We start from the raw sequence: 144179 nt of genomic DNA, 5'->3' as shown, positions 1-144179 counted from the left end.
ATCATCTACGACAGTAATTTTAAAACCGATAATGTCAATTGTGACATCACTGATGATGTCATAACTGATTTTGACCATCTTTTCAAAACTGTAAATTTGACGATTCTGAACTCACGGATGGCACGGACATCATCTACGTCAGCAATTTTAAAACCGTTAATGTCAATTGTGACATCACTGATGATGTCATAATTGATTTTAACCATCTTTTCAAAACTGTAAAATTGACGCTTCTGAACTCACGGATGGCACGGACTTCATCTACGATAGTAATTTTAAAACCGATAATGTCAATTGTGACATCACTGATGATGTCATAATTGATTTCGACATCTTTTCAAAACTGTAAAATTGATGCTTCTAAACTCAGGAATGGCACGGACATCATCTACGACAGTAATTTTAAAACCGATAATGTCGATTGTGACATCACTGATGATGTCATAATTGATTTCGACATCTTTTCAAAACTGTAAAATTGACGGTTCGGAACTCCCGAATGGCACGGACATCATCTACGACAGTAATTTTAAAACCGATAACGTGAATTGTGACATCACTGATGATGTCATAATTGATTTCGACCATCTTTTCAAAACTGTAAAATTGACGCTTCTGAACTCACGGATGGCACAGTCATCATCTACGACAGTAATTTTAAAAGCAATAATGTCAATTGTGACATCACTGATGATGTCATAATTGATTTTAACCATCTTTTCAAAACTGTAAAATTGACGCTTCTGAACTCACGGATGGCACTGACATCATCTACGACAGTAATTTTAAAACCGATTATGTCAATTGTGACATCACTGATGATGTCATAATTGATTTTAACCATCTATTCAAAACTGTAAATTTGACGATTCTGAACTCACGGATGGCACGGACATCATCTACGACAGTAATTTTAAAACCGATAATGTCAATTGTGACATCACTGATGATGTCATAATTGATTTCGACCATCTTTTCAAAACTGTAAAATTGACGCTTCTGAACTCACGGATGGCACGGACATCATCTACGACAGTAATTTTAAAAGCAATAATGTCAATTGTGACATCACTGATGATGTCATAATTGATTTCGACATCTTTTCAAAACTGTGAAATTGATGCTTCTGAACTCACGAATGGCACGGACATCATCTACGACTAATTTTAAAACCGATAATGTCAATTGTGACATCACTGATGATGTCATAATTGATTTAAACCATCTTTTCAAAACTGTAAAATTGACGCTTCTGAACTCACGGATAGCACGGACATCATCTACGACAGTAATTTTAAAACCGATTATGTCAATTGTGACATCACTGATGATGTCATAATTGATTTTGACCATCTTTTCAAAACTGTTAAATTGATGCTTCTGAACTCACGGATGGCACAGACATCATCTACGACAGTAATTTCAAAACTGATTATGTCAATTGTGACATCACTGATGATGTCATAATTGATTTCGACATCTTTTCAAAACTGTGAAATTGATGCTTCTGAACTCACGAATGGCACGGACATCATCTACGACAGTAATTTTAAAATCGATAATGTCAATTGTGACATCACTGATGATGTCATAATTGATTTCGACATCTTTTCAAAACTGTGAAATTGATGCTTCTGAACTCACGAATGGCACGGACATCATCTACGACAGTAATTTTAAAACCGATAATGTCAATTGTGACATCACTGATGATGTCATAATTGATTTTGACCATCTTTTCAAAACTGTAAATTTGACGATTCTGAACTCACGGATGGCACGGACATCATCTACGACAGCAATTTTAAAACCGTTAATGTCAATTGTGACATCACTGATGATGTCATAATTGATTTTAACCATCTTTTCAAAACTGTAAAATTGACGCTTCTGAACTCACGGATGGCACGGACTTCATCTACGATAGTAATTTTAAAACCGATAATGTCAATTGTGACATCACTGATGATGTCATAATTGATTTCGACATCTTTTCAAAACTGTAAAATTGATGCTTCTAAACTCACGAATGGCACGGACATCATCTACGACAGTAATTTTAAAACCGATAATGTCGATTGTGACATCACTGATGATGTCATAATTGATTTCGACATCTTTTCAAAACTGTAAAATTGACGGTTCGGAACTTCCGAATGGCACGGACATCATCTACGACAGTAATTTTAAAACCGATAACGTGAATTGTGACATCACTGATGATGTCATAATTGATTTCGACCATCTTTTCAAAACTGTAAAATTGATGCTTCTGAACTCACGGATGGCACAGACATCATCTACGACAGTAATTTTAAAAGCAATAATGTCAATTGTGACATCACTGATGATGTCATAATTGATTTTAACCATCTTTTCAAAACTGTAAAATTGACGCTTCTGAACTCACGGATGGCACTGACATCATCTACGACAGTAATTTTAAAACCGATTATGTCAATTGTGACATCACTGATGATGTCATAATTGATTTTAACCATCTTTTCAAAACTGTAAAATTGATGCTTCTGAACTCACGGATGGCACGGACATCATCTACGACAGTAATTTTAAAACCGATAATGTCAATTGTGACATCACTGATGATATCATAATTGATTTTAACCATCTTTTCAAAACTGTAAATTTGACGATTCTGAACTCACGGATGGCACGGACATCATCTACGACATTAATTTTAAAACCGATAATGTCAATTGTGACATCACTGATGATGTCATAATTGATTTTAACCATCTTTTAAAAACTGTAAAATTGATGGTTCGGAACTCCCGAATGGCACGGACATCATCTACGACAGTAATTTTAAAACCGATAATGTCAATTGTGACATCACTGATGATGTCATAATTGATTTCAACCATCTTTTCAAAACTGTAAAATTGACGCTTCTGAACTCACGGATGGCACGGACATCATCTACGACAGTAATTTTAAAACCGATAATGTCGATTGTGACATCACTGATGATGTCATAATTGATTTCGACATCTTTTCAAAACTGTAAAATTGACGGTTCGGAACTTCCGAATGGCACGGACATCATCTACGACAGTAATTTTAAAACCGATAACGTGAATTGTGACATCACTGATGATGTCATAATTGATTTCTACCATCTTTTCAAAACTGTAAAATTGATGCTTCTGAACTCACGGATGGCACAGACATCATCTACGACAGTAATTTTAAAAGCAATAATGTCAATTGTGACATCACTGATGATGTCATAATTGATTTTAACCATCTTTTCAAAACTGTAAAATTGACGCTTCTGAACTCACGGATGGCACTGACATCATCTACGACAGTAATTTTAAAACCGATTATGTCAATTGTGACATCACTGATGATGTCATAATTGATTTTAACCATCTTTTCAAAACTGTAAAATTGATGCTTCTGAACTCACGGATGGCACGGACATCATCTACGACAGTAATTTTAAAACCGATAATGTCAATTGTGACATCACTGATGATGTCATAATTGATTTTAACCATCTTTTCAAAACTGTAAATTTGACGATTCTGAACTCACGGATGGCACGGACATCATCTACGACATTAATTTTAAAACCGATAATGTCAATTGTGACATCACTGATGATGTCATAATTGATTTTAACCATCTTTTAAAAACTGTAAAATTGACGGTTCGGAACTCCCGAATGGCACGGACATCATCTACGACAGTAATTTTAAAACCGATAATGTCAATTGTGACATCACTGATGATGTCATAATTGATTTCAACCATCTTTTCAAAACTGTAAAATTGACGCTTCTGAACTCACGGATGGCACGGACATCATCTACGACAGTAATTTTAAAAGCAATAATGTCAATTGTGACATCACTGATGATGTCATAATTGATTTCGACATCTTTTCAAAACTGTGAAATTGATGCTTCTGAACTCACGAATGGCACGGACATCATCTACGACTAATTTTAAAACCGATAATGTCAATTGTGACATCACTGATGATGTCATAATTGATTTAAACCATCTTTTCAAAACTGTAAAATTGACGCTTCTGAACTCACGGATGGCACGGACATCATCTACGACAGTAATTTTAAAACCGATTATGTCAATTGTGACATCACTGATGATGTCATAATTGATTTTGACCATCTTTTCAAAACTGTAAAGTTGATGCTTCTGAACTCACGGATGGCACAGACATCATCTACGACAGTAATTTCAAAACTGATTATGTCAATTGTGACATCACTGATGATGTCATAATTGATTTCGACATCTTTTCAAAACTGTGAAATTGATGCTTCTGAACTCACGAATGGCACGGACATCATCTACGACAGTAATTTTAAAATCGATAATGTCAATTGTGACATCACTGATGATGTCATAATTGATTTTAACCATCTTTTCAAAACTGTAAAATTGACGCTTCTGAACTCACGGATGGCACGGAGTTCATCTACGACAGTAATTTTAAAACCGATAATGTCAATTGTGACATCACTGATGATGTCATAATTGATTTCGACATCTTTTCAAAACTGTGAAATTGATGCTTCTGAACTCACGAATGGCACGGACATCATCTACGACAGTAATTTTAAAACCGATAATGTCAATTGTGACATCACTGATGATGTCATAATTGATTTTGACCATCTTTTCAAAACTGTAAATTTGACGATTCTGAACTCACGGATGGCACGGACATCATCTACGACAGCAATTTTAAAACCGTTAATGTCAATTGTGACATCACTGAAGATGTCATAATTGATTTTAACCATCTTTTCAAAACTGTAAAATTGACGCTTCTGAACTCACGGATGGCACGGACTTCATCTACGATAGTAATTTTAAAACCGATAATGTCAATTGTGACATCACTGATGATGTCATAATTGATTTCGACATCTTTTCAAAACTGTAAAATTGATGCTTCTGAACTCACGAATGGCACGGACATCATCTACGACAGTAATTTTAAAACCGATAATGTCAATTGTGACATCACTGATGATGTCATAATTGATTTTAACCATCTTTTCAAAACTGTAAATTTGACGATTCTGAACTCACGGATGGCACGGACATCATCTACGACAGTAATTTTAAAACCGATTATGTCAATTGTGACATCACTGATGATGTCATAATTGATTTCGACCATCTTTTCAAAACTGTAAAATTGACGCTTCTGAACTCACGGATGGCACAGACATCATCTAAGACAGAAATTTTAAAAGCGATAATGTCAATTGTGACATCACTGATGATGTCATAATTGATTTCGACATCTTTTAAAATTGTGAAATTGATGCTTCTGAACTCACGAATGGCACGGACATCATCTACGACAGTAATTTTAAAACTGATAATGTCAATTGTGACATCACTGATGATGTCATAATTGATTTTAACCATCATTTCAAAACTGTAAAATTGACGCTTCTGAACTCACGGATGGCACGGACATCATCTACGACAGTAATTTTAAAACCGATTATGTACGGCACGGACATCATCTACGACAGTAATTTTAAAACCGATAATGTCAATTGTGACATCACTGATGATGTCATAATTGATTTTAACCATCTTTTCAAAACTGTAAAATTGATGTTTCTGAACTCACGAATGGCACGGACATCATCTACGACAGTAATTTTAAAACCGATAATGTCAATTGTGACATTACTGATGATGTCATAATTGATTTAAACCATCTTTTCAAAACTGTAAAATTGACGCTTCTGAACTCACGGATGGCACGGACATCATCTACGACAGTAATTTTAAAACCGATAATGTCAATTGTGACATCACTGATGATGTCATAATTGATTTTAACCATCTTTTCAAAACTGTAAATTTGACGATTCTGAACTCACGGATGGCACGGACATAATCTACGACAGTAATTTTAAAACCGATAATGTCAATTGTGACATCACTGATGATGTCATAATTGATTTTGACATCTTTTCAAAACTGTGAAATTGATGCTTCTGAACTCACGAATGGCACGGACATCATCTACGACAGTAATTTTAAAACCGATAATGTCAATTGTGACATCACTGATGATGTCATAATTGATTTTAACCATCTTTTCAAAACTGTAAAATTGACGCTTCTGAACTCACGGATGGCACGGACATCATCTACGACAGTAATTTTAAAACCGATTATGTCAATTGTGACATCACTGATGATGTCATAATTGATTTCGACATCTTTTCAAAACTGTAAATTTGATGATTCTGAACTCACGAATGACATGGACATCATCTACGACAGTAATTTTATAACCGATTATGTCAATTGTGACATCACTGATGATGTCATAATTGATTTGGACCATCTTTTCAAAACTGTAAATTTGACGATTCTGAACTCACGGATGGCACGGACATAATCTACGACAGTAATTTTAAAACCGATAATGTCAATTGTGACATCACTGATGATGTCATAATTGATTTTGACATCTTTTCAAAACTGTGAAATTGATGCTTCTGAACTCACGAATGGCACGGACATCATCTACGACAGTCATTTTAAAACCGATAATGTCAATTGTGACATCACTGATGATGTCATAATTGATTTTAACCATCTTTTCAAAACTGTAAAATTGACGCTTCTGAACTCACGGATGGCACGGACATCATCTACGACAGTAATTTTAAAACCGATTATGTCAATTGTGACATCACTGATGATGTCATAATTGATTTTGACCATCTTTTCAAAACTGTAAAATTGATGCTTCTGAACTCACGGATGGCACAGACATCATCTACGACAGTAATTTTAAAAGCAATAATGTCAATTGTGACATCACTGATGATGTCATAATTGATTTCGACATCTTTTCAAAACTGTGAAATTGATGCTTCTGAACTCACGAATGGCACGGACATCATCTACGACTAATTTTAAAACCGATAATGTCAATTGTGACATCACTGATGATGTCATAATTGATTTAAACCATCTTTTCAAAACTGTAAAATTGACGCTTCTGAACTCACGGATGGCACGGACATCATCTACGACAGTAATTTTAAAACCGATTATGTCAATTGTGACATCACTGATGATGTCATAATTGATTTTGACCATCTTTTCAAAACTGTAAAGTTGATGCTTCTGAACTCACGGATGGCACAGACATCATCTACGACAGTAATTTCAAAACTGATTATGTCAATTGTGACATCACTGATGATGTCATAATTGATTTCGACATCTTTTCAAAACTGTGAAATTGATGCTTCTGAACTCACGAATGGCACGGACATCATCTACGACAGTAATTTTAAAATCGATAATGTCAATTGTGACATCACTGATGATGTCATAATTGATTTTAACCATCTTTTCAAAACTGTAAAATTGACGCTTCTGAACTCACGGATGGCACGGAGTTCATCTACGACAGTAATTTTAAAACCGATAATGTCAATTGTGACATCACTGATGATGTCATAATTGATTTCGACATCTTTTCAAAACTGTGAAATTGATGCTTCTGAACTCACGAATGGCACGGACATCATCTACGACAGTAATTTTAAAACCGATAATGTCAATTGTGACATCACTGATGATGTCATAATTGATTTTGACCATCTTTTCAAAACTGTAAATTTGACGATTCTGAACTCACGGATGGCACGGACATCATCTACGACAGCAATTTTAAAACCGTTAATGTCAATTGTGACATCACTGAAGATGTCATAATTGATTTTAACCATCTTTTCAAAACTGTAAAATTGACGCTTCTGAACTCACGGATGGCACGGACTTCATCTACGATAGTAATTTTAAAACCGATAATGTCAATTGTGACATCACTGATGATGTCATAATTGATTTCGACATCTTTTCAAAACTGTAAAATTGATGCTTCTGAACTCACGAATGGCACGGACATCATCTACGACAGTAATTTTAAAACCGATAATGTCAATTGTGACATCACTGATGATGTCATAATTGATTTTAACCATCTTTTCAAAACTGTAAATTTGACGATTCTGAACTCACGGATGGCACGGACATCATCTACGACAGTAATTTTAAAACCGATTATGTCAATTGTGACATCACTGATGATGTCATAATTGATTTCGACCATCTTTTCAAAACTGTAAAATTGACGCTTCTGAACTCACGGATGGCACAGACATCATCTAAGACAGAAATTTTAAAAGCGATAATGTCAATTGTGACATCACTGATGATGTCATAATTGATTTCGACATCTTTTAAAATTGTGAAATTGATGCTTCTGAACTCACGAATGGCACGGACATCATCTACGACAGTAATTTTAAAACTGATAATGTCAATTGTGACATCACTGATGATGTCATAATTGATTTTAACCATCATTTCAAAACTGTAAAATTGACGCTTCTGAACTCACGGATGGCACGGACATCATCTACGACAGTAATTTTAAAACCGATTATGTACGGCACGGACATCATCTACGACAGTAATTTTAAAACCGATAATGTCAATTGTGACATCACTGATGATGTCATAATTGATTTTAACCATCTTTTCAAAACTGTAAAATTGATGTTTCTGAACTCACGAATGGCACGGACATCATCTACGACAGTAATTTTAAAACCGATAATGTCAATTGTGACATTACTGATGATGTCATAATTGATTTTAACCATCTTTTCAAAACTGTAAATTTGACGATTCTGAACTCACGGATGGCACGGACATAATCTACGACAGTAATTTTAAAACCGATAATGTCAATTGTGACATCACTGATGATGTCATAATTGATTTCGACATCTTTTCAAAACTGTGAAATTGATGCTTCTGAACTCACGAATGGCACGGACATCATCTACGACAGTAATTTTAAAACCGATAATGTCAATTGTGACATCACTGATGATGTCATAATTGATTTTAACCATCTTTTCAAAACTGTAAAATTGACGCTTCTGAACTCACGGATGGCACGGACATCATCTACGACAGTAATTTTAAAACCGATTATGTCAATTGTGACATCACTGATGATGTCATAATTGATTTCGACATCTTTTCAAAACTGTAAATTTGATGATTCTGAACTCACGAATGACATGGACATCATCTACGACAGTAATTTTATAACCGATTATGTCAATTGTGACATCACTGATGATGTCATAATTGATTTGGACCATCTTTTCAAAACTGTAAATTTGACGATTCTGAACTCACGGATGGCACGGACATAATCTACGACAGTAATTTTAAAACCGATAATGTCAATTGTGACATCACTGATGATGTCATAATTGATTTTGACATCTTTTCAAAACTGTGAAATTGATGCTTCTGAACTCACGAATGGCACGGACATCATCTACGACAGTCATTTTAAAACCGATAATGTCAATTGTGACATCACTGATGATGTCATAATTGATTTTAACCATCTTTTCAAAACTGTAAAATTGACGCTTCTGAACTCACGGATGGCACGGACATCATCTACGACAGTAATTTTAAAACCGATTATGTCAATTGTGACATCACTGATGATGTCATAATTGATTTTGACCATCTTTTCAAAACTGTAAAATTGATGCTTCTGAACTCACGGATGGCACAGACATCATCTACGACAGTAATTTTAAAAGCAATAATGTCAATTGTGACATCACTGATGATGTCATAATTGATTTCGACATCTTTTCAAAACTGTGAAATTGATGCTTCTGAACTCACGAATGGCACGGACATCATCTACGACTAATTTTAAAACCGATAATGTCAATTGTGACATCACTGATGATGTCATAATTGATTTAAACCATCTTTTCAAAACTGTAAAATTGACGCTTCTGAACTCACGGATGGCACGGACATCATCTACGACAGTAATTTTAAAACCGATTATGTCAATTGTGACATCACTGATGATGTCATAATTGATTTTGACCATCTTTTCAAAACTGTTAAATTGATGCTTCTGAACTCACGGATGGCACAGACATCATCTACGACAGTAATTTCAAAACTGATTATGTCAATTGTGACATCACTGATGATGTCATAATTGATTTCGACATCTTTTCAAAACTGTGAAATTGATGCTTCTGAACTCACGAATGGCACGGACATCATCTACGACAGTAATTTTAAAATCGATAATGTCAATTGTGACATCACTGATGATGTCATAATTGATTTTAACCATCTTTTCAAAACTGTAAAATTTACGCTTCTGAACTCACGGATGGCACAGAGTTCATCTACGACAGTAATTTTAAAACCGATAATGTCAATTGTGACATCACTGATGATGTCATAATTGATATCGACATCTTTTCAAAACTGTGAAATTGATGCTTCTGAACTCACGAATGGCACGGACATCATCTACGACAGTAATTTTAAAACCGATAATGTCAATCGTGACATCACTGATGATGTCATAATTGATTTTAACCATCTTTTCAAAACTGTAAAATTGACGCTTCTGAACTCACGGATGGCACGGACATCATCTACGACAGTAATTTTAAAACCGATTATGTCAATTGTGACATCACTGATGATGTCATAATTGATTTAGACATCTTTTCAAAACTGTAAATTTGATGATTCTGAACTCACGAATGACATGGACATCATCTACGACAGTAATTTTATAACCGATTATGTCAATTGTGACATCACTGATGATGTCATAATTGATTTGGACCATCTTTTCAAAACTGTAAATTTGACGATTCTGAACTCACGGATGGCACGGACATAATCTACGACAGTAATTTTAAAACCGATAATGTCAATTGTGACATCACTGATGATGTCATAATTGATTTTGACATCTTCTCAAAACTGTGAAATTGATGCTTCTGAACTCACGAATGGCACAGACATCATCTACGACAGTCATTTTAAAACCGATAATGTCAATTGTGACATCACTGGTGATGTCATAATTGATTTTAACCATCTTTTCAAAACTGTAAAATTGACGCTTCTGAACTCACGGATGGCACGGACATCATCTACGACAGTAATTTTAAAACCGATTATGTCAATTGTGACATCACTGATGATGTCATAATTGATTTTGACCATCTTTTCAAAACTGTAAAATTAATGCTTCTGAACTCACGGATGGCACAGACATCATCTACGACAGTAATTTTAAAAGCAATAATGTCAATTGTGACATCACTGATGATGTCATATTTGATTTCGACATCTTTTCAAAACTGTGAAATTGATGCTTCTGAACTCACGAATGGCACGGACATCATCTACGACTAATTTTAAAACCGATAATGTCAATTGTGACATCACTGATGATGTCATAATTGATTTAAACCATCTTTTCAAAACTGTAAAATTGACGCTTCTGAACTCACGGATGGCACGGACATCATCTACGACAGTAATTTTAAAACCGATTATGTCAATTGTGACATCACTGATGATGTCATAATTGATTTTGACCATCTTTTCAAAACTGTTAAATTGATGCTTCTGAACTCACGGATGGCACAGACATCATCTACGACAGTAATTTCAAAACTGATTATGTCAATTGTGACATCACTGATGATGTCATAATTGATTTCGACATCTTTTCAAAACTGTGAAATTGATGCTTCTGAACTCACGAATGGCACGGACATCATCTACGACAGTAATTTTAAAATCGATAATGTCAATTGTGACATCACTGATGATGTCATAATTGATTTTAACCATCTTTTCAAAACTGTAAAATTTACGCTTCTGAACTCACGGATGGCACGGAGTTCATCTACGACAGTAATTTTAAAACCGATAATGTCAATTGTGACATCACTGATGATGTCATAATTGATATCGACATCTTTTCAAAACTGTGAAATTGATGCTTCTGAACTCACGAATGGCACGGACATCATCTACGACAGTAATTTTAAAACCGATAATGTCAATTGTGACATCACTGATGATGTCATAATTGATTTTGACCATCTTTTCAAAACTGTAAATTTGACGATTCTGAACTCACGGATGGCACGGACATCATCTACGACAGCAATTTTAAAACCGTTAATGTCAATTGTGACATCACTGATGATGTCATAATTGATTTTAACCATCTTTTCAAAACTGTAAAATTGACGCTTCTGAACTCACGGATGGCACGGACTTCATCTACGATAGTAATTTTAAAACCGATAATGTCAATTGTGACATCACTGATGATGTCATAATTGATTTCGACATCTTTTCAAAACTGTAAAATTGATGCTTCTAAACTCACGAATGGCACGGACATCATCTACGACAGTAATTTTAAAACCGATAATGTCGATTGTGACATCATTGATGATGTCATAATTGATTTCGACATCTTTTCAAAACTGTAAAATTGACGCTTCTGAACTCACGGATGGCACAGTCATCATCTACAACAGTAATTTTAAAAGCAATAATGTCAATTGTGACATCACTGATGATGTCATAATTGATTTTAACCATCTTTTCAAAACTGTAAAATTGACGCTTCTGAACTCACGGATGGCACTGACATCATCTACGACAGTAATTTTAAAACCGATTATGTCAATTGTGACATCACTGATGATGTCATAATTGATTTCGACATCTTTTCAAAACTGTAAAATTGATGCTTCTAAACTCACGAATGGCACGGACATCATCTACGACAGTAATTTTAAAACCGATAATGTCGATTGTGACATCATTGATGATGTCATAATTGATATCGACATCTTTTCAAAACTGTGAAATTGATGCTTCTGAACTCACGAATGGCACGGACATCATCTACGACAGTAATTTTAAAACCGATAATGTCAATTGTGACATCACTGATGATGTCATAATTGATTTTAACCATCTTTTCAAAACTGTAAAATTGACGCTTCTGAACTCACGGATGGCACGGACATCATCTACGACAGTAATTTTAAAACCGATTATGTCAATTGTGACATCACTGATGATGTCATAATTGATTTAGACATCTTTTCAAAACTGTAAATTTGATGATTCTGAACTCACGAATGACATGGACATCATCTACGACAGTAATTTTATAACCGATTATGTCAATTGTGACATCACTGATGATGTCATAATTGATTTGGACCATCTTTTCAAAACTGTAAATTTGACGATTCTGAACTCACGGATGGCACGGACATAATCTACGACAGTAATTTTAAAACCGATAATGTCAATTGTGACATCACTGATGATGTCATAATTGATTTTGACATCTTTTCAAAACTGTGAAATTGATGCTTCTGAACTCACGAATGGCACGGACATCATCTACGACAGTCATTTTAAAACCGATAATGTCAATTGTGACATCACTGATGATGTCATAATTGATTTTAACCATCTTTTCAAAACTGTAAAATTGACGCTTCTGAACTCACGGATGGCACGGACATCATCTACGACAGTAATTTTAAAACCGATTATGTCAATTGTGACATCACTGATGATGTCATAATTGATTTTGACCATCTTTTCAAAACTGTAAAATTGATGCTTCTGAACTCACGGATGGCACAGACATCATCTACGACAGTAATTTTAAAAGCAATAATGTCAATTGTGACATCACTGATGATGTCATATTTGATTTCGACATCTTTTCAAAACTGTGAAATTGATGCTTCTGAACTCACGAATGGCACGGACATCATCTACGACTAATTTTAAAACCGATAATGTCAATTGTGACATCACTGATGATGTCATAATTGATTTAAACCATCTTTTCAAAACTGTAAAATTGACGCTTCTGAACTCACGGATGGCACGGACATCATCTACGACAGTAATTTTAAAACCGATTATGTCAATTGTGACATCACTGATGATGTCATAATTGATTTTGACCATCTTTTCAAAACTGTTAAATTGATGCTTCTGAACTCACGGATGGCACAGACATCATCTACGACAGTAATTTCAAAACTGATTATGTCAATTGTGACATCACTGATGATGTCATAATTGATTTTAACCATCTTTTCAAAACTGTAAAATTTACGCTTCTGAACTCACGGATGGCACGGAGTTCATCTACGACAGTAATTTTAAAACCGATAATGTCAATTGTGACATCACTGATGATGTCATAATTGATATCGACATCTTTTCAAAACTGTGAAATTGATGCTTCTGAACTCACGAATGGCACGGACATCATCTACGACAGTAATTTTAAAACCGATAATGTCAATTGTGACATCACTGATGATGTCATAATTGATTTTGACCATCTTTTCAAAACTGTAAATTTGACGATTCTGAACTCACGGATGGCACGGACATCATCTACGACAGCAATTTTAAAACCGTTAATGTCAATTGTGACATCACTGATGATGTCATAATTGATTTTAACCATCTTTTCAAAACTGTAAAATTGACGCTTCTGAACTCACGGATGGCACGGACTTCATCTACGATAGTAATTTTAAAACCGATAATGTCAATTGTGACATCACTGATGATGTCATAATTGATTTCGACATCTTTTCAAAACTGTAAAATTGATGCTTCTAAACTCACGAATGGCACGGACATCATCTACGACAGTAATTTTAAAACCGATAATGTCGATTGTGACATCATTAATGATGTCATAATTGATTTCGACATCTTTTCAAAACTGTAAAATTGACGCTTCTGAACTCACGGATGGCACAGTCATCATCTACAACAGTAATTTTAAAAGCAATAATGTCAATTGTGACATCACTGATGATGTCATAATTGATTTTAACCATCTTTTCAAAACTGTAAAATTGACGCTTCTGAACTCACGGATGGCACTGACATCATCTACGACAGTAATTTTAAAACCGATTATGTCAATTGTGACATCACTGATGATGTCATAATTGATTTTAACCATCTTTTCAAAACTGTAAATTTGACGATTCTGAACTCACGGATGGCACGGACATCATCTAAGACAGTAATTTTAAAACCGATAATGTCAATTGTGACATCACTGATGATGTCATAATTGATTTTAACCATCTTTTCAAAACTGTAAAATTGACGGTTCGGAACTCCCGAATGGCACGGACATCATCTACGACAGTAATTTTAAAACCGATAATGTCAATTGTGACATCACTGATGATGTCATAATTGATTTCGACCATCTTTTCAAAACTGTAAAATTGACGCTTCTGAACTCACGGATGGCACGGACATCATCTACGACAGTAATTTTAAAAGCAATAATGTCAATTGTGACATCACTGATGATGTCATAATTGATTTCGACATCTTTTCAAAACTGTGAAATTGATGCTTCTGAACTCACGAATGGCACGTACATCATCTACGACTAATTTTAAAACCGATAATGTCAATTGTGACATCACTGATGATGTCATAATTGATTTAAACCATCTTTTCAAAACTGTAAAATTGACGCTTCTGAACTCACGGATGGCACGGACATCATCTACGACAGTAATTTTAAAACCGATTATGTCAATTGTGACATCACTGATGATGTCATAATTGATTTTGACCATCTTTTCAAAACTGTTAAATTGATGCTTCTGAACTCACGGATGGCACAGACATCATCTACGACAGTAATTTCAAAACTGATTATGTTAATTGTGACATCACTGATGATGTCATAATTGATTTCGACATCTTTTCAAAACTGTGAAATTGATGCTTCTGAACTCACGAATGGCACGGACATCATCTACGACAGTAATTTTAAAATCGATAATGTCAATTGTGACATCACTGATGATGTCATAATTGATTTCGACATCTTTTCAAAACTGTGAAATTGATGCTTCTGAACTCACGAATGGCACGGACATCATCTACGACAGTAATTTTAAAACCGATAATGTCAATTGTGACATCACTGATGATGTCATAATTGATTTTGACCATCTTTTCAAAACTGTAAATTTGACGATTCTGAACTCACGGATGGCACGGACATCATCTACGACAGCAATTTTAAAACCGTTAATGTCAATTGTGACATCACTGATGATGTCATAATTGATTTTAACCATCTTTTCAAAACTGTAAAATTGACGCTTCTGAACTCACGGATGGCACGGACTTCATCTACGATAGTAATTTTAAAACCGATAATGTCAATTGTGACATCACTGATGATGTCATAATTGATTTCGACATCTTTTCAAAACTGTAAAATTGATGCTTCTAAACTCACGAATGGCACGGACATCATCTACGACAGTAATTTTAAAACCGATAATGTCGATTGTGACATCACTGATGATGTCATAATTGATTCCGACATCTTTTCAAAACTGTAAAATTGACGGTTCGGAACTTCCGAATGGCACGGACATCATCTACGACAGTAATTTTAAAACCGATAACGTGAATTGTGACATCACTGATGATGTCATAATTGATTTCGACCATCTTTTCAAAACTGTAAAATTGATGCTTCTGAACTCACGGATGGCACAGACATCATCTACGACAGTAATTTTAAAAGCAATAATGTCAATTGTGACATCACTGATGATGTCATAATTGATTTTAACCATCTTTTCAAAACTGTAAAATTGACGCTTCTGAACTCACGGATGGCACTGACATCATCTACGACAGTAATTTTAAAACCGATTATGTCAATTGTGACATCACTGATGATGTCATAATTGATTTTAACCATCTTTTCAAAACTGTAAAATTGATGCTTCTGAACTCACGGATGGCACGGACATCATCTACGACAGTAATTTTAAAACCGATAATGTCAATTGTGACATCACTGATGATGTCATAATTGATTTTAACCATCTTTTCAAAACTGTAAATTTGACGATTCTGAACTCACGGATGGCATGGACATCATCTACGACATTAATTTTAAAACCGATAATGTCAATTGTGACATCACTGATGATGTCATAATTGATTTCAACCATCTTTTCAAAACTGTAAAATTGACGCTTCTGAACTCACGGATGGCACGGACATCATCTACGACAGTAATTTTAAAAGCAATAATGTCAATTGTGACATCACTGATGATGTCATAATTGATTTCGACATCTTTTCAAAACTGTGAAATTGATGCTTCTGAACTCACGAATGGCACGGACATCATCTACGACTAATTTTAAAACCGATAATGTCAATTGTGACATCACTGATGATGTCATAATTCATTTAAACCATCTTTTCAAAACTGTAAAATTGACGCTTCTGAACTCACGGATGGCACGGACATCATCTACGACAGTAATTTTAAAACCGATTATGTCAATTGTGACATCACTGATGATGTCATAATTGATTTTGACCATCTTTTCACAACTGTAAAATTGATGCTTCTGAACTCACGGATGGCACAGACATCATCTACGACAGTAATTTCAAAACTGATTATGTCAATTGTGACATCACTGATGATGTCATAATTGATTTCGACATCTTTTCAAAACTGTGAAATTGATGCTTCTGAACTCACGAATGGCACGGACATCATCTACGACAGTAATTTTAAAATCGATAATGTCAATTGTGACATCACTGATGATGTCATAATTGATTTTAACCATCTTTTCAAAACTGTAAAATTGACGCTTCTGAACTCACGGATGGCACGGAGTTCATCTACGACAGTAATTTTAAAACCGATAATGTCAATTGTGACATCACTGATGATGTCATAATTGATTTCGACATCTTTTCAAAACTGTGAAATTGATGCTTCTGAACTCACGAATGGCACGGACATCATCTACGACAGTAATTTTAAAACCGATTATGTCAATTGTGACATCACTAATGATGTCATAATTGATTTCGACCATCTTTTCAAAACTGTAAAATTGACGCTTCTGAACTCACGGATGGCACAGACATCATCTACGACAGAAATTTTAAAAGCGATAATGTCAATTGTGACATCACTGATGATGTCATAATTGATTTCGACATCTTTTAAAATTGTGAAATTGATGCTTCTAAACTCACGAATGGCACGGACATCATCTACGACAGTAATTTTAAAACTGATAATGTCAATTGTGACATCACTGATGATGTCATAATTGATTTTAACCATCATTTCAAAACTGTAAAATTGACGCTTCTGAACTCACGGATGGCACGGACATCATCTACGACAGTAATTTTAAAACCGATTATGTACGGCACGGACATCATCTACGACAGTAATTTTAAAACCGATAATGTCAATTGTGACATCACTGATGATGTCATAATTGATTTTAACCATCTTTTCAAAACTGTAAAATTGATGTTTCTGAACTCACGAATGGCACGGACATCATCTACGACAGTAATTTTAAATCCGATAATGTCAATTGTGACATTACTGATGATGTCATAATTGATTTAAACCATCTTTTCAAAACTGTAAAATTGACGCTTCTGAACTCACGGATGGCACGGACATCATCTACGACAGTAATTTTAAAACCGATAATGTCAATTGTGACATCACTGACAATGTCATAATTGATTTTAACCATCTTTTCAAAACTGTAAATTTGACGATTCTGAACTCACGGATGGCACGGACATCATCTACGACAGTAATTTTAAAACCGATTATGTCAATTGTGACATCACTGATGATGTCATAATTGATTTGGACCATCTTTTCAAAACTGTAAATTTGACGATTCTGAACTCACGGATGGCACGGACATAATCTACGACAGTAATTTTAAAACCGATAATGTCAATTGTGACATCACTGATGATGTCATAATTGATTTTGACATCTTTTCAAAACTGTGAAATTGATGCTTCTGAACTCACGAATGGCACGGACATCATCTACGACAGTCATTTTAAAACCGATTTTGTCAATTGTGACATCACTGATGATGTCATAATTGATTTTGACCATCTTTTCAAAACTGTAAAATTGATGCTTCTGAACTCACGGATGGCACAGACATCATCTACGACAGTAATTTCAAAACCGATTATGTCAATTGTGACATCACTGATGATGTCATAATTGATTTTGACCATCTTTTCAAAACTGTAAAATTGACGCTTCTGAACTCACGGATGGCACAGACATCATCTACGACAGTAATTTTAAAACCGATTATGTCAATTGTGACATCACTGATGATGTCATAATTGATTTAGACCATCTTTTCAAAACTGTAAATTTGACGATTCTGAACTCACGGATGGCACGGACATAATCTACGACAGTTATTTTAAAACCGATAATGTCAATTGTGACATCACTGATGATGTCATAATTGATTTCGACATCTTTTCAAAACTGTGAAATTGATGCTTCTGAACTCACGAATGGCACGGACATCATCTACGACAGTAATTTTAAAACCGATAATGTCAATTGTGACATCACTGATGATGTCATAATTGATTTTAACCATCTTTTCAAAACTGTAAAATTGACGCTTCTGAACTCACGGATGGCACGGACATCATCTACGACAGTAATTTTAAAACCGATTATGTCAATTGTGACATCACTGATGATGTCATAATTGATTTTAACCATCTTTTCAAAACTGTAAAATTGACGCTTCTGAACTCACGGATGGCACGGACTTCATCTACGACAGTAATTTTAAAACCGATAATGTCAATTGTGACATCACTGATGATGTCATTATTGATTTCGACATCTTTTCAAAACTGTAAAATTGATTCTTCTGAACTCACGAATGGCACGGACATCATCTACTACAGTAATTTTAAAACCAATAATGTCAATTGTGACATTACTGATGATGTCATAATTGATTTAAACCATCTTTTCAAAACTGTAAAATTGACGCTTCTGAACTCACGGATGGCACGGACATCATCTACGACAGTAATTTCAAAATCGATAATGTCAATTGTGACATCACTGATGATGTCATAATTGATTTTAACCATCTTTTCAAAACTGTAAATTTGATGATTCTGAACTCACGAATGGCACGGACATCATCTACGACAGTAATTTTAAAACCGATTATGTCAATTGTGACATCACTGATGATGTCATAATTGATTTGGACCATCTTTTCAAAACTGTAAATTTGACGATTCTGAACTCACGGATGGCACGGACATAATCTACGACAGTAATTTTAAAACCGATAATGTCAATTGTGACATCACTGATGATGTCATAATTGATTTCGACATCTTTTCAAAACTGTGAAATTGATGCTTCTGAACTCACGAATGGCACGGACATCATCTACGACAGTCATTTTAAAACCGATAATGTCAATTGTGACATCACTGATGATGTCATAATTGATTTTAACCATCTTTTCAAAACTGTAAAATTGACGCTTCTGAACTCACGGATGGCACGGACATCATCTACGACAGTAATTTTAAAACCGATTATGTCAATTGTGACATCACTGATGATGTCATAATTGATTTTGACCATCTTTTCAAAACTGTAAAATTGACGCTTCTGAACTCACGGATGGCACAGACATCATCTACGACAGTAATTTTAAAACCGATAATGTCAATTGTGACATCACTGATGATGTCATAATTGATTTTAACCATCTTTTCAAAACTGTAAATTTGACGATTCTGAACTCACGGATGGCACGGACATCATCTACGACAGTAATTTTAAAACCGATTATGTCAATTGTGACATCACTGATGATGTCATAATTGATTTAGACCATCTTTTCAAAACTGTAAATTTGACGATTCTAAACTCACGGATGGCACGGACATAATCTACGACAGTAATTTTAAAACCGATAATGTCAATTGTGACATCACTGATGATGTCATAATTGATTTCGACATCTTTTCAAAACTGTGAAATTGATGCTTCTGAACTCACGAATGGCACGGACATCATCTACGACAGTAATTTTAAAACCGATAATGTCAATTGTGACATCACTGATGATGTCATAATTGATTTTAACCATCTTTTCAAAACTGTAAAATTGACGCTTCTGAACTCACGGATGGCACGGACATCATCTACGACAGTAATTTTAAAACCGATTATGTCAATTGTGACATCACTGATGATGTCATAATTGATTTTAACCATCTTTTCAAAACTGTAAAATTGACGCTTCTGAACTCACGGATGGCACGGACTTCATCTACGACAGTAATTTTAAAACCGATAATGTCAATTGTGACATCACTGATGATGTCATAATTGATTTAGACATCTTTTCAAAACTGTAAAATTGATGCTTCTGAACTCACGAATGGCACGGACATCATCTACTACAGTAATTTTAAAACCAATAATGTCAATTGTGACATTACTGATGATGTCATAATTGATTTAAACCATCTTTTCAAAACTGTAAAATTGACGCTTCTGAACTCGCGGATGGCACGGACATCATCTACGACAGTAATTTCAAAACCGATAATGTCAATTGTGACATCACTGATGATGTCATAATTGATTTTAACCATCTTTTCAAAACTGTAAATTTGACGATTCTGAACTCACGAATGGCACGGACATCATCTACGACAGTAATTTTAAAACCGATTATGTCAATTGTGACATCACTGATGATGTCATAATTGATTTGGACCATCTTTTCAAAACTGTAAATTTGACAATTCTGAACTCACGGATGGCACGGACATAATCTACGACAGTAATTTTAAAACCGATAATGTCAATTGTGACATCACTGATGATGTCATAATTGATTTCGACATCTTTTCAAAACTGTGAAATTGATGCTTCTGAACTCACGAATGGCACGGACATCATCTACGACTAATTTTAAAACCGATAATGTATATTGTGACATCACTGATGATGTCATAATTGATTTAAACCATCTTTTCAAAACTGTAAAATTGACGCTTCTAAACTCACGGATGGCACGGACATCATCTACGACAGTAATTTTAAAACCGATTATGTCAATTGTGACATCACTGATGATGTCATAATTGATTTTGACCATCTTTTCAAAACTGTAAAATTGATGCTTCTGAACTCACGGATGGCACAGACATCATCTACGACAGTAATTTCAAAACCGATTATGTCAATTGTGACATCACTGATGATGTCATAATTGATTTCGACATCTTTTCAAAACTGTGAAATTGATGCTTCTGAACTCACGAATGGCACGGACATCATCTACGACAGTAATTTTAAAACCGATAATGTCAATTGTGACATCACTGATGATGTCATAATTGATTTTAACCATCTTTTCAAAACTGTAAAATTGACGCTTCTGAACTCACGGATGGCACGGACATCATCTACGACAGTAATTTTAAAACCGATAATGTCAATTGTGACATCACTGACAATGTCATAATTGATTTTAACCATCTTTTCAAAACTGTAAATTTGACGATTCTGAACTCACGGATGGCACGGACATCATCTACGACAGTAATTTTAAAACCGATTATGTCAATTGTGACATCACTGATGATGTCATAATTGATTTGGACCATCTTTTCAAAACTGTAAATTTGACGATTCTGAACTCACGGATGGCACGGACATAATCTACGACAGTAATTTTAAAACCGATAATGTCAATTGTGACATCACTGATGATGTCATAATTGATTTTGACATCTTTTCAAAACTGTGAAATTGATGCTTCTGAACTCACGAATGGCACGGACATCATCTACGACAGTCATTTTAAAACCGATTTTGTCAATTGTGACATCACTGATGATGTCATAATTGATTTTGACCATCTTTTCAAAACTGTAAAATTGATGCTTCTGAACTCACGGATGGCACAGACATCATCTACGACAGTAATTTCAAAACCGATTATGTCAATTGTGACATCACTGATGATGTCATAATTGATTTTGACCATCTTTTCAAAACTGTAAAATTGACGCTTCTGAACTCACGGATGGCACAGACATCATCTACGACAGTAATTTTAAAACCGATTATGTCAATTGTGACATCACTGATGATGTCATAATTGATTTAGACCATCTTTTCAAAACTGTAAATTTGACGATTCTGAACTCACGGATGGCACGGACATAATCTACGACAGTTATTTTAAAACCGATAATGTCAATTGTGACATCACTGATGATGTCATAATTGATTTCGACATCTTTTCAAAACTGTGAAATTGATGCTTCTGAACTCACGAATGGCACGGACATCATCTACGACAGTAATTTTAAAACCGATAATGTCAATTGTGACATCACTGATGATGTCATAATTGATTTTAACCATCTTTTCAAAACTGTAAAATTGACGCTTCTGAACTCACGGATGGCACGGACATCATCTACGACAGTAATTTTAAAACCGATTATGTCAATTGTGACATCACTGATGATGTCATAATTGATTTTAACCATCTTTTCAAAACTGTAAAATTGACGCTTCTGAACTCACGGATGGCACGGACTTCATCTACGACAGTAATTTTAAAACCGATAATGTCAATTGTGACATCACTGATGATGTCATTATTGATTTCGACATCTTTTCAAAACTGTAAAATTGATTCTTCTGAACTCACGAATGGCACGGACATCATCTACTACAGTAATTTTAAAACCAATAATGTCAATTGTGACATTACTGATGATGTCATAATTGATTTAAACCATCTTTTCAAAACTGTAAAATTGACGCTTCTGAACTCACGGATGGCACGGACATCATCTACGACAGTAATTTCAAAATCGATAATGTCAATTGTGACATCACTGATGATGTCATAATTGATTTTAACCATCTTTTCAAAACTGTAAATTTGATGATTCTGAACTCACGAATGGCACGGACATCATCTACGACAGTAATTTTAAAACCGATTATGTCAATTGTGACATCACTGATGATGTCATAATTGATTTGGACCATCTTTTCAAAACTGTAAATTTGACGATTCTGAACTCACGGATGGCACGGACATAATCTACGACAGTAATTTTAAAACCGATAATGTCAATTGTGACATCACTGATGATGTCATAATTGATTTCGACATCTTTTCAAAACTGTGAAATTGATGCTTCTGAACTCACGAATGGCACGGACATCATCTACGACAGTCATTTTAAAACCGATAATGTCAATTGTGACATCACTGATGATGTCATAATTGATTTTAACCATCTTTTCAAAACTGTAAAATTGACGCTTCTGAACTCACGGATGGCACGGACATCATCTACGACAGTAATTTTAAAACCGATTATGTCAATTGTGACATCACTGATGATGTCATAATTGATTTTGACCATCTTTTCAAAACTGTAAAATTGACGCTTCTGAACTCACGGATGGCACAGACATCATCTACGACAGTAATTTTAAAACCGATAATGTCAATTGTGACATCACTGATGATGTCATAATTGATTTTAACCATCTTTTCAAAACTGTAAATTTGACGATTCTGAACTCACGGATGGCACGGACATCATCTACGACAGTAATTTTAAAACCGATTATGTCAATTGTGACATCACTGATGATGTCATAATTGATTTAGACCATCTTTTCAAAACTGTAAATTTGACGATTCTAAACTCACGGATGGCACGGACATAATCTACGACAGTAATTTTAAAACCGATAATGTCAATTGTGACATCACTGATGATGTCATAATTGATTTCGACATCTTTTCAAAACTGTGAAATTGATGCTTCTGAACTCACGAATGGCACGGACATCATCTACGACAGTAATTTTAAAACCGATAATGTCAATTGTGACATCACTGATGATGTCATAATTGATTTTAACCATCTTTTCAAAACTGTAAAATTGACGCTTCTGAACTCACGGATGGCACGGACATCATCTACGACAGTAATTTTAAAACCGATTATGTCAATTGTGACATCACTGATGATGTCATAATTGATTTTAACCATCTTTTCAAAACTGTAAAATTGACGCTTCTGAACTCACGGATGGCACGGACTTCATCTACGACAGTAATTTTAAAACCGATAATGTCAATTGTGACATCACTGATGATGTCATAATTGATTTAGACATCTTTTCAAAACTGTAAAATTGATGCTTCTGAACTCACGAATGGCACGGACATCATCTACTACAGTAATTTTAAAACCAATAATGTCAATTGTGACATTACTGATGATGTCATAATTGATTTAAACCATCTTTTCAAAACTGTAAAATTGACGCTTCTGAACTCGCGGATGGCACGGACATCATCTACGACAGTAATTTCAAAACCGATAATGTCAATTGTGACATCACTGATGATGTCATAATTGATTTTAACCATCTTTTCAAAACTGTAAATTTGACGATTCTGAACTCACGAATGGCACGGACATCATCTACGACAGTAATTTTAAAACCGATTATGTCAATTGTGACATCACTGATGATGTCATAATTGATTTGGACCATCTTTTCAAAACTGTAAATTTGACAATTCTGAACTCACGGATGGCACGGACATAATCTACGACAGTAATTTTAAAACCGATAATGTCAATTGTGACATCACTGATGATGTCATAATTGATTTCGACATCTTTTCAAAACTGTGAAATTGATGCTTCTGAACTCACGAATGGCACGGACATCATCTACGACTAATTTTAAAACCGATAATGTCAATTGTGACATCACTGATGATGTCATAATTGATTTAAACCATCTTTTCAAAACTGTAAAATTGACGCTTCTAAACTCACGGATGGCACGGACATCATCTACGACAGTAATTTTAAAACCGATTATGTCAATTGTGACATCACTGATGATGTCATAATTGATTTTGACCATCTTTTCAAAACTGTAAAATTGATGCTTCTGAACTCACGGATGGCACAGACATCATCTACGACAGTAATTTCAAAACCGATTATGTCAATTGTGACATCACTGATGATGTCATAATTGATTTCGACATCTTTTCAAAACTGTGAAATTGATGCTTCTGAACTCACGAATGGCACGGACATCATCTACGACAGTAATTTTAAAACCGATAATGTCAATTGTGACATCACTGATGATGTCATAATTGATTTTAACCATCTTTTCAAAACTGTAAAATTGACGCTTCTGAACTCACGGATGGCACGGAGTTCATCTACGACAGTAATTTTAAAACCGATAATGTCAATTGTGACATCACTGATGATGTCATAATTGATTTCGACATCTTTTCAAAACTGTGAAATTGATGCTTCTGAACTCACGAATGGCACGGACATCATCTACGACAGTAATTTTAAAACCGATAATGTCAATTGTGACATCACTGATGATGTCATAATTGATTTTGACCATCTTTTCAAAACTGTAAATTTGACGATTCTGAACTCACGGATGGCACGGACATCATCTACGACAGCAATTTTAAAACCGTTAATGTCAATTGTGACATCACTGATGATGTCATAATTGATTTTAACCATCTTTTCAAAACTGTAAATTTGACGATTCTGAACTCACGGATGGCACGGACATCATCTACGACAGTAATTTTAAAACCGATTATGTCAATTGTGACATCACTGATGATGTCATAATTGATTTCGACATCTTTTCAAAACTGTGAAATTGATGCTTCTGAACTCACGAATGGCACGGACATCATCTACGACAGTAATTTTAAAACCGATAATGTCAATTGTGACATCACTGATGATGTCATAATTGATTTTAACCATCTTTTCAAAACTGTAAAATTGACGCTTCTGAACTCACGGATGGCACGGACATCATCTACGACAGTTATTTTAAAACCGATTATGTCAATTGTGACATCACTGATGATGTCATAATTGATTTTGACCATCTTTTCAAAACTGTAAAATTGACGCTTCTGAACTCACGTATGGCACAGACATCATCTACGACAGTAATTTTAAAACCGATTATGTCAATTGTGACATCACTGATGATGTCATAATTGATTTCGACATCTTTTCAAAACTGTGAAATTGATGCTTCTGAACTCACGAATGGCACGGACATCATCTACGACTAATTTTAAAACCGATAATGTCAATTGTGACATCACTGATGATGTCATAATTGATTTAAACCATCTTTTCAAAACTGTAAAATTGACGCTTCTAAACTCACGGATGGCACGGACATCATCTACGACAGTAATTTTAAAACCGATTATGTCAATTGTGACATCACTGATGATGTCATAATTGATTTTGACCATCTTTTCAAAACTGTAAAATTGATGCTTCTGAACTCACGGATGGCACAGACATCATCTACGACAGTAATTTCAAAACCGATTATGTCAATTGTGACATCACTGATGATGTCATAATTGATTTCGACATCTTTTCAAAACTGTGAAATTGATGCTTCTGAACTCACGAATGGCACGGACATCATCTACGACAGTAATTTTAAAACCGATAATGTCAATTGTGACATCACTGATGATGTCATAATTGATTTTAACCATCTTTTCAAAACTGTAAAATTGACGCTTCTGAACTCACGGATGGCACGGAGTTCATCTACGACAGTAATTTTAAAACCGATAATGTCAATTGTGACATCACTGATGATGTCATAATTGATTTCGACATCTTTTCAAAACTGTGAAATTGATGCTTCTGAACTCACGAATGGCACGGACATCATCTACGACAGTAATTTTAAAACCGATAATGTCAATTGTGACATCACTGATGATGTCATAATTGATTTTGACCATCTTTTCAAAACTGTAAATTTGACGATTCTGAACTCACGGATGGCACGGACATCATCTACGACAGCAATTTTAAAACCGTTAATGTCAATTGTGACATCACTGATGATGTCATAATTGATTTTAACCATCTTTTCAAAACTGTAAATTTGACGATTCTGAACTCACGGATGGCACGGACATCATCTACGACAGTAATTTTAAAACCGATTATGTCAATTGTGACATCACTGATGATGTCATAATTGATTTCGACCATCTTTTCAAAACTGTGAAATTGACGCTTCTGAACTCACGGATGGCACGGACATCATCTACGACAGAAATGTTAAAAGCGATAATGTCAATTGTGACATCACTGATGATGTCATAATTGATTTCGACATCTTTTAAAAATTGTGAAATTGATGCTTCTGAACTCACGAATGGCACGGACATCATCAACGACAGTAATTTTAAAACCGATAATGTCAATTGTGACATCACTGATGATGTCATAATTGATTTTAACCATTTTTTCAAAACTGTAAAATTGACGCTTCTGAACTCACGGATGGCACAGACATCATCTACGACAGTAATTTTAAAACCGATTATGTACGGCACGGACATCATCTACGACAGTAATTTTAAAACCGATAATGTCAATTGTGACATCACTGATGATGTCATAATTGATTTTAACCATCTTTTCAAAACTGTAAAATTGACGCTTCTGAACTCACGGATGGCACGGACTTCATCTACGACAGTGATTTTAAAACCGATAATGTCAATTGTGACATCACTGATGATGTCATAATTGATTTCGACATCTTTTCAAAACTGTAAAATTGATGCTTCTGAACTCACGAATGGCACGGACATCATCTACGACAGTAATTTTAAAACCGATAATGTCAATTGTGACATCACTGATGATGTCATAATTGATTTTAACCATCTTTTCAAAACTGTAAATTTGACGATTCTGAACTCACGGATGGCACGGACATCATCTACGACAGTAATTTTAAAACCGATTATGTCAATTGTGACATCACTGATGATGTCATAATTGATTTAGACCATCTTTTCAAAACTGTAAATTTGACGATTCTGAACTCACGGTTGGCACGGACATAATCTACGACAGTAATTTTAAAACCGATAATGTCAATTGTGACATCACTTATGATGTCATAATTGATTTCGACATCTTGTCAAAACTGTGAAATTGATGCTTCTGAACTCACGAATGGCACGGACATCATCTACGACAGTAATTTTAAAACCGATAATGTCAATTGTGACATCACTGATGATGTCATAATTGATTTTAACCATCTTTTCAAAACTGTAAAAATTGACGCTTCTGAACTCACGGATGGCACAGACATCATCTACGACAGTAATTTTAAAACCGATTATGTCAATTGTGACATCACTGATGATGTCATAATTGATTTTAACCATCTTTTCAAAACTGTAAAATTGACGCTTCTGAACTCACGGATGGCACGGACTTCATCTACGACAGTAATTTTAAAACCGATTATGTCAATTGTGACATCACTGATGATGTCATAATTGATTTCGACATCATTTCAAAACTGTGAAATTGATGCTTCTGAACTCACGGATGGTACAGACATCATCTACGACAGTAATTTTAAAACCGATTATGTCAATTGTGACATCACTGATGATGTCATAATTGATTTCGACATCTTTTCAAAACTGTGAAATTGATGCTTCTGAACTCACGAATGGCACGGACATCATCTACGACAGTAATTTTAAAACCGTGTTATGGATAGCTAATAAAGCCATTATGCAAATTAGTTTAGAATTGAGATCATCTGATTGGTTGATGCAATTGTCATTCAAAATAGGCCATTCTGATTGGTTTATGTACTGTCAGTCAACAGTTTTCTATTTTACAACTTTTGCTGGGACAATCATGCAATAGTCTTCAACTAGCAAGACAATTGGTCAAAAATGCTCTTATTATCAACTATCTGTGGCTGGTTCTGCAGGTGTTCAATTAAACTAGGGTTAGGAAGGACCTCAGTAAGTTATGAAGAGCAAATAAAGCCATTATGCAAATTAGTTTAGAATTGAGACCATCTGATTGGTTGATACAATTGTCATTCAAAATAAGCCATTCTGATTGGTTTATGTAATGTCAGTCAACAGTTTTCTATTTTACAACTTTTGCTGGGACCATCATGCAATAGTCTTCAACCAGCAAGACAATTGGTCAAGAATGCTCTTGTTATCAACTATCTGTGGCTGGTTCTGCAGGTGTTCAATTAAACCAGGGTTAGGAAGGACCTCAGTAAGTTATGAAGAGCAAATAAAGCCATTATGCAAATTAGTTTAGAATTGAGATCATCTGATTGGTTGATGCAATTTTCATTCAAAATAGGCAATTCTGATTGGTTTATGTACTGTCAGTCAACAGTTTTCTATTTTACAACTTTTGCTGGAACAATCATGCAATAGTCTTCAACCAGCAACACAATTGGTCAAGAATGCTCTTGTTATCAACTATCTGTGGCTGGTTCTGCAGGTGTTCAATTAAACTAGGGTTAGGAAGGACCTCAGTAAGTTATGAAGAGCAAATAAAGCCATTATGCAAATTAGTTTAGAATTGAGATCATCTGATTGGTTGATGCAATTGTCATTCAAAATAAGCCATTCTGATTGGTTTATGTACTGTCAGTCAACAGTTTTCTATTTTACAACTGTTACTGGGACCATCATGCAATAGTCTTCCACCAGCAAGACAATTGGTCAAGAATACTCTTGTTATCAACTATCTGTGGCTGGTTCTACAGGTGTTCAATTAAACTAGGGTTAGGAAGGACCTCAGTAAGTTATGGAGAGTAAATAAAGCCCTTATGCAAATTAGTTTAGAATTGAGACCATCTGATTGGTTGATACAATTGTCATTCAAAATAAGCCATTCTGATGGGTTTATGTAATGTCAGTCAACAGTTTTCTATTTTACAACTTTTGCTGGGACCATCATGCAATAGTCTTCAACCAGCAAGACAATTGGCCAAGAATGCTCTTGTTATCAACTATCTGTGGCTGGTTCTGCAGGTGTTCAATTAAACTAGGGTTAGGAAGTACCTCAGTAAGTTATGAAGAGCAAATTAAGTACTTATGCAAATTAGTTCAGAATTGAGACCATCTGATTGGGTGATGCAACTGTCATTCAAAATAAGCCATTCTGATTGGTTTATTTACTGTCAGTCAACAGTTTTCTATTTTACAACTTTTGCTGGGACCATCATGCAATAGTCTTCAACCAGCAAGACAATTGATCAAGAATGCTCTTGTTATCAATTATCTGTTGCTGGTTCTGCAGGTGTTCAATTAAACTAGGGTTATGAAGGACCTCAGTAGGTTATGGAGAGCAAATAAAGCCATTATGCAAATTAGTTTAGAATTGAGATCAGCTGATTGGTTGATGCAATTGTCATTCAAAATAAGCCATTCTGATTGGTTTATGTACTGTCAGTCAACAGTTTTCTATTTTACAACTTTTGCTGGGACCATCATGCAATAGTCTTCAACCAGCAAGACAATTGGTCAAGAATGCTCTTGTTATCAACTATCTGTGGCTGGTTCTGCAGGTGTTGAATTAGACTTGGATGAGGAAGGACCTCAGTAAGTTATGGAGATCAAATAAAGCCATTATGCAAATTAGTTTAGAATTGAGATCATCTGATTGGTTGATGCAATTGTCATTCAAAATAAGCCATTCTGAATGGTTTATGTACTGTCAGTCAACAGTTTTCTATTTCACAACTTTTGCTGGGACAATCATGCAATAGTCTTCAACCAGCAAGACAATTGGTCAAGAATACTCTTGTTATCAACTATCTGTGGCTGGTTCTGCAGGTGTTCAATTAAACCAGGGTTAGGAAGGACCTCAGTAAGTTATGGAGAGTAAATAAAGCCCTTATGCAAATTAGTTTAGAATTGAGACCATCTGATTGGTTGATACAATTGTCATTCAAAATAAGCCATTCTGATTGGTTTATGTAATGTCAGTCAACAGTTTTCTATTTTACAACTTTTGCTGGGACCATCATGCAATAGTCTTCAACCAGCAAGACAATTGGCCAAGAACTCTCTTGTTTTCAACTATCTGTGGCTGGTTCTGCAGGTGTTCAATTAAACTAGGGTTAGGAAGTACTTCAGTAAGTTATGGAGAGCAAATAAAGCCATTATGCAAATTAGTTTAGAATTGAGATCATCTGATTGGGTGATGCAACTGTCATTCAAAATAAGCCATTCTGATTGGTTTATGTACTGTCAGTCAACAGTTTTCTATTTTACAACTTTTGCTGGGACCATCATGCAATAGTCTTCAACCAGCAAGACAATTGGTCAAGAATGCTCTTGTTATCAACTATCTGTGGCTGGTTCTGCAGGTGTTCAATTAGACTTGGATGAGGAAGGACCTCATTAAGTTATGAAGAGCAAATGAAGTACTTATGCAAATTAGTTCAGAATTGAGACCATCTGATTGGGTGATGCAATAGTCATTCAAAATAAGCCATTCTGATTGGTTTATGTACTGTCAGTCAACAGTTTTCTATTTTACAACTTTTGCTGGGACCATCATGCAATTGTCTTCAACCAGCAAGACAATTGGTCAAGAATGCTCTTGTTATCAACTATCTGTGGCTGGTTCTGCAGGTGTTCAATTAAAATAGGGTTAGGAAGGACCTCAGTAAGTTATGGAGAGTAAATAAAGCCCTTATGCAAATTAGTTTAGAATTGAGACCATCTGATTGGTTGATGCAAATGTCATTCAAAATAAGCCATTCTGATTGGTTTATGTAATGTCAGTCAACAGTTTTCTATTTTACAACTTTTGCTGGGATCATCATGCAATAGTCTTCAACCAGCAAGACAATTGGTCAAGAATGCTCTTGTTATCAACTATCTGTGGCTGGTTCTGCAGGTGTTCAATTAGACTTGGATGAGAAAGGACCTCAGTAAGTTATGAAGAGCAAATTAAGTACTTATGCAAATTAATTCAGAACTGAGACCATCTGATTGGGTGATGCAACTGTCATTCAAAATAAGCCATTCTGATTAAATAATGTACTGTCAGTCAACAGTTTTCTATTCTACAACTTTTGCTGGGACCATCATACAATAGTCTTCAACCAGAAAGACAATTAGTCAAGAATGCTCTTGTTATCAACTATCTTTGGCTGGTTCTGCAGGTGTTTAATTAAACTAGGGTTAGGAAGGACCTCAGTAAGTTATGGAGAGCAAATAAAGCCATTATGCAAATTAGTTTAGAATTGAGATCATCTGATTGGTTGATGCAATTGTCATTCAAAATAGGCCATTCTGATTGGTTTATGTAATGTCAGTCAACAGTTTTCTATTTTACAACTTTTGCTGGGACCATCATGCAATAGTCTTCAACCAGCAAGACAATTGGTCAAGAATGCTCTTGTTATCAACTATCTGTGGCTGGTTCTGTAGGTGTTCAATTAAACTAGGGTTAGGAAGTACCTAAGTAAGTTATGGAGAGCAAATAAAGCCATTATGCAAATTAGATTAGAATTGAGATCATCTGATTGGTTGATGCAATTGTCATTTAAAATAAGCCATTCTGATTGGTTTATGTACTGTCAGTCAACAGTTTTCTATTTTACAACTTTTGCTGGGACCATCATGCAATAGTCTTCAACCAGCAACACAATTGGTCAAGAATGCTCTTGTTATCAACTATCTGTGGCTGGTTCTGCAGGTGTTCAATTAAACTAGGGTTAGGAAGGACCTCAGTAAGTTATGGAGAGCAAATAAAGCCATTATGCAAATTAGTTTCGAATTGAGATCATCTGATTGGTTGATGCAATTGTCATTCAAAATAAGCCATTCTGATTGGTTTATGTACTGTCAGTCAACAGTTTTCTATTTTACAACTTTTGCTGGGACAATCATTCAATAGTTTTCAACCAGCAAGCCAATTGGTCAAGAATGTTCTTGTAATCAACTATCTGTGGCTGGTTCTGCAGGTGTTCAATTAAACTAGAGTTAGGAAGGACCTCAGTAAGTTATGGAGAGTAAATGAAGTACTTATGCAAATTAGTTCAGAATTGAGACCATCTGATTGGTTGATACAATTGTCATTCAAAATAAGCCATTCTGATTGGTTTATGTAATGTCAGTCAACAGTTTTCTATTTTACAACTTTTGCTGGGACCATCATGCAATAGTCTTCAACCAGCAAGACAATTAGTCAAGAATGCTCTTGTTATCAACTATCTGTGGCTGGTTCTGTGGGTGTTCAATTAGACTTGGATGAGGAAGGACCTCAGTAAGTTATGAAGAGCAAATTAAGTACTTATGCAAATTAGTTCAGAATTGAGACCATCTGATTGGGTGATGCAACTGTCATTCAAAATAAGCCATTCTGATTGGATAATGTACTGTCAGTCAACAGTTTTCTATTTTACAACTTTTGCTGGGACCATCATGCAATAGTCTTCAACCAGCAACACAATTGGTCAAGAATGCTCTTGTTATCAACTATCTGTGGCTGGTTCTGCAGGTGTTCAATTAAACTAGGGTTAGGAAGGACCTCAGTAAGTTATGGAGAGCAAATAAAGCCATTATGCAAATTAGTTTAGAATTGAGATCACCTGATTGGTTGATGCAATTGTCATTCAAAATAAGCCATTCTGATTGGTTTATGTACTGTCAGTCAACAGTTTTCTATTTTACAACTTTTGCTGGGACAATCATGCAATAGTTTTCAACCAGCAAGACAATTGGTCAAGAATGCTCTTGTTATCAACTATCTGTGGCTGGTTCTGCAGGTGTTCAATTAGACTTGGATGAGGAAGGACCTCATTAAGTTATGAAGAGCAAATGAAGTACTTATGCAAATTAGTTCAGAATTGAGACCATCTGATTGGGTGATGCAATTGTCATTCAAAATAAGCCATTCTGATTGGTTTATGTACTGTCAGTCAACAGTTTTCTATTTTACAACTTTTGCTGGGACCATCATGCAATAGTCTTCAACCAGCAAGACAATTGGTCAAGAATGCTCTTGTTATCAACTATCTGTGGCTGGTTCTGCAGGTGTTCAATTAAACTAGGGTTAGGAAGGACCTCAGTAAGTTATGGAAAGCAAATAAAGCCACTATGCAAATTAGTTTAGAATTAAGATCATCTGATTGGTTGATGCAATTGTCATTCAAAATAAGCCATTCTGATTGGTTTATGTACTGTCAGTTAACAGTTTTCTATTTTACAACTTTTGCTGGGACCATCATGCAATAGTTTTCAACCAGCAAGACAATTGGTCAAGAATGCTCTTGTTATCAACTATCTGTGGCTGGTTCTGCGGGTGTTCAATTAGACTTGGATGAGGAAGGACCTCAGTAAGTTATGAAGAGCAAATTAAGTACTTATGCAAATTAGTTCAGATTTAAGACCATCTGATTGGGTGATGCAACTGTCATTCAAAATAAGCCATTCTGATTGGATAATGTACTGTCAGTCAACAGTTTTCTATTTTACAACTTTTGCTGGGACCATCATGCAATAGTCTTCAACCAGCAAGACAATTGGTCAAGAATGCTCTTGTTATCAACTATCTGTGGCTGGTTCTGTAGGTGTTCAATTAAACTAGAGTTAGGAAGGACCTCAGTAAGTTATGGAGAGTAAATAAAGCCCTTATGCAAATTAGTTTAGACTTGAGACCATCTGATTGGTTGATACAATTGTCATTCAAAATAAGCCATTCTGATTGGTTTATGTAATGTCAGTCAACAGTTTTCTATTTTACAACTTTTGCTGGGACCATCATGCAATAGTCTTCAACCAGCAAGACAATTGGTCAAGAATGCTCTTGTTATCAACTATCTGTTGCTGGTTCTGCGGGTGTTCAATTAGACTTGGATGAGGAAGGACCTCAGTAAGTTATGAAGAGCAAATTAAGTACTTATGCAAATTAGTTCAGAATTGAGACCATCTGATTGGGTGATGCAACTGTCATTCAAAATAAGCCATTCTGATTGGATAATGTACTGTCAGTCAACAGTTTTCTATTTTACAACTTTTGCTGGGACCATCATGCAATAGTCTTCAAACAGCAAGACAATTGGTCAAGAATGCTCTTGTTATCAACTATCTGTGGCTGGTTCTGCAGGTGTTCAATTAGACTTGGATGAGGAAGGACCTCAGTAAGTTATGAAGAGCAAATTAAGTACTTATGCAAATTAGTTCAGAATTGAGACCATCTGATTGGGTGATGCAACTGTCATTCAAAATAAGCCATTCTGATTGGTTTATGTACTGTCCGTCAACAGTTTTCTATTTTACAACTTTTGCTGGGACCATCGTGCAATAGTCTTCAACCAGAAAGACAATTGGTCAAGAATGCTCTTGTTATCAACTATCTTTGGCTGGTTCTGCAGGTGTTTAATTAAACTAGGGTTAGGAAGGACCTCAGTAAGTTATGGAGAGTAAATAAAGCCCTTATGCAAATTAGTTTAGACTTGAGACCATCTGATTGGTTGATACAATTGTCATTCAAAATAAGCCATTCTGATTGGTTTATGTAATGTCAGTCAACAGTTTTCTATTTTACAACTTTTGATGGGACCATCATGCAATAGTCTTCAACCAGAAAGACAATTAGTCAAGAATGCTCTTGTTATCAACTATCTTTGGCTGGTTCTGCAGGTGTTTAATTAAACTAGGGTTAGGAAGGACCTCAGTAAGTTATGGAGAGCAAATAAAGCCATTATGCAAATTAGTTTAGAATTGAGATCATCTGATTGGTTGATGCAATTGTCATTCAAAATAGGCCATTCTGATTGGTTTATGTACTGTCAGTCAACAGTTTTCTATTTTACAACTTTTGCTGGGACAATCATGCAATAGTCTTCAACCAGCAAGACAATTGGTCAAGAATGCTCTTGTAATAAACTATCTGTGGCTGGTTCTGCAGGTGTTCAATTAAACTAGAGTTAGGAAGGACCTCAGTAAGTTATGGAGAGTAAATAAAGCCCTTATGCAAATTAGTTTAGACTTGAGACCATCTGATGGTTGATACAATTGTCATTCAAAATAAGCCATTCTGATTGGTTTATGCAATGTCAGTCAACAGTTTTCTATTTTACAACTTTTGCTGGGACCATCATGCAATAGTCTTCAACCAGCAAGACAATTGGTCAAGAATGCTCTTGTTATCAACTATCTGTGGCTGGTTCTGCGGGTGTTCAATTAGACTTGGATGAGAAAGGACCTCAGTAAGTTATGAAGAGCAAATTAAGTACTTATGCAATTTAGTTCAGAATTGAGACCATCTGATTGGGTGATGCAACTGTCATTTAAAATAAGCCATTCTGATTGGATAATGTACTGTCAGTCAACAGTTTTCTATTTTACAACTTTTGCTGGGACCATCATGCAATAGTCTTCAACCAGCAAGACAATTGGTCAAGAATGCCCTTGTTATCAACTATCTGTGGCTGGTTCTGCAGGTGTTCAATTAGACTTGGATGAGGAAGGACCTCAGTAAGTTATGAAGAGCCAATTAAGTACTTATGCAAATTAGTTCAGAATTGAGACCATCTGATTGGGTGATGCAACTGTCATAGTTCAGAATTGAGACCATCTGATTGGTTGATACAATTGTCATTCAAAATAAGCCATTCTGATTGGATAATGTACTGTCAGTCAACAGTTTTCTATTTTACAACTTTTGCTGGGACCATCATGCAATAGTCTTAAACCAGCAAGACAATTGGTCAAGAATGCACTTGTTATCAACTATCAGTGGCTGGTTCTGCAGGTGTTCAATTAAACTAGGGTTAGGAAGTACCTCAGTAAGTTATGGAGAGCAAATAAAGCCATTATGCAAATTAGTTTAGAATTGAGATCATCTGATTGGTTGCTGCAATTGTCATTCAAAATAAGCCATTCTGATTAGTTTATGTACTGTCAGTCAACAGTTTTCTATTTTACAACTCTTGCTGGGACCATCATGCAATAGTCTCCAACCAGCAAGACAATTGGTCAAGAATGCTCTTGTTATCAGCTATCTGTGGCTGGTTCTGCAGCTGTTCAATTAAACTAGGGTTAGGAAGGACCTCAGTAAGTTATGGAGAGTAAATGAAGCCCTTATGCAAATTAATTTAGAATTGAGACCATCTGATTAGTTGATACAATTGTCATTCAAAATAAGCCATTCTGATTGGTTTATGTAATGTCAGTCAACAGTTTTCTATTTTACAACTTTTGCTGGGACCATCATGCAATAGTCTTCAACCAGCAAGACAATTGGTCAAAATCTATTTTACAACTTTTGCTGGGACCATCATGCAATAGTCTTCAACCAGCAACACAATTGGTCAAGAATGCTCTTGTTATCAACTATCTGTGGCTGGTTCTGCAGGTGTTCAATTAAACTAGGGTTAGGAAGGACCTCAGTAAGTTATGGAGAGTAAATAAAGCCTTTATGCAAATTTGTTTAGAATTGAGACCATCTGATTGGTTGCTGCAATTGTCATTCAAAATAAGCCATTCTGATTGGTTTATGTAATGTCAGTCAACAGTTTTCTATTTTACAACTTTTGCTGGGACCATCATGCAATAGTCTTCAACCAGCAAGACAATTGGCCAAGAATTCTCTTGTTTTCAACTATCTGTGGCTGGTTCTGCAGGTGTTCAATTAAACTAGGGTTAGGAAGTACTTCAGTAAGTTATGGAGAGCAAATAAAGCCATTATGCAAATTAGTTTAGAATTGAGATCATCTGATTGGGTGATGCAACTGTCATTCAAAATAAGCCATTCTCAGTCAACAGTTTTCTATTTTACAACTTTTGCTTGGACAATCATTCAATAGTTTTCAACCAGCAAGCCAATTGGTCAAGAATGTTCTTGTAATCAACTATCTGTGGCTGGTTCTGCAGGTGTTCAATTAAACTAGAGTTAGGAAGGACCTCAGAAAGTTATGGAGAGTAAATAAAGCCCTTATGCAAATTAGTTTAGACTTGAGACCATCTGATTGGTTGATACAATTGTCATTCAAAATAAGCCATTCTGATTGGTTTATGTAATGTCAGTCAACAGTTTTCTATTTTACAACTTTTGCTGGGACCATCATGCAATAGTCTTCAACCAGCAAGACAATTAGTCAAGAATGCTCTTGTTATCAACTATCTGTGGCTGGTTCTGTGGGTGTTCAATTAGACTTGGATGAGGAAGGACCTCAGTAAGTTATGAAGAGCAAATTAAGTACTTATGCAAATTAGTTCAGAATTGAGACCATCTGATTGGGTGATGCAACTGTCATTCAAAATAAGCCATTCTGATTGGATAATGTACTGTCAGTCAACAGTTTTCTATTTTACAACTTTTGCTGGGACCATCATGCAATAGTCTTCAACCAGCAACACAATTGGTCAAGAATGCTCTTGTTATCAACTATCTGTGGCTGGTTCTGCAGGTGTTCAATTAAACTAGGGTTAGGAAGGACCTCAGTAAGTTATGGAGAGCAAATAAAGCCATTATGCAAATTAGTTTAGAATTGAGATCATCTGATTGGTTGATGCAATTGTCATTCAAAATAAGCCATTCTGATTGGTTTATGTACTGTCAGTCAACAGTTTTCTATTTTACAACTTTTGCTGGGACAATCATGCAATAGTTTTCAACCAGCAAGACAATTGGTCAAGAATGCTCTTGTTATCAACTATCTGTGGCTGGTTCTGCAGGTGTTCAATTAGACTTGGATGAGGAAGGACCTCATTAAGTTATGAAGAGCAAATGAAGTACTTATGCAAATTAGTTCAGAATTGAGACCATCTGATTGGGTGATGCAATTGTCATTCAAAATAAGCCATTCTGATTGGTTTATGTACTGTCAGTCAACAGTTTTCTATTTTACAACTTTTGCTGGGACCATCATGCAATAGTCTTCAACCAGCAAGACAATTGGTCAAGAATGCTCTTGTTATCAACTATCTGTGGCTGGTTCTGCAGGTGTTCAATTAAACTAGGGTTAGGAAGGACCTCAGTAAGTTATGGAAAGCAAATAAAGCCACTATGCAAATTAGTTTAGAATTAAGATCATCTGATTGGTTGATGCAATTGTCATTCAAAATAAGCCATTCTGATTGGTTTATGTACTGTCAGTTAACAGTTTTCTATTTTACAACTTTTGCTGGGACCATCATGCAATAGTTTTCAACCAGCAAGACAATTGGTCAAGAATGCTCTTGTTATCAACTATCTGTGGCTGGTTCTGCGGGTGTTCAATTAGACTTGGATGAGGAAGGACCTCAGTAAGTTATGAAGAGCAAATTATGTACTTATGCAAATTAGTTCAGATTTAAGACCATCTGATTGGGTGATGCAACTGTCATTCAAAATAAGCCATTCTGATTGGATAATGTACTGTCAGTCAACAGTTTTCTATTTTACAACTTTTGCTGGGACCATCATGCAATAGTCTTCAACCAGCAAGACAATTGGTCAAGAATGCTCTTGTTATCAACTATCTGTGGCTGGTTCTGTAGGTGTTCAATTAAACTAGAGTTAGGAAGGACCTCAGTAAGTTATGGAGAGTAAATAAAGCCCTTATGCAAATTAGTTTAGACTTGAGACCATCTGATTGGTTGATACAATTGTCATTCAAAATAAGCCATTCTGATTGGTTTATGTAATGTCAGTCAACAGTTTTCTATTTTACAACTTTTGCTGGGACCATCATGCAATAGTCTTCAACCAGCAAGACAATTGGTCAAGAATGCTCTTGTTATCAACTATCTGTTGCTGGTTCTGCGGGTGTTCAATTAGACTTGGATGAGGAAGGACCTCAGTAAGTTATGAAGAGCAAATTAAGTACTTATGCAAATTAGTTTAGAATTGAGACCATCTGATTGGGTGATGCAACTGTCATTCAAAATAAGCCATTCTGATTGGATAATGTACTGTCAGTCAACAGTTTTCTATTTTACAACTTTTGCTGGGACCATCATGCAATAGTCTTCAAACAGCAAGACAATTGGTCAAGAATGCTCTTGTTATCAACTATCTGTGGCTGGTTCTGCAGGTGTTCAATTAGACTTGGATGAGGAAGGACCTCAGTAAGTTATGAAGAGCAAATTAAGTACTTATGCAAATTAGTTCAGAATTGAGACCATCTGATTGGGTGATGCAACTGTCATTCAAAATAAGCCATTCTGATTGGTTTATGTACTGTCCGTCAACAGTTTTCTATTTTACAACTTTTGCTGGGACCATCATGCAATAGTCTTCAACCAGAAAGACAATTGGTCAAGAATGCTCTTGTTATCAACTATCTTTGGCTGGTTCTGCAGGTGTTTAATTAAACTAGGGTTAGGAAGGACCTCAGTAAGTTATGGAGAGTAAATAAAGCCCTTATGCAAATTAGTTTAGACTTGAGACCATCTGATTGGTTGATACAATTGTCATTCAAAATAAGCCATTCTGATTGGTTTATGTAATGTCAGTCAACAGTTTTCTATTTTACAACTTTTGCTGGGACAATCATGCAATAGTCTTCAACCAGCAAGACAATTGGTCAAGAATGCTCTTGTAATAAACTATCTGTGGCTGGTTCTGCAGGTGTTCAATTAAACTAGAGTTAGGAAGGACCTCAGTAAGTTATGGAGAGTAAATAAAGCCCTTATGCAAATTAGTTTAGACTTGAGACCATCTGATGGTTGATACAATTGTCATTCAAAATAAGCCATTCTGATTGGTTTATGCAATGTCAGTCAACAGTTTTCTATTTTACAACTTTTGCTGGGACCATCATGCAATAGTCTTCAACCAGCAAGACAATTGGTCAAGAATGCTCTTGTTATCAACTATCTGTGGCTGGTTCTGCGGGTGTTCAATTAGACTTGGATGAGGAAGGACCTCAGTAAGTTATGAAGAGCAAATTAAGTACTTATGCAATTTAGTTCAGAATTGAGACCATCTGATTGGGTGATGCAACTGTCATTTAAAATAAGCCATTCTGATTGGATAATGTACTGTCAGTCAACAGTTTTCTATTTTACAACTTTTGCTGGGACCATCATGCAATAGTCTTCAACCAGCAAGACAATTGGTCAAGAATGCACTTGTTATCAACTATCTGTGGCTGGTTCTGCAGGTGTTCAATTAGACTTGGATGAGGAAGGACCTCATTAAGTTATGAAGAGCAAATGAAGTACTTATGCAAATTAGTTCAGAATTGAGACCATCTGATTGGGTGATGCAATAGTCATTCAAAATAAGCCATTCTGATTGGTTTATGTACTGTCAGTCAACAGTTTTCTATTTTACAACTTTTGCTGGGACCATCATGCAATTGTCTTCAACCAGCAAGACAATTGGTCAAGAATGCTCTTGTTATCAACTATCTGTGGCTGGTTCTGCAGGTGTTCAATTAAAATAGGGTTAGGAAGGACCTCAGTAAGTTATGGAGAGTAAATAAAGCCCTTATGCAAATTAGTTTAGAATTGAGACCATCTGATTGGTTGATGCAAATGTCATTCAAAATAAGCCATTCTGATTGGTTTATGTAATGTCAGTCAACAGTTTTCTATTTTACAACTTTTGCTGGGATCATCATGCAATAGTCTTCAACCAGCAAGACAATTGGTCAAGAATGCTCTTGTTATCAACTATCTGTGGCTGGTTCTGCAGGTGTTCAATTAGACTTGGATGAGAAAGGACCTCAGTAAGTTATGAAGAGCAAATTAAGTACTTATGCAAATTAATTCAGAACTGAGACCATCTGATTGGGTGATGCAACTGTCATTCAAAATAAGCCATTCTGATTAAATAATGTACTGTCAGTCAACAGTTTTCTATTCTACAACTTTTGCTGGGACCATCATACAATAGTCTTCAACCAGAAAGACAATTAGTCAAGAATGCTCTTGTTATCAACTATCTTTGGCTGGTTCTGCAGGTGTTTAATTAAACTAGGGTTAGGAAGGACCTCAGTAAGTTATGGAGAGCAAATAAAGCCATTATGCAAATTAGTTTAGAATTGAGATCATCTGATTGGTTGATGCAATTGTCATTCAAAATAGGCCATTCTGATTGGTTTATGTAATGTCAGTCAACAGTTTTCTATTTTACAACTTTTGCTGGGACCATCATGCAATAGTCTTCAACCAGCAAGACAATTGGTCAAGAATGCTCTTGTTATCAACTATCTGTGGCTGGTTCTGTAGGTGTTCAATTAAACTAGGGTTAGGAAGTACCTAAGTAAGTTATGGAGAGCAAATAAAGCCATTATGCAAATTAGATTAGAATTGAGATCATCTGATTGGTTGATGCAATTGTCATTCAAAATAAGCCATTCTGATTGGTTTATGTACTGTCAGTCAACAGTTTTCTATTTTACAACTTTTGCTGGGACCATCATGCAATAGTCTTCAACCAGCAACACAATTGGTCAAGAATGCTCTTGTTATCAACTATCTGCGGCTGGTTCTGCAGGTGTTCAATTAAACTAGGGTTAGGAAGGACCTCAGTAAGTTATGGAGAGCAAATAAAGCCATTATGCAAATTAGTTTCGAATTGAGATCATCTGATTGGTTGATGCAATTGTCATTCAAAATAAGCCATTCTGATTGGTTTATGTACTGTCAGTCAACAGTTTTCTATTTTACAACTTTTGCTGGGACAATCATTCAATAGTTTTCAACCAGCAAGCCAATTGGTCAAGAATGTTCTTGTAATCAACTATCTGTGGCTGGTTCTGCAGGTGTTCAATTAAACTAGAGTTAGGAAGGACCTCAGTAAGTTATGGAGAGTAAATAAAGCCCTTATGCAAATTAGTTTAGACTTGAGACCATCTGATTGGTTGATACAATTGTCATTCAAAATAAGCCATTCTGATTGGTTTATGTAATGTCAGTCAACAGTTTTCTATTTTACAACTTTTGCTGGGACCATCATGCAATAGTCTTCAACCAGCAAGACAATTAGTCAAGAATGCTCTTGTTATCAACTATCTGTGGCTGGTTCTGTGGGTGTTCAATTAGACTTGGATGAGGAAGGACCTCAGTAAGTTATGAAGAGCAAATTAAGTACTTATGCAAATTAGTTCAGAATTGAGACCATCTGATTGGGTGATGCAACTGTCATTCAAAATAAGCCATTCTGATTGGATAATGTACTGTCAGTCAACAGTTTTCTATTTTACAACTTTTGCTGGGACCATCATGCAATAGTCTTCAACCAGCAACACAATTGGTCAAGAATGCTCTTGTTATCAACTATCTGTGGCTGGTTCTGCAGGTGTTCAATTAAACTAGGGTTAGGAAGGACCTCAGTAAGTTATGGAGAGCAAATAAAGCCATTATGCAAATTAGTTTAGAATTGAGATCACCTGATTGGTTGATGCAATTGTCATTCAAAATAAGCCATTCTGATTGGTTTATGTACTGTCAGTCAACAGTTTTCTATTTTACAACTTTTGCTGGGACAATCATGCAATAGTTTTCAACCAGCAAGACAATTGGTCAAGAATGCTCTTGTTATCAACTATCTGTGGCTGGTTCTGCAGGTGTTCAATTAGACTTGGATGAGGAAGGACCTCATTAAGTTATGAAGAGCAAATGAAGTACTTATGCAAATTAGTTCAGAATTGAGACCATCTGATTGGGTGATGCAATTGTCATTCAAAATAAGCCATTCTGATTGGTTTATGTACTGTCAGTCAACAGTTTTCTATTTTACAACTTTTGCTGGGACCATCATGCAATAGTCTTCAACCAGCAAGACAATTGGTCAAGAATGCTCTTGTTATCAACTATCTGTGGCTGGTTCTGCAGGTGTTCAATTAAACTAGGGTTAGGAAGGACCTCAGTAAGTTATGGAAAGCAAATAAAGCCACTATGCAAATTAGTTTAGAATTAAGATCATCTGATTGGTTGATGCAATTGTCATTCAAAATAAGCCATTCTGATTGGTTTATGTACTGTCAGTTAACAGTTTTCTATTTTACAACTTTTGCTGGGACCATCATGCAATAGTTTTCAACCAGCAAGACAATTGGTCAAGAATGCTCTTGTTATCAACTATCTGTGGCTGGTTCTGCGGGTGTTCAATTAGACTTGGATGAGGAAGGACCTCAGTAAGTTATGAAGAGCAAATTAAGTACTTATGCAAATTAGTTCAGATTTAAGACCATCTGATTGGGTGATGCAACTGTCATTCAAAATAAGCCATTCTGATTGGATAATGTACTGTCAGTCAACAGTTTTCTATTTTACAACTTTTGCTGGGACCATCATGCAATAGTCTTCAACCAGCAAGACAATTGGTCAAGAATGCTCTTGTTATCAACTATCTGTGGCTGGTTCTGTAGGTGTTCAATTAAACTAGAGTTAGGAAGGACCTCAGTAAGTTATGGAGAGTAAATAAAGCCCTTATGCAAATTAGTTTAGACTTGAGACCATCTGATTGGTTGATACAATTGTCATTCAAAATAAGCCATTCTGATTGGTTTATGTAATGTCAGTCAACAGTTTTCTATTTTACAACTTTTGCTGGGACCATCATGCAATAGTCTTCAACCAGCAAGACAATTGGTCAAGAATGCTCTTGTTATCAACTATCTGTTGCTGGTTCTGCGGGTGTTCAATTAGACTTGGATGAGGAAGGACCTCAGTAAGTTATGAAGAGCAAATTAAGTACTTATGCAAATTAGTTCAGAATTGAGACCATCTGATTGGGTGATGCAACTGTCATTCAAAATAAGCCATTCTGATTGGATAATGTACTGTCAGTCAACAGTTTTCTATTTTACAACTTTTGCTGGGACCATCATGCAATAGTCTTCAAACAGCAAGACAATTGGTCAAGAATGCTCTTGTTATCAACTATCTGTGGCTGGTTCTGCAGGTGTTCAATTAGACTTGGATGAGGAAGGACCTCAGTAAGTTATGAAGAGCAAATTAAGTACTTATGCAAATTAGTTCAGAATTGAGACCATCTGATTGGGTGATGCAACTGTCATTCAAAATAAGCCATTCTGATTGGTTTATGTACTGTCCGTCAACAGTTTTCTATTTTACAACTTTTGCTGGGACCATCGTGCAATAGTCTTCAACCAGAAAGACAATTGGTCAAGAATGCTCTTGCTATCAACTATCTTTGGCTGGTTCTGCAGGTGTTTAATTAAACTAGGGTTAGGAAGGACCTCAGTAAGTTATGGAGAGTAAATAAAGCCCTTATGCAAATTAGTTTAGACTTGAGACCATCTGATTGGTTGATACAATTGTCATTCAAAATAAGCCATTCTGATTGGTTTATGTAATGTCAGTCAACAGTTTTCTATTTTACAACTTTTGATGGGACCATCATGCAATAGTCTTCAACCAGAAAGACAATTAGTCAAGAATGCTCTTGTTATCAACTATCTTTGGCTGGTTCTGCAGGTGTTTAATTAAACTAGGGTTAGGAAGGACCTCAGTAAGTTATGGAGAGCAAATAAAGCCATTATGCAAATTAGTTTAGAATTGAGATCATCTGATTGGTTGATGCAATTGTCATTCAAAATAGGCCATTCTGATTGGTTTATGTACTGTCAGTCAACAGTTTTCTATTTTACAACTTTTGCTGGGACAATCATGCAATAGTCTTCAACCAGCAAGACAATTGGTCAAGAATGCTCTTGTAATAAACTATCTGTGGCTGGTTCTGCAGGTGTTCAATTAAACTAGAGTTAGGAAGGACCTCAGTAAGTTATGGAGAGTAAATAAAGCCCTTATGCAAATTAGTTTAGACTTGAGACCATCTGATGGTTGATACAATTGTCATTCAAAATAAGCCATTCTGATTGGTTTATGCAATGTCAGTCAACAGTTTTCTATTTTACAACTTTTGCTGGGACCATCATGCAATAGTCTTCAACCAGCAAGACAATTGGTCAAGAATGCTCTTGTTATCAACTATCTGTGGCTGGTTCTGCGGGTGTTCAATTAGACTTGGATGAGAAAGGACCTCAGTAAGTTATGAAGAGCAAATTAAGTACTTATGCAATTTAGTTCAGAATTGAGACCATCTGATTGGGTGATGCAACTGTCATTTAAAATAAGCCATTCTGATTGGATAATGTACTGTCAGTCAACAGTTTTCTATTTTACAACTTTTGCTGGGACCATCATGCAATAGTCTTCAACCAGCAAGACAATTGGTCAAGAATGCCCTTGTTATCAACTATCTGTGGCTGGTTCTGCAGGTGTTCAATTAGACTTGGATGAGGAAGGACCTCAGTAAGTTATGAAGAGCCAATTAAGTACTTATGCAAATTAGTTCAGAATTGAGACCATCTGATTGGGTGATGCAACTGTCATAGTTCAGAATTGAGACCATCTGATTGGTTGATACAATTGTCATTCAAAATAAGCCATTCTGATTGGATAATGTACTGTCAGTCAACAGTTTTCTATTTTACAACTTTTGCTGGGACCATCATGCAATAGTCTTAAACCAGCAAGACAATTGGTCAAGAATGCACTTGTTATCAACTATCAGTGGCTGGTTCTGCAGGTGTTCAATTAAACTAGGGTTAGGAAGTACCTCAGTAAGTTATGGAGAGCAAATAAAGCCATTATGCAAATTAGTTTAGAATTGAGATCATCTGATTGGTTGCTGCAATTGTCATTCAAAATAAGCCATTCTGATTAGTTTATGTACTGTCAGTCAACAGTTTTCTATTTTACAACTCTTGCTGGGACCATCATGCAATAGTCTCCAACCAGCAAGACAATTGGTCAAGAATGCTCTTGTTATCAGCTATCTGTGGCTGGTTCTGCAGCTGTTCAATTAAACTAGGGTTAGGAAGGACCTCAGTAAGTTATGGAGAGTAAATGAAGCCCTTATGCAAATTAATTTAGAATTGAGACCATCTGATTAGTTGATACAATTGTCATTCAAAATAAGCCATTCTGATTGGTTTATGTAATGTCAGTCAACAGTTTTCTATTTTACAACTTTTGCTGGGACCATCATGCAATAGTCTTCAACCAGCAAGACAATTGGTCAAAATCTATTTTACAACTTTTGCTGGGACCATCATGCAATAGTCTTCAACCAGCAACACAATTGGTCAAGAATGCTCTTGTTATCAACTATCTGTGGCTGGTTCTGCAGGTGTTCAATTAAACTAGGGTTAGGAAGGACCTCAGTAAGTTATGGAGAGTAAATAAAGCCTTTATGCAAATTTGTTTAGAATTGAGACCATCTGATTGGTTGATACAATTGTCATTCAAAATAAGCCATTCTGATTGGTTTATGTAATGTCAGTCAACAGTTTTCTATTTTACAACTTTTGCTGGGACCATCATGCAATAGTCTTCAACCAGCAAGACAATTGGCCAAGAATTCTCTTGTTTTCAACTATCTGTGGCTGGTTCTGCAGGTGTTCAATTAAACTAGGGTTAGGAAGTACTTCAGTAAGTTATGGAGAGCAAATAAAGCCATTATGCAAATTAGTTTAGAATTGAGATCATCTGATTGGGTGATGCAACTGTCATTCAAAATAAGCCATTCTGATTGGTTTATGTACTGTCAGTCAACAGTTTTCTATTTTACAACTTTTGCTGGGACCATCATGCAATAGTCTTCAACCAGCAAGACAATTGGTCAAGAATGCTCTTGTTATCAACTATCTGTGGCTGGTTCTGCAGGTGTTCAATTAGACTTGGATGAGGAAGGACCTCATTAAGTTATGAAGAGCAAATGAAGTACTTATGCAAATTAGTTCAGAATTGAGACCATCTGATTGGGTGATGCAATTGTCATTCAAAATAAGCCATTCTGATTGGTTTATGTACTGTCAGTCAACAGTTTTCTATTTTACAACTTTTGCTGGGACCATCATGCAATAGTCTTCAACCAGCAAGACAATTGGTCAAGAATGCTCTTGTTATCAACTATCTGTGGCTGGTTCTGCAGGTGTTCAATTAAAATAGGGTTAGGAAGGACCTCAGTAAGTTATGGAGAGTAAATAAAGCCCTTATGCAAATTAGTTTAGAATTGAGACCATCTGATTGGTTGATGCAAATGTCATTCAAAATAAGCCATTCTGATTGGTTTATGTAATGTCAGTCAACAGTTTTCTATTTTACAACTTTTGCTGGGATCATCATGCAATAGTCTTCAACCAGCAAGACAATTGGTCAAGAATGCTCTTGTTATCAACTATCTGTGGCTGGTTCTGCAGGTGTTCAATTAGACTTGGATGAGAAAGGACCTCAGTAAGTTATGAAGAGCAAATTAAGTACTTATGCAAATTAATTCAGAACTGAGACCATCTGATTGGGTGATGCAACTGTCATTCAAAATAAGCCATTCTGATTAAATAATGTACTGTCAGTCAACAGTTTTCTATTCTACAACTTTTGCTAGGACCATCATACAATAGTCTTCAACCAGAAAGACAATTAGTCAAGAATGCTCTTGTTATCAACTATCTTTGGCTGGTTCTGCAGGTGTTTAATTAAACTAGGGTTAGGAAGGACCTCAGTAAGTTATGGAGAGCAAATAAAGCCATTATGCAAATTAGTTTAGAATTGAGATCATCTGATTGGTTGATGCAATTGTCATTCAAAATAGGCCATTCTGATTGGTTTATGTAATGTCAGTCAACAGTTTTCTATTTTACAACTTTTGCTGGGACCATCATGCAATAGTCTTCAACCAGCAAGACAATTGGTTAAGAATGCTCTTGTTATCAACTATCTGTGGCTGGTTCTGTAGGTGTTCAATTAAACTAGGGTTAGGAAGTACCTCAGTAAGTTATGGAGAGCAAATAAAGCCATTATGCAAATTAGATTAGAATTGAGATCATCTGATTGGTTGATGCAATTGTCATTCAAAATAAGCCATTCTGATTGGTTTATGTACTGTCAGTCAACAGTTTTCTATTTTACAACTTTTGCTGGGACCATCATGCAATAGTCTTCAACCAGCAACACAATTGGTCAAGAATGCTCTTGTTATCAACTATCTGTGGCTGGTTCTGCAGGTGTTCAATTAAACTAGGGTTAGGAAGGACCTCAGTAAGTTATGGAGAGCAAATAAAGCAATTATGCAAATTAGTTTCGAATTGAGATCATCTGATTGGTTGATGCAATTGTCATTCAAAATAAGCCATTCTCAGTCAACAGTTTTCTATTTTACAACTTTTGCTGGGACAATCATTCAATAGTTTTCAACCAGCAAGCCAATTGGTCAAGAATGTTCTTGTAATCAACTATCTGTGGCTGGTTCTGCAGGTGTTCAATTAAACTAGAGTTAGGAAGGACCTCAGAAAGTTATGGAGAGTAAATAAAGCCCTTATGCAAATTAGTTTAGACTTGAGACCATCTGATTGATTGATACAATTGTCATTCAAAATAAGCCATTCTGATTGGTTTATGTAATGTCAGTCAACAGTTTTCTATTTTACAACTTTTGCTGGGACCATCATGCAATAGTCTTCAACCAGCAAGACAATTAGTCAAGAATGCTCTTGTTATCAACTATCTGTGGCTGGTTCTGTGGGTGTTCAATTAGACTTGGATGAGGAAGGACCTCAGTAAGTTATGAAGAGCAAATTAAGTACTTATGCAAATTAGTTCAGAATTGAGACCATCTGATTGGGTGATGCAACTGTCATTCAAAATAAGCCATTCTGATTGGATAATGTACTGTCAGTCAACAGTTTTCTATTTTACAACTTTTGCTGGGACCATCATGCAATAGTCTTCAACCAGCAACACAATTGGTCAAGAATGCTCTTGTTATCAACTATCTGTGGCTGGTTCTGCAGGTGTTCAATTAAACTAGGGTTAGGAAGGACCTCAGTAAGTTATGGAGAGCAAATAAAGCCATTATGCAAATTAGTTTAGAATTGAGATCATCTGATTGGTTGATGCAATTGTCATTCAAAATAAGCCATTCTGATTGGTTTATGTACTGTCAGTCAACAGTTTTCTATTTTACAACTTTTGCTGGGACAATCATGCAATAGTTTTCAACCAGCAAGACAATTGGTCAAGAATGCTCTTGTTATCAACTATCTGTGGCTGGTTCTGCAGGTGTTCAATTAGACTTGGATGAGGAAGGACCTCATTAAGTTATGAAGAGCAAATGAAGTACTTATGCAAATTAGTTCAGAATTGAGACCATCTGATTGGGTGATGCAATTGTCATTCAAAATAAGCCATTCTGATTGGTTTATGTACTGTCAGTCAACAGTTTTCTATTTTACAACTTTTGCTGGGACCATCATGCAATAGTCTTCAACCAGCAAGACAATTGGTCAAGAATGCTCTTGTTATCAACTATCTGTGGCTGGTTCTGCAGGTGTTCAATTAAACTAGGGTTAGGAAGGACCTCAGTAAGTTATGGAAAGCAAATAAAGCCACTATGCAAATTAGTTTAGAATTAAGATCATCTGATTGGTTGATGCAATTGTCATTCAAAATAAGCCATTCTGATTGGTTTATGTACTGTCAGTTAACAGTTTTCTATTTTACAACTTTTGCTGGGACCATCATGCAATAGTTTTCAACCAGCAAGACAATTGGTCAAGAATGCTCTTGTTATCAACTATCTGTGGCTGGTTCTGCGGGTGTTCAATTAGACTTGGATGAGGAAGGACCTCAGTAAGTTATGAAGAGCAAATTATGTACTTATGCAAATTAGTTCAGATTTAAGACCATCTGATTGGGTGATGCAACTGTCATTCAAAATAAGCCATTCTGATTGGATAATGTACTGTCAGTCAACAGTTTTCTATTTTACAACTTTTGCTGGGACCATCATGCAATAGTCTTCAACCAGCAAGACAATTGGTCAAGAATGCTCTTGTTATCAACTATCTGTGGCTGGTTCTGTAGGTGTTCAATTAAACTAGAGTTAGGAAGGACCTCAGTAAGTTATGGAGAGTAAATAAAGCCCTTATGCAAATTAGTTTAGACTTGAGACCATCTGATTGGTTGATACAATTGTCATTCAAAATAAGCCATTCTGATTGGTTTATGTAATGTCAGTCAACAGTTTTCTATTTTACAACTTTTGCTGGGACCATCATGCAATAGTCTTCAACCAGCAAGACAATTGGTCAAGAATGCTCTTGTTATCAACTATCTGTTGCTGGTTCTGCGGGTGTTCAATTAGACTTGGATGAGGAAGGACCTCAGTAAGTTATGAAGAGCAAATTAAGTACTTATGCAAATTAGTTTAGAATTGAGACCATCTGATTGGGTGATGCAACTGTCATTCAAAATAAGCCATTCTGATTGGATAATGTACTGTCAGTCAACAGTTTTCTATTTTACAACTTTTGCTGGGACCATCATGCAATAGTCTTCAAACAGCAAGACAATTGGTCAAGAATGCTCTTGTTATCAACTATCTGTGGCTGGTTCTGCAGGTGTTCAATTAGACTTGGATGAGGAAGGACCTCAGTAAGTTATGAAGAGCAAATTAAGTACTTATGCAAATTAGTTCAGAATTGAGACCATCTGATTGGGTGATGCAACTGTCATTCAAAATAAGCCATTCTGATTGGTTTATGTACTGTCCGTCAACAGTTTTCTATTTTACAACTTTTGCTGGGACCATCATGCAATAGTCTTCAACCAGAAAGACAATTGGTCAAGAATGCTCTTGTTATCAACTATCTTTGGCTGGTTCTGCAGGTGTTTAATTAAACTAGGGTTAGGAAGGACCTCAGTAAGTTATGGAGAGTAAATAAAGCCCTTATGCAAATTAGTTTAGACTTGAGACCATCTGATTGGTTGATACAATTGTCATTCAAAATAAGCCATTCTGATTGGTTTATGTAATGTCAGTCAACAGTTTTCTATTTTACAACTTTTGCTGGGACAATCATGCAATAGTCTTCAACCAGCAAGACAATTGGTCAAGAATGCTCTTGTAATAAACTATCTGTGGCTGGTTCTGCAGGTGTTCAATTAAACTAGAGTTAGGAAGGACCTCAGTAAGTTATGGAGAGTAAATAAAGCCCTTATGCAAATTAGTTTAGACTTGAGACCATCTGATGGTTGATACAATTGTCATTCAAAATAAGCCATTCTGATTGGTTTATGCAATGTCAGTCAACAGTTTTCTATTTTACAACTTTTGCTGGGACCATCATGCAATAGTCTTCAACCAGCAAGACAATTGGTCAAGAATGCTCTTGTTATCAACTATCTGTGGCTGGTTCTGCGGGTGTTCAATTAGACTTGGATGAGGAAGGACCTCAGTAAGTTATGAAGAGCAAATTAAGTACTTATGCAATTTAGTTCAGAATTGAGACCATCTGATTGGGTGATGCAACTGTCATTTAAAATAAGCCATTCTGATTGGATAATGTACTGTCAGTCAACAGTTTTCTATTTTACAACTTTTGCTGGGACCATCATGCAATAGTCTTCAACCAGCAAGACAATTGGTCAAGAATGCACTTGTTATCAACTATCTGTGGCTGGTTCTGCAGGTGTTCAATTAAACTAGGGTTAGGAAGTACCTCAGTAAGTTATGGAGAGCAAATAAAGCCATTATTCAAATTAGTTTAGAATTGAGATCATCTGATTGGTTGCTGCAATTGTCATTCAAAATAAGCCATTCTGATTAGTTTATGTACTGTCAGTCAACAGTTTTCTATTTTACAACTCTTGCTGGGACCATCATGCAATAGTCTCCAACCAGCAAGACAATTGGTCAAGAATGCTCCTGTTATCAGCTATCTGTGGCTGGTTCTGCAGCTGTTCAATTAAACTAGGGTTAGGAAGGACCTCAGTAAGTTATGGAGAGTAAATGAAGCCCTTATGCAAATTAATTTAGAATTGAGACCATCTGATTAGTTGATACAATTGTCATTCAAAATAAGCCATTCTGATTGGTTTATGTAATGTCAGTCAACAGTTTTCTATTTTACAACTTTTGCTGGGACCATCATGCAATAGTCTTCAACCAGCAAGACAATTGGTCAAAATCTATTTTACAACTTTTGCTGGGACCATCATGCAATAGTCTTCAACCAGCAACACAATTGGTCAAGAATGCTCTTGTTATCAACTATCTGTGGCTGGTTCTGCAGGTGTTCAATTAAACTAGGGTTAGGAAGGACCTCAGTAAGTTATGGAGAGTAAATAAAGCCTTTATGCAAATTTGTTTAGAATTGAGACCATCTGATTGGTTGATACAAATGTCATTCAAAATAAGCCATTCTGATTGGTTTATGTAATGTCAGTCAACAGTTTTCTATTTTACAACTTTTGCTGGGACCATCATGCAATAGTCTTCAACCAGCAAGACAATTGGTCAAGAATGCTCTTGTTATCAACTATCTGTGGCTGGTTCTGCAGGTGTTAAATTAGACTTGGATGAGGAAGGACCTCAGTAAGTTATGAAGAGCAAATTAAGTACTTATGCAAATTAATTCAGAATTGAGACCATCTAATCAGATGGGTGATGCAACTGTCATTCAAAATAAGCCATTCTGATTGGTTTATGTACTGTCAGTCAACAGTTTTCTATTTTACAACTTTTGCTGGGACCATCATACAATAGTCTTCAACCAGAAAGACAATTAGTCAAGAATGCTCTTTTTATCAACTAACTTTGGCTGGTTCTGCAGGTGTTTAATTAAACTAGGGTTAGGAAGGACCTCAGTAAGTTATGGAGAGCAAATAAAGCCATTATGCAAATTAGTTTAGAATTGAGATCATCTGATTGGTTGATGCAAATGTCATTCAAAATAGGCCATTCTGATTGGTTTATGTACTGTCAGTCAACAGTTTTCTATTTTACAACTTTTGCTGGGACAATCATGCAATAGTCTTCAACCAGCAACACAATTGGTCAAGAATGCTCTTGTTATCAACTATCTGTGGCTGGTTCTGCAGGTGTTCAATTAAACTAGGGTTAGGAAGGACCTTAGTAAGTTATGGAGAGCAAATAAAGCCATTATGCAAATTAGTTTAGAATTGAGATCATCTGATTGGTTGATGCAATTGTCATTCAAAATAAGACATTCTAATTGGTTTATGTACTGTCAGTCAACAGTTTTCTATTTTACAACTTTTGCTGGGACAATCATGCAATAGTTTTCAACCAGCAAGACAATTGGTCAAAAATGCTCTTGTACTCAACTATCGGTGGCTGGTTCTGCAGGTGTTCAATTAAACTAGAGTTAGGAAGGACCTCAGTAAGGTATGGAGAGTAAATAAAGCCCTTATGCAAATTAGTTTAGACTTGAGACCATCTGATTGGTTGATACAATTGTCATTCAAAATAAGCCATTCTGATTGGTTTATGTAATGTCAGTCAACAGTTTTCTATTTTACAACTTTTGCTGGGACCATCATGCAATAGTCTTTAACCAGCAAGACAATTGGTCAAGAATGCTCTTGTTATCAACTATCTGTGGCTGGTTCTGCAGGTGTTCAATTAAACTAGAGTTAGGAAGGACCTCAGTAAGTTATGGAGACTAAATAAAGCCCTTATGCAAATTAGTTTAGACTTGAGACCATCTGATTGGTTGATACAATTGTCATTCAAAATAAGCCATTCTGATTGGTTTATGTAATGTCAGTCAACAGTTTTCTATTTTACAACTTTTGCTGGGACCATCATGCAATAGTCTTCAACCAGCAAGACAATTGGTCAAGAATGCTCTTGTTATCAACTATCTGTGGCTGGTTCTGCGGGTGTTCAATTAGACTTGGATGAGGAAGGACCTCAGTAAGTTATGAAGAGCAAATTAAGTACTTATGCAAATTAGTTCAGAATTGAGACCATCTGATTGGGTGATGCAACTGTCATTTAAAATAAGCCATTCTGATTGGATAATGTACTGTCAGTCAACAGTTTTCTATTTTACAACTTTTGCTGGGACCATCATGCAATAGTCTTCAACCAGCAAGACAATTGGTCAAGAATGCCCTTGTTATCAACTATCTGTGGCTGGTTCTGCAGGTGTTCAATTAGACTTGGACGAGGAAGGACCTCAGTAAGTTATGAAGAGCCAATTAAGTACTTATGCAAATTAGTTCAGAATTGAGACCATCTGATTGGGTGATGCAACTGTCATAGTTCAGAATTGAGACCATCTGATTGGTTGATACAATTGTCATTCAAAATAAGCCATTCTGATTGGATAGTGTACTGTCAGTCAACAGTTTTCTATTTTACAACTTTTGCTGGGACCATCATGCAATAGTCTTAAACCAGCAAGACAATTGGTCAAGAATGCACTTGTTATCAACTATCTGTGGCTGGTTCTGCAGGTGTTTAATTAAACTAGGGTTAGGAAGTACCTCAGTAAGTTATGGAGAGCAAATAAAGCCATTATGCAAATTAGTTTAGAATTGAGATCATCTGATTGGTTGCTGCAATTGTCATTCAAAATAAGCCATTCTGATTAGTTTATGTACTGTCAGCCAACAGTTTTCTATTTTACAACTCTTGCTGGGACCATCATGCAATAGTCTCCAACCAGCAAGACAATTGGTCAAGAATGCTCTTGTTATCAACTATCTGTGGCTGGTTCTGCAGCTGTTCAATTAAACTAGGGTTAGGAAGGACCTCAGTAAGTTATGGAGAGTAAATAAAGCCCTTATGCAAATTAATTTAGAATTGAGACCATCTGATTGGTTGATACAATTGTCATTCATAATAAGCCATTCTGATTGGTTTATGTAATGTCAGTCAACAGTTTTCTATTTTACAACTTTTGCTGGGACCATCATGCAATAGTCTTCAACCAGCAAGACAATTGGTCAAAATCTATTTTACAACTTTTGCTGGGACCATCATGCAATAGTCTTTAACCAGCAACACAATTGGTCAAGAATGCTCTTGTTATCAACTATCTGTGGCTGGTTCTGCAGGTGTTCAATTAAACTAGGGTTAGGAAGGACCTCAGTAAGTTATGGAGAGTAAATAAAGCCTTTATGCAAATTTGTTTAGAATTGAGACCATCTGATTGGTTGATACAAATGTCATTCAAAATAAGCCATTCTGATTGGTTTATGTAATGTCAGTCAACAGATTTCTATTTTACAACTTTTGCTGGGACCATCATGCAATAGTCTTCAACCAGCAAGACAATTGGTCAAGAATGCTCTTGTTATCAACTATCTGTGGCTGGTTCTGCAGGTGTTAAATTAGACTTGGATGAGGAAGGACCTCAGTAAGTTATGAAGAGCAAATTAAGTACTTATGCAAATTAATTCAGAATTGAGACCATCTGATTGGGTGATGCAACTGTCATTCAAAATAAGCCATTCTGATTGGTTTATGTACTGTCAGTCAGCAGTTTTCTATTTTACAACTTTTGCTGGGACCATCATACAATAATCTGCAACCAGCAAGACAATTGGTCAAAAATTTTCTTGTTATCAACCACCTGTGGCTGGTTCTGTAGATTTTCAATTAGACTAGGGTGGGGAAGGACCTCAGTAAGTTGTGCAGAGTAAATAAAGCCCTTATGCAAATTTGTTTAGAATTGAGACCATGTGTTTGATTGAGTGATGCAATTGTCATTCAAAATAAGCCATTCTGATTGGTTTATGTACTATCAGTCAACATTTTTTTTATTTTACATCTTTTCTTGGGGCCATCATGCAATAGTCTTCAACCACCAATACAATTAGTCAAAAAAGCAGTCAGCAGTTTTTTTTTATTTTACAACTTTTGCTAGGACCATCATGCAATATTCTTCAACCAGGAAGACAATTGGTGAAAAGTGTTCTAGCTGTCAACCATCTGTGGATGGTTATGTTGGTTTTCAATTAGACTAGGGTGAGGAAGGACCTAAGTAAGTTATGGAGAGCAAATTAAGCCCTTATGCAAATTAGTTTAGAATTGAGATCATCTGATTGGTTGATGCAATTGTCATTCAAAATAAGCCATTCTGATTGGTTTATATACTGTCAGTCAGCAGTTTTTTTTTTATTTTACAACTTTTGCTAGGACCATCATGCAATAGTCTTCAACCAGCTAGACAATTGGTCAAGAATGTAGTCAACATTTTTATATCTTACAACTTTTGCTGGGACCATCGTATAATAATCTGCAACCAGAAAGACAATTGGTCAAGAATTTTCTTGTTAATAACCACCTGTGGCTGGTTCTGAAGGTTTTCAATTAGACTAGGGTGAGTAAGGACCTAAGTAAGTTATGGAGAGCCAATAAAGTCATTATGTAAATTAGTTTAGAATTGAAACCATCTGATTGGTTGACGCAATGTTCTTTCAAAATAAGCCATTCTGACTGGTTTATGTACTGTCAGACAACAAATTTCTATTTTACAACTTTTGCTAGGAGCACCACGCAATAGTGTTCAACCTGCAAGAAAATTGATCACGAATGTTCTAGCTATGAACCACCTGTGGCTGGCTTTGAAGGTTTTCAATTAGACTAGGGTGAGGAAGGACCTAAGTAAGTTATGGAGAGCATAAAAAGCCCTTATGCAAATTAGTTTAGAATTGAGATCATCTGATTGGTTGATGTAATTGTCACTCAAAATAAGTCATCGTGATTGGTTTATGTACTATCACTCCGCAGTTTTCTATTTTACAACTTTTGCTAGGACCATCATGCAATAGTCTTCAACCAGCAAGACAATTGGTCAAGAATGTAGTCAACATTTTTCTATTTTACTACTTTTGCTGGGACCATCGTTTAATAATCTGCAATCCGAAAGACAATTGGTCAAGATTGTCTTGTTATCAACCACCTGTGGCTGGTTCTGTAGATTTTCAATTAGACTAGGGTGGGGAACGACCTCAGTAAGTTGTGCAGAGTAAATAAAGCCCTTATGCAAATTTGTTTAGAATTGAGACCATGTGATTGATTGATTGATGCAATTGTCATTCAAAATAAGCCATTCTGATTGGTTTATGTACTGTCAGACAACAAATTTCTATTTTACAACTTTTGCTGGGAGCATCACGCATTAGTGTTCAACCTGCAAGAAAATTGGTCACGAATGTTCTTCTTATGAACCACCTGTGGCTGGCTTTGAAGGTTTTCAATAAGACTAGGGTGAGGAAGGACCTAAGTAAGTTATGGAGAGCATATAAAGCCCTTATGCAAATTAGTTTAGAATTGAGGCCATGTAATTGGTTGATGCAATTCTCATTAAAAATCAGCCATTATGATTGGTTTATGTACTGTCAGTCAACATCTTTTCCTGGGGCCATCATGCAATAGTCTTCAACCACCAAGACAATTGTTCAAAAAAGTAGTCAACTGTATTCTATTTTACAACTTTTGCTGGGACCATCAAGGCAATAGTCTTCAACCACCAAGCAAAAAGTACAAAAATGCTCGAGTTATCAACAATCTGTGGCTTGTTCTGTAGATTTTCAATTAGACTAGAGTGAGGAATTACCTAATTAAGTTATGGAGAGCAAATAAAGCCCTTATGCAAATTATTTTAGAATTGAGATCTTCTGATTGGTTGATGCAATTGTCATTCAAAATAAGTCATTCTGATTGGTTTATGTACTATCAGTCAGCAGTTTTATATTTTTTAACTTTTGCTAGGACCATCATGCAATAGTCTTAAACCAGCAAGACAATTGGTCAAGAATGTAGTCAGCGGTTTTCTATTTTACAACTTTTGCTGGGACCATCGTATAATAATCTGCAACCAGAAAGAAAATTGGTCAAGAATTCTCTCATTATCAACCACCTGTGGCTGGTTCTGTAGGTTTTCAATTAGACTAGGATGAGGAAGGACCTAAGTAAGTTATGGAGAGCAAATAAAGTCATTATGCAAATTAATTTAGAATTGAAACCATCTGATTGGTTGATGCAAATGCCATTCTGATTGGTTTACGTACTGTCAGTCAACAGTTTTCTATTTTACAACTTTTGCTGGGACCATCATGCAATAGTCTTCAACAACCAAAACCATTAGTCAATAATATTCTTATCATCAACCATCTGTGGTTGGTTCTCTAGGTTTTCCATTACACTAGGGTGAGAGAGGACCTCAGAAATTTAGGAAGAGCAAATAAAGACCTTATGAAAATTAGTTTAGAATTGAGACCATGTGATTGTGTGATGCAAATGTCTTTCAAAATAAGCCATTCTGATTGGTTTATCTACTATCAGTCAACATTTTTTTATTTTACATCTTTTCTTGGGGCCATCATGCAATAGCCTTCAACCACCAATACAATTAGTCAAAAAAGCAGCAAACAGTTTTTTTTTATTTTACAACTTTTGCTAGGACCATCATGCAATATTCTTCAACCAGGAAGACAATTGGTGAAAAGTGTTCTAGCTGTCAACCATCTGTGGATGGTTATGTAGGTTTTCAATTAGACTAGGGTGAGGAAGGACCTAAGTAAGTTATGGAGAGCAAATTAAGCCCTTATGCAAATTAGTTTAGAATTGAGATCATCTGATTGGTTGATGCAATTGTCATTCAAAATAAGCCATTCTGATTGGTTTATATACTGTCAGTCAGCAGTTTTCTATTTTACAACTTTTGCTAGGACCATCATGCAATAGTCTTCAACCAGCTAGACAATTGGTCAAGAATGTAGTCAACATTTTTATATCTTACAACTTTTGCTGGGACCATCGTATAATAATCTGCAACCAGAAAGACAATTGGTCAAGAATTTTCTTGTTAATAACCACCTGTGGCTGGTTCTGAAGGTTTTCAATTAGACTAGGGTGAGTAAGGACCTAAGTAAGTTATGGAGAGCCAATAAAGTCATTATGTAAATTAGTTTAGAATTGCAACCATCTGATTGGTTGACGCAATGTTCTTTTAAAATAAGCCATTCTGACTGGTTTATGTACTGTCAGACAACAAATTTCTATTTTACAACTTTTGCTAGGAGCACCACGCAATAGTGTTCAACCTGCAAGAAAATTGATCACGAATGTTCTAGCTATGAACCACCTGTGGCTGGCTTTGAAGGTTTTCAATTAGACTAGGGTGAGGAAGGACCTAAGTAAGTTATGGAGAGCATAAAAAGCCCTTATGCAAATTAGTTTAGAATTGAGATCATCTGATTGGTTGATGTAATTGTCACTCAAAATAAGTCATCGTGATTGGTTTATGTACTATCACTCCGCAGTTTTCTATTTTACAACTTTTGCTAGGACCATCATGCAATAGTCTTCAACCAGCAAGACAATTGGTCAAGAATGTAGTCAACATTTTTCTATTTTACTACTTTTGCTGGGACCATCGTTTAATAATCTGCAATCCGAAAGACAATTGGTCAAGATTGTCTTGTTATCAACCACCTGTGGCTGGTTCTGTAGATTTTCAATTAGACTAGGGTGGGGAACGACCTCAGTAAGTTGTGCAGAGTAAATAAAGCCCTTATGCAAATTTGTTTAGAATTGAGACCATGTGATTGATTGATTGATTGATGCAATTGTCATTCAAAATAAGCCATTCTGATTGGTTTATGTACTGTCAGACAACACATTTCTATTTTACAACTTTTGCTGGGAGCATCACGCATTAGTGTTCAACCTGCAAGAAAATTGGTCACGAATGTTCTTCTTATGAACCACCTGTGGCTGGCTTTGAAGGTTTTCAATAAGACTAGGGTGAGGAAGGACCTAAGTAAGTTATGGAGAGCATATAAAGCCCTTATGCAAATTAGTTTAGAATTGAGGCCATGTAATTGGTTGATGCAATTCTCATTAAAAATCAGCCATTATGATTGGTTTATGTACTGTCAGTCAACATCTTTTCCTGGGGCCATCATGCAATAGTCTTCAACCACCAAGACAATTGTTCAAAAAAGTAGTCAACTGTATTCTATTTTACAACTTTTGCTGGGACCATCAAGGCAATAGTCTTCAACCACCAAGCAAAAAGTACAAAAATGCTCGAGTTATCAACAATCTGTGGCTTGTTCTGTAGATTTTCAATTAGACTAGAGTGAGGAATTACCTAATTAAGTTATGGAGAGCAAATAAAGCCCTTATGCAAATTATTTTAGAATTGAGATCTTCTGATTGGTTGATGCAATTGTCATTCAAAATAAGTCATTCTGATTGGTTTATGTACTATCAGTCAGCAGTTTTATATTTTTTAACTTTTGCTAGGACCATCATGCAATAGTCTTAAACCAGCAAGACAATTGGTCAAGAATGTAGTCAGCGTTTTTCTATTTTACAACTTTTGCTGGGACCATCGTATAATAATCTGCAACCAGAAAGACAATTGGTCAAGAATTTTCTTGTTAATAACCACCTGTGGCTGGTTCTGAAGGTTTTCAATTAGACTAGGGTGAGTAAGGACCTAAGTAAGTTATGGAGAGCCAATAAAGTCATTATGTAAATTAGTTTAGAATTGAAACCATCTGATTGGTTGACGCAATGTTCTTTCAAAATAAGCCATTCTGACTGGTTTATGTACTGTCAGACAACAAATTTCTATTTTACAACTTTTGCTATGAGCACCACGCAATAGTGTTCAACCTGCAAGAAAATTGATCACGAATGTTCTAGCTATGAACCACCTGTGGCTGGCTTTGAAGGTTTTCAATTAGACTAGGGTGAGGAAGGACCTAAGTAAGTTATGGAGAGCATAAAAAGCCCTTATGCAAATTAGTTTAGAATTGAGATCATCTGATTGGTTGATGTAATTGTCACTCAAAATAAGTCATCGTGATTGGTTTATGTACTATCACTCTGCAGTTTTCTATTTTACAACTTTTGCTAGGACCATCATGCAATAGTCTTCAACCAGCAAGACAATTGGTCAAGAATGTAGTCAACATTTTTCTATTTTACTACTTTTGCTGGGACCATCGTTTAATAATCTGCAATCCGAAAGACAATTGGTCAAGATTGTCTTGTTATCAACCACCTGTGGCTGGTTCTGTAGATTTTCAATTAGACTAGGGTGGGGAACGACCTCAGTAAGTTGTGCAGAGTAAATAAAGCCCTTATGCAAATTTGTTTAGAATTGAGACCATGTGATTGATTGATTGATGCAATTGTCATTCAAAATAAGCCATTCTGATTGGTTTATGTACTGTCAGACAACAAATTTCTATTTTACAACTTTTGCTGGGAGCATCACGCATTAGTGTTCAACCTGCAAGAAAATTGGTCACGAATGTTCTTCTTATGAACCACCTGTGGCTGGCTTTGAAGGTTTTCAATAAGACTAGGGTGAGGAAGGACCTAAGTAAGTTATGGAGAGCATATAAAGCCCTTATGCAAATTAGTTTAGAATTGAGGCCATGTAATTGGTTGATGCAATTCTCATTAAAAATCAGCCATTATGATTGGTTTATGTACTGTCAGTCAACATCTTTTCCTGGGGCCATCATGCAATAGTCTTCAACCACCAAGACAATTGTTCAAAAAAGTAGTCAACTGTATTCTATTTTACAACTTTTGCTGGGACCATCAAGGCAATAGTCTTCAACCACCAAGCAAAAAGTACAAAAATGCTCGAGTTATCAACAATCTGTGGCTTGTTCTGTAGATTTTCAATTAGACTAGAGTGAGGAATTACCTAATTAAGTTATGGAGAGCAAATAAAGCCCTTATGCAAATTATTTTAGAATTGAGATCTTCTGATTGGTTGATGCAATTGTCATTCAAAATAAGTCATTCTGATTGGTTTATGTACTATCAGTCAGCAGTTTTATATTTTTTAACTTTTGCTAGGACCATCATGCAATAGTCTTAAACCAGCAAGACAATTGGTCAAGAATGTAGTCAGCGTTTTTCTATTTTACAACTTTTGCTGGGACCATCGTATAATAATCTGCAACCAGAAAGAAAATTGGTCAAGAATTCTCTCATTATCAACCACCTGTGGCTGGTTCTGTAGGTTTTCAATTAGACTAGGATGAGGAAGGACCTAAGTAAGTTATGGAGAGCAAATAAAGTCATTATGCAAATTAATTTAGAATTGAAACCATCTGATTGGTTGATGCAAATGCCATTCTGATTGGTTTACGTACTGTCAGTCAACAGTTTTCTATTTTACAACTTTTGCTGGGACCATCATGCAATAGTCTTCAACAACCAAAACCATTAGTCAATAATATTCTTATCATCAACCATCTGTGGTTGGTTCTCTAGGTTTTCCATTACACTAGGGTGAGAGAGGACCTCAGAAATTTAGGAAGAGCAAATAAAGACCTTATGAAAATTAGTTTAGAATTGAGACCATGTGATTGTGTGATGCAAATGTCTTTCAAAATAAGCCATTCTGATTGGTTTATCTACTATCAGTCAACATTTTTTTATTTTACATCTTTTCTTGGGGCCATCATGCAATAGCCTTCAACCACCAATACAATTAGTCAAAAAAGCAACAGTTTTTTTTTATTTTACAACTTTTGCTAGGACCATCATGCAATATTCTTCAACCAGGAAGACAATTGGTGAAAAGTGTTCTAGCTGTCAACCATCTGTGGATGGTTATGTAGGTTTTCAATTAGACTAGGGTGAGGAAGGACCTAAGTAAGTTATGGAGAGCAAATTAAGCCCTTATGCAAATTAGTTTAGAATTGAGATCATCTGATTGGTTGATGCAATTGTCATTCAAAATAAGCCATTCTGATTGGTTTATATACTGTCAGTCAGCAGTTTTCTATTTTACAACTTTTGCTAGGACCATCATGCAATAGTCTTCAACCAGCTAGACAATTGGTCAAGAATGTAGTCAACATTTTTATATCTTACAACTTTTGCTGGGACCATCGTATAATAATCTGCAACCAGAAAGACAATTGGTCAAGAATTTTCTTGTTAATAACCACCTGTGGCTGGTTCTGAAGGTTTTCAATTAGACTAGGGTGAGTAAGGACCTAAGTAAGTTATGGAGAGCCAATAAAGTCATTATGTAAATTAGTTTAGAATTGAAACCATCTGATTGGTTGACGCAATGTTCTTTCAAAATAAGCCATTCTGACTGGTTTATGTACTGTCAGACAACAAATTTCTATTTTACAACTTTTGCTAGGAGCACCACGCAATAGTGTTCAACCTGCAAGAAAATTGATCACGAATGTTCTAGCTATGAACCACCTGTGGCTGGCTTTGAAGGTTTTCAATTAGACTAGGGTGAGGAAGGACCTAAGTAAGTTATGGAGAGCATAAAAAGCCCTTATGCAAATTAGTTTAGAATTGAGATCATCTGATTGGTTGATGTAATTGTCACTCAAAATAAGTCATCGTGATTGGTTTATGTACTATCACTCCGCAGTTTTCTATTTTACAACTTTTGCTAGGACCATCATGCAATAGTCTTCAACCAGCAAGACAATTGGTCAAGAATGTAGTCAACATTTTTCTATTTTACTACTTTTGCTGGGACCATCGTTTAATAATCTGCAATCCGAAAGACAATTGGTCAAGATTGTCTTGTTATCAACCACCTGTGGCTGGTTCTGTAGATTTTCAATTAGACTAGGGTGGGGAACGACCTCAGTAAGTTGTGCAGAGTAAATAAAGCCCTTATGCAAATTTGTTTAGAATTGAGACCATGTGATTGATTGATTGATTGATGCAATTGTCATTCAAAATAAGCCATTCTGATTGGTTTATGTACTGTCAGACAACACATTTCTATTTTACAACTTTTGCTGGGAGCATCACGCATTAGTGTTCAACCTGCAAGAAAATTGGTCACGAATATCTTCTTATGAACCACCTGTGGCTGGCTTTGAAGGTTTTCAATAAGACTAGGGTGAGGAAGGACCTAAGTAAGTTATGGAGAGCATATAAAGCCCTTATGCAAATTAGTTTAGAATTGAGGCCATGTAATTGGTTGATGCAATTCTCATTAAAAATCAGCCATTATGATTGGTTTATGTACTGTCAGTCAACATCTTTTCCTGGGGCCATCATGCAATAGTCTTCAACCACCAAGACAATTGTTCAAAAAAGTAGTCAACTGTATTCTATTTTACAACTTTTGCTGGGACCATCAAGGCAATAGTCTTCAACCACCAAGCAAAAAGTACAAAAATGCTCGAGTTATCAACAATCTGTGGCTTGTTCTGTAGATTTTCAATTAGACTAGAGTGAGGAATTACCTAATTAAGTTATGGAGAGCAAATAAAGCCCTTATGCAAATTATTTTAGAATTGAGATCTTCTGATTGGTTGATGCAATTGTCATTCAAAATAAGTCATTCTGATTGGTTTATGTACTATCAGTCAGCAGTTTTATATTTTTTAACTTTTGCTAGGACCATCATGCAATAGTCTTAAACCAGCAAGACAATTGGTCAAGAATGTAGTCAGCGTTTTTCTATTTTACAACTTTTGCTGGGACCATCGTATAATAATCTGCAACCAGAAAGACAATTGGTCAAGAATTTTCTTGTTAATAACCACCTGTGGCTGGTTCTGAAGGTTTTCAATTAGACTAGGGTGAGTAAGGACCTAAGTAAGTTATGGAGAGCCAATAAAGTCATTATGTAAATTAGTTTAGAATTGAAACCATCTGATTGGTTGACGCAATGTTCTTTCAAAATAAGCCATTCTGACTGGTTTATGTACTGTCAGACAACAAATTTCTATTTTACAACTTTTGCTATGAGCACCACGCAATAGTGTTCAACCTGCAAGAAAATTGATCACGAATGTTCTAGCTATGAACCACCTGTGGCTGGCTTTGAAGGTTTTCAATTAGACTAGGGTGAGGAAGGACCTAAGTAAGTTATGGAGAGCATAAAAAGCCCTTATGCAAATTAGTTTAGAATTGAGATCATCTGATTGGTTGATGTAATTGTCACTCAAAATAAGTCATCGTGATTGGTTTATGTACTATCACTCTGCAGTTTTCTATTTTACAACTTTTGCTAGGACCATCATGCAATAGTCTTCAACCAGCAAGACAATTGGTCAAGAATGTAGTCAACATTTTTCTATTTTACTACTTTTGCTGGGACCATCGTTTAATAATCTGCAATCCGAAAGACAATTGGTCAAGATTGTCTTGTTATCAACCACCTGTGGCTGGTTCTGTAGATTTTCAATTAGACTAGGGTGGGGAACGACCTCAGTAAGTTGTGCAGAGTAAATAAAGCCCTTATGCAAATTTGTTTAGAATTGAGACCATGTGATTGATTGATTGATGCAATTGTCATTCAAAATAAGCCATTCTGATTGGTTTATGTACTGTCAGACAACAAATTTCTATTTTACAACTTTTGCTGGGAGCATCACGCATTAGTGTTCAACCTGCAAGAAAATTGGTCACGAATGTTCTTCTTATGAACCACCTGTGGCTGGCTTTGAAGGTTTTCAATAAGACTAGGGTGAGGAAGGACCTAAGTAAGTTATGGAGAGCATATAAAGCCCTTATGCAAATTAGTTTAGAATTGAGGCCATGTAATTGGTTGATGCAATTCTCATTAAAAATCAGCCATTATGATTGGTTTATGTACTGTCAGTCAACATCTTTTCCTGGGGCCATCATGCAATAGTCTTCAACCACCAAGACAATTGTTCAAAAAAGTAGTCAACTGTATTCTATTTTACAACTTTTGCTGGGACCATCAAGGCAATAGTCTTCAACCACCAAGCAAAAAGTACAAAAATGCTCGAGTTATCAACAATCTGTGGCTTGTTCTGTAGATTTTTAATTAGACTAGAGTGAGGAATTACCTAATTAAGTTATGGAGAGCAAATAAAGCCCTTATGCAAATTATTTTAGAATTGAGATCTTCTGATTGGTTGATGCAATTGTCATTCAAAATAAGTCATTCTGATTGGTTTATGTACTATCAGTCAGCAGTTTTATATTTTTTAACTTTTGCTAGGACCATCATGCAATAGTCTTAAACCAGCAAGACAATTGGTCAAGAATGTAGTCAGCGTTTTTCTATTTTACAACTTTTGCTGGGACCATCGTATAATAATCTGCAACCAGAAAGAAAATTGGTCAAGAATTCTCTCATTATCAACCACCTGTGGCTGGTTCTGTAGGTTTTCAATTAGACTAGGATGAGGAAGGACCTAAGTAAGTTATGGAGAGCAAATAAAGTCATTATGCAAATTAATTTAGAATTGAAACCATCTGATTGGTTGATGCAAATGCCATTCTGATTGGTTTACGTACTGTCAGTCAACAGTTTTCTATTTTACAACTTTTGCTGGGACCATCATGCAATAGTCTTCAACAACCAAAACCATTAGTCAATAATATTCTTATCATCAACCATCTGTGGCTGGTTCTCTAGGTTTTCCATTACACTAGGGTGAGAGAGGACCTCAGAAATTTAGGAAGAGCAAATAAAGACCTTATGAAAATTAGTTTAGAATTGAGACCATGTGATTGTGTGATGCAAATGTCTTTCAAAATAAGCCATTCTGATTGGTTTATCTACTATCAGTCAACATTTTTTTATTTTACATCTTTTCTTGGGGCCATCATGCAATAGCCTTCAACCACCAATACAATTAGTCAAAAAAGCAGCGAACAGTTTTTTTTTATTTTACAACTTTTGCTAGGACCATCATGCAATATTCTTCAACCAGGAAGACAATTGGTGAAAAGTGTTCTAGCTGTCAACCATCTGTGGATGGTTATGTAGGTTATCAATTAGACTAGGGTGAGGAAGGACCTAAGTAAGTTATGGAGAGCAAATTAAGCCCTTATGCAAATTAGTTTAGAATTGAGATCATCTGATTGGTTGATGCAATTGTCATTCAAAATAAGCCATTCTGATTGGTTTATATACTGTCAGTCAGCAGTTTTCTATTTTACAACTTTTGCTAGGACCATCATGCAATAGTCTTCAACCAGCTAGACAATTGGTCAAGAATGTAGTCAACATTTTTATATCTTACAACTTTTGCTGGGACCATCGTATAATAATCTGCAACCAGAAAGACAATTGGTCAAGAATTTTCTTGTTATTAACCACCTGTGGCTGGTTCTGAAGGTTTTCAATTAGACTAGGGTGAGTAAGAACCTAAGTAAGTTATGGATAGCCAATAAAGTCATTATGCAAATTAGTTTAGAATTGAAACCATCTGATTGGTTGACGCAATGTTCTTTCAAAATAAGCCATTCTGACTGGTTTATGTACTGTCAGACAACAAATTTCTATTTTACAACTTTTGCTAGGAGCACCACGCAATAGTGTTCAACCTGCAAGAACATTGGTCACGAATGTTCTTGTTATGAACCACCTGTGGCTGGCTTTGAAGGTTTTCAATTAGACTAGGGTGAGGAAGGACCTAGGTAAGTTATGGAGAGCATATGCAAATTAGTTTAGAATTGAGATCATCTGATTGGTTGATTTAATTGTCACTCAAAATAAGTCATCGTGATTGGTTTATGTACTATCACTCCGCAGTTTTCTATTTTACAACTTTTGCTAGGACCATCATGCAATAGTCTTCAACCAGCACGACAATTGGTCAAGAATGTAGTCAACATTTTTCTATTTTACTACTTTTGCTGGGACCATCATTTAATAATCTGCAATCCGAAAGACAATTGGTCAAGATTTTCTTGTTATAAAACACCTGTGGCTGGTTCTGTAGGTCTTCAATTAGACTAGGGTGAGGAAGGACCTAAGTAATTTATGGAGAGCAAATAAAGTCACTAGGCAAATTAGTTTAGAATTGAAACCATCTGATTGGTTGATGCAAATGCCATTCTGATTGGTTTACGTACTGTCAGTCAACAGTTTTCTATTTTACATCTTTTGCTGGGACCATCATGCAATAGTCTTCCACAACCAAAACCCTTTGTCAATAATATTCTTATCATCAACCATCCGTGGCTGGTTCTCTAGGTTTTCCATTAGACTAGGGTGAGAGAGGACCTCAGAAAGTTAGGAAGAGCAAATAAAGACCTTATGCAAATTAGTTTAGAATTGAGACCGTGTGATTGTGTGATGCAATTGTCATTCAAAATAAGCCATTCTGATTGGTTTATCTACGATCAGTCAACATTTTTTTTTATTTTACATCCTTTCTTGGGGCCATCATGCAATAGTCTTCAACCACCAAGACAATTAGTCAAAACAGCAATCAACAGTTTTTTATTTTACATTTTTTGCTAGGACCATCATGCAATATTCTTCAACCAGCAAGACAATTGGTGAAAATTGTTCTAGCTATCAACCATCTGTGGATGGTTATGTAGGTGTTCAATTAGACTAGAGTGAGGAAGGACCTAAGTAAGTTATGGAGAGCAAATTAAGCCCTCAAATTAGTTTAGAATTGAGACCATCTGATTGATGCAATTTTCATTCAAAATAAGCCATTCTGACTGGTTTATGTACTGTCAGACAACAAATTTCTATTTTACAACTTTTGCTGAGAGTATCACGCAATAGTGTTCAACCTACAAGAAAATTGGTCACGAATGGTCTTGTTATAAACCACCTGTGGCTGGCTTCGAAGGTTTTCAATTAGACTAGGGTGAGGAAAGACCTAAGTAAGTTATGGAGAGCTATTAAAGCCATTATGCAAATTAGTTTAGAATTGAGCCCAACTAATTGGTTGATGCAATTATCATTCAAAATAAGCCATTCTGATTGGTTTATCTACTATCAGTCAACATTTTTTTATTTTACATCTTTTCTTGGGGCCATCATGCAATAGTCTTCAACCACCAAGACAATTAGTCAAAAAAGCAGTTAACAGTTTTTTTTTATTTTACAACTTTTGCTAGGACCATCATGCAATATTCTTCAACCAGCAAGACAATTGATCAAAAGTGTTTTTGCTATCAACCATCTGTGGATGGTTATGTAGGTTTTAAATTAGACTAGAGTGAGGATGAACCTAAGTAAGTTATGGAGAGCAAATTAAGCCCTTATGCAAATTAGTTTAGAATTGAGATCATCTGATTGGTTGATGCAATTGTCATTCAAAATAAGCCATTCTGATTGGTTTATGTACTATCAGTCAGCAGTTTTCTATTTTACAACTTTTGCTAGGACCATCATGCAATAATCTTCAACCACCAAGACAATTGGTCAAAAATATTCTAGTTATTGACCATCTGTGGCTGGTTCTGTAGGTTTTCAGCTAGACTAAGGTGAGGGAGGACCTCAGTAAATTAGGAAGAGCAAATAAATACCTTATGCAAATTAGTTTAGATTTGAGACCATCTGATTGGGTGATGCAATTGTCATTCAAAATAAGCCATTCTGATTGGTTAATGTACTGTCAGTCAACAGTTTTCTGTTTTACAACTTTTGCTGTTACCATCATGTTATAGTTTTCAACCAGCAAGACAATTGGTCAAAAATGTTCTTGCTATCAACCATCTGTGGCTCATTATGTAGGTTTTAATTAGACTAGGGCGAGGAACGACCAAAGTAAGTTATGGAGAGCAAATAAAGCCCTTATGCAAATTAGTTTAGAATTGAGACCATCTGATTGATTGATGCAATTGTCATTCAAAATAAGCCATTCTGATTGGTTTATGTACTGTCAGACAACAAATTTCTATTTTACAACTTTTGCTGGGACCAGCAATATTTTGCCTCAAATATTTCTTAGATGGACAAAACCATGTGCACTGCAGGTGAGGCAGGTGTAAAACCCCACCCAAATCTAATTATCTCTGCACAAGTAACACCTGCCTCACCTGCAGTGCACATGGTTTTGTCCATCTAAGAAATATTTTTTTTTAGAAAGAGTGAACTAGAGTAAGGGCCTCAGTTCCTGCTGGAGCCTACTGAAAAATAGCCCTCGTTATACCTTATTTTACGCACAACAAAATCTATTGAATCTGTACATTTTATCCCCATCTATCCCTATATTACTATATATGAAATATGTATGTTAGCTTATTCATCACTGCATGTCCAAGTATAATAGCAAACTGTCTTAATTTATTCATGTTAGCCTTAAGATTTCTATTATTTAAAAATGGCACAAAGGTTAAGCAATGTACGGTACCATTGTCCCTTCTGTTTATACTCTATTGTTCTACAAAAGTTATCTTTGTTTACCCAAACCACAGAAGATCCAGATATGTAAGCTGGAAATATTTAAAGTTATCATATCTAGGAAAAGCAAAACTAATCAAGATGATCTCCTTGCCCAGACTTATGTATGTAATTCAAGCAATTGCCAATATTCTACTACCCAATGATATACAACATCTGAACGTCCTCTTTAGAAGGTTTATTTGGGATGGGAAAAAAGCTAGGTTAGGGTTAATAAAACTTCAACAAAGTGTGAATAATGGGGGCATACATTTTCCAAATGTGCTATGGTACTCTGAAGCATCTCAAATGAGATTAATAATGATTGGTTACATAACCAGGAAAACTATGCCAGAGTCAATTTCTTGAAGGTGGTGATTTAATTCATTTCTACACTCTCATGAAGAGGAAATCCCCACTTTCATCAAAGAAAACCCCTTGTTGTGGTCTGTGAAAAAGCTTTGGATCAGAGTAACACAACCACAACATAAACGCCCACAAATATTTATTCCTCTCATTTATTAGCAATCTGGGAGGATGGCACATGTTACCCATTCAACATTTAGAGGTCAGGGGGTATTGTAAATGCTAATAGTTTGGTGGACCTTCAGGACCAGAGGCTGTTCACATTCCAGGAGGCAACCAAAAAATTCCCAGTTGTGGGCCCTTACCCGATAGCTTTTTTAATGGCCCAACATTACATTGGTTCTCTCACAAGATATTTTTCTCATAATGATTGGTCCAATCCAATTGATAAGTTGCTTAAGAAAGAGAATTTAATTCTCAAAGCCATCTCTTCAGCTTACAAATTGTTTCAAATTCCTTTAGACTATTCTACGCATTCTACATGTATAGCAAACTGGAAAACTAATTTCCTACTCCTGGAGACATATAAACTTTTAAAATCACATGTCAAAATCTGCTAAATGTTTTCCTCCACTAGATATCAGAAAATGTAACTTAATATACTGCATAGAACATATCTTTCCCCCCATAGATGATTCTTAATTGGACTCTCAAATAATGACAATTGTTGGACGTGTGGTCACTAACAAGCGGACTTGTACCAGTGCCGGTGGCAATGCCCATTAGTTTGGCTTTTTTGGGTCCAAGTGAGAAATTATGCAATTGAAAATCTAGTAAATTACACGGTTATAACCCCTGTATGGGCAATTTTTGGAATCCTCCCAAATAATCTAACCATTACCAAAGCCATTAAGAAACTATTGATAGGCATTAGCATAGCAATGCGCAAAGCAATCTATGGGTGAAGCCAGAGCCGCCATCACTACAATTATTTAAATCCAAGCTGTTATCTCTTTCTTATGGAGTGTGTGGGAGTAATATCGGAAAGAAACGCTAAAGTACAAGTTTTCTTTTTAGGTCTGGGAAAGTTATATTGCTACACTATCAGTCCAGATGCGTACACAAATTCATAACTCATTCATCAATGAAATATGGTATATGACACAACCCTTATCTGCAGATCCACCTATTTTCTTGTGAGACACTTTTGAGTCCCGGGGGGGGGAGTCAAGCACAGACACTACTTTGCTCTTTTTTTAATTCGTACAATTTATTCTCCTTTATTCATAAAATGTTGGATTATGTTTTTATGCATTTATATCTTCACTGACAATAGATTCTCATATTTGTATTAATGTTCTTGTCAACAGTGTATACTTATAACCATCCTGGATATACTGATTAGTTCAAGTAGTTTCATTGTTCTTTCTCTCAACAATATTCACTTGTAATCACATTGAATCTCTTGACTATCTGATGTACGCTTTGCTTCAATAAAAATATTTATAGGGGGGGCGTGGCTTGGCCGAGCATGTAAGCAGAGGTGTTCTCACGGAGCTCCCCCATTAATCCTGCTATATCCTAAATCCTGAGCCCCCACAAGCCCTAAGAGCCTCCATACCTCGGCTGCATCCCCCCTGGACCCTGCTGCCGCGATCTGGGAGTCCTTTCTGGCCGCGGGTGCCTGCTGGTGGGAGGTCTGGTTCTCTGTCCGGCTCCCTCGCGCCCGCCGCCATCTTGGAAGACGGAGGAAGGAGGACGCTGCTCCCTGTGCCGTCTCCCCTGTGTGACCACCGCGGCCCGGATAGCAGCTGCACCCACCTGCCGCCGACTGTCTCTGCGCCCTCTCCTCTGTTTGCACGCCGCGGCCGGGTGCGCGGCTACTCCCGCCTGCCGCCGGCTGACTGGACATCTCTGCACCTGACGGATCCGGCGCCCGGCACTGACACACGCGCACTGCCTCGTCCCCCCGCCCAGTACTAGACACCAGGAGGCGGCGGGCTGGACGTGGGGACCCGGCGCCTCCCAGCTCCAGATCCATCGGGAGGTGACGGACGTCCCCCCCCCCCGGAGGCACAGCAAAAGGGTGAGTCAGGCCGGTGTGTCCGGCAGGGAGGAGGAGAACGGCGCCACTCTAGGCCCCCCCATACTACCTGCCTAGGAACCTCCATCAGCCGCTGGGGCCACAGCCTGCCCCTTCACCAACCTCCAACACCTGGGCTGCCTGCCCTGGGGACACCGGGTGAGCGCTGGGGTGCCCTACCATCACTCCATAGACTGTCAGCCCTGTACATACCAACTAGGTGCTGGGGCCATAATCTGCCCACTCATCATCCCGCCCTTGAGACATCAACAGGGCACTGGGGACACAGCCTGCCCTTCCACCACCCCTGCCTCTCCATCACCTCTCCTGCACTTAGCCCTCCTGGTGGGTGAAGACACAAACAGTGGGCCCTTCTGAAGCCTTGAGTGAGAGCTGCCAGCCCACGCAGTGCCATTACTCCCTCACTCTCTCTGGGACCCTGTAACCTAATACCAGCAACTCTAATAACTGCTCCTGGATGTAGTGACCTCTTCCCTGGACACTGCTACTGTGAAACTGCCACCTGCTGCAGGCACCCCCTGAGGGGCTGCACTTTGTCTAAGTGACTTTGGCTCACTGATATTGCACCATTCATCTTGGCCTGCGCTGGGAGATCAGCCTCCTATTCAGTAACTTTCTGCTCGCTGATATTGCATAAGTGTCACCCCCACCTGCTTTTGCCCACACCGGAGGGGTCACCCTCTACCCTTGTGACTTGAGTGCTCTCTGAACTCGCTGCTGGGGCCCTACCACCCCCCACAGCTGACATCTACTGGGAATTGGTGGGATAGCATACCTTTAAGACCCGTGACACTGACTTCAGAACCATCACAGTTCCAAACCTCTGCTGTGATTACACTGATACTCAGCCCCCTAGTGAGTGCTGGTTATATTCATGCTCCCAGTGGCCCTAATCATGGGGAAAACTGGTGGCGCAACCGCTGCGTCCAGGCTTGAGAAGTATGCCCGTGGCTCCCAACCCCCTCCCCCAGCACAGTCTGCACAATCCTCCAACTCCTCACAACCCCCGAGTGAGGGGGAGGACTCCCCTCCTGCCGAAACCTCAGCCCAGTCCACCCAGCAAATTCTCATGGCCATAGCAGCCACTGAGCAAAGAGTCATGGATAAAATGGGCCAGGTGCAATCTGACATTTCCCTTATCCGACACGATATGCAGAAGGTTCGTGAGCGGGTGGGAGAGGCTGAACACTGAATCTCTGACCTAGAAGATGTGACTAACCCACTAAAAGCAGCAGTGGCGGATCTCACCACGCAAATGGCATCTGTCAAGTTCAAAATGTCAGATATGGAGGGGCGTTTACGTCGCAACAACGTGCGCTTTGTTGGCCTCCCAGAAAGGGCGGAGGGCCCCTCCCCCGAGAAATTCCTCGAGAGATGGTTGCTAGAGACATTCTCCCCTGACGACTTCAGCCGACAGTTTACTGTGGAGAGGGCCCTCCGACTGCCCACTGGAGCCCCACCACCGGGGGCTCCGCCACGCACCTTTATTGCCCGCTTTTTACACTATAAGGACAGAGATGCTGTCCTCAGGCTTGCCCCAGAACGCGGCCCACTTAAGATCGACAACCAGGTGGTAGCGGCATATCCGGACTTTGCAGCTGACGTCCAGAAGACCAGGGCCCAATTCCTACAGGTCAAGCGTAAACTACGTGACAGACAGGTGCAATACTCTATGTTATTCCCGGCGCGACTCCGTGTGGTGGCGGATGGCACCACCCATTTCTTCAACACACCCCAGGAGGCCGAGCAGTGGCTGGACCGTAGACCACAGCACCCGAACTGACATCCTTATCGTGAGCAAATTGATCCTAACATCCCACTGGTGGGACACCTAACCTTTTCTCCTTTTCCTTTGTCTGGCTCTGTTGCCTTATAAATCGATCTGCTTAGCTCAGGATGTACTTCACTTAAAGGAGCTCAATACATGCTAGGAAATAGTTTCATCTTTTATAGTTGACCGTTAGTCTCTATACCCCTTAGTTAATACAGTTCATAGCCTAATTAGGCAAGTTTAGTTCTAACTGTTATAGGGATCCAAGTATATCTAATGTTTGGTAGGTATACCGAGTGGGATGGGATGTTGGGATTTTCTTTGTTGTCTATGACTATGTCTGTCTTCTTCTACACTTTCTACTCTTTCTTTTCCTTATTGTTTATAAATGCAAGGTTGTGTACGCTGACACGTTATTCTACTTCGATTAAATGTCTGTGCTGTGGCCGGGTTGATCTGAGGGTGGGGGACCGTGGCTTTATCTCCACCAATCGCTTCTGGGATGGGTTGGGGGTGGGTGGGACCCTACTCCAGACCCAGTGCCCGATATTTCGTACGCCCCCGCTCTGGCCGGGAACATGTGTGTCTGCCTTGTGCCCTGATGATGAGCGCTCCCCCTCCTTTTTCCCTGCCTCTTCTCTAACCTATGCCTCCCTCTAATGCTGTAGCGGGCCTCCACATACTCGGCTGGAATGTGCGGGGTCTCAATGACCGTATCAAACGCTCGCTGGTGTTGGCTGAGATCAAAAAGCATGGCGTTGATATAGCCTGTCTCTCAGAGACACACCTGATGGGCACTAAAACATTGTCTCTTAAGAAGCCCTGGGTGGGTCACATGTTTCATTCCACCTTTTCCAATAATGCCAGAGGGGTTGCGATCCTAATCAAAAAAACTATCAATTTTCACCTCACCCATCATCAAATCGACCAATATGGTCGATATGTCTTCCTTAGAGCACATATCAACCACACCACCATGAATATACTAGCGATATACATACCCCCTCCCTACAGTAACGATGTCCTTAAGAAAGCAGTGGCATTTATTGCCTCCTTCCCGTCGGCCCCCACGGCCTGCATAGGGGACTTCAATAACATTCTTGACAGGTCTCTTGACAGATGGTTGGCTGTGGGCCGCCCTCCCCCCCCCCCCTCTGGTCTCTCGCCCACCCCGTTTGCTAAACTTATCGCTGAACTGAACCTAATTGATGCCTGGAGACATAGACATCCCACTGACAGGCAGTTTTCGTGTTTCTCCCCGGGTCACCAATCGTTCTCTAGAATTGATCTCGTGATGGTTTCCCCTGACCTGCTTCCCAAAACCCTTGCTGTGGAGTATCTCCAGAGGGGGATTTCGGACCACTCTCCCCTGTCTGTCACACTGGATTTGATGCCTCCTCGCGGCGCTAGCACCTGGAGGCTCAACCCCTTTTGGCTCACTCTCCTTTCTGACAATGGGGTGCTGGTGGGGGAGTGGTCCAGGTTCCACGAGGACAATGCTTCATGCCGGGACCCGGTCATAAGACACAAGACGTTTAAAACAGTCATCCGTGGCTCCCTCCTTAAGAGAATAGCAAACATTAAGCGGGCTGGGTGGGAGGAGGAGGTCAGGCTGGAGGGGGCGTGCTCACTGAGTGAGGCTGCGTACCTGCGATCTGGCCTCCCTGAGGACAGATTGAGGTGGGACGTTACGCGTAAAATGTGGACTGACCACCTACTCGACAAATCCAAACGTAAACTCCTCTTCTCGGCCCATAACAGGTACTCCCAATCTGATGTAGGAGGTAGCTATTTGTCGTATCTCGCTCGGGATGAAAGATCCTCCTGCTCCATACAAAAACTATGTGACCCTCAGGTGGAGGAACATTACACCACGCCGGAGATTGCACAAATCTTCCTGGCCTTCTACTCCTCCCTGTACTCATCCCGGGCGACATACACCTCACAACAGCTAGTTCAGTACCTCTCGGGGGTCAATATACCTCACCTCTCCCAACAATCGGTTGCCCTGCTGGAAGCTGACATCACATCTGCTGAAATCGAGGCAGACATAGCCTCCTTCCCTAATAAAAAAGCCCCTGGTAGTGATGGTATACCGATAGAGATCTATAAAAAATATAAAGATTACTTTGTCCCTTATCTCCTTCAACTGTATGGCGAACTGGGGGATGGGGGTGTCTTGCCCCCGTCCATGGCGGAGGCAATCATTGTCGTGATCCCTAAACCTGGGAAGGATCCTTCCCTACCGGACTCCTACCGTCCCATATCTCTCCTTGCCACTGATGTCAAAATACTCGCTAAAGTTCTTGCAACCAGGCTTAACTTGGTAATAACCTCAGTCATACACGAGGACCAATCTGGCTTCATGCCGGGCCGCTCCACCACTCGTAACCTTAGGAGACTATTCTGCCATTTACAAGGGGGCGGCGCAGATCGCTCGGAGGCGGTGGTGGTGTCCCTGGACGCTGCCAAGGCCTTCGACTCAGTGGAGTGGGACTATCTCTGGGAGGTGATGCGCAAATTTGCCTTTGGTCCTAAATACATAAAGTGGGTGCGGCTGTTGTACTCCTCACCGGTGGCCCGTATTTCGGTCAATGGTTATGTGACAGAGGCGTTTCCACTGGGCAGGGGCACCAGGCAGGGCTGCCCATTATCACCGGCCCTATTTGCCCTTGCCATTGAACCCATGGCAATCATGCTTCGTGACTCACCGCTGGTCCGGGGCATCCCCCTGGGTGGCCGGGAGGATGTTGTCACACTATACGCAGATGACACCCTCCTCTTCCTAAACGATGCTGCGGCCTCCCTGAAAGAGATGCTGCAGATAATACAACCATTCGGGATCTTTTCGGGGCTCCTCGTCAATTGGGGGAAATCCAGTATACTACCCCTGTCCGGCGTAATACCGGACAGGTTGCCAACTGCCTCTCTGCTCCAGTGGGTCCTCAGGTTTAAATACCTGGGGGTCTGGGTAACTCCTACCATTGCAGATTTTGTAGATCTCAACATACATGCGGTCACCAGAGAACTAAAGAATAAAATTCACCTATGGAAGAAACTCCCCCTGATAGTCATGGGCAGAATCAACCTTATCAAAATGTCTATTCTCCCTAAGTACCTATACCTACTTCAACACTCCCCGATCTATATTCCCAAACATGTATTCATGGCCATCAACACGCTCCTCTCCTCCTTTATATGGGCAAACAGGCCCCCTAGGATCGCAATCAAGACCCTCACTAAGCCAAGAGTCGACGGGGGTTTGGGACTCCCTGATTTCAGGCTCTACTACTTTGCAGCCCAACTGGCACACATATCAGATTGGATAATGGGAAGGTCAGGCCCTACTTTTGAGGGCTCCTATGCCGAGTGTGTGGGGTCCCGCCTCCTCCCCCTTCAGTTTCTTCTCTCCTCCCCCTTTAAGCCTACTCTATCCCCTCTCTTTAGGCAGGCGTTACTCATCTGGCGCTAATCCCACAAAATATGCGGCTGGGATGGGGAAGATGGGGACTCCCCTATGGTTTAACAGGTCATACCCGGAGTTCAAACAGCTCTCCTCCGATGGTTTCTGGTTGAGGGCAGGCCTCACATCAATCTCACAGCTCTTTTCTACGGGCATTATTAAAACATTCCAACAAATCTCAGGGGAGCTCCAGATCTCTAATAGATCTTTCTACAGATACTTACAACTCAGGCATGCGGCCCGGACTCAGTTCGGTGACTCCCCCCCCCCCCCTCTATCTCTGACTCCCCAATTAAAAGTCTCCTCCAGTCCCTGGCCACCACAAAGCAAGTCTCCACCATTTATAAATCTTTTATCAGCCGAATAGACACTAATAGCCTTGACCACCTTAAAGCTAAATGGGAGCTCAGTATTGGGGAACTGGATGGGGAACAGTGGACCGAGATCCTTGACTCGGTCAGGTACGCCACCCCCTGTTTGAAATACCAGCAAGTATCATTTTATATATTACATAGAGCCTATAGATCCCCAGTCTCCATGCTGCGAGCGGGGCTTAGACCGGATGACGCCTGCCCCAGATGTGCATCACCTGGCGCTGACTTCTGGCACATGTTATGGTCTTGCCCACCGATTCTGGCCTTTTGGGAGGCGGTCTGGGTAGATGCACACCTCACTGAGCCGTCTCTCCCCCCCTTTGACTCTAAATACTGTATGTTTGCTTTGGGACTTCAGGAATCTCATTCACCCCCAGTTTATAAATATGTCCTCTGCCTTACTGCCCTTGCTAAGGTGCTCATAGCCAGGAAATGGTTTGACGTGTCATGCCCGAATATTTACCACTGGAGGGCACTTGTCAATGAGGTTGTGGGCCACGAGAGGTTTACCTACAGGTCAAGGGGCTCGCTCGCTCCTTATGCTGCCAAGTGGAATAGATGGACCTCCTCTAGGCTGGCCCTGCCCGCTGACCCCCCAACATGACCATACACCTCTCTAATCATCTGCGGGCGGAGCCTTGATGGCACCCGCCCGCCCCCCCCCTCCCTCTATGCTACGATCCGTGTCACGGCACCCTCGTCTACCTCAGCCCAATGAGAATGCCCCCCTACCTGGGATTCTGGATGATTATTACACTATACCCTGCTGCTTTCTCAATGGTTGGCGTGCTACTTGCTTACACAGCTTTCTTTCTTATGTATACTTAATTTTTTATTTTATTTTTTCTCTCTATCTCTCTTCTATTTGTTGGTGGGAGGGGAGATGGTACTCAAGACATGAGTACCGGGATAATTTATTAGGGGAAAAATTTATATGCCAGCTACATATGTACATCTGTGCTACCATTGAACATTTCTCGACACCACCTATGGACACTGAACCTTGCCACAAAGAACACCCAGAGGCTGATTCGTATTGAAATGTTTGCAAGTGTTTTATTGTTCCTCTCTGCATAAATTGATGTAATTTATCATTGACGATATTGTCTGCTAACAGTACAGATGTACATTCATCTTCATTTGTTTCAATAAAAATTTACCCAATTTAAAAAAAAAAAAAATATTTATAGAAAAAAAAAAAAAGAAGATCCAGATATGTGTTGTGGCTTGTCCTTTGTTCCAAAGCTGACAAGACAGGTTGTCTCTGTGTTTGATATTATCACCTTGATTAGAAACTGCATGTGACTTTCATGTATTAAGACCTTGATACCACGAAGAAAGGAGATTCTCTCTACTCCCAGGATAATGTGTGATATTCTCCCATTGGGTTTGCTGTGAAACCTGTCAGTTTGGATTTTGCTATTGGAGAATGCTAAACTGTTATCAACAATTTTGTTTAATAAACCACTGTTGGTTTTTATCTATCAATGTGCCTGATTGATTTGGAATCCCAGATCTTCACTCTGATCTAGCAAGTACTTGATGGATGGATGTATGTAATAAATATCAATTCATTGGTGATGTTTAAGTACTAGATAAATGCAAATCAACTATGGACAAGTTGAAATTGGGTGTTGGCACATCAGTGGGTGTTTACATTACACATTTGCATATGTGTGTGTCAGTAATCTTTCTTTTAAGACTTGGTTTTAATAGTCCAAACCATTTTTTACAGATTATAACTGTGCATATTTATTATGAATTTTGTAAAATATTTTACAGAAACAGCTTTTAGTTCAGTAATAACACTACTACGTAAAAAGTCATTTATATTAAAATTGGTGTAAAATTTAAACAACTTCAAATTCAACCTATTGAACAATATAAATATACTGACACAATAGTAAGATATATAATTCATTATTGTGATTCAGTGTATAATGGAACAGAAAATAATGTACTGTAGGAAAATATGGATTTAGTATCTTCAAAATGGAAAAGCATTATTTTCAATGAAAACTGAGAGGAAACAAAACCCAAAGCAAAGTAATAAACTCAATAGAGCTGATGTACACCATGACAAAATAAATAAAAACTCCCTACATCATACAACTGTGACTGAAGAAAATGCATGCTCCCAACCTGGGACACCCCAAACAAAACAGGCGTTTTACACCAGGTTCTCTGCGCTTCTTTGTGGGAGCTCCGGAAGGATCTCAGTGAGTTCTGAGCTCTCAGCCTGTGGAGTCTCCCGGCTTTTTCCCGTCTCTAGGGCTTGCTGGTGATATACCCTGTTGGCCGACAGACACATGAGGGAGTGTATCTGAAAGAAAAGGGAGACTAGTGTCTGCCTTTGGGTTCAAAAATATCCTAACAAAAGTTGCTTCAGTTTTTTTTTCCTATTTTATTGACTTGACTTACCAAAATTGAAGATCACAGGATATACATGTGACTAACATCCAACTGCCATTTCAGATGAAATTCATCAAATAATGGCATGAGCAATGCTATCACAGCACAACATTCAAATGCTTTTCCATGGTTCTACTACAGTACACATTAGGAACTTCTCTGAAATCTAGGTTTATCTAATTTGTCAATAAGGTGTTTCTCCTGATAACAAAAATAGAAATTATAATAAAATATAAAGCAGGAACTAATAGGCTAATACCAACCTAAAATTCCTGGTGATTAAAATTTGATAAAAAGTATATAAAAAATATATAATTTGTTAATCTGTTCACAGCAGCAGCTCCCATTAGTTTACTTTTAACTAACATAGCAAATATGAACCTTTATTGAGTGCTTATGTTTAAAGAATTTACTGCTTTATTTAAAAAAAATGAAACAATGTAAAAACATAAATACTAATACACAATTTCAAGCCACATTTTCAGTTAAATCCTAGCATGTTTGGGCATTCTTGATGACATCATGAAAAGCAAAATGACATTGGGAGCCTTGGAATAACACCTTATTCATAGAATCGAAAATCTACTAATTCAAAAATGTTGCTAGATTTACTGTACACATTCCTGTTTTTGTAGAATTATGTTGTTCTTCCATGTGCTAAAATCTAGTTTAAGATTATGAGGTTTTCTGATCATTTTGATAGCCTAGATAAATATTTTTAATTCGAAGCAAAGTGTGTTTTAAAGCCTAAATTATATTATATTTATTAACTTAATACATTTGTGTAAAATCATGCATAATTTTATTTGGCGTAAAACATGTAAAAATACTTGAAGAACTATAAATTGCACATGATAATTCCCAAAGTTATATATAATGCCCTTCTCGGTCACCCACACCACCTACAGATACATACCTCCCATTACCTTCTTATTGTATTTTGAAAAATAGTCTTACATAGTCTAGAAATATTTTAGTGATTACTCTTATAATATTTTATCATTGACAAAATCAAGTTTTACTAATCCCAATTCAAAATAACTAAATTAGATAAACATCTTTTGAAATTGATCTCAGGTTTGACCAATCATAATGCTGACTGAAATGAATAAGTAGAAACAGAAATGCAACTTTGGACAGCTGTATATTCGGATATGCCACCATTTTCATTTTGAGCAACATTGATGTATCAGTTTTGCATACAGTACGTTTCCTATCATGGCTATCTATAACTAATTGTGTGTGTGTGTGAAACAGACACCAATTTATATACCTGTATTAAAAAGTTATTTGAAACATTAATAAATTCACCCAGATAGACACGTCTGAAATTCAATAAAGAAACATTTAATTACTTTTTTAAGCTCTTACATTTCACAATTAGTGGTTCACAGCAAAACCAAAATAGTAATAAAAAAATAAAAACAAATAATGTAAAATTAAAACAATAATGCTCATTGTCTGCTGTAGACCCCTGAAATTTATGTTGGACTGTGTGTGGGTTTTATATAAGATATTGTATTGTAACACACATTTCTGTAGGAAATACATTTTACTATTAATGGACTGCCAATACATTTTTTTAAACTGTATATTAGGCTCCTGTCTTTTAGGAACATAAAATGGCAGTCCAGTTTGCAGATGGAATGAGCAATCTGCACTATAAGATACATTTTTTCACTATACTTAATTCTTAGTTCTATTAACACTGAACTTAGAATAACTCGTCATATGGTTATACAACTATGATCTGTAATTATAGGCTCTTAATAGGGCTATGTATTAAAAGTGAGTTAATGGGAGGGGATAGAATAGTGCATAACTTCAGGGCTCACCTCCTAAAAGTGGTTCCTAGCCCCACGTTTTTGATCCCTTTCCCATGTGTTTATACAGAGATCAAAGCACATTGTAACTGCCATAAGTTTCTAAACTCTAGGGCTAAGATACGTAAATATTTTTATTGACAAATCATGTCTTTACAATAATTGCTCCCTGCTCCAAAAAGTACAATGTAAAACTCGTCAGTGTGCCCATAAACATCACATAAAATACGATTATTCATTATATGACATTGGTTCAATAAGTAAGACCTCTCACTGCTTAATGCTCTTTCTGTCACGATAATTTCCCTCCAAGCCATTAGACTGTACTTCCTATCAAACTGTCCCAACAACAGTTGTAAGTTCACTAATGTCAAGAAAACAGGTCTTGGTTTGGTGCACCGCCTTTGATAAACGCAGGACAGGTGTTCAATATGAGCAGCAATCTAGCCAGCAATGCACATCAATTGCAAGCGGTACATCTCAACAAGTTTTCAATGTATTCAGCTGCTTTAGATGCAGATATCCAATCACACTACGCACCTCATTGTTTGACTATGTTTCCTTCAGCCCCGCCATCTTACAACTGTTAATGGGACAGTATAATTGATATGAGGTACAGTCTAAAATGACCATTAGGGGAAGCATTAGTATACTTGCTTTAACCTGGTGGGAAATTAGAATGAAATGGAGAACATTAGCGGTCTTGTTACCTTACTTAATGAACCATCCTCATACAATGAAACAATATTGCTCTTCTCTAGTCAATTTTATAATGCAATGGATAACAATTGGTTACAGCCACTCTAATAATTAGAACTTACTGTGAATTAACACTTTTTGTGATCTGCAAATTATCATATACATGTATCTGTGACTGAAATTCCCCATTAACTCTTCTAATTTCAAACATTGCCAATCTTTGATTCTATCCAACTGTTCATCTATGTCTAAAACATCTAATGCAGGGCTAATGTAGCTGAGATTTTTTGACCAAGTGGTTTTTATCTTTGACACCCCTAAACAGGCTACAGTGTAAAGAAAATGTAATGTTCCCTTATTGGAAAATATATTTTATGAATAGCTTTACTAAAGCTGTTGTACTAAAGGATTCTATCAATTGATTTAAAAACATGTATACAGTAAGTAGCTTGGTGATGCTGCCATGTTTCTTCCTTAGGCTGTTCAAAACCATATGTAACTTAGATACGTTTTCCATATATTTAATAATATAGCATATGGTTTTTATTTATCTTATTTTCATATGCTTCTAATTAAAAAATAATAATGGCTGAATATACACATGGTAACGGTATCCACACATTAATTTTCATTCAGAATTACCTGAGATTGCAGAAGATAAATCAAAGTATATTTTTTATGAATTATCACTTACATTTAAATTTACTATAAATATTTGCATAATGTTTATTGCATTTGTGTGCTTGACAAATTTTGATGTACATGGAAAGAATCTCAGTGACAAATCTCAGGTATCATGTATCCTTTTTTATTTTATTTTTTAAATGCCATGCCGATTATCTGCTAGTGTACCATTGCTGTGGACATTACAGACCACACTTAAGATTATTGTTACAATGTAAATTTAATTACGAAACAATTATGACACAGGCCTAAAAATGAGATTTATTTAAATAAAATATGGAGTTCGTTTAAAACAATTTTAATTTTTAAATAAGATTTTCCTATACTTACTCCATTTTTTTTAGATTATCTCTTTTATCTCCCTGATCTTCACCAAGTAAAATGTTTCCAACTGAACTATGTATTTTAAGTTCACAACTTCACTGCTTTTTAATTTTATGACTGCAATGTGTAATTGAAAATATTCCTGTATTAGACATAGCAATACAATCAGATGGAAAGCTTATTTTCAAGATAAAAACTATAGATTGGACAGTCCAGTTATGGAAGCCACTGGTCATTAAAACTCTGAAATTAAATAAAAAATAATCAAAATAATATGTTATGAACGTGAAATGGTGAAGACAGTTTTTAATTCAGTCCTCAGCTTGGAGTCTAAAACTTTGAGCGATCACTTAGGCCAGTAACTCGAAGTACAGCATAGTTGAAAGATGCACCTATCATATAAGTGAGCTGCAAAGGAACATACAGAAGAGAGAACATGCATCTATTATTGTTTATAATATGCCCTGTTTTACAATACTGTTGTGCTACAATAATGATTACAATGACAAAATATTATTGCTCTTCTAACTGTAGCATAAAATCAGAAAAAAAAGTTAATCTGATAAAGTAATGTCACCATTGCCTAAAATCCTAATATTTATATTTAATGTATGTAGTTGTAAAATTTGCCTCAGTTTGGTAAAATAAATAGTATACGGAAGTTATTTAGAGTGTGTTTCATCTTCTTTAGACGGGGAATTTTTATTAAATTACTTTAGGTATTGCCTAATAAAATTGTACCCCTTTCACATCATAAATGCCAGGTCGCACCCATGATTTGGACAGGGGTCCATCTCAGGAGCGACCTGGCTTTTGTGATGTATACCCCCCCCCCCAAAGTAACCCTGCAAAAAGTTGGGTTGTTGATGTCAAAAAGGGAACAGAGTGGCGACATGTCGTCGGAGAGGGGGGGGGATTATTGCTTAAATGGGCCCCAAGTCGCTCAACCCGGTTTACCCATTCACACTGCACAGCAGCCCATGTCCGAACCGTTCTCTTAACCCAAACAAACCCTTCATTTAACCCAGGTCAGAATGCCGGCTTGCTGGACCCGAGTCATTGAAATGGCCTTTTCCCACCGCACGTCGACCTGTGCCGACCTGGCAACAACCCAGGTTGGACCTGGGTTAGTTGTGAGACGTGAAAGGGGTATAATATAGAAAACAGTACACTGTAAAATGCTCACTATGAAGTAGAAGTGAAGCAGATAAAATACTTAGGACTTATGCTGGTACTTGTTTCCTAGCATGGCCACAATCGCGGGCATCGTGTACCTTAAAGTTAAGGTACATGATGCCCGCGATGGACCCAATTTCCTTTGAAATCAGGTCCATTTTGCCGGCAAAGGAAAAATCGCGGCCATCGCGTCGGTCGCGGCCATTAACATGGCCACCAACGCGATGCCCGCGATTTTGCCATAGGCTTCAATGTTAAAATAATTTTTAACATTGAAATCGGGAGCATCGCGTCGGTCTTGTGCCATTATAATGGCACAAGATGAGATGGATGGCACAAGATCAAGTCCATCTCACATAGGAAACAATGTGAAATGGGCCAATATGACCCATTTCACATTGTATATGGCCCCGTCATTACCCCACGATTGACGCGAACCCGAAGCATGGCAAGCACAGCGAGCCCGCGAGGAGCGGCGGTGCGCGTCCTCCGACCTTTTCATTCCCCTACTATCCACGTCGGCGTGGAGTTGAGAATATAAAGTGTGGCAAGCGCAGCGAGCCACCGAGCCCGAAGCGTGGCGAGCCCCGCGAGGGGATGCGTATACCTGTGAAGTAATACGAGTCCGCTCGCCACGCTTCGGGCTCGGTGGCTCGCTGCGCTCTCCACACTTTATATTCTCAACTCCACGCCGACGTGGATAGTAGGGGAATGAAAAGGTCGGAGGACGCGCACCACCGCCCCTCGCGGGCTCGCTGAGCTCGCCACGCTTCAGGTTCGCATCAATCGTGGGGTGGCGTTCAGGGTGTCAAATTGGGGGTGTAGGGAATATTTTTACATTGAATCAAATGTAAAATCGGGTCCCAGGGACCCTATTCACATTTGATTCAATAAAAAAATCGGGTTGGTCGTATCGCATGCATTGGTATATGTATATGTATTGGTATATACAGTACATGCAGGGCCGTCTTTACGCATGGGCTTAATGGGCACTTGCCCAGGGGCCCCACAGTCTAAGGGCCCAAGCTGTTCCACCCCGTCAGAAAGCTCCTGTCGGAAAGCTCCCCCACTCCAGATCAGATCTCTGTTTCCTGGACCCTACTCATAGCCGCTGGTGCCAACCGCAGAGCATAACTTAAACTGTGACAGCTAACTGTGTTCGGCGTGTCCTCCGGCTCCTGGCTCCTGTACTGTCTGTGTGAGTGTGACAGACAGATGCAGTCTCTGCCAGCCCCATAGTAAAGCCCTGTTACTGAACATGTTTTTTTAATTTAATTTATTGTGTGAACTGTAAGTCATACATCTATATATATATATATATATATATATATATATATATATATATATATATATATATATAGACAGGGGATGGATCCGGCACAACAGGGCTTAAAGGTAGCCAAAGATAGTTGATGTGCCCCGGTGCCAACAATAAGGACCTTTCAGCCCCTTGTAGATACAGTTTAGAAAGAACGGGCACTCAGCACCCACGGGCTATTTTGTCCCCTTTTCAGACTTATGTCAGTTAGCCATGAAGATATATCCTTGCAGGTATCATGAAGTACAGCTTTACCTTACCAGTTTAGCTCATTCCGTTTTTAAAAATGTCCCTTTTTTTAATACACCCTCATGTCGACCACCAGATGTCAGCACCACCTCACCTGTTGTTTTTGTATACATTGCTGTGCGTTATCACTAATATTTGCATGCTTATTTTTCTAGGGGCTGTGTCCTGGATCTTTTATTCACAGTACTGACATGCCACTGATGTATGAACATTCACGTTTTGTATTCATTTTGTATTCTTCTGTGTACTCATTGATGTTTTGTATGCCTCCCACAGCCCGCCCCACGTGACCGCAGGCCAGCCCCGCTCTGATGCGCCGGATGGATGACACTGTCAATCACAGTGACGTCATCACGGCGCGATCGTACCCTGAAGTCAGCCCAGCGGTCTCTGTGAGTGAGCGCAAGCTGCAGGAGGGGGTAAGTCACTGAGCCTATATATTTCACTTGTATTGTACCACTTATTGTTATACCACTTATGTGTCCTGACAAAGGGGGAGACCCCGAAACGTAGACGGACGTTTGACTGAATAAACAGTCCCTGTTTTTCACCCTGCAAAAGACCCTGAGTGCCCATTCTTTCTAAACTGTATATATATATATATATATATATATATATATATGTGCCTGATACGGCCGGCTCTCCAACCTACTTGTAATAGAAAATGCTGCCTGGGTGCCAACTTGGAGAACACTCCTGTGCTCCTTCAAAACAAACTCAGCATGTGTTATGCGGCCCGCCAGGACACAGGGTGGATAACAGGATACAGGAGTCAGGCGTGAGCCCGTAGCCGGGACCGCCGGTTAGGACGGCCACAGCGAACCCTACTCTGACTCTGTTGAGTCCCCCGGGCAGATGACGGACCCCTGCAAGAACTAGGCTTCACCTGTGGCCGCCGCGTTCGAAGGAGCGGGTTAAGCCAGCTCCAACCCCGATGCAGCCAGGTCTTAGGATGGGACAAGGGGTGAGCAATCGTCAGGGGGCACCTCAAGAGGAAGAACCATCTACAGGGCCTAGCTGGAAAAACCCCTAGCTACCGGCACCTGGCCAAAGACGGGAACGTGACCTAGTCACAAACACAAGCGGAGAATGGGGAATCACCAAATCAAAGATAGCCACAAATCCGAGTCCCCAAAACTAACACAAGGACAGAACTGGGGGCCCTATCTGAAAAGACTGGGGGAAAAAGATAACTAAAGAATAAACTGGAAACTTCCAGTAAAAGGGACAGGTGTGACACCCACGGCGGGGTGTTCGCAAAGACTCCGAAAATAACAGATTGGCTGGTAGCCAGATAAACAGAAAATACTGGCAAACTGCCAAAGTACAAATAAGCAGAAAAAGAAACCTGGCTCCACGGGAGCACTCACGTGACCCAGGCTGGGGGTACTGAACAGCAAGGAAGCTGACCCTGGAACTCTGGAACAGGACCCAGGAGACAGAACCAAACCGGCAGGTGCTTCAAAAGAAACTATAACCGGCGCCATGTTGATTGGGATCATCCCTTAAAAGGGATAGATCAGCCAATCCAAGGCCACCGTTAGACCAGCCCCCAGCCCTGATTGCGTTCAGGTAGCTGAACGCGCGCTGCCTGTCTCGGCATCCCCTGTTGCCCAGCAACCGCTAGTCGGCTGCAGGGGAACGCCGAGAACTAGATGACGCGCTCCCCCGCCGGGCGGAAGTGACGTTCCGCCGTCGGGCGGAAGCGCAATACGGACGCTCGGCTGAGCCGGGCGGAAGTGCCTGGCGCACCTTCCGTGCCCCGTCCCCCGGCTGCCGGGCGTCTGGGAGCCTAACAGTACCCCCCCCCCTTGAGGAGGGATCAATGAATCCCTACCACCGGGTTTATTCGGAAACTCCCTAAAGAAAATTCTTTTGAGATGGGGAGCATGCAGGTCTTTATCAAGAACCCAGAATCTCTCCTCCGGGCCGAACCCTTTCCAATGTACCAAGAACTGTAGAGAGCCTCTGGAACACTTGGAGTCTAATATTTTCTCTACCCGGAACTCCCGTTGCCCTCGAACCACCACTGGGGAAGACCCAGAGTTTATCCTCCGCGGAAACTTGTGTGAAAAGAACACCGGCTTAAGAAGGGAGGCGTGAAAAGTATTGGCGATCTTAAGGGACTTAGGTAACCCGAGACGAAAGGCCACTGAATTAACCCTTTTGACGATCCGAAAGGGACCAATGTATCTAGGCCCTAACCTTGCCGAAGGTTGGTGAAGTTTAATATTGCGGGTGGATAACCACACCCAATCACCCACTCTAAATCGACAAGGCTGTCTGGATCTGTCTGCGAACCTTTTTTCCTTCGCAGCCGCCTCCCTGAGCGCCTCATGCGTTCTTTTCCAAATGACCCTCAGGCCAGATACTGAATGCGAAGGGGGCGTGGGAGTTCCTGAATCAAAGGAGTTAGCCCGAGGATGGAACCCATAAACAATGAAAAAGGGTGAAGATTTAGCAGCAGAATGATAGGCGTTATTATATGCGAATTCTGCAAATGGGAGGAAGTTGACCCAATCGTTCTGTAATTTGGACACAAAACAGCGAAGATATTGCTTGAGTGACTGATTGAGTCGCTCGGTTTGTCCATTTGCCTGCGGGTGAAAAGCAGAAGTCAAACTGGTTTTGATTTTGAGAGCTGTACAGAAGAGCCTCCAGAACTGTGCCACAAACTGTGGACCACGATCAGAAACAATATCTATGGGCAATCCATGGAGTCTAAAAATGTGCTGTAAAAATAACCCCACTAGTTCTCTGGCCGAAGGCAACTGTTTGAGAGCCACAAAATGTGCCATCTTAGAAAATCGATCCACTACGACCCAGATAACCTGACACTGTGAGGAGACAGGTAGACCCACAATAAAATCCATAGCCAAGTGAGACCAGGGCCTAGATGGAATGGATAAGGGTACCAATTCCCCTAAGGGACGGGATCGAGGAACTTTGTGTTGGGCACAAACTGGACAAGACAGCACAAATTCCCTGGTGTCCTTGGCCATCTCCGGCCCCCAAACCACACGGGACAAAAGATCCAAGGTTTTAGAAATCCCTGGATGACCTGCAATCTTAGACTCATGTAGTTCGGAGAGAACTCTACGACGCAAAGTCTTGGCGACAAACAACCGACCAGCAGGAGTTTGGACAGGAGCCTGTCTCTGGGCTAAATGAATCAAACCCTCCAAGGTCTGACTAACGCCTGCATGAATACAAGATGCTGGTACAATAGCAATCTTGTTAGCCTTGTTCTCCTGTTGCGGCAAAAAACATCCAGAGAGAGCATCAGCTCTGATGTTACTTGACCCTGGTCTATATGAGATAAAAAAATTGAACCGCATAAAGAACAAGGCCCAGCGAGCCTGCCGAGCATTGAGTCTTTTAGCCGTTTCAATGTATTGTAAGTTCTTATGATCTGTAAGAACTAAAATTTGGTGAATCGCCCCTTCCAGCCAGTGTCGCCATTCATCAAAGGCCCATTTTATGGCTAATAACTCCCGGTTCCCAACGTCGTAGTTGGCTTCTGCTAAGGAAAATTTCCTGGACATATATGCACAGGGATGTAGCAGCAATGACTCGGGATCTCTCTGGGACAAGACCGCTCCGGCCCCTACCTCGGAGGCATCTACCTCAACTATGAAGGGGAGATCCGGATCTGGATGTCTCAACACTGGCGCTGAGATAAAGGCCTGTTTGAGAGCCTGAAAGGCCCGCTTCACTTGCGGGGACCATTTAGATGGATCAGCCCCCTTCTTGGTTAATGCAACCAGGGGCGCCACTATAGACGAGAAAGAGTGGATAAAACGCCTATAGTAGTTGGCAAAACCAAGGAACCGTTGGACTGCCTTCAAGTTGGTGGGACGAGACCACTCCACGACAGCTTGTAATTTCTTGGGGTCCATCTGAAATCCTTCAGAGGAAATAATGTAACCCAGAAAGGACACCTGGGACACCTCAAACTCGCACTTTTCCAGTTTTGCAAACAACTGGTTATCTCTCAGTTTCTGCAGAACTTGTCTCCCGTGAGAAAATCAAAATGTCGTCTAAATACACGACGACAAACTGACCCAAAAATTCCCGGAGGACGTCATTAATGAGATCTTGGAAGACGGCTGGGGCGTTGGAAAGACCAAACGGCATAACCAAATACTCGTAGTGGCCAGATTGGGTACTAAAAGCCGTCTTCCATTCGTCGCCTTCCTTAATACGGATGAGGTTGTACGCACCTCTGAGATCAATCTTGGTAAAGATGGTAGCTGATCTCAATTGATCAAAAATCACTGAGATAAGGGGGAGAGGATACGTATTTTTTACCGTGATTTTGTTAAGGGCACGGAAATCGATACACGGCCTGAGAGAGCCATCTTTTTTCTCCACAAAAAAAAAACCAGCACTCAGGGGTGATTTGGAAGGTCGAATGAAGCCCTTTTTAAGGCTCTCCTGGACGTATTCCTCCATGGCCTTGGTTTCCGGGATGGACAAGGCATACAATCTCCCTTTAGGCAGAGGAGCCTTGGGAATAAGGTTGATGGAACAATCATAGGGGCGATGTGGAGGTAGAATCTCCGCTTTCCCTTTAGAGAATACGTCATCAAAATCAGCATAAGGAGAAGGAAGGTTGGAAAGGGACATCGCAGCCAGAACCAAGGGAATGTGGACACATTGCTTGGAGCAATATTCACTCCAACGAGCAATCTCCCCAGTCTCCCAGACGATGACGGGGTTGTGTTTTACCAACCAAGGATGACCCAAAACAATGGGTACCCCCGGACAGGAAGTCAACAAAAATGTAATTTCCTCGGAATGGCACAACCCTATGGAGAACCGTACTAAAGGGGTCTGAAAAGAAATGTCTCCGTTAGACAGTACATTCCCGTCCAGACCTCGGAGAGTAATAAAGCCATTAAGTTTGAGAAAAGGAATCGCAAGACTGCGGGCTAAAGAAATGTCTAAAAAGTTTCCCGCCAAGCCACTATCAATAAAGGCGGAGCCGGAAAATTCTTTTCCTTGAAAGGAAACACAACAGGGGACTAATAACGAATCTTGAGAGGAAAAAAGCTGAAGGCCTAAGTGAATCCTCTCTACGTTCACTTGGCCTGGGCTTTTACTGGTCTGAAGGGACAGTTGCGGAGAAGGTGCCCCTTACCTCCACAATATAAGCACAGTCCAGCACTAAACAGACGGGCTCTTTCTTCCGGAGAAATACGAGTTGCCCCAATTTGCATTGGTTCCTCGCTATCCTCGGCCGCCAAGGAAACAAATGGAAGAGGGCGTAGTTGTGCCCCTCGCTCTGATCTCCGTTCACGGAGGCGGCGGTCAATGCGAATAGCTAATTCCATAAGTTTATCCAAAGATGTGGGTACAGGGTACTGGATAAGACTATCTTTAATAGCCTCAGAAAGACCACAGCGAAATTGGCTCCGTAAAGCGGAGTCATTCCAGCCGCAATCGTTTGACCAACGGCGGAATTCAGTGCAATAAGCCTCCGCGGGGTCCCTACTTTGTTTTAGGGCCCGTAAATGAGTCTCTGCTGAGGCCTCTCTGTCCGGATCATCATAGAGAAGTCCCAAGGATGAAAAGAAATTATCTACAGATGACAAGGCTGGACTGTCGGCAGGGAGACCGAAAGCCCAGGTCTGTGGGTCGCCTTGCAAAAGAGACATAACCAACCCTACTCGCTGAGACTCGGCACCAGAGGACCGAGGTCTAAGTCTGAAATACAATTTACAACTCTCACGAAAGTTGAAAAATGCCCTACGATCCCCTGAAAAACGATCAGGCAAATTAACCTTAGGTTCCTGTGTTCCCACATCTGGGACTCGATTTCTCTGTTCCTGAGTAGCAAACTTCAACGATAAATCCCGCACCATCTGGGTCAACCCCTGGATCTGGTCTGAAAACGTCTGAGAAGTAGGATTCATCACTAGAGCAAAATGACGAGTTGTTATATAAAGGGAATCTTATATAACCTGTATGGCCGGTTATAATGTTATGCGGCCCGCCAGGACACAGGGTGGATAACAGGATACAGGACACAGGCGTGAGCCTGTAGCCGGGACCGCCGGTTAGGACGGCCACAGCGAACCCTACTCTGACTCTGTTGAGTCCCCCGGGCAGATGACGGACCCCTGCAAGAACTAGGCTTCACCTGTGGCCGCCGCGTTCGAAGGAGCCGGTTAAGCCAGCTCCAACCCCGATGCAGCCAGGTCTTAGGATGGGACAAGGGGTGAGCAATCATCAGGGGGCACCTCAAGAGGAAGAACTATCTACAGGGCCTAGCTGGAAAAACCCCTAGCTACCGGCACCTGGCCAAAGACGGGAACGTGACCTAGTCACAAACACAAGCGGAGAATGGGGAATCACCAAATCAAAGATAGCCACAAATCCGAGTCCCCAAAACTAACACAAGGACAGAACTGGGGGCCCTATCTGAAAAGACTGGGGGAAAAAGATAACTAAAGAATAAACTGGAAACTTCCAGTGAAAGGGACAGGTGTGACACCCACGGCGGGGTGTTCGCAAAGACTCCGAAAATAACAGATTGGCTGGTAGCCAGATAAACAGAAAATACTGGCAAACTGCCAAAGTACAAATAAGCAGAAAAAGAAACCTGGCTCCACGGGAGCACTCACGTGACCCAGGCTGGGGGTACTGAACAGGGCAAGGAGACCACCAAGGAAGCTGACCCTGGAACTCTGGAACAGGACCCAGGAAACATAACCAAACCGGCAGGCGCTTCAAAAGAAACTATAACCGGCGCCATGTTGATTGGGATCATCCCTTAAAAGGGATAGATCAGCCAATCCAAGGCCGCCGTTAGACCAGCCCCCAGCCCTGATTGCGTTCAGGTGGCTGAACGCGCGCTGCCTGTCTCGGCATCCCCTGTTGCCCAGCAACCGCTAGTCGGCTGCAGGGGAACGCCGAGAACTAGATGACGCGCTCCCCCGCCGGGCGGAAGTGACGTTCCGCCGTCGGGCGGAAGCGCAATACGGACGCTCGGCTGAGCCGGGCGGAAGTGCCTGGCGCACCTTCCGTGCCCCGTCCCCCGGCTGCCGGGCGTCTGGGAGCCTAACAGCATGTAGTGGCACATCCCGGACTTCAGAGAAAAGACACCAGGCCTTTTAAGTTGTCTTGGAAGATGTCCGGTATTCACAGTTAGATGCAATGGTCAGCATTACCCCAGTTCTCGTCCAGAATGGGTAGATGTATGGTGTACAGATCGATGCTACTCAGAGTCAAAAAGTAAATGATACATGTAGACCACCACCTGGACTACGTGGATTATTTATGCCATCCATCTCTACACTATATATATATAGATATTTTTGTAAGAGTTTTTGTACTCTACCACTGCACTACTTTGCCCGGGGGCCCATAATGCTGCTAAGATGGCCCTGAGACTGAGCCATAGTAATGTGAAACATTGGATATATTAAATATGGAGGACTGTCTTACTTTTAAAGCCAAAGTTTTTTATGTCTACATATTGATTAGCTAAGAAGGAAGCTTGATATACTTATCTTTGTTACATACTGTATTAAATATCACCAAAATTACTTACCAGAGCAACAAGTGTTGCAGCTGCACCCACAAAGGCAGCAATGAAAAGGTGAAATGTCATTTGAAACTAAAAGACACAAAAAAAATGTAGAGGACATATTAAACAATGTTATTAAATTATTGTATAACATTTCTCTTCAACTAATAAATGCCTGCACCAATAGAGATCAGGGTAATACACAAAATGAAGGGATACATGTGGATGGATGATGGTCAGGATGCGGGTGGTCAGAATACCAACACTTGAATCCCAAAGGAAGGAATCCTGACAGTTATAGGCAAGTATACTCTTACCCTCCCACTAACCCTAACCCTCCTCACAGCCTCACACTCATTTTTTGTTAGAAGTTGCCTTGTGGCGCTCCGAGGGGCACAACTCGCAGCTGTTGCCTGGTGACCAGGATGCTCTCTTACAGGTTCAGCAACTGGCAGCGTCCGGCTGGCGTCTCACAGCGCAGACACTGCAGTGTAGGTGAGCTGCTGACACTGAATTTGAATGACAAGCAATCATTTTCTTAAACATATTTAGTAGCAGTAACATATCATGTGCCCAGTTTTGCTAGTTACAGATATCCCAATTAGTGCTTTATAAAAAAAAAAATAATAATATTAATAATCACATTCTGGAAACTATGGTTTTCAGAATAATTTTGATAACAGATACTTATTTATTAACAGTTTCTTACATAGTGCACACATATTCCACAGCACTTTATAGAGAATATTTTAACATTTACATTAATCCCTGCCCCAGTGGCACTTTAAATATATAGGATTACTTATCACTATTTGGGCATCAAGAAATTTCTGCCAAGATGTACAGTATTAGAAATCACATAGTGGGGGGATGTACTAAACAGAAATACCGCGTTTTCAAATGCACCAAAGCCCCACCACCAGGGCATCCCGCGAGGGGCGATGCCCTAACGGTCATTGGGTCACCAGCACAGTCATTAGGTTGACACCATTAGGTCGACATGCATTTAGGTCGACAAGTGTCTAGGTCGACATGAGTCTAGGTCGACATGGGTTAGGTTGACAGAGTCTTTAGGTTGACAGGGTCATTAGGTCGACAGTCAAAAGGTTGACATGGGGTTTTTACCTATTTTTGAGCCGACATGTGCCGACAGGCGGTATATCATGCCCTACCATCCACTAGGGCGAGGAGGGAGAATACAAAAGTGTGCCCAAAGCATGGCGAGCCATGCGAGGGGATGCAGTGCTACGTTTTCAGTGTCCATGTCGACTGTGTTTACATTCGGGACAATTCTTTTTAAAAACCCCATGTTAACCTTTTGGCTGTCGACCTACCAACATGTCGTCCTACTGACCCTGTCTACCTAACCCATCTCGACCTTCCTGCACATTGACCTAGACTTATGTCGACCTAAATGCATGTCGACCTAATGGTGTCGACCTAATGACTGTCGACCAACATGCTGGTGACCTAATGAACCATACCTGGATGCAGGGAAGAGGAGCCTGGTAGTCTCTGCTGCCACTTGAGCGGGAGGCTGCCGGGCACAGCGGGAGGGAGAGAGCCGCAGGGTTCCACTTACACCCCGTTGGCTGCTTCACAAAGGGCAGCTCAATATCTCAAGAGCTGCCCTTTGCGATACTAATCACATGTCATAGTGCATCTGCGATTAGTGCCTTTGCAATGTGTGGCGGGATGCACCGCAGTTGCTTGGTGCTTCCCAACCAGGGTCTGAAGTCTGTCCCAGCAAGGTATTCACTAAAGTAATCACATCAGGGATACTGTATTGTGCACGCGTGGTCATTAGACAGTGCATGCACCAGTGGCTGTTACCAAGGAGGGATCTGGAAAATCATTATCAGGTAATATATACCCAATCATTATTGACATGAGAAACAGGGAAAGCCCAGCAGGTACCTGTAAGATTTTCTACGGAAACCCTGTAATACTTTCTGGGAATATTTACATTTTAAGAGTATCCGTTTTTTTGGGGTGATTTTGCATAAAATTTGCCAATAAATATACAGTATAGAACATAATGGTAACGTGAATGATTTTATGTAGAAGAGGAAGATACATCATTTACTCATAGCTCACACCCTGGCTGAGGTTGTGCATGTATGGTAATGAGACTATACAGTTTACATTTTCAGCTGAACTCGGGTGAAAATGGGCTGAGATCAAACCATTAGGTGATTGTTACACAAAAAAATGATCAATAAATATAGAAAAGCAAAAATGATTAAAAAAAAAGATATTGGAAGCAGACTGCCAACCTCACTGGTCTTGCAGATGGCAAGTAGACTGGCTCCACACACTTTCCCAGGAAAAGAATTCCATGGCAGCACCCCTGTGGAAAGAGAACCATTGGTGAAGAATACATTGCTCTACAATATACAGAAACATGCCTAAACTTCATTGATGTATAATTCATTGGTTATCTTGTAGATGTAAAATTGTGGAGTATTACAACAATATAGGTAAAAAAAAAAACATAATTTAGTTAAATATTTGAATATTATTTTATTTGGACAACATGGTTTCTGACAATACCTTAAAGATCAGTGAAACTGTGTTATGTTACTGTACCTATGTATTTTCATTAAATAGAGGCTTTGATCATCACACCTACCATACATGCGTGCATCAGCACACAAGTTACTGATGCCGGCTGAAGTCTTAGCAGGAAATGCAATAGACTGACATGTGATCCAAGTGTTGAAATAAATGTATACAGGAACAGCAGAGCAGGCGAAGATCAAAATCCAGAGGATGGTCACAGCATAGGTAACACCAACAAACTACACAACAAAAATACCAAGACAATCCAACAATAAGCAAAAATATTGCAAACTATATAGTACATGATCAGGTTTTTTGAAAACCAGCTAACAAGACTTTTCACCTGAAAGGACACAAAGGATATTTTGGTAAGAAAGTTATTTCATACTTGCCTATTTTTAAAAACTAGTTTCAGGGGGATTATAGTTGGTAGTAGAATTTTGCACAGCATGCCATTGAGGGGGTGTGTCATGCTCCACCCAAAGGGCGTGTCTAGTTCCATATATGGAGAGATTGTGAAAAGAGATAGTGAACTTGGCACCTAGAAGTGTGGTCTACATCTGAGAGGAATCTTTTATTATGACTTATATACAAATGTAGATGAGCCCCAAAGCAGTTAGTAAGAGATACTATACTTGGCAAAGTGCTAGGAAATGGTGCTGATGATTAAATGTAAATGTATCTGTATCTCATTCCTTTTTACCCCAAAATGTAACCGTGTAATGTGGGCTAGGTGATATGAGGGAGATTGCTAGAATAATGAGGGAGAGAGGCAGATTGCTGTTATTTCAGGGAGTCTCCTACAGAATGCAGGAGGGTAGGCAACTATGAGTTATTTACTGTAGTTCACTTATAGATTTTAAGTGCAATTAAGGGAGATATTGTCTTAAGCCTGATGAAGTAATAAAGGGCCTTATTCTGGTCTGTGCGGCCAGAGCCGAATATGCGGCCAGGACCGTGCGTCCTAAACCCCGCCTTCCGTATGGATCGCTCACTCCGTCCGAATGCGGTAAGACGCTGACCGTACGGAGCACGAGTGGATTTCTCATGTATACACCTCCTCCATCTCTGGGAACCTCCCCCATCATTCGATGGTCGCATACCATCGAATGCAGGACCGAGCGGTCAGGCAGCTCCCGCGAGCTCAGACCACTCGGGCATTTCTCCGTGCAAAAGCAGGGATCTGGGCGGGCAGCTGACATCCGGCAATGTCATATGTCCGCCCCCTACACGTGCGTCACGGCCGCATTACCATACGTACGCCCAGCGTTTTCATGGGAACGCCCATGAAACGCGGGGCGTATGCATATGTTAATGAGGCCAAACAGCCCTTCACGCCCCTCTCCTCCCCCTGTTCGTAGTGTAAACAATTCATGCGGAATTTGGACGTATGTCCCTTTTGCACATGCGCAGATATGCCTCTGCACATGCGCAGACACAAAACATCGGCGGAACGAACGCACGCGGACATATCCGCACAAACCAGAATAAGGGCCAAAGTTGTGATAAAGTGGACCAACCAGTCAGCTCCTAACTGTTATTTTTCAAACCCAGCCTGTTTTGCAAATTCAGAAATAAAGAGAATTTCTCTCTGGCTTACACTGTATATTTATCAAAAATATTAGAAAACGAAAGGTTGGGCGTAAAATTGATAAATCATTAAAACATAACATTGAAAAATGTCTCTATTATGTGAACAAGATAATGTTTGGACTGTTTGCGAGATTATGAGGGGCCCATCGATTTCTGATACAGCACATTCCATATCCTGAGTGCACAGAATGCTATAAAAAATGACAAATGGGTATTATTCATTATTATTTAAGTCCCTCCTGATAATTTGGGTGCCAGATGACTCACCAACAGAATCCCGGCTGTCAGGATCCCTGAAAGTCAGAATCCTAACATGGGATATTTTCCCTTGTGAGGGTCCATGACCACCATAGAGGGAAATAGAATAGGTGACAAGTGCAGTGAGCCCACAAGGGGCTTGAATGTGCTCGTCCCCCCTTTCTGTGCTTCTGACAGTCGGGATTCCGATTTCGGAAAAATGATCATCGGAATTCTGACTGTCGGAGAGTTATACCATGCATACCTTGGGAATTTATGCAAGTAAGAAACTAAAAGGCCACAATAAGATGACCCTTATTTTATATTGATCACATTAACATTTGTAACATTTGTTGCTGTTTTATTAGTATTAAATTGTTTTAGTTTATATTTTGATAAAAAAAATATTATTTAACAATATTTTCATTAAAAAGACACAAATGCTTTAACTTCAGCATATTTCTCTAGAGTTGCACACAACAGTTTCTGTATTAAAAAATTTTTTTTAATTAATCTTCTAATAACCTTGTCGGGATGTCCCAGCCACCTCCCCAAGCAACGGCAAAGCAGTTCTAAAGTGTGGACTGGATGCCTTGCTCTAGAACTTCTACTTTTAGGTGGTCCACCTGTAACAGTAGAGATAAGACCTCCTTTTAAAGCTGATGGCTTGAACTCTCCAAGAATGTGTTTGATTGCAGTGGTGGTGTAAAATCCCTCAGCCAGAAGCAGAATGCCAAACAAGAAGAAGAATATGGCTATGCCATAAATCACATATTGGAAGCCATTAATTCTGCAAAGAGAAGAAGTTTATTAGTATTTCACAGGTTAACCTAATCAGCAAGAATAACATATAATTAAATTAGAGATCACATAACCCCTGGCGGAAGTTATTATTTTTGTGATATTACATGATAAATAATGTATAAGTACATTAGGCATGCATAATACACTGTACGGGAAAATTCACTTAGAATAGTGTTTAGAGTTTAAACATGATTGGAATCTTAGGGATATGGGAGAGTTTTTCAAGATCAAGAGAGTTTACTAAGATTTGTGTTTGACAGAATCATGTTTTTTGATGGCGTATGCATGTGGAAATACAATATGTGCCAAACACATCAAATAAACATACAAAAACAAAGAGTATTGTTACCTGAGGTCGAGCCAACTATGTATCCATATACATCAAATACATACGTGAGTGGGAACCAATTTCAAAGTCGGGAAAGGGAGATCCTTTTACGATGTACAGTAGTAAGGATTTCTCATACATAAAAGATAAAAATAACCAAAAAATAATATAGTGTAGTAGGTCTCATATTCAATTTGAGTCCAATAATAGATAAAAGTTCTTAATGGGAATCCCCTATGGTTTTGGATTTGTGGGGGGACATTTAATAGAGAGTGATTTGCTGCTTTTGGGGAGTCAGCTCCTGATTGGCCGCTAGGCGGCCAATAGAATCATTCAGATGAGAGGCACGGAAGATGAAACATCTCTGCGCCTCTCAAAGTCCAATGGGTACTGGCGGCTGACTACGGCGGAGACTGAGAAGACAGAGAAGATGAGGGGATCTTCACCAGAGGACCTGGGTGAGTAGGATTTCCTTCCACATGTCCCCCATGGATTTCTTTGGATCCAGGGCCCCGGACTCTTCAGCCCTGGAGCCCCAGACCCCGGACCAGCCCCGGAACCAAGGCACCGGAACCAAGGCACCGGACCCAGGGAACTACCGACGGGCTCAAGATAGGTAAGTATCAGTATGTATGGGCTTTGGATGTATTAAAGTTTTATTTTCAGTGTGTGTCAGTGTGTTTATTTGAATTTTTTTTTCTGTGGAACTACAAGTGTCAGCGGGCCCTTTAATTCCCCGCATGCTGGGATTTGTGGTTCTCAAAGTCCCAGCATGCAGGGGGGGCTTGCTGGGACTCATAGTTCCACAGTAAAAGACAATAGTTTTTATTCTATTTTTTTTACACAAGTAATAGCTTGATGCCCACCGCCCAGGGGCATCGAGGACAGCACATTTTCATGCCTAAAACTCACACTATATCGCATTTTACCGCACTTTTTTGCAGAGAATTCGCATCTCATTAAATATGCAAATTCACAGCAAAAGTGCGCATTTTCAAAAGTGCGATATAGGGGGATTTATGACAAATTCGCACTTTGTCAAAAACTGTACAATCACGAAATCTCGCCTGTGATGTCTATCTTCTATGGAATCACCATTGGTGCAGAGGCTCAACGGTGGAATCTTATATGAAGCTTAATTTTAGCAGATGCTGGATAAACCTATAGAGGTATCTTTAAATATTATTCACCAAGTATTAAAAAGGTGCTCAGGATACTCACACCAATGCTTACATGCGTACACGGGTTATCCTCACATCAAGGTATCTTTATTACTTCCAAATGATATCCTCCCATAAATGATCAATAATAAAGAATAAATAGCAATATTTATTTTCAAGATATAAAAAGGTACAACAGAAAATGTTGCAATCCAAATCAAACAAAGTCAAATAATTGTGGCTATGGTGCAGACTACAGATGTTAAGAAATACACAGACAGCCTTGCTGGGAGAGATGGAATAACAAATACCTTTTATATATTGAAAATACATATTGCCATGTATGCATGTCAGCATTCATGTGAGCATACAGAGCACCTTTTTAATACTTGGTGAAAAATATTTAAAGATAGTTCTCTAGGTTTATCCAGCATCTGCTAAATGTAAGCTTCATGTATGTTTCCGTGGTTAGAACCTCTGCACCAATGGTGATTCCATAGAAGATAGACATCACAAATCCATAAATATAGAGGATTCCGCATTTAGATATTTTATTTATTATTGGACTCAAATTGAATATTAGACATAGTACATTATATTGTTCTTTGTTTATTTTTATCTTTTATGTATGGACTAACATCTTTTTTCAGCCTCAATTACTATGTTACTATTTTAAACTAGGCAGGTGCTGGGAGGGTATAGTAAGAAATCCTAAACCAATAAATGAGTGTAAAATAGAGGGCAAAGACAGCTACATTGTGGAAGAAGCAAGGGGAAGGGAGGAAGAAGGGAACAAGGTATACAAAAGGTGTGTGAGAGACACACAGCCAAATACAAATTTTGTCCATGATTGTACTGATTTATCGTTTCAGGAACCTTCTGCAACTGTAACAGGTAACATGTCAAGAGAAAAGATCTGTAAAGCCTTTATCTGCCTTTATCAGAGTTTAACTGGTGAAATGGGGGAACTAGAGACCCTAGTTTTGGATCTCATAGGTATTACCAAACTTGGTGGGATGAATCACATGAGTTTCAGGCTACGAGAGCACAATAGAGTCGGTAGAATCGGTAAGGGTAGAATTCACAGGTAATATTAAAGGGGCTATAAAACTTAAAGTAGGAACATGTTATAAGCCACCCAACATAAAAGCAGAAGAGAAAAAAGACTTCTTGCTATGGGTGGGAAAAGCAGCCAGCTTAGGGGACATTATTATTATAGGTGACTTTAACTACCCAGAAATAAATTGGAAAGATAGGTCAAGTAGTACCGCTAAGGGAAATGTTTTATTGGATGCACTAAATGACCACTATTTGTATCAATTTATTGAAAGTCCGTTCAGAAATAACAATATCCTGGATCTCTTGATAAACAACAATGGGGACATTCTTACTAACATAACCATAAGGGAGACATTGGGGAGCAGTGATCACAATATGATCACATTTGATTTAAATTTTCACAAAGATAATTATATTGGAGCAACTAGGTCCTTAAATTTCAGAATAGAAAACTTTGGTAAATTTGAGTCCTTAAAGTATATAAACTGGAAGGAATTATTTAGAGGTATGGCTACTACTAAAAGGTGGCAAACTTTTAACACAATACTGCAGGAGGGCACTGATATTTATTCCTAGGGTAAATATAAGAATAAACGTCAGAAAGAAACCTATGAGGCTCAACAGCAAAGTCAAATTTGAAATAGCTAAAAAAAAGGAGAGCATTCAAAGTGTTTAAACAAGATGGGGCACCCAAATCATTTTCCGCATATAAAGAATGTAATAAAAAATTTAAAAATACAACCAAGATGGCTAAAATAGAGACTGAATGTAAAATAGGCGCAGATAGCAAATCTAAACCTAAAAAATTCTACAGTTATATAAACGGGAAACGGTTAAGCAAGGAATATATTGGTCCACCAAAAAATAAGCAGGGTACCCTGGTAATAGAAGGAAAAGCTAAAGCAGAATTATTAATTCCTTATTTACAAGGGAAGAATCTTCAGAAGATCTCCCACTGATTAAATGCTTGCCTCTGGATTATGATCAACCTGGTCAAGAAAAAGGATGGAGAGCACCATTTCTGTGTGGATTATTGGGAACAGAACAGCTGCACTGTAAGGGATGCATACCCCCTGCTCCCCATTAAAGAGTCCTTAGCCACACTTTGGAAATCCATTTACTTCTAGATGCTGGAACTGGCCAGCAGGTACTGGCCAGTGGCAGAACAAGTCCAGACTTTCTTCGTCACTCCCAAAGGGCTTTTCAACTTCTGCAGGATGGTTTGCAGCCTCTCAAATGAACCTGTCACATTTTTATGCCTCATGGAATGTTGCCTTGGGGACTTGAATTTCGAGGCCATATTGATATATTTGGGTAACATCAATGTGTTCATCCCTACCCTGGACGAGCACCTTCGGAGGCTAAATTTGGTCCTACAGCAGTTGTAAAATGACAGCCTTAAGCAGTATCCACAGAAATGTCACTGCCTAAAGCCCAGCCTTGAATATTTAGGCCATGTTGTTCTAATGAGGGGTGCCACCAACCCCTGGGAAGCTGGCTGCTATACAAGGATGGAAGATGACAACCACTGTGATGGAAGTGTGGACTTTTTTGACCCTAGTAGGCTACTATAGACAATTTATCATGGGATTTGCCAAGATCGCTGGTCCTCCACATGAGTTGCTAAGGTGTAGGTCAACGAACTCCTGGAAAAGAGTGTTTGAGGGGCTGAGCACAGGAAGTTGCATTCCATCAACTCCAGGATGCCCTTACCCAAGCCCCAGTTTTGGCTTTTGTCGACAAGCCATTCGTCACCCTATAAGTCACAAGGGCCTGGGATCCATGTTGTCCCAAGTCCAGTATGGCCAGGAGAGAGTGATTGCCTACAGAAGCCAGGGTCTTCAGGAGTCCAAATAAAACCCAAGAATTACAGCTCATTTAAGCTTGAGATGATTGCCCTGGTATGGGCCATGATGGAGAAATACCCTGAATACCTGATGGCGTCCGAAGTCGGAGTGGTTATTGACAACAACCTGCTGGCTCACCCAGACATTGCCAAACTTGGCTGCTCAGCTAGCCAAGTTTCCCATAAATTATTCTATCAACCCTGGAAAGACAACTTGTCTTATTTCCTGGTTGATACCCCCACTGGCCTCACCGATAAAGAACAAGAAGTACTAGAGACACCCCACTTCATCAGGATTGGGTTCCTTTCAGAGGTCAAGCAAGTCACCAGTTGTGGTCTCCAATTGCGGATATCCCTCCAGGATTGGGCCGCAGACCCTCCAGGATTGGGACCCTCTTGAAGGGTATCCGGACAAGGGATCTACAGCAAAAAGATAGACAGCCATTAGGTCGACACCATTAGTTTGACATGCAAAAAGGTCAACATGTAAAAAGATAAACACAAGCAATAGGTCGACAGTGTCTAGGTCGACAGTCAAAATGTCGACATGGGGTTTTTTACTGTTTTTATGAGCCGACGTGTGCCGACAGGCGGTATTTCATGCCCTACCATCCAATAGGGCGTGGAGGGAGAATAAAATAGTGTGCCGAGCATAGCGAGGCACCGTGCCCGAAGCATAGCGAGCGCAGAGAGCAATGCAAAGGGATGCAGTGCACTTCAAACTGTGTCTATGTCGCCTGTGTCGACAATTGGGTAAAAAAACAGTGACAACCCCATGTTGACCTTTTGACTGTCGACCTAGACATTGTCGACCTAATGCTTGTTTTTGAACTTTTTTCATGTCGACCTTTTTGCATGTCGACCTTTTTGCTTGTCGAACTAATGGTGTCGACCTAATGGTTGTCTATCTTCTTGCTGTAGATCCCTTCTCCCGGTTCCCTCTTGAAGAACATCCACAGCTGGTAGGAAAATGTACACTGGCCCTCCCAATGCGAAAGAGACCAGCTCAGGAAAGTAAGTCATGGTGTTACACCAATGGGACCGACTGGCCATCCAGGAAGGGGTGATGTGTAGGTGCACTTACCTCGATCAAGAACTCACCATGTGGCAGATCATTGTCCCAGAGAAAGTTGCCTGGATTCTGGTGGTGGAATCCTATGAAGAAGGTGCCCATGTCGGTTTAGCCAAAATGCTCCAGTGGCTATGCCAGAAGTACTTCTGCCCAGGTATTCAGTAGGTTTTGGAAGAGGTGTATCAAGCATGCAAAAGGTATAAGGTCACCAAACCAAAGGAGCAAAAGGCACCCGTACAAACCATTGTTACAACTTGACTTATTGAACTCTTGAAGTCAGGTTGCTGACGTGTCCATCAGCGAGTCAGTCCAAGTATACCAGTAAGCCCTGTATGACCACCACACCAAGTTCACTGTGGTTGCTCCCACATGGGACCAGACCTTGGAACACCGACACAAAGGCCAAGGCAAATGCATTCACTCTTAACAAGGAGTGTGTTTCAAAGGCCAAGTGATGAAATGCATCTGCCAAACATTTGGTAAGCAAAAGTCCAGGATCACGCCTTATACCACTGGAAGGTAAATTGGCCTGTGAATGATTTAATAAGTTCTTCCTGCAGATGCTCAGGACCCTAGAAACCAACCAGAAGAGATGGTGGCCAGACATCATTATGAGTTGATATGGGTGTACAACAACCAAGTCCAATGCACCACAGGCTTTTCCCCATACCTCATGATGTTTGGTAGACCCTGAATGGAGTTGCTGGAGGTTGCATTCTTCCTGATGGCAGAAGAAGAACAGTGGACATAAAGTGGGTGGGTTAAAGAGCTGAGACACTTCTGGAGAGATTGCCAAGCGGAACATGGAATCCACAACTCACGCTAAATCGGGGCAATCCCTGGTCGCAGGGGCAAACGCAGGATTTTCAGAAGGGGGTTTCCAGAGAGGGGCGGAGCAAAGCACGGAGATGGACACCTAGGTGACCCAGTATATGCCGGGTCAGTTAAAGTATTATAGATAGACCAAATGTATATAAATAATAATAATAATATACACACACACACATATATATATATATATATATATATACATACATAACAGCAGTGTAGACCCCTGGGCATAGCAATGTATTAGGGCCTCTACCTATTCTTCAGCGGTAGGGGTGGGGGGTGCTATGAGCGGAAGCTTTGATGTCCCGCAGGTGGTAGGGGCTTTATATCAACCGCTCAGCATGTAGGGCCTGGATCAGTAATTTCCACTAATTACCCCTTTACTGCACAGATGGTGGGAGAAGGGGGCATTGGGATGAATGAAGGGGTCCTGATACATAACTTCCAGGGTGGAAGAGGGTGTTGAATATGCAGAGGAGGGGTGTATAATGGAGTGGGCCTATTATTCATAATTTTCTGGTGGGAGGACAGCTTGCTTGACTTCAGATATCTCCAGTTCCCGGAAATAGATTTCTTAGCTTTTAATGGTACTGGGGACTAGGGGATCAGAGTTCAGGAGGCAGAGAAATCTCCCATTGAGTATATAAAACAACATACCAGGTGTGTGGAGCTGGAGCAGTAACCAGAAGCTGGAAGGCTGATATCTCTGTTTCTGGGCACAGTAGAGACAAGCTACTAGTGTACATCAAAGGGGGAGAGTCCCAGCTTTTGGAATATATCCTCAGAAAAACTTTAAGTCAGACAGAACCTGAAATATCTGACTGAGAATAACAATTAACAGGCTTGGATGGGGACCACTGCTTTGAAGTCAGATATCTCCGGTTCCCCAGGGCCGATTTTTAAAATGCTGGTTAACACATCATCTGCCAGTTTGCTCCTGTTTGTTCTATCTCAGCGGTTTAGTCGCATCCAGCCATAACCAGCGGAGGTTACCGCTAGCTCTCAGGCCAGCTACTTCTTACTGGCTCCCAGGCCAGTCTCCCACCATTGGCTCACAGGCCAACTGCCCACTATTGTGCTAAGTCAGTAACAAATACCATCTGTGTCCACCGTCAACAACCATCACAGGCTCCTTAGCTACCAGGCCATCGACACTCATCTCCATCTCCCAGGCCATCGGCACTCATCTCTGGCTCCCAGGCCGTCAACAACTATCTCCAGCTCCCAAGCTGTCGACACTCATCTCTCGCTCCCAGGCCGACAATTACTATTTCCAGCTCCCAGACCGTTGACACTCATCTCTGGCTCCCAGGCTGTTGACAAGTATCTCTGGCTCCCAGACTGTCGAAAACTATCCCCGGCTTCCAGAGTGTCGACACTCATCTCCAGCTCCCAGGCTGTCGACAACTATTACAAGCTACCATGCCGTCGGCACTCATCTCTGGCTCCTAGGCTGTTGACAACTATCTCCTGCTCCCATGCTGTCAACACTCACCTCTGGCTTGTAGGCCATTGATACTTACCTCCAGCTCCCAGGCTGTCAGCAACCACCCCCAGCTTCCAGGACAATGACCATTGACACCTTCAGTCCCTAGACTGACACTCATTGAACTCTAGTTTTTTCAAGATCTCCAGTATACACTTCCCAGAGTCCTCACTCACCAGCCAGCTAAGTTCCAGAGGACCCGGGCAGGGGGCTGCAACCTGCTTGTCAGGCACAGCTAAGTCCAAAGCTCCTTGCAGGGCTCCCTGGTGAAAACCACCAGTGAGTTAGACACCACACCCTTGTTCCTGGTCTCTGCCAACTCTCTGGTTCAAGCTGTTCCCTGATGTCCCAGTATATGTCCTCACAATACATAAAACAACCCTGTTTCCTGTTTTTAGTGCCCTCCACTGGCCCACCCAGGTCACAGCCGAGAACACAGAAAACCCCAGTGCTGACATCAAGTATATAGACAGGTATGTTAAAATGGGGTATTGCATTTGAGGGTGAAAATAATTTATTCCATCTTGAAATAAGGCTTTAACATAACAAAATGTGGAAAAAGTGAAGCACTATGAAACTTTCTGGATGAACTGTATAATTGTCAGTTTTAATACCGCTTATCTAACCCTGATTTATGTCAAGCAAATAATTACATTATAAATGCCAAAAATAAGAATACGCCTAAAAAATTCGTATTTTACTATGAAAATACAAAATTTTTTATACGATTTTACCTTAGTAAATTTCCCCCTTAGTCTCACAGAACACCAGGTCTGCAACATTTCTACATTTACATATTTTTATTGTCTTCAGATGCTTTACCAAATCCAATGGTTTCTGACTCATTTAGGTGCCTGATACCTCTTCCCAAAATCGGGATAAATGCATATGGGCACAATGTAGGATTAACAAATGTGCCCATCTGCATTTAGCAAGGATTAATTTGAACTGCTTATCTCCTGATAACTTGCTAAATAACATGGGGCCTTATTTTGGTTCATTCTTTCTGACAAAATCCTTCTTAGATGGACAAAACCATGTGCACTGCAGGTGGGGCAGATGTAACATGTGCAGAGAGAATTAGATTTGGGTGGGGTTTTACTTCAAAGTGAGATCTATATTGCAGTGTAAAAATAAAGCAGTCAGTATTTTCCCTGCACAGAAACAAAATTACTCACCCAAATCTAATTTAATCTCTCTGCACATGTTACATCTGCCCCCCCTGCAGTGCACATGGTTTTGTCCATCTAAGAAGGATTTTGTCAGAAAGAATGAACCAAAATAAGGCCCATGGTTATCAAATTCACAGAAAACTTTCTGCATTGCTGATTTGTATTATTGCAGTTTTACAGAATTCAGATACTCACACATGAATGAGGTATTCATATTCCTGGTAATTCTTGGAAAAATATGTCTCAATCAATTTCTCAGTTCCACTGAGAGCTTCATGGCCACATCCACAAAACAGAGCCACACCAGCAAAACAGAGGACAGTGGCAATGACTGAAGCAACTGGAACTCCAACCATACAACGAACACAGCCATCATGCCAGCCTAGAATCATAAGTCAGAGGAGTTAAACAAAAATGAAATATTAGGTTGAACAGGGAGAGGGAGGAGGAGATTGGCAAAATACTTCTGATTTAAAAGAAAATAATTGAAGGTTCATAATTTAAGACACATTTATGCTGCTTTCCATAGGTGTGCACACATTGAGTGTTAGGGGTGCACAGGCACCCCCTAATGCTGTGCACCACCCTTATGAACACCTCTGCTGCTAATAATACCAGCAATACCCTTAACCAAAGATTTTGCTTTTTAGAACTGTATTCCATTTAAAGAAGCGCCCATCAATCAATTATATGTGTGTTTGCATTGTTAATTGTACTAGACTATTGTCATATCACTAAATACATATCATCCATATATGTTTCTGACTGTATTTGCATGTACTGTTACACAGAGTAATTAGAAGATTACAATTGAAATAGGCAGGAGATTGTGGTGTGGCTAAGAGACTTTTTATATTATAGCGAGTGCCAATAGATGATGGAAAACATGCCTGATTGGCGGTGTTAGACACGCCCAATAGGTGGAGCTATACACTCCTTTGACGGTGCACCCCCTAATAAAATGTGCTGCGCACGCCTATGCTGCTTTCACAATGCTAACCTGCTTTCAACCTGGTTTCTTAGAACGGGTCTAAGCCAGTAAACCACTTTCACATCGCAAGTTGTAAACGGTATATTACCATTTCAATACCGGTTTTGTACCTTTCACATTCAACCAGTTTCTGAGCACATTCTATGGATACCTAAAGCATGGCTGATTGTATGACAACCCTGTGACAGCGCGGCAGTGATGGTATACGTGGAGATGGGGTGACAGCAATCATCATATTTAGCAGTGTGTACCTTCACCGGCTCCCAGTACCCAGTCTCTTGCTGACCGAACAATAACACACCGTGTCTGGGAGACGCAGCAACCAGAGTTCATAAACGTCCCAAGCAAAGACACCGGCAGCCCGGGCCGGAAAGGGGGCAGTGTCAGCTGTGCGACTGGGAGGACGGAAGGTGACTGTGCTCCAGGTGCCTGAACAAGCTGCAATCATGGATACTGCAGCTGTCCCTGACTGCTGGCTCCTCGAGAACTCTGCAGAGTGGTACTGGGACTGTCACTGTCTGCGCTGCCGGGACCCCTGAAACCAGAGCATGTGCTACCTCCCCCCCCAGAGCTGATCCCCAGGGGCAGCACAGCAATAGTAGCATCGGGGCATCAGGGTCCGGGCGGCGCGGGGGGCAGGGGTTCCTAGTTCCCATCCACCGCAGGGACCCCGCCGCTATCTGCCCATCAGGCACAGGGACCCTCTGGTACCCACCCCCCCCCCTGTTTTAAAGCTAAAATAATTAGCTTTTAAACAGTAAGAAAACCAAGAAGGTAGCGATAGATATTTGGAGATCGAGGAATACTTTCCCTTGCCCATTATTTTGACATGGGTTAGAGGTAATGATTGTCAATAGATTTAGGATTTTAGGAATTAATTTTGATCTATGAAGGTCTTCTCATATTAGAGCTGTACTGTAGTTTGGAAAGCTTGGCAACAACTTTTTGGCTTAAGAAGGTTATGGGCAATAGGTTCACCAAGGTCTCAGAGTCATAGACATAAGCAAACTAGACAAATTAACTAATATGAGAAGACCTTCATAGATCAAAATTAATTCCTAAAATCCTAAATCCATTGACAATCATTACCTCTAACCCATGTCAAAAAAATGTGTTGATTGACTAACTTTGTGTTGATTGACTAACTTTAGTGAAGTGCGATTTTTTTGAAATGTGCGATTTAGGTGAAAATCACACTATATTGCATTTTTTATAAATCACATTTTTGCTGTGAATTCGCATACTTAATGTGATGCGAATTGACAGACAAAAAATGTGATATTGTGCAATATGGGGCGATATGAGGCGATTTATAACGCTAAAAAAGTGTGATTTCCGGCTTTGGTCGTGTGCGATTTTGTGACCAACAAGAATGTTTTTACTACACTACCTTGCCACTCCTTACAACCTCCTAAGGGTACTTATGTATTATCTGGGCGCCCGATTTTTTCATTCCATGCCACTACTTAAGGCATGCAATGCAATGCGATTTTTCATTGTAACGACCCGATTTATAATTGTATAGTCAACCATGGGTGTTTTCATACCCCCACTATCCAACGCATGGAGTTAATTTTATATAGTGCGGCGAGCGCAGCGAGCCACCGAGCCCGAAGCGTGGCGAGCGCAACAAGCCCCGCGAGAGGACTCGGATTACTTTACATGTATCAGTGGCTCAGTGGCTGGATGCGTTCACCCTACTATATAAAATCAACTCCATGCATAGTTGGATAGTGGGGGTATGAAATCACCCATGGGTGACTATACAATTAAAAATCGGGTCATTACAATGAAAAATGGCATTGCATGAATTGTATGCCACTATATTGCATGCGATGTGATGCGATGCAATGAAGAAATCTAACTGGTAAAGTGCACTTACCTGTGACTCTGCTCCCCCATCACTTCCCCCTACTCCCAGTACCCCACATTGGGCCAAGTCCACACTGTGTCCACTATCCTGTGACGTGAAGAATACACATCCATTTATTGCCAATCAGTATATGTTTTTATATGTATATTGTTATTGTTCTTATATATGCTTTCATTACGTGAAAGTAAAATTTTCCACTTTGTACCAAACACCTTTTTATTTCTTTTATGATTTAGCGCTGCTCTCATGCCTTGTGCGTGATTGGTGTTGTGCCACTAACTGACAGTGACTGCTTCTCTGTGAAATATCTGCATTGCTCAGGTAACAGTTTTCACCCATACAGTAGGTGAATAGTTTGAATATACTGTAATTTCCAATCCCAACATTAGAGGATCCAGTCAAGCTGCAAATGGGCATTGAGCTAGAAGATTAGGAGAGAGCAGCATCCTATTGGAACTATTCCATTTCTAGTGGTGCATCCAAATATTGCATGCCGAGTGTCCTTTTCTATCTATACTTTGCTATGGAACCCCGAATTAGTATTTTGACTGGGATACGGTCGAATGGCCAACCATAAGATGGTTGACAGTCATTAGGTTGACATACATAAAGGTCGACAGGGGTCTAGGTCGACATGGGTCAAGGTTGACAGGGGCCTAGGTCGACAAGGGACTAGGTTGACATGGGTCTAGGTCGACATGAGTTAGGTCGACAGTCAAAAGATTGACAGTCAAAAGGTCGACATGGGTTTTTTGACTGTTTTTTTGAACCGGCATGTGCCGACAGGCGGTATTTCATGCCCTACCATCCACTAGGGCGTGGTGGGAGAATAAAATAGTGTGCCGAGCGCAGCGAGACACCGTGCCCGAAGAACTGCGAGCGCAGGGAGCGGTGCGAGGGAATTCGGTACAATTTTGACCACGACCTTCAGTGATCAACCTAGTGACTGATCTAATGCTTGTCTGTCCAATGATCCATACCCCCTGGGCATCAGGATCGCATGCAATGTATCATCATGCTACCCTGTTCCCCACCGCCGGGAAGGGGGCCAAGTCGGAGGTCGGACGAGCAGCATACTGTATATACAGTATTTGTACTTCGACAAACTTGTGTGGTTTTTTTGTTTGTTATTTTTAAAAGGAACACTAAATAATATTTAAAACTACTATTCAAATTTGCAGATGCAAATCCAGTCCAAACAATAACTACAAAATACACTAATCATATACAATACTTACAGCACAAAACTGCAAACAATAAGTTGTATCCAACACATCAATTCATGGTGCTAAAATATGTATTTGAAATATTCGACAAATACTTGTTTGTTTTATGCATATTTGACTTTGCATACGTACTCATTTGTAAACACATATTAGTATACAGAAGATATATTTGTAACCTGTCTACAATACATAATACACCCACATGCAGTCACACTAACACACAATTAGCCTCTGTATTACAAACAAATGACCATGGTGATTAGTGTTTGGCATGTCCTGACACTGGTTACCTCCCATTACTCCCACTGAGCTACAAGAACACAAAGAATATTGTGCAATTATGTTGATAAACATCCCTCATTGTATAGTAATGACAAGTATGTTAAAACTTGTACCAGATAGGCAACAAACAACTCTGTGTAACATATAGACAACGCCCACTGAAATTGTTTATATCTGTACCAGCTATTGCAAAACACATTCTCTGGACATTTACATGTCCAGAGAAAAATATTGTCATTTTGGTTTTCATTATTTCAGTTATATGTATTCAATATCATTGGTGTATAATAAATAATCAATGATGACATGTATGCTACACTGTAAAAATGATTTAGAATCACTATAATGTAATATTAAAGCATTAGGGGGATCTACTTATCATTGGAAGATCAGTTGTTGCAAGATATATCAGTATATATTGCAGTATAAATACATTGGTTTCTATGGCTTAAATACATGAATACACAAATAGACTGATGCAGAGTTGCATGCAAGTTGGCTGTAATTTCCCCTGTATTGAATGGGAATTGGGATCATTGGGTCGACCAAATGTTAGTCGACAGTCATTTGGTCGACTTACTGGAAGGTTGACATGGGACAAGGTCGACAGGTGTCTAGGTCGACACATGAGTTAGGTTGACATAGGTTAAGTCAATAGTCAAAAGGTTGACATGGGATTTTTCACAGTTTTTTTACCCAAATATTTATTTATTTATTTACAGTTTCTTATATAGCGCAGCAGATTCCATTGCGCTTTACTATAGTAGACAGTGATAAAACAAACTGGGTAACAACAGACAGACTTGGAGGTAGGAGGGCCCTGCTGCAAGCTTACAATCTATAGGGACATAGAAGGGAAACACAAGGACAGGCACCAGTAATAGCATAGCAGTCCCACCAAGTTGCAAGTCCAGAAGAAAAGCTATATAATACATAAGTACCTCAGAGGGTTATGCGTATGGAAATTAAATATGATAGGATTGCCTGAATATCGACACAGTGGACATGGACACAGTTTTAAGTGCACCGCGTGCGCTCGCCATGCTTCGTGCACACTATTTTATTCTCCCACCACACGCTAGTGGATGGTAGGGCATGAAATACCGCCTGTTGGCACATGTCGGCTCAAACAAACAGTTAAAAACCCCATATCGCCCTTTTTCTGTGTCACTCACTTGTGTCACTTATCAAAGCCACCCAGTTTATAGCTGGTTTATAGCTATCGATCTATCTATCTATCTATCTATCTATATATATATATAGCTATCTATATAGGGGTGTGGTATAGGGGTCCGACAGTCGGGATCCCGATAGTCATTATACCGACGTTGGGAACCCGACTGGCCGGACTCAGACCGCTACTCAAGCCACCTATTCTATTCTCCCTCTATGGGGGTCGTAACCCCCACCAGGAAAAATAGCAGGTGGTCGTGGGGAACCCGACTCTCGGGACCCTGTCCGGCACCCTCTATATAGCTATAAACCAGCTTGTTATTTTTGGTGTCTAAACACTGAGCTTAGTGGTGGTATTATTTGCTAGGGGGTGCACACAAAAATCTTGCCTAGGGCATCAATTTAGCTAGGGCCAGCTCTGATGATTGCCATCACCTGTGGTGAAACACCTTTCTTATCAATTAGCTAGCTCCACACAGGTGATGGCAATCATACATTGAAGCCCAGGAACCAGGGCTGCCAAGAGAAATCCTGGGCCCTGGAAAAACAGTTTCATGGGGCCCCCCTGGATGGGCGAGCTAGAGAAAAGGGGTGTGGCCATATACCCTTTAGGGAACACAATAGTAGACCCCCTTATACTTGCCCCTTACACATTATGCTACATGGAATGAGACAAAATTCACATTATACCACACAGAATGACACAAAATTTAAATTATGCGACACGGACAGAGGCAAAATTCACATTATTCCACATGGTTTGTGGGGACCCAGGGAAAGAGATGGTGGGGACCAATGTGTATAGAGAGGGAAGGTGGGGGGCAGGGACAGAGATGGCGGGGACGCAGGGACAGAGACAAAGTAGGCTAGAAGGTCATTTCTATGTAAGGGACAGAAACAGAAATCTTGGGGCCGGTACACCAATATCACAGGAGCCCCCTTAACCCCCTTTGACTCCCCCCTTTAAAGCAGAGGGTAGATTTGAAGGGAATAATAAAATGAATATATATATATATATATATATATATATACTTGTAGTACGGTCCGGCACTCACTCTGTATAGACAGCTGCCCCGGTGCCTGTCTCGGTGAACAGTGTAGATCAGGCTTGTCCAACCTGCGGCCCTCCAGATGTGCTAAAACTACACATCCCAGCATGCCTTGCCACAATTTGGCTATTAGGGAATGCTAGAATGATGGCAATGCATGCTGGGATGTGTAGTTTTAGCACATCTGGAGGGCCGCAGGTTGGACATGCCTGGTGTAGATGAAGGAAAAAAGACTGGCACTCGTAGGTCTTTTAAAGTTTGTATTAAGCAAACAGTGGAACAACCAACGTTTCGGGGCTGCGCCCCTTTGTCAAGGTGTGTGTGAACACCTTGACAAAGGGGCGCAGCCCCGAAACGTTGGTTGTTCCACTGTTTGCTTAATACAAACTTTAAAAGACCTACGAGTGCCAGTCTTTTTTCCTTCATCTATATATATATATATATATATATATATATATATATAAGCTATCCAGTCACAAACAAACTGCAGCACTCAGGGGTAAATAAAAGAACAACACCTCCCTTCGCCCATTGAACCTTCAATGTCCAAACCCAGTGCCCCTCCCCCCTTCAATAAATCCCACTGCCACCTCCACAGTATCAGAAACACCACCACCCCCTGCCGCAGCAAATTACCGCTGCAATCGTACACTTTGCTGTCTGCAGCATGAGGAGGAGTGCTCATAGAGGTGGAGCTGATGGAGCTGCCCGGGTGCTCCGATTGTATGTATATAGCCTAGTGGTGAGAGAGGCAGCAGCCCTTTTGTTCGGCTCCTGCCCGCCGGTCCTCTGTCGCCATTCTGCTTGCTTCTGGCAGTGTGGCTGCGGCCCTGTAACATCCCCCGGTCCAGCCACCACTGAATGTCCAGCACTTCAGCAGTGGTTTGTGAGTCGGTGTGCCGCCGCTGCTGCATGGACAAAGCTGACCCTGGGCCCACTCTCCTAGTCCTTCAGACCCAGCTGCTCCGCCCCGTGCACCCGCAGCCCAAATATATATATATATTTTTTAAAGTGCTCACAAGCGTGTGCCCGGAAAATGGACGAGAGGGTGAGGTAGTCAACCATGATATATGCCCTTATTCAGGTCTGATCCCAGTACAAATTTGTTCTCAAAAACCATGTGCACTGCAGGCGAAGAAGATGTAACATGTATAGAGAGAGTTAAATTTGTGTGAGTTATTTTGTTTCTGTGCAGGCTAAATTCTGGCTGCATTATTTTTACACTGCAATTTAGATTTCAGTTTCAACACACCCCACCCAAATTTAACTCTCTCTGCACATATTACATCTGTCCCACCTGAAGTGCACATGGTTTTGCCCATTTTGAGAACAAATTTGTACTGCGATCAGATCTGAATTAGGACCATTAGGCCTTATTCTGTTTCACTCGGAAAGGCAAATTCCTTCTCAATTGGACAAAACCATGTGCACTGCAGGTGGGGCAGATGTAACTTATGCAGAGAGAATTATATTTGGGTGGGGTTTTACTTCAGAGTGAGACCTATATTGCCGTGTAAAAATAAAGCAGTCAGTATTTTCCCTGCACAGAAACAAAATAACTCAGTGCAGTGCACATGATTTTGTCCATTTGAGAAGGAATTTGCCTTTGCAAGTGAACCAGAAAAAGGGCCATGCTGTAGATTGCATGGCCTGATCGCATCAGGCTAAGCTTTCCGTGGCACATTTGGGGCCAAATGTAATAGGGTGAGAGTTTCAGAAAGTGAGAGATTTTGGGAGAGTTTACACATTTTTTTTAAAGCAGCAATCAATTACACTGTAAAACCAGGTTGATTTTGCCATGTAATTGGTTGATGCATTAAAAAAAATGCGAAAACTCTCCCAAAATCTCTCACTTTCTGAAACTCTCATCCTATTACATTTGGCCCACGATGTGATCAGTCAGAAATGCCCACTATCAGACTGCTGGAAGATAATCTTCCAGCAGCTGCCACTCTCAGAAGGACCTATGCTTCCTAGCTCCCTTCCCCAGTTTCTTTCATGCATACACTGTACATATGATCGCTGCTTTTCACACAGCCCAGTGGCATCCCCTACCTGGCAGCTAGAGAGATTAGCAGCCAATAGGGAAATGTAAAGTGAATTAAACAGTTCTCGCTGTTTAGTACAGTAATTACATTTTGTATTTGCACCTAGTTTTATTTTACCTTATAAATGCAACTTTATTATTTTAAATTAACACTGTCCATGCATAGACAGATTTATGTATATGACTCTACATTTATTTCCTATTGTGAACAAATTGGGTAATGAAAATTTAGCATTTACTGCTAACATTTTATGGCAATGTGTCCAACTGTACAACGCCTGTATATTTACTTCAGTTTAAAGAAAAGGTGATTTAAAAAAAAATCGAAATCAAATTTATCATTGTAAAATGTATAGGATATTATATAACAGCAGCTGTATCCCAAACCTCCCATCCTGCAGCCGAACCTCCCCTCTAACCCTGTCCTCCCCTCTATCCATAACCTACTATCCTGCAGCCGAACCGCCCCTCTATCCCTATCCTCTCATCCTACACCTAAACCTCCCCTCTATTCTATCCTCCCATCCTGCAGCCAAACCTCTCCTCTATCCCTAACCTTCCATCTTGCAGCCGAACTGCCCCTCTATCAATATCCTCCCATCCTGCACTCAAACCTCCCCTGTATTCCTAACCTACCCACCCTGCAGCCAAACCTCCCCTCTATCCCTATCCTTCCATCCTGAAGTCAAACCGCCCCACTATGCCTAACCTCTCATCCTGCAGCTAAACTGCCCTTCTATCCCTGTCTTCCCATCCTGCAGCCGCACCTCCCCTCTATCCCTAACCTCCCATCCTGCAGCCAAACCTCCCCTCTATCCCTAACCTTCCATCTTGCAGCCAAACTGCCCCTCTATCCCTATCCTCCCATCCTGCACTTGAGCCTCCCCTCTATTCCTAACCACCCCATCCTGCAGCCAAACCTTCCCTCAATCCCCATTCTCCCATCCTGCAGCCAAACTGCCTCACTATCCCTAACCTCCCATCCTGCAGCCAAATCACCCCTCTATCCCTTTCCTCCCCTCCTGCAGCCACACCAACCCAATTATCCCTATCCACACATCCTGCAGCTGCACCTCCCCTCTATCCCTAACCTCCCTTCCTGCAGCCTAACTATACCTCTATCCCTAACCTCCCTTCCTGCAGCCTAACTATACCTCTATCCCTTTCCTCCCCTCCTGCAGCCACACCACCCCATTATCCCTATCCTCCCATCCTGTAGTTGAACCGCCCCTCTATCCCTATCCATACATCCAGCAGCTGCACCTCCCCTCTATCCCTAACCTCCCTTCCTGCAGCCTAACTATACCTCTATCCCTATCCTCCCATCCTGCAGTCGCACCTCCCCTCTATCCCTAACCTCCCACCCCACAGCCTAACCTCCAGAATATCCCTATTCTCCCATCCTGCAGCTGAATTGCCACTGTATGCTATCCTGCCATCCTACAGCCAAACCTCTCTACTATATCAAACCTCCCATCCTACAGCTGCAGCTCCCCTCTATGCCTAACCTCCCTCCCTGCAGCCTAACTGCACCTCTATCCCCATCCTCCCATCCTGCAGCTAAACCTCCTCTCTATCCCTATCCTCCCATCATGTAGCTGAACCGCCCCTCTATTCTTATCCTGCCATCCTGCAACCAGGGCTATTTTTGTGCAGGCTCTAGCAGGAACTGTGGCCCTTATTCTAGCTCACTCTTTCTGACAAAATATTTCTTAGATGGACAAAACCATGTGCACTGCAGGTGAGGCAGAAGTAAAACCCCACCCAAATCTAATTATCTCTGCACAAGTAACACCTGCCTCACCTGCAGTGCTCATGGTTTTGTCCATCTAAGAAATATTTTGCCAGAAAGAGTGAGCTAGAATAAGGGCCACAGTTCCTGCTGGAGCCTGCACAAAAATAGCCCTGCCTGCAACCAAACTACCCCTTAATGCCTATCCTCCCACCCTGCAGTCAAACCTCCCTTCTATCCCTATCCTCCCATCCTGCAGCCGAATCACCACTCTATCCTACCATCGCATCCTGCAGCTGAACCTCCCTTTTTATCCCTATCCTCCCATCCTGCAGCCAAATCACTCCTCTATCCTGTCATCGCATCTTGCAGCCGAATCTCTCCTCTACACCTATCCTCCTATCCTGTGGCTGAACCACCCCTCTATCCCTATTCTCCTATCCTGCAGCTGAACCGATCCTTTATCCCCATCCTCCCATCCTGAATCCAAACCACCCCTTTATGCCTATCCTCCCATCCTGCACCCGAACCTCCCCTCTATCCATAACCTCCTATCCTGCAGGCGCACCTCTCCCCTATCCCCAACCTCCCATCCTGCAGCCGAACTGCCCCTTTATGCCTATCCTCCCATCCTGCACCTGAACCTCCCCTCTATCTCTATCCTCCCATCCTGCACCCGAACCTCCCCTCTATCCATAACCTCCCATCCTGCAGCCGAACTGCCCCTTTATCTCTGTCCGCCCATCCTGCAGCTGAACAGAGCCTCTATCCCTATCCTCCTCTCCTGCAGCCAAATAGCCCCTCTATCCCTATCGTCCCATCCAGCAGTCGAACCACCCCTCTATCTCTCACCTCCATGAGCTAGAGAGCTCCTCTGCCCTATCCCTTTCCTTCCATCCTGCAGCCGGACCGCCCCTTTATCCCTATCCTCCCATCCTGCAGCCAAACTGCCCCTCTATCTCTATCCTCCCATCCTGCAATTGCACCTCCCCTGTATCCATAACTTCCCATCCTGCAGCCGTACCTCTCCCTTATCCCTAACCTCCCATCCTGCAGCTGCACCTTTCCTCTATCCCTAACCTTACCCCTAAATGAAACTGCAGCCTAATGCTAGGTTCATACTAGACCCATGTCAGTTCATGGGGATGCGGCAGTGCTGTTGGGAGTCAGTGAGGCAAGGAGCGGTGGGGATGCGGTGGAGCGGCCGAGAGACGATGAGGCCTGGAGCGGCAGTGCGGCTGGCGGGCTGCACAGCGTGAACACTGACATCACGTCATGTGCAGTCTAATCCCAAAATCCCAGGGTTAGGAATGCCAATCCCGGGATTGGCCACCCTAAAAGTGATGTTGACAAGGGTCCTAAGGGGCAGATCCATTAGCTGTAATTTAAGTTGCACTTCTCACTGTAGAGTTTTGTTTTTTAATTATTAAATGGTGTCATTTTTAATTAGAGAAAACACAACTGATTAATTGAATTCAGCCCTTTTCTATATTGCAGAGTTTTACAGACTAATAAAAGTGGGGAAATAAATATACCATATATACTGAGTATAAGGCTACTTTTTCCCGAACATTTTTTATGCATAAAAAGCCCCCCTTGGCTTATACTCGAGTGAGGGTCCCACTTGAGTCAATAAGTTTTCCCTGTTTTTTTGTTGTAAAATTAGGTCCCTCGGCTTATATTCGGGTCGACTTATACTCGGGTATATACAGTATGTTTTAAAACGGCCTGACATTTCAGTGTCATTTGGAGATGTTGGGTTTGTGTTCAAATGATACTGAAATGTCAGGCCATTTAAAACATATGGCTCACTTGTGGTGCCACAGTAAGTGGCAGTGCCTCTCTGTATACTGCCACCACCGCATGTCACTGATCTACAGGTGAGGGGAACGTAAACATAGAAGCAGGCGGCACTCAGAGACATCTCAAACACCTTTATTTTCTCAGTAAAAGCAAAAGACGTGTTGGAGAAGTCTATGGGTGCCACCAGCTTCTTCGTTGAAGTTCCCTTCACCTGTACATTATTCCAACAGAGGCGTTCACCTAATGTGAGTGCGGATCTTTTGTATTGCATAGCATCTTGTCTGTATTATCTTGTCTGTAGACATGTATTGTCTAAAAATTTGTGTCTGAAAATATATTTTCAGAAATATACTCTTAGAAACTGCTTATGAACTATGGAGATGAAAAAAAAAAAACTTTCTGAATTTTTGTCTTTTTTTCTGTTTATTCTGGCATCCCACAAAAACTACTGGATGAATTTGGATTGAGTTTTCACTATTGTATTGCTTAGTGACTTAGGGGCCCATTTATTAAGGACCGCATATACAACAGAATATTACTGCCCAGGAATATAACCACCCAGGTTTGCATTGTAATATGCAGTCCTAATGCCAGAGCCACTCACATTTGTTATAAAAATTCAAATACAAAAATGTTGTATAAAAAAAGATTATATTTCCTATATAAGGTAAACAGGTAATTATGATGAATAAAAATGTTTGCTTGTCAATTTTCACACCTATTTTGATGACTTCACTGGCACTAAAATGCGTATATTCAATGCTAAAGGGCGAGCTATGACAGCAAGCAGTGATGATAGCTCGCTGTCATAGCTTGCGGGTCAGTATTTAACTGACTCCCTTCACTCGTTTCCACCTCGCTGGTTCTTTTCAGTGAGGTGGAAATGGCGAGTGCAGCCATCAAAACGGCGAGGCAGGCTGCTATATGTAGCGGGCTCAGTGCCTCGTTGGAGGATTTCCCCGGAACATCGCATACAGCGAGCGGCCGGCGAGGGGGTTGGATGGCGAGGATGGCTTTTTTCCGCCTAAACAAGCCATCTTCGCTGTACAAACCCCCCTCGCCTCCACTCACTGAGGGCATTGAATACTTAAAACTTGTTTTACGCAATTAAGATTCAGAGTATAGCGTTCGTTTTTTAATACTTCTACTTAATATTGTTCATATTATTTTCTCCCTCATAAACTGTATTCTACCTAGCACAATATTGTATTATGTTTTATTTTACAGTGATGAAACACATACAGCATAATATATAGCACTGTCAATGTTGGTAATATTGCATTATATTTCTTAGTGTAATCCAATAAGTCCTACTGTATACACATATGCCATTTGTCCAATATAAATTTTATTCTGATATGACAAATTGCCCGAGCACAAATGGATAAATTGCTCAGACATGAATAGATAGACAGAAAGACAGATAGATAGATAGATAGATAGAACTTTTGACTCACCCATGGTATCAAAAACTTTGCAGGGATCTTCTTAGTTGTCTGATACCTTTTCCTCTCTGTTACTGACTGTCCTCAGAGTCTGTGTCCACACAGTGTCATTTGAACCCTTTGCATCTGCCTGCCAAGCCCCTTAACACATTATTTTCCTTGTTGGTATGGGTACTGTGCAATATGAAATACAATAGGGTGGTTATTTGCAATCAATGGGGCAATACATTGGTTAAAATATAAACAGGGTGGGTGTCTGTCCCTAAATGGCATCCCTCCCCATCTCTCTGGCTTGTGCATAATATAAAGGATGATTGTGACTGAAAGGAGAGGGTTAGAGATTAAGTATTCTAAAAACTGTCTAAACAACTCTGGAATGTAGGGTACATTTGAAATACTGTAGCAGTAAAATTATTTCCCAAATAATAATTACAGTACCATAAAAACATACACTGCTTGCATGTGTGCATGTACAAAGAAGGCATGTCATGTATTGGCACTTTATACAATAAAAAAAATTGAGCAAGAATAAAAACTATATTTGCATTCAGCATAATTAGTCATCCAGTATAGAAAATGGTTAAATGGGGTTACGCACTAGATGTGAAACCACTATAATGTATTTTTTTTTCCATTCAAGTTCAGCATTTTTATTTAGGTGTTTCAGCATCTCACAGTATTGCTAATATGCTAGTTAGTTTAGGGAATGAAAGGGTTAATATTTGATTCTTGCATCAGTCTTGGCTGGGTTATGGAAGGAGCAGTCAGCTCCTGGCACTGCATTGCACTATCCATGGACCAGCTGTGGATAAAGGAAAAGTAAGGTTTGAAAAAGAAATGAAAAAGTGGGTTAAAATATAAATTTACCATATTGATAGGGTTATAGTAAAGGCAATTATTGCATAGTGGGGATTGCATAGTGCAGGGCTAGCCAACCAGAGGCAGAGAGATCTTCTGGTAAGACAAAGAGCAGATATCCCCTTCTGGGATATATATATATATATATATATATATATATATATATATATATATATATATATATATATATATATATATAGACAGCTTTGGTGCCCGGCACAGCCACCTAGGATGTTGCTTCGCTGGGTGCCCTTAGCAGGGGAATGTATAGACGGCAGAACGCCACGGCACTCCAGGCAATACGATAGTGCAAAATCTTCTTTATTGAAGCACAGCAGTAAAAAACAGCAACGTTTCGATACTATATGTATCGTCTTCAGGCTAATTTAACACAGTGAGCACACTAATATTTAACATACTGATACACCAATGAAACTCAGTGAATCTCCCGCCGGGAGCATGTGGCGTGCCACGGGTGTCCCATGACGTCATCATCCGTCGACCCCGGAGTTCCCGGGGCGGCCGTACTATACGTCACAGGATTACCATAGCAACCGATATAGCAAACACAGAATGACAGGAAAGTGCAATGTGCATAGCAAATGTACATACAACATATTACCAATCTACACATATAAGAAAAATAGAAAAAACCGACAATATGTAAGTATGCAAGTGTATAAACAATATGAGAAGCGCACAGATAAATCTGAATGCCACTTATCATATAGGAGGAACAGGTATAAAATACAAGTGAATAATAACAAAAATAAATATAAAATCACATGGATCCGCAGCAAGGAGTATTTTACAGTTGAATTGGTGTATCTACACCTAAAAGAATGAAATGGATTAAATGAATATCCGCAAGAACATCAGGTAAGTATTGGTAGAGATGCTTGAGCTAACATAATCGTAAAGTTATAGCAACACATTTAACCCTGAATGCTCATTCATCCCATACGGTGCCAAGGTCCCCAGTCTTGCAATCCAGCGTGCCTCACAGCGCAACAGTTGGAGGGATCTATTACCACCCCGTATAGATGTGGGGATACAATCAATCATCCGATATTTGATCGAAGATACGCTATGCTTGGCGTTAATAAAATGGCGGGGGACAGGCTGGTCACTGGTGCCGCTAATGAGGGCATTGCGTATGGCCGACCGGTGGGTTGTCATACGTGTCTTAAATGCAGTTTCAGTTTTCCCGATGTAGGATAAACCACACGGGCATAATATTTGATATACCACGTATGTGGAATTGCATGTCAGGGTATGTCTAATCTGTATGGCCTTACCAGTATGTGGGTGATTGAATGAGCATCCCGGGATCATAAATCTACAAGTCGTGCATGTGCATCTCACACAGCCTAGTGGTCTGTGTTGCGGTTTGGCTGTATTAGGTGAGGCAACTGACTTAACAAGAACATCTTTAATACTTTTGGAGCACTTAAAACTTGTTAGTAATCTAGTATCGGATAGACCTAGTGTGTCATCTGATTGTACAATGGGCCAATATTTACGAACATTTCTGACAATATCCGGGCTATGTTGGTTATAGGTGGTAACCCAGGGTATTTGGTTACCCAATTGTTTAGGATTTTGCTTAGATACAATAAGGGAACCTCTATCAATGCTTGCGATTTTATCTTTAGTGCCATCCAAAAGGGGGCGGGGATAGCCCCGGGCTGAAAACCTATTGATCATAGCTTGCATCTGGTGCTCAGCTGTCGGAGGGTCCGATACTATTCTTTTAACCCTAAGTAGTTGCGAGTAAGGCAAACTACGTACCATAGGTCTAGGGTGACAACTGGAAAATTCAAGCACATTATTTTTATCTGTCGGTTTTATAAACAGATCAGTTACAATGTTACCATCAACGATCTGGATTGTAACGTCCAGAAAGTGTATGGAAGCGTTACTATGCATATAGGTGAATGTAATCGGGCTTAGAGAGGCATTATGTGCATCAATGTAGTTACAGAGATCAATGGGGGGTCCACGCCAAAACAACAAGATATCGTCGATGTATCGATAGTAGTGTATGATACGATCGGCGATATCTGTGTTCTGGAAGAATAATGATTGTTCGAACTCGAACATAAAGGTGTTCGCATATGAGGGAGCTACCGCCGCCCCCATAGCACACCCCGTGGCCTGCAAATAAAATTAGCCATCGTATACAAAGAAATTCTTAGTTAGAATAAGATTCATCATCTCTAGGATGAAATTAACATCAGGGCCCCTGTAGTCCTCATTATCAGTCAAGAAATGTCGCAAGGCAGAGAGACCCATAGTGTGCGGAATAGAGGTGTAAAGTGCACAGACATCGATGGTGAACATATGGATGTCACCATGGAAGTGTGGAAATTGGTCCAATTTATGCAACAAACTGGTGGTATCCAATAGGTAACGGGGGTTTTTACAGATACAAGGTTGCAGCAAACTATCTATGTAAATAGATGCCGGTTGCATCAGTGACCCACGTGCCGCTACAATAGGGCGGCCAGGCGGGTCACTAATGGACTTATGTACTTTAGGGGTACAGTAAAATTGTGGCACTAAAGGATAGGCAGGGAGTAGGGCTGACATGAGAGTGGTGGAAATAATGATCATGTTTACAGCACTTTGTAATATATCCCGTAACTCAGTCACATATCTACACGTCGGGTCACCCCCGAGGCGTATATATGTTGACGAATCATTGAGATGTACCATCACCTGGTCATGATAACGATCCATATCCATTATAACAAGTGCACCCCCTTTATCCGCAGGGCGGAATACTAAGGATCTATTGGTCCCCAAGTCTCTCAATGCTAATCGCTCTTGTCTACTGAGATTATTATATACAGGAGGATGAGCACGCACAGATGCCTGCACATCCACATTAGACATTCTTGTAAAAGAGCGTATAGAGGCATTTTGAGACTGGGGATCAAATTTAGACTTAGGTAAGACTTTACGTAGTTGTTGGGGAATCACAGCTCCTGCATTAGAATTTACTAAATTAGCATCAGATACAACAGTATACCCACTTTTTTTGTGGAAATATTCTTTCAAGCGCAGTTGTCTAGCGAGACGCTGCTGTTCAAGTGTCCATTCAAAGTCATTGAAAAACGTGGAAGGGATGAAAGAGAGTCCTTTAGACAATACTTGGGTTTCGACGGAAGACAGTTGGTGGGAAGACAAATTGATAATTAGTCCTTCATCTGGCGAGGTGGTTTCTTTCCTTTTTTGTCGGCGGTTTTGTCCACCGCGATGGGTGTGGTGGCGTTGCCGGCGATGCGGGCTCTCGTCTCCACTGCTAAAGGGATCATTTTGTTTCTTCTGGGGCCACGTTTTGAACTGCCATCACTACTGGATGAATTAAAGTCGGTAGAGCTCTGTAGGTAAGTTTGTTGATTACCTTGGCGACGGAAGAAAGGTCTACGGTTAGGTCTCTCTTGGTGTGGAGTTGTCCATTGATAGACATTATGTAACTCGTAGTCCATTTCACCTTTTTCTCTTTCTTAAACTTGATAAGCTCGCATTTATATTGCTGTATTTGCGAGTTAAGTTTATCATACCAGTCTGTGTTTTTATCATTTGTCAGGTTGGTTTTGTGGGTGGCTTCAAAGGAAACAATTTTCTCCTTGCACAGGTTGACCTCTTTTGTAGAGTGTTCAATTATTATCCCGCCCCCTTTTGGATGGCACTAAAGATAAAATCGCAAGCATTGATAGAGGTTCCCTTATTGTATCTAAGCAAAATCCTAAACAATTGGGTAACCAAATACCCTGGGTTACCACCTATAACCAACATAGCCCGGATATTGGGGGTTATTCTAGTCCATTCTTTCTGACAAAATCCTTCTTAGATGGACAAAACCATGTGCACTGCGGGTGGGGCAGATGTAACTTGTGCAGAGAGAATTAGATTTTGGTGGGGTTTTTCTTCAAAGTGAGATCTATATTGAAGTGTATAGTCATGCAGTCAGTATTTTCCCTGCACAGAAACAAAATAACTCACCCAAATCTAATTCTCTCTGCACATGTTACATCTGCCCCCCTGCAGTGCACATGGTTTTGTCCATCTAAGAAGGATTTTGTCAGAAAGAATGAACTAGAATAAACCCCATTGTCAGAAATGTTCGTAAATATTGGCCCATTGTACAATCAGATGACGCACTAGGTCTATCCGATACTAGATTACTAACAAGTTTTAAGCGCTCCAAAAGTATTAGAGATGTTCTTATTAAGTCAGATGCCTCACCTAATACAGCCAAACCGCAACACAGACCACTAGGCTGTGTGAGATGCACATGCACGACTTGTAGATTTATGATCCCGGGATGCTCATTCAATCACCCACATACTGGTAAGGCCATACAGATTAGACATACCCTGACATGCAATTCCACATACGTGGTATATCAAATATTATGCCCGTGTGGTTTATCCTACATCGGGAAAACTGAAACTGCATTTAAGACACGTATGACAACCCACCGGTCGGCCATACGCAATAACCTCATTAGCGGCACCAGTGACCAGCCTGTCCCCCGCCATTTTATTAACGCCAAGCATAGCGTATCTTCGATCAAATATCGGATGATTGATTGCATCCCCACATCTATATGGGGTGGTAATAGATCCCTCCAACTGTTGCGCTGTGAGGCACGCTGGATTGCAAGGCTGGGGACCTTGGCACCGTATGGGATGAATGAGCATTCAGGGTTAAATGTGTTGCTATAACTTTACGATTATGTTAGCTCAAGCATCTCTACCAATACTTACCTGATGTTCTTGCGGATATTCATTTAATCCATTTCATTCTTTTAGGTGTAGATACACCGATTCAACTGTAAAATACTCCTTGCTGCGGATCCATGTGATTTTATATTTATTTTTGTTATTATTCACTTGTATTTTATACCTGTTCCTCCTATATGATAAGTGGCATTCAGATTTATCTGGGCGCTTCTCATATTGTTTATACACTTGCATACTTACATATTGTCGTTTTTTTCTATTTTTCTTATATGTGTAGATTGGTAATATGTTGTATGTACATTTGCTATGCACATTGCACTTTCCTGTCATTCTGTGTTTGCTATATCGGTTGCTATGGTAATCCTGTGACGTATAGTACGGCCGCCCCGGGAACTCCGGGGTCGACGGATGATGACGTCATGGGACACCCGTGGCACGCCCCATGCTCCCGGCGGGAGATTCACTGAGTTTCATTGGTGTATCAGTATGTTAAATATTAGTGTGCTCACTGTGTTAAATTAGCCTGAAGACGATACATATAGTATCGAAACGTTGCTGTTTTTTACTGCTGTGCTTCAATAAAGAAGATTTTGCACTATCGTATTGCCTGGAGTGCCGTGGCGTTCTGCCGTCTATATATATATATATATATACCCAATTGTTTAGGATTTTGCTTAGATACAATAAGGGAACCTCTATCAATGCTTGCGATTTTATCTTTAGTGCCATCCAAAAGGGGGCGGGGATAGCCCCGGGCTGAAAACCTATTGATCATAGCTTGCATCTGGTGCTCAGCTGTCGGAGGGTCCGATACTATTCTTTTAACCCTAAGTAGTTGCGAGTAAGGCAAACTACGTACCATAGGTCTAGGGTGACAACTGGAAAATTCAAGCACATTATTTTTATCTGTCGGTTTTATAAACAGATCAGTTACAATGTTACCATCAACGATCTGGATTGTAACGTCCAGAAAGTGTATGGAAGCGTTACTATGCATATAGGTGAATGTAATCGGGCTTAGAGAGGCATTATGTGCATCAATGTAGTTACAGAGATCAATGGGGGGTCCACGCCAAAACAACAAGATATCGTCGATGTATCGATAGTAGTGTATGATACGATCGGCGATATCTGTGTTCTGGAAGAATAATGATTGTTCGAACTCGAACATAAAGGTGTTCGCATATGAGGGAGCTACCGCCGCCCCCATAGCACACCCCGTGGCCTGCAAATAAAATTAGCCATCGTATACAAAGAAATTCTTAGTTAGAATAAGATTCATCATCTCTAGGATGAAATTAACATCAGGGCCCCTGTAGTCCTCATTATCAGTCAAGAAATGTCGCAAGGCAGAGAGACCCATAGTGTGCGGAATAGAGGTGTAAAGTGCACAGACATCGATGGTGAACATATGGATGTCACCATGGAAGTGTGGAAATTGGTCCAATTTATGCAACAAACTGGTGGTATCCAATAGGTAACGGGGGTTTTTACAGATACAAGGTTGCAGCAAACTATCTATGTAAATAGATGCCGGTTGCATCAGTGACCCACGTGCCGCTACAATAGGGCGGCCAGGCGGGTCACTAATGGACTTATGTACTTTAGGGGTACAGTAAAATTGTGGCACTAAAGGATAGGCAGGGAGTAGGGCTGACATGAGAGTGGTGGAAATAATGATCATGTTTACAGCACTTTGTAATATATCCCGTAACTCAGTCACATATCTACACGTCGGGTCACCCCCGAGGCGTATATATGTTGACGAATCATTGAGATGTACCATCACCTGGTCATGATAACGATCCATATCCATTATAACAAGTGCACCCCCTTTATCCGCAGGGCGGAATACTAAGGATCTATTGGTCCCCAAGTCTCTCAATGCTAATCGCTCTTGTCTACTGAGATTATTATATACAGGAGGATGAGCACGCACAGATGCCTGCACATCCACATTAGACATTCTTGTAAAAGAGCGTATAGAGGCATTTTGAGACTGGGGATCAAATTTAGACTTAGGTAAGACTTTACGTAGTTGTTGGGGAATCACAGCTCCTGCATTAGAATTTACTAAATTAGCATCAGATACAACAGTATACCCACTTTTTTTGTGGAAATATTCTTTCAAGCGCAGTTGTCTAGCGAGACGCTGCTGTTCAAGTGTCCATTCAAAGTCATTGAAAAACGTGGAAGGGATGAAAGAGAGTCCTTTAGACAATACTTGGGTTTCGACGGAAGACAGTTGGTGGGAAGACAAATTGATAATTAGTCCTTCATCTGGCGAGGTGGTTTCTTTCCTTTTTTGTCGGCGGTTTTGTCCACCGCGATGGGTGTGGTGGCGTTGCCGGCGATGCGGGCTCTCGTCTCCACTGCTAAAGGGATCATTTTGTTTCTTCTGGGGCCACGTTTTGAACTGCCATCACTACTGGATGAATTAAAGTCGGTAGAGCTCTGTAGGTAAGTTTGTTGATTACCTTGGCGACGGAAGAAAGGTCTACGGTTAGGTCTCTCTTGGTGTGGAGTTGTCCATTGATAGACATTATGTAACTCGTAGTCCATTTCACCTTTTTCTCTTTCTTAAACTTGATAAGCTCGCATTTATATTGCTGTATTTGCGAGTTAAGTTTATCATACCAGTCTGTGTTTTTATCATTTGTCAGGTTGGTTTTGTGGGTGGCTTCAAAGGAAACAATTTTCTCCTTGCACAGGTTGACCTCTTTTGTAGAGTGTTCAATTATTATCCCGCCCCCTTTTGGATGGCACTAAAGATAAAATCGCAAGCATTGATAGAGGTTCCCTTATTGTATCTAAGCAAAATCCTAAACAATTGGGTAACCAAATACCCTGGGTTACCACCTATAACCAACATAGCCCGGATATTGTCAGAAATGTTCGTAAATATTGGCCCATTGTACAATCAGATGACGCACTAGGTCTATCCGATACTAGATTACTAACAAGTTTTAAGCGCTCCAAAAGTATTAGAGATGTTCTTATTAAGTCAGATGCCTCACCTAATACAGCCAAACCGCAACACAGACCACTAGGCTGTGTGAGATGCACATGCACGACTTGTAGATTTATGATCCCGGGATGCTCATTCAATCACCCACATACTGGTAAGGCCATACAGATTAGACATACCCTGACATGCAATTCCACATACGTGGTATATCAAATATTATGCCCGTGTGGTTTATCCTACATCGGGAAAACTGAAACTGCATTTAAGACACGTATGACAACCCACCGGTCGGCCATACGCAATAACCTCATTAGCGGCACCAGTGACCAGCCTGTCCCCCGCCATTTTATTAACGCCAAGCATAGCGTATCTTCGATCAAATATCGGATGATTGATTGCATCCCCACATCTATATGGGGTGGTAATAGATCCCTCCAACTGTTGCGCTGTGAGGCACGCTGGATTGCAAGGCTGGGGACCTTGGCACCGTATGGGATGAATGAGCATTCAGGGTTAAATGTGTTGCTATAACTTTACGATTATGTTAGCTCAAGCATCTCTACCAATACTTACCTGATGTTCTTGCGGATATTCATTTAATCCATTTCATTCTTTTAGGTGTAGATACACCGATTCAACTGTAAAATACTCCTTGCTGCGGATCCATGTGATTTTATATTTATTTTTGTTATTATTCACTTGTATTTTATACCTGTTCCTCCTATATGATAAGTGGCATTCAGATTTATCTGGGCGCTTCTCATATTGTTTATACACTTGCATACTTACATATTGTCGTTTTTTTCTATTTTTCTTATATGTGTAGATTGGTAATATGTTGTATGTACATTTGCTATGCACATTGCACTTTCCTGTCATTCTGTGTTTGCTATATCGGTTGCTATGGTAATCCTGTGACGTATAGTACGGCCGCCCCGGGAACTCCGGGGTCGACGGATGATGACGTCATGGGACACCCGTGGCACGCCCCATGCTCCCGGCGGGAGATTCACTGAGTTTCATTGGTGTATCAGTATGTTAAATATTAGTGTGCTCACTGTGTTAAATTAGCCTGAAGACGATACATATAGTATCGAAACGTTGCTGTTTTTTACTGCTGTGCTTCAATAAAGAAGATTTTGCACTATCGTATTGCCTGGAGTGCCGTGGCGTTCTGCCGTCTATATATATATATATATATATATATATATATATATATATATATATATATATACACATACATACTAGCTGACCCGCCCAGCGTTGCCCGGGACAACCTTGTTTATTTTTAATTTCCAAAATGCTGTAAAATGTTGTCTTATGCTGCGTTTAAGGCTCTAGAGTGTCATTTATTAAAACCTCCACCATAATGTTACAATGTATTTGCATTGAAATCAGGGGTGGTGGTGTTGTTCTTATTTGAAATGCACCACTCCTGACTTGATAGCTTGTGTGTGTTGATGAATTCCACATCCACTCTTGAGATTTAGCACCTATGATGCATTTATTTTTGTGTGCTTGTGTGCGTTGTACTGTTTTTGTGTGTGTTGTAGTGTATGTGGGTGTGTGGTGTGGTGTGTTGTGTTGTATCTGTCCAATGTGTAAGTGTGTGAGGTGCTCTACGTATAAATATGTGTTTGCAATGGTCGAAGTGTAAATTTTGAAGTGGGGGTATGGTAAGGTATGGGAAATTAAAGGCTGAAGTTATGTGCACACTCTAGAAAAGGAGGGTGCCGCCACTCAAAAGGGGGCATGTCCTTGAGTGTAGTGTACCATGCTGTATGGCCCTTGTACACATTATGCAAAACAGTAGTAGATCCCCTTACACTTGCCCCTTAATTATTATGCAAATGCGGAAAGAGCCAAAATTCCCCCGTATGCGACACAGAATGAGCAAAAAAAATCACATTATACCACCCAGAGAGATCCAAAATTCCCATTATGCTACATAAATTGAGGCAAAATTCACGTTATGCAACATGGATTGAGGCAAAATTCACATCATGCCGCCTGGAAAAAGCCCAAATTCACATCATGCCTCCCGGACTGAGCCATAATTCACATTATGCCACACAGAAAGTGCCAAAATTCACTTTATGCCACACGGATTGAGCAAAAATTCGCATTATCCACCCGGATTGAGGCAAAGATCACATTCTCAGCTGTTGATAGGCGAATAGGAAGGATGAAAATTTGTGCACAATGTTCCTTGCAGGCCACTAGGTAATGAGGATGTCATGTGTCTGCAGCGGATCCTGCAAGCTTTCATTTGAGAGCTGTGAGGACGTGCAGGTGAGTTGAAGGCTCCTGCAACTGTTGCTGTGGATACTCTACCCAACTGTCTGTATCTCATTCTCTCACTGCCTGTCATGCTGCCTTGTTCCTTCATCAGAACTCCATTGGTCTTCTGTGGTGTCTGATATTCTGTGTCGGCACATCGACTAATGGCTTTGAGCTCCCAGTGCACTTCAGTATTTGTTGTAGTCTCATTACATCATTGCACCCTTCAACTCTAGCTTCCTTGCTCACTCATTTCAATGTCCAAAATGCTCATCTGTATTCTTGCCTTCAGTTTTTGTATCAGACCATACAAATTCTATAATCTATCCAGTTTACTCGTCCTATGGTCTCAGCCAAATGTGGGAGCCGCTACTGCTGGAGGTGTAGGTCCTGGCAGCTATGTACTGCAAGTACTGATGTGTAAATTAACACAGGTGTTTGTTATAGGTCTAAGAACCTCCCACTGGCTCTAGGGGTCTCACATAATTGTGGTGAAGTTCAGTGGGGCAGGTGTATTAAGACTGTAAAAGTACTAAAGTAAAAGGTGATAATGCACCTGCCAGTCGGCCAGTATCTGTCATTTTTCAAACCCAGCTGGTAACTTCACAGTTAATATCCTTCACCGATCTGTTCTCTGTGTGTGTCAGTGTCACACAACCACCCATTAAAGAGACAAAAAAACACAAACAAAAATACAAAAAGAAAAATAGGTACTTATGTATTATCTGGGCTCCCATGTTAAATGCACCCCATTTTTCATATCCCTACTATCCAACTACGCATGGAGTTGATATTATATAGTGTAGCGAGCCACCGTGCCCGAAGCGTGCCGAGTGCAGCGAGCCCCGCGAGGGGACGCGGTCTCATAAGAAAAACGGTAGCCCAGATATTACATAAGTACCGAAAAATAAATCCCAAAAATCCCCTCCACCCCACCCTACAGTATTTCCGTTTACCAGTAAGTTGTCTGTGTGTGTGTGTCACTGTTCCAAAACTCCCCGCCCAAAATAATGTATATTGTTGTGTGATGTTCCCTTTTTTATTGATCTGTACCTCATTACCTTTTCCGCACTGATTGTACAGTGTATCCCATATCAACTGCTGTCAATAAAAAGTGTGTGTGTGTTCCAAACCCCCCACCAAAAAAAAAAAAAAATACAAAAAGCAAGAAAGAAAAAAAAAACTGAAAGGTTAATATAGTTTTGCGTGATGTTAGCTTTTTTATTGTTCTGTACCTCGTTTCCTTGGCCCTACTGATTGTACTGTCATAACACTACCATAATATCTGATATTCAAGGAATCAATAAACTCGGAGATGTACCAAGGGACTGGCGCATAGCTATGTAGTACCAATATGGAAGAAAGTTAGCAAAACAAACCCTGAAAATTATAGGCAGGTCAGCCTTTCCCCATTGGGAAAATATTAGAGGGAATAATAAGAGTTAGTATCCAAAATTTCTTAGAACAGGAGAAAGTGATAAGTAAGGCTCAGTGTGGGTTCGTCAAAAATAGATCATGTCAGACTAATTTAATTAGCTTCTGTGATGAAGTCAGTAGAGGGCTGGACTTAGGGAAATCTGTTGATGTAATACAGCTTGATTTCACTAAATATTTTGACACGGTGCCTCATAAAAGGTTATTAATGAAATAGGTAATTTGGGGTTAGAAGATAAAATTTGTTATTGGATTAAAAACTGGTTGCACAATCGGGGACAGAGAGTGGTGGTAAATGGCATGCATTCCAGCTGGGGTATGGTTCAAAGTGGAGTCCCGCAAGGTTCAATATTGGGACCCACCTTGTTTAATATATTCATTAATGATATTGGAAGTGACGTAAAATTGCAATATTGGCAGATGACACAAAACTGAGTAAGGAAATAACTCAGGAGAGGATGTGGAAACACTACAAAGTGACTTAAATAAACTTCTAGGCAGTTCTGGGCACCACACCTTAAAAAGGACATAAATTAATTGGAACAAGTACAGAGAAGGGCAACTAAGCTAGTAAAAGGTCTCAAATCACTAGAATACAAAGATAGGTTAACCAGGCTGAATATGTTTTCACTGGAGAAACGGAGGTTGAAAGGTGATACAGTATGATTAGTATGTTCAAATACAGGATTGGGAATCATATGGAATTGGGAGATGATTTGTTCACTAACAGGAGGCTTGAGGAAAGGAAATTCCATACTGAATTAAGAACAGGATTCATCACCATTAGAGCCAGTGGTGTAGCTAAGGCTCCGCAACCCTAGCGGTGGGGGAGAGCCGGAGCCACGGGGGCGCAGGGTCGTGGTGTATTGACTTACCCCCCTGATGCCACCGCCGGGGACCACCAGGAGTGCACTACTGGGAGTGTGGGAGGGGCCCAGCCACTTGCCCGTCGCTACTGCTGGACCTCTCTGCTGCTACTGCTGCCCACCCATGTGCTAGTAGCTACTCCCCCAGTCTCACTCAGGCTGCCATCCGGTGTCTGTTATTACCCCTTCCTCTTGCTTGAGTTGCCACTGTCTGTGTTTTCTACAAACTGCTGCACCCCAAGCGGACAGACATCCAGTGGCTGCGCTCCCTGCCCAACACCCGCCGCTTTGGCACTGGCTGTGATCCTCCCAGGTGGCTGTGTTCCCCCCCTCCCCTGCTGAGGCACCCGGGGCCTATCTCCCCACAAGCGCAGGCATCCAGGAATACCTTGCACTCTTCTCATCGTTCTACGATATCCCAGGCATCTGGCAGCTTTGGCCAACCTGTGTGATGATGAAAAACAGTAAGTGTCTGTGTCAGCATTTGTCCATGTGTCTGTATGTCACTGCCTGTCAGTGTGTCAACATCTTTCCATGTGTCATCGTCTGTCCTTGTGTTTGTATGTGTCAGCATCTATCTTTCTGTCCGTGTGTCCGCATTTGTGTCTGCATCCATATGTCAACATCCATCTGTCTGTCTGTGCGCGTCAGCATTTGTGTGTCAGCTTCAATGTGTATGAGTTATTCTGTGCATCAGAAACCGTGGTTTCAATGTGTATCAGCATCTGCCAGAGTCTGTCTGTCTGCGTGTCAGCATGTACCAGTGTGTTATTATCTGTCTGTACGTGTGTTAATGTATGGGGGGGGGCAGAAACTTTTGTGGCGGGGGGGCACAAAATTTCTAGTTACGCCACTGATTAGAGCAGTAAAATTCTGGAACTCATTGTGTCACACCTGGGGTCTGAGTCAACGTGATGAAGGCCTCAAGTATTGGCTCGGACCGATGTATGAATCAGGGAGGCTTCATTAGACCTTTGGACATGTACACACGGAATTGCACTGTAGTGCACCCAGAGGCAGGATGAGCATGGAGAAGACAATGGTAAAAGTACAATCACGTTTATTAAAGATCAGCAGATGATAACAGAGAAGATTGTACTTGGCAACTGGCGAATAGTAACATATGTACAAGCAGGAATTGGTACACAATGACTGTGATGCAACGAGATACTATGGTGCAGTGCAGCGCACTGATGCAGTTGATAGATGTGACTGTGGGCCTTATTCTAGTTCACTCTTTCTGGAAAAATCCTTCTTAGATGGACAAAACCATGTGCACTGCAGGGGGGGCAGCTGTAAAATGTGCGGAGAGAATTAGATTTGGGTGAGTTATTTTGTTTCTGTGCAGGGTAAATAATACTGGCTGCTTTATTTTTACACTGCAATATAGATCTCACTTTGAAGTAAAACCCCACCCAAATCTAATTCTCTCTGCACAAGTTACATCTGCCCCACCTGCAGTGCACATGGTTTTGTCCATCTAAGAAGGATTTTGTAAGAAAGAGTGAACTAGAATAAGGATAAGAGGGCAAAGTACGTTACTTGGTGGTGCTTGGGAATACTGATGATTAGGGATGTTGTTCAGAACATCGGATGCTTGAGAGCGATGGTTAGAGCATCAGCCTGCAGGGATAGCTGCACACACTAACAGAGCCATCCTGCCAGCATACTGCAGCAGGGGCTCCATCACACTACACAGTGTGGGATCCCTCGCTCAGGGGACACACTGCTCAGGGTGAGCTGACAGACTTGGTACGCTGTTTGTAATGTAACGGACACAGTACAGCGGGGAACGCTGGGGACGGGTACTGTAGGCCACAGACGCTGGGTGGTAAAGTGACTTTAAATGGCAAAAAAAAGAAACAATCCCTTACTGTGAGTAGCAGCTGCAGGTTACAGCTGTACAGCTGCATGCTCCTGATCATTGGCAGCACGCAGCAGCATTAGCTGCATCATATCATCAGCTCCTTGATGTGTTTGGGGGCGGAGCTAATCTCTGCAGGCTGAATGATACAGGAATGATGACTGGAACATCGAATGCAGGAACGATGGTTAGAACATTGAATACAGGAATGATGGCTGGAACATCGAATGCAGGAGCGATGGTTAGAACATCAACTGTGAACGATGGCTGGAACATCAAATGCAGGAATGATGGTTAGAACATCGACTGGAGCTAGGCAATAAACTGCTGAGATGAGTATCCCTTTAAATGGACACAGTATCCAGAGATGTAGCGTGGAGTCATGGCACCCGGAGCAAGCTAATGCCATGGCGCCCCATATATATATATATATATATATATTTATATATATAATACAGGGAAAGGGAAAGTTTAGTGTTAGGCTGAGGGGAGGGGAAGGTTAGGGTTAGGTTGTGAGAAGGGGAACGTTAGAGTTAGGCTGAAGGGATGGTTTTAGGCACCTACAAGGGGGGGGGGGGGGAGTTGGGCTGCAGGATGGGATGGGTAGTGCTGGTTATAGCACATTTGACAGTAACAACCTCTAGATGTGCCACAAGACTGATACTTGTGCTACTATTATCCCCAAGCCTCCTATGTGTGCCACTATTATGCTGTAAGACCAGGGGCATCTTAACAGCAGTGCAGGCACCCGGGCAAAGCAATTCACTGGGCCCCCACTACCACCACCATGCCCCCCCTTGTACTCATCGTTTTGCAGCAGGCTGGAGCCGAAGGGTCTGTGAGGTAAATCAGCAGGGCTCTAGCACTGCAAACACTACATGCAGGGAACTCTATGAGGCGGGCGGTGATTGACAGGTCCCCTCTCCGGCAGGGATAGCTGCACACACTAACAGAGCCATCCTGCCAGCATACTGCAGCAGGGGCTCCATCACACTACACACAGGGGCGTAACTAAGTTTTTAGCGCCCCCCCGCCGGATGGTTTTTCGGCGCCCCCCTCGAACACCCCCCCCTCCCTGCCGCCGCCGCCCGCCACCTAACCTGACCCCCCTTCTTACACTTACCTGTCCCCGCAGTCTGCATCTCGCCCGGCTCTCTGCCGGGACCTGCCTGACGTCACGGTCCCGGCCGGCTCCTGCTGCTGCGATGAAAACTGACTCTTAGAAAATGGCTGCCCCCATACTGCAGACAGAAAACTGTCTGCAGTATGGGGGCAGCCATTTTATAATAGTCAGTTTTCATTGCAGCAGGAGCCGGCCGGGACCGTGACGTCAGGCAGGTCCCGGCAGAGAGCCGGGCGAGACGAAGACCACAGGTAACTATACCTCCGGAGCCCCCCGGCGGCGCCCCCAATTTCTCTGCGCCCCCCCGCCACCGCGGGGGCTGCGGAGGTATAGTTACGCCTCTGACTACACAGTGTGGGATCCCTCGCTCAGGGGACACACTGCTCAGGGTGAGCTGACAGACTCGGTACGCTGTTTGTAATGTAACGGACACAGTACAGCGGGGAACGCTGGGGACGGGTACTGTAGGCCACAGACGCTGGGTGGTAAAGTGACTTTAAATGGCAAAAAAAAGAAACAATCCCTTACTGTGAGTAGCAGCTGCAGGTTACAGCTGTACAGCTGCATGCTCCTGATCATTGGCAGCACGCATCAGCATTAGCTGCATCATATCATCAGCTCCTTGATGTGTTTGGGGGCGGAGCTAATCTCTGCAGGCTGAATGATAGTGATAGTGGACAGTGGGAAGGAAGGGGAGGAGTGGGAAGGAACTGTGGGGATGCTGCTGCCTGCACACAGCAGACAGCCAGCAGTACTCTCAACCCCACATACTGCCACAGGTCATGTTCTGCTAAGCCCCGCCCCTCGCAACCCGATAAGCCCCGCCCCCTCACGGAGCGACCTCACAGAGCCCTGGACACGGCACCTGGCACCAACAGCCTCTTTGCATCATCCAGCCAGCTGCCAGGTATATACATTGCAGATAGCACAGCCTCCAGGCATGATGTTGCTGCTGCAGCTGGTAAGAAGCAATCACTGGAGGGATCAAAAAAGAAGCCTGCCACTGCTGCTACGCTGTAACTGGGAAGCGAGAGAAGGCGCCCTCTAGAGGTTCCAGCGCCTGGAGCACACACTCCACTGGAACCACCCTCCCTACGCCCCTGACAGGATCACAGGAGCTGGAATACCTCGAACGAAGCACACTGCAGCAGAGAGACCCAACTGTACTAACAGGACACAATTTAAGCACTAGCAATGTGTCTTGGATTTCCCAGCATACATATACCCACTGAGAAGCCGGGATTGGCTGGGCAATTAGGACAGGGAACCAGACTACACAGGATTGGCAGCAGAAGATCTCACACAGCCTACCACAGGTGTTAATTACTAGCAAGCATATGGTGTGTACACACGGTGAGATTCCCTTGCTATTCAATTTAAGATTCGAGTGCTATGCAATCTTTGCTATCTCTGTACTTTTTACATTCAATTCATACAATCTGCATTAGATTTGCACTATATAGTCATTGCTGCCCTGTCTATCTGGGTTTCGATTTGTGCTGTGACGGGAGCGCGCATCGGGATCACAAGGTAAAAAGCCTGTGCGATCTGCATACAATCTGCTTACGATCTGCATGCAATTTTGATTATACAGTCAAATCCTGCCTCATCGTCAGAACAGGTGAACCATCCATCATCAACATAAACAGAATTCTCATACCATCTGACGAGATAGTGAGGATGAATTCCATCCTGAAGGAAAACTAGTCATCGCGGCTAAGTATTTTTGTCTGGAAACGGGGAAGTTTGTGGACCTACGGATAACCCCGAATCTAATCCAGAGACTGAGGAATCGCCTGGTGCTGAATGAATCTCCTGACGGACGGCTGGAACCGGATTGTCACTGGAGATACTTGAACCGGCGGAGTCTTCGGACCTACGGATGGAACTGGATTGGATCCAGAGACAACTAAATGTTCAGATAATCCCTCTGGAGGCTGGACTGTGCTGAAAGCACTTAGAGCAGCTGGCAAGCAGGAGTTCATAGCTTTGTTTGTGACTCAGAAATTCCCACTTGGGAACTTGGTCCTGGATACTCCTTTTGGGGAACCATTGCTGGGAGTCCTTTTAGGGGTTTGCGAATCCTGTGCCCCTTTTTGAGAACTATTGCTGGAGATCCCCTTAGAAGTTTGCGACACGAGTAACCCACTTGAGGTTAGCAAACTGGATGACTCTGATGCCACTTCTCGAATCTGAACACTAGAAGTTCTGCCAGATGACAGAACCAAAGCTTGTGTAGAAGCAAAGTTAATAGATGCCCCTTTTTGGGCAATACTCTTGGAAAAATAATTTTTTGACAACTTCTTTCTGAAGCCTTTGATGCTCTCCTTGTCCAGAAGGCGAGGCATAGGAGATGAGGAATTTCTTTGTGGAGTAGTCCTTACTTTGGGTCTGCAACTTTAGAACAACTTTCAATAAGATGATTAGAGTGTAGCCAAGAGTATATGGAAAGGGATGAGTGTGTTCACTTATAGAAACAGTGGCGTAACTACCTAATTGTCGCCCCCGCCACATATTTTTCGGACTCTTAGAAAATGGCTGCCCCCATACTGCATACAGAAAACTGTCTGCAGTATGGGGGCAGCCATTTTCTAAGAGTCCGTTTTCATTATAGCAGCAGGAGCCGGCGCCGGGAGAGACGGGACCGCGACGGCAGGGCACCAAACAGCAGCGGGTAAGTGGTAACTATAGCCCCGCAGTCCCCCGGTGCTCACATGTTCTCTGCGCCTCCCCGCCACCGCGGGGGCTACGGAGCTATAGCTACGCCACTGATATCAGGGTCATTGTATAGCATAACAGAGCTATTTTAATGCATTCCTCATAATGTGACATGTTTATAAGAGTAGGGGTGTAGGTGGACGTTTATGGAAAATCTGAGTGTGTGCCAAGGGGATCATAGTAAAATCAGGGTCTTTATATGGCATAATGGAGCTGTTTTAATGCTATTTTTTGCTTAGGGATGGAAAACTAAATGGCTGTCATTTCTTAGTGTCAGCTGTCATTCTGCGTAATTCCGTTAATTTAACATGTGTGTAATTGTTTTAGGAATATGTTTGTTGAAGATATAAAGAATAGGTTCCAGATTTTATGAAATATTTATAAAAATTAAATCTGCTTCCATTATAGTCAATTGGTATTCCTTTTTTGAAGACTGGACTTTAATTCCTTTTAGTATGTCCCCTGGCCAGCCAGATTTGCTAGATTTAAAGCCAGATTTGTACACATAAAAATGATTTAAAAAATGGAGAATGACAGGAGATGCTCTGTCTCTCCTGCCTACCCTAACAGGCATCACTGGTCCAACGCGTCAATTGTGAGAACTAAAAAAAAAAACTTTGCAAGTACGTTTCTTTCCCCCCTATTCTATCTAAACTACTTCATATGCATGGATTCCTGTTTCCCAGTTCATCTCTCTTTAATCAAAGCTGACTACAATCCATAGACCTCGGTGCTGACTGGTGTCAGGAGCTGACAGTGCCAGCAATGATGGCCCTTTACATTGTCACATGGCCAAGACACAAACACAAACCACAAAGCTCCCTATTCCAGTGAGCATATTAATACATAGTCACTTCAGCAGATGATTGAAATTAGTAATATTTTAGCTAGGTTGCTTAAAATTTTCAAACTGGTAACCCCCGCCAGCCAAATCTGCTCCCTAGCATGCAAGCAGATGCTTTCACAGAGACGGCCCATGTTACAGCAAAGGTGGGTGCTAGGGTGTTCGGTGCCACCCTGCAAGCTTCAAATTTATGGCCTATCCCACATACCGATGAAAAGAATAACACGGGCCACATAATACCACCCCTAATTAAATTTATGCAAATTAACCCAACTATATAGGACAGCAAAAATTTAGGGCATGGCTTTGTGGGACAGGGGATTATGCACATCGAAATTCGAATTACACATTATGCCACACACCGTAGTGCCCATTACACATTATGCCACACACCGTAATGCCCATTACATATTATGTCTCATAAATGCCACTTACCTACATGCCAGGAGTTTCTTGCTAGACGCCAGGGGTTTCTTGATAGATGCCAGGGGTTGCATGCACAGTGCCAGGGCCACATAATACCATCCCTAATTAAAATTATACAAATTAACTCAACTATATGGGACAGCAAACATTTAGGGCATGGCTTTGTGGAACAGGGGATTATGCACACCGAAATTCGAATTACACATTATGCCACACACCGTAGTGCCCATTACACATTATGCCACACACCGTAATGCCCATTACATATTATGCCTCATAAATGCCACTTACCTACATGCCAGGAGTTTCTTGCTAGATGCCAGGGGTTT

The 144179-nt window shown here is 40.0% G+C and overlaps 1 protein-coding gene across 2 annotated transcripts; it reads right to left on the bottom strand.

The window, feature by feature from the left end:
- Window positions 1-80761: 80761 nt before the first annotated feature.
- On the bottom strand, window positions 80762-123883 carry PLP1 (proteolipid protein 1). Of its 2 annotated transcripts, none has more exons than XM_083159030.1 (7): window positions 123728-123883; window positions 110290-110476; window positions 100862-101126; window positions 98577-98745; window positions 98221-98294; window positions 95969-96034; window positions 80762-82048 (listed from the first exon to the last, which is right to left on the bottom strand). In XM_083159030.1, the coding sequence occupies exons 1-7, from the start codon at window positions 123729-123731 to the stop codon at window positions 81896-81898; spliced, it is 918 nt and encodes a 305-aa protein (XP_083015156.1). In that variant the 5' UTR covers window positions 123732-123883; the 3' UTR covers window positions 80762-81895. The 2 variants fall into 2 exon arrangements, with proteins under 2 accessions (XP_083015156.1, XP_083015157.1); XM_083159031.1 differs by lacking the exon at window positions 80762-82048 and adding an exon at window positions 83464-86075.
- Window positions 123884-144179: the final 20296 nt, after the last annotated feature.

This window comes from Crinia signifera, chromosome 9 (genome assembly GCF_055691185.1).
Source record: "Crinia signifera chromosome 9, ASM5569118v1, whole genome shotgun sequence".
Lineage (NCBI taxonomy): Eukaryota > Metazoa > Chordata > Amphibia > Anura > Myobatrachidae > Crinia > Crinia signifera.
The sequence above is the reverse complement of the archived record's forward strand: the minus strand, read 5'-3'. Positions and strand labels throughout refer to the sequence as shown.

What these genes read in the sequence shown, in the direction of transcription:
- PLP1 (XM_083159030.1), bottom strand. An exon ending in TGCTGATGCACGCATGTATG is followed by an intron (nt 98,295 to 98,576) that starts GTAGGTGTGATG and finishes CTCTTTCCACAG; the next exon opens with GGGTGCTGCCATGGAATTCT. An exon ending in CCATCTGCAAGACCAGTGAG is followed by an intron (nt 96,035 to 98,220) that starts GTTGGCAGTCTG and finishes TGTGTCTTTTAG; the next exon opens with TTTCAAATGACATTTCACCT.